Source organism: Carassius carassius, chromosome 25 (genome assembly GCF_963082965.1).
Source record: "Carassius carassius chromosome 25, fCarCar2.1, whole genome shotgun sequence".
Taxonomy (NCBI): Eukaryota; Metazoa; Chordata; class Actinopteri; order Cypriniformes; family Cyprinidae; genus Carassius; species Carassius carassius.
In genome coordinates this window covers 32,107,248-32,251,426 of record NC_081779.1, presented here as the reverse complement: position 1 = coordinate 32,251,426, position 144,179 = coordinate 32,107,248, and the positions used below count along the sequence as shown (strand labels likewise).

The following is a 144,179-nucleotide window of genomic DNA, read 5'->3' as shown; positions in this document are numbered from 1 at the left end:
TTAATTATTTCTTTCAACAGATTGATGCATCTGTAATGCCCTTGATGCCAGAGACAGAGTGAGAGATTCCATCGAAAATACTGACAGGAAAAGTAACTTGTTTGAAAGATTAAGGAAACGAGTATGTACCCCAAGTAGCAAAGAAGATCATCGACAGCAGATTTTTAAAAAAAATGCTGGAAACACAAATGCCAAGAAGAAATCCAAGCGTGTGGAACTGGGCTGGATGAACTTCAATGCAAGAGACAATGACTTCAAACAAGTTCGGTCTGCAAAAGGTGGTGGAACCAGGCATGTCTCTATAGATGTGAATTCAACCATGAAAGATGTGCAGGAAATAGCAGAGGGTCTCTTTTTTCCAGATGGTAAATCCAAACATCTAGATCTGAAAAGTTTGGACTGTGAGATACGAGATTTCTCCCACAGAATGATTGGATCGGAATTTACCATTGAAGATTTGTATGAAACAAGTAAGGATAAAATTCTCAGACTTTATCTTTTTACAAAGTGCATCTGTACACAGAAGAATACAGAAAACTCTGTTACAAATCCTGAAGCAGATGTCAAGTTGATTGACAGTGCACAAGATGACAACCAAGCATCTAGCAGCTTTAGCACCAATGTAAGTGAAACAATTGACCTCACATTTTCAGAGGAGTCTGAAGAGACCAATTTCATGTTAAATGATCCACTTTATAGTATGGCCCAGCAAATATCAGTAATGCAGAATGATGATATAAATGAGGTAAAGAACTGGAGTTGAAATGAAGTCACAATCGGAGGAGGTTCACTTCAGTTTGGAAGCTTTGATGATACAGTTCCAATTGAGATACCAAAGACTATCATTTTGGTGCGAAGAGGACAAGTTCTGGGTGATCTGATGCAAGCTTTCAATGACCCAGCAATGATGGACAAAGAGATCAGTATTCGAATGAAACTACCTAATGGCCAGATTGAACAAGGCATTGGATCAAGTGTTTTTCGTGACTGCTTGACAGAATTCTGGGATGAATTTTATTCCAGATGTGCTTTGGGTGCAGATGTCAAGGTCCCATTCCTTAGATATGAATTTCAGAGCAATGAATGGCAAGCTATTGCAAGAGTATTAGTCAAAGGATGGGAAGAAGTCAAGTACTTTCCTATTCGTCTTTCCCTGCCATTTCTTGAAGAAGCTTTATATGGTACCACATATAGTAGTGTCTTAGATTCGTTTATGCACTACATAGCAAAACATGAGCGTGATGTCATTGAAGAGGCAATGGCAAACTTCAACTCAGCTGATCATGAGTCATTTCTTGATGTTCTTGATTCCAATGATAGTCACCAGAGGCCTACTGAAGAAAATCTACCTCAACTTTTGGAACAGTTAGGCCATAAAGCTCTCATCCAAATCCCTATGTTTGTGATTGAATTGTGGGGACCTGTTCTTAAGGATTTTGGTAGTACTTTGTCACCACATTATACAAGAGCAAAAACCAACACCCAAGCATGTGAAGGTTATCCTTGTTTTTCCTGAAGTCATGACAGCCCAGCAGTGCTGTGTATCAAGATTCCTGAAAAAGTACATTATGGAATTGGATGACAACACCTTAAAAACTTATTGCGCTTCTGCACAGGGGCTGATTTACTCTTTGGGAAACAAATCATGGTGAATTTCATTGAAACAAGTGACTTCCAGTGTCGCCCACAATCTCACACATGTGGTTGCTCTCTGATGTTGCCGTTAAACTACCAGAACTACCCAGACCTCCGCAGTGACTTCAATGATGTTCTTAACATTTCAGTTTGGGTGATGGATGTTATATAACTTTAGTACTGGTGAGTAACTGAAATAAATAACAGTACATATTTTCATAGACAAATGCGGGTAATTTATCAGATTTCCACACTGTTATACAAAATTGATGATCTTATAAATACATTTGTTACATGATGTTCATGAAGCATTGTTTCCATTTGTTCAGTAAATAATATAAAAAATGCACATATTTCTTTGTACATTTGTATATTTATATTTGTGTTTCTTTGTAAATTTTAATATATTTTTTAAAATCTTTTTTTATAGTTTCTTGTTTATTGCTTTTGCAGGTTGTTTGTCACGCAGTAGCTGGAATAGGATCCGGCCTTTCAGACACTACTTTCATCTATAGTGTCTCAAATGATGTACACCATGGTGAAACTTGGACAGATTTTTTTTATTTTTTTATTTTTTTTATTGTTAGAACAGTTTAAAAAAAGGTTTGAACATCTTACTATGTTTAGGACCATTAAATATGCATCTCATTTATATATATAATTATTATCATTATTTTTTTTCAAATTAAATGTAATCTTGAAGAATTATTTTCTTTACTTTAAGTAAAAAAAAAATTTTGATTACTGAAAGATTTGAAGTTGCACAGCCGATAGGTGAGATTTGAAAAAATGTGTTCATTAACTGTAATGTACTCTTAGGACTGGTAGCCAACACATTATTTCACTTGAAACAAACAGGTGTGCTAGTGCCTTTACTAAAATGTCCTGTGGAAAAGAAAATGCATTTTAGGACCAAATGATATTGCTCTTAGGTAACTGCTTATAGGAGTTGCAAAAAAATTTTTTTCAAATCAAAGTCCCTAAGTTATTGTGAAATTTCATTTCTAAAAGTCCTTTCTTTGTTTGTTTTTACCCCAGGGAGCTTTGATTTAAGTTTGTTACTGATTGCTGCTAAAATAGCATAAACTTGCCTCTGTACAATGAAACAAAAGATCTCAGGATAAGTAGAAAGATGTTAACTATGGATATGAAATGTTTATAATGTTTTTGTATGCAGTCAGAGTTTGCTAAAACTTATCTCAGTGTGATGTTCATGTGTGTGAATGTGATGTTCATTAAGAAATGTTTACAGAAGTAATGTATACATTCAGAGATAGTTTTAACTGTTTTTATCAGAGGACAACTAGAAATTGATGTTCATTACATTAAGAAATGTTTAAAATATTTGTGTATGCATTCAGAGTTTATTAAAAAAAAGTTTCTAAAGTATAAATCATTCAGACATTCTCTCATTAACTCCTTTATTTGATTGTCACAATCAACTTCAAAGAAAATAAATGAGAACATGTACAATAACATGCATGTAGAAATAGACTATTTAGACAAAGCAACATTAAAGGGATAGTTCACCTAAAAATGTAAATTCTGTCATAATTTTACTACATCCCTACACCTGTTCTAAAACTATGAGATTTTTTGTTGTCCCCATTATTTTTCAACTTATCTTATTTTGTGTTCAACAGAAGAAAAAATGCATACGAATAGCATTGATGCATTGAATACTTGAAGGGTGAGTAAATGACTGAATTTTCAGGTGAACTATCGCTTTAAATATATTCAGGGTATTCACAGTCAGTCTTGTTCTGCTTAGGAAAACTTTGACGGTCAGTCCATCATGTCTACCACTGTACAAAGTTAAAACTGTTTACATGTATAACTACATGAGCAATTACAGTTTGCATAAGCATTTACATTTATTTTGTGATAAAGCCACTGAGGAAAGTGGAATATAATGGATCATTTCAAAACTGTTAGACACTTGCAAATTTCAATACCATGATTGTCCAACCAATTTAAGGCTGTTATTCGGGATCGGACTGCATCCCTGAGTTCAAGATATAGCTCTAATGCTTCGAGTCTGTCTTTGGTGAAGCTTAACTGCTGCTCCTCCATGAGAATTGTACATAGATCAAACACTTCTTCATCACAAGGCACTGCTGTCAGGAACAAGCATGCCTCTTGGGCTGTTTGTAGAGCATCACTGTCCTGCTCTACAATAAAGTCTTCTGTTCCCCATAGTTGAGGTGCCATGAACATGATATTTGGGATCCCGCAAGGAACACTGCAGTTTGCTGAAGGTCAAATCCAGTGAGCATTCCAAACAGCATCAATCTCATTCAATTCCTCCTAAAATAAAACAAAAACAGACAACATTTGTTCAAGTTAGACAAATAACAAAATGTATTCATTTTTACAATCATTTATTTGTTATTTGTGTGATAACGTCTCAGGTTACGAATGTAACCATGGTTCCCTGAGAGGGAACGAGACACTGCGTCCTCTGAGGGGACACTATGGGGGACACCTCGTCGTGACCCGTGTCTGAAGCATACTTTGAAAAACGCCAACGTGTTGGCCGGCGACAGCCTCTGACGTCACTACCAGCGCGACTATAAATACGCGCCCGTAGGACCCGTCACTTATCTTCTTCGTGAAGCTTGCGTCCGAAGCATGGCAGGGAGCTAGAAGACGCAGTGTCTCGTTCTCTCTCAGGGAACCATGGTTACATTCGTAACCTGAGACGTTCCCTTTCAAGGGAACTTCGAACTGCGTCCTCTGAGGGGACACTATGGGGAACAGTATACCCACGCCGCCATGCTGAGGGGAGTGCAGACCAGAATCATGGCAAACACTAAGTACCAACTCTACCGCTTTTCTCTTCACCGGGAGTCGCCCCTGGGACGGTCTGACGGCTGCCTTATGACATTATCCCTTACGGCCAAAGGCCTAAGCTACATACCCAACTTATTTCCTGTAGGGCCCTGGCCCGGGGTAGAGCTAAAGGCTTGGAATCACAAAGATTCCTTTAAAGGGATACGGCTAAGAGCCTGGCATTTTCCTCTACCAAGTCTTTGCCTGTCACACAGGGGCTACTGCTAGCTTTCGCAAAACTTGCCGAAAGGGCTGTCCCCACAGCACTCTAGTAGCGGCGCCCTGTTCTAGATAGGTATCCGAGGATACCTAGGTGGAGTGGTGCCCAAGATGAACGGGGCTTAAACCAACTCAAGAAAGGGCACGAAGCAGCAGCGCGAAGCCCTTACCATCTAGGGTTTTTAGAAAGAACGCAGAGACTAGCGTGCGAACTTACCACAATGTGGATTTCAGAAAGTGTGCAAAGACTTCACGTGCACACTTACCATAACATGGATTTACAAATACTGTTCTAAGGAGGGGCTCTCGTGGAACTCTGTCAGAGCAGCTCGTAGAAGAATGGCCCGGGAGCAGGCAATTGGAGGCCTCAGCCCCTGCTCTCACAGAGCGTCTCAAACAGTATGTGGTACTGGAGCGCTCTGAAGAACCAGGAATCAGTCTCCCAAGAGAGGAAGACTCCGAGCTCCGAGCAGCATGCTCATAGGTGACCCTTTCAGAATAGGGGAGCGCTGCTGAACTACCCGAGAATTGCCCACACAGCCCCCCCAAGTTGAGGGGGCTTGGGGTGTACAATCAGTACACACCGGTTGGATGAAGCCCAAGGAACACCGGGGCAAATCATCCCAAGAAAGGGAACAAAGCGGAGCACGTAACCCTTACCATACAGGATTTTAGAAAGTGCGCAGAGTCTTGCGTGCACACTTACCACTTTACGTGGATTTCAGAAAGTGCGCAGAGTCTTGCGTGCACACTTACCACTTTACGTGGATTTCAGACAGTGCGCAAAGCGTTAACGTGCACACTGACCACCATGTGGATTTGAGAAAGTACACAGGCTTAGCGTGTAATCTGAAAGGTTACCTGACAACCACCGTATATGGGAGCTCACATTCAGAGAGGCCTGTGAAGCCTGCTACCTGATAACCACAATATGTGGGAGTTCACCTACAGAGAGGCCTAGAGAGGCCTACTATCTGTTACCAGATAACCACCTCAGTGGAAAGCAATATGGAAAGCAATATGGAACTCGACTCCAGGGAGGCCTGGTGAGGCCTACTACCTGACAACCACAAAATCGCGGGAGCTCGCTTTTTAAGAAACGCACAGTATGTGGGAGCTAAATCTCCAGGGAGGCCTGGTGAGGCCTACTACCTGGCAACCACAGTATGTGGGAGCTCGTCTTCAGAGAGACCTGATGAAGCCTACTATCTGAAAACCACAATGTGCTATTTAGTGGAACGCACAATATGTGGGAGTTAAATCTCCAGGGAGGCCTGGTGAGGCCTACTACCTGGCAACCACAGTATGTGGGAGCTCGCCTTCAGAGAGACCTGATGAAGCCTACTATCTGAAAAAACCACAATATGCTACCCCGTGGAAACGCATAGTATGTGGGAGCTAAATCTCCAGGGAGGCCTGGTGAGGCCTACTACCTGGCGACCACCGAACGTGGGAGCTCACCTTCAGAGAGACCTGGTGAAGCCTACTATCTGAAAACCACAATATGCTATATAGAGGAGACGCACAGTATGTGGGAGCTAAATCTCCAGGGAGGCCTGGTGAGGCCTACTACCTGGCAACCACAGTAAGTGGGAGCTCGTCTTCAGAGAGACCTGATGAAGCCTACTATCTGAAAAAACCACAATATGCTACCCCGTGGAAACGCATAGTATGTGGGAGCTAAATCTCCAGGGAGGCCCAGTGTTTCCCACAGAATTAGATTCTATTTGCGGTGGTGTGGTGTTTGGGGACGGGGGGGGGGCGGGGGGGTATATCATATATATCATAAATATATCATATATTTTTAGTGACAAATACACATTTCCATTGCCAACACTTAGTGTCAGATACCTTAAAGGGATAATTTGGTTATATTTGGAGATATTTGGAAGAATGACAGAATCAAACAGATCTCGGTCCCCATTGACTTCCAAAGTAGGAAAAAATATATATTATGGTAGTCAATGGGGACCGAGATCTGTTTGGCTACAAACATTCTTCCAAATATCTTCCTTTGTGTTCAGCAGAAAAAAGAAACTCATACAGGTTTATATCATATATACCTATACTCATACAGGAACAACTTGTATGTTTACAGGTGAGTAAACGATGATAGAATTTTCATTTTTGGGTGAACTATCCCTTTAAAGACATTGCTATTGCTACATTGCTATGCCATTGCTACACTTTCTATGCTATGACTGCTCCACAGACTTCTTGTTGCAAATTTTGCTCTCTCACACACACACACACACACAAACCTGGACCTGGAGATGGACACACACAGACTCTGACACACACGCACGCACGCACACACAGACCTGGAGATTGAGGTGGACAACAACCAACACACACCAACCTGAACCTGGAGATAATAATAATATAATGTCTAGTCTGGTGGCTGTGATATATAAACCTACCAACGACCGTTGCCATGATTTTTGGAATCACTGATTGCGAGAGGAAAAAAAATGACGTTTTAGTCTAATAACATCGGTTAATGGAAACGCCGTCATTTCGCAATAGTTGTTTATCGATATTTAGAAAAAAACACAAAAGTTTTGTGTGAATCTGTAACGGAAACGCGACAGCGCTTAACATAGATTAACTTCTCAGAGTAATGTTGAGCAACAGTGTTCATTACTAACCATTCAACTCCGGATTGATTCTGGAATCTTCGCATGGGGAATAAGCATTAATCACCACCCTTTAACTAACGCATGCTCATGTTTTGATTCAGATCGTGTTCGAAGAGGAGGGGCTAGTCGTGCGTGCCTCCGTTGTCAGTTTGTGAGAGGGAGGGAGCAAGCAGCGCGCAGCTCTACAATAAAATACAATTGTACCCATATTAAATAGTTGAAAAATCTGAATCAATCCGTGGCGGTCAGCGTTGATATTGTGGCGGGCCGCCACAAATTAATGAATGTATGGGAAACCCTGGAGGTCTGGTGAGGCCTACTACCTGGCAACCACCGAACGTGGGAGCTCACCTTCAGAGAGACCTGGTGAAGCCTACTATCTGAAAAAACCACAATATGCTATTTAGTGGAGACGCACAGTATGTGGGAGCTAAATCTCCAGGGAGGCCTGGTGAGGCCTACTACCTGGCAATCACAGTATGTGGGAGCTCACCATCAGGGAGGCCTGATGAAGCCTACCACCTGATAACCACAATATGTGGGAGTCCACCCAGCCCCTCATGTTGAGGGAAGCGATGCTTGAGGTGTATAACAAATACACACTGGTTGAATGAAGCCCATGGAACCCAGAACTAATCATCATAAGAAAGGGAAAGAAGCGAAGCGCGTAACCCCTACCGTACAGGATTTTAGAAAGTGAGCAAAGTCATGCGTGCACACTTACCACTTTACGTGGATTTCAGAAAGTGTGCAGAGTCTTGCGTGCACACTTACCACTTTACATGGATTTCAGACAGTGCGCAAAGCCTTAACATGCACACTGACCACTATGTGGTTTTGAGAAAGTACACAGGCAAGCGTGTGTACAGAGAGGTTCCCAAGCATCGCAGAGGCGCTGGATCGCACGGGAGCAGTGAGCTCCAACCCTCTTTTCTAGGCGAGGGGAGCATCACCTGAGGCAGTAAATACATAGCTTCTTGCCATAACCACCACCTCCCCGGATGCGCCAAGCGGCCAGGCGGCCCCTCAGGGTGACCTGGCCAGACATCTATGGAATTCCCTGCAGTGCTGTGCCAATTCTTTGGCCACCTAGCTACTGTAAAGGAAACTCACAGAGATTGTTAGTAGACATATAACCACCAGCAACATAACGTCCATAAACAGGTAGAGCAAGGGTTACGTACTCACCCACCCTCCTGTACTGGAGTCCCGCTTGCGGGGCGTCCCCTTCTGGTCCGGACCGTCAATAAGGTGGTTGCTATAAACATAGACCCAACCAAAAACATCATCGGTCCAGGTAGGAGACTGTTATGTGAGAGACTGTCCACCTAACCTCGATCAGGTGTAAAGCTGGTGGCTACAGGGGAATTAGGCAGGGAAGGACAAAAAACTGAGGTTAAAACAGAGGTTAAAACATCCGGAGCTACTAGGTCTTTCTACCGCTCTGACCCGGGCGAGGACGCTGCCTCGTCTGAATCACGTCCCTCAGACCCTGCTTACCACAACGTGACCCGTGGTTCCTCTTGCCCCTGCCCGTAGGCGGGGGAGGAGCGCGAGCCGCAACACTAGCCTTCTGCGCCCATCTAAGATCCTCAGATCGAGATGGGCCAGGACCCCTGTGTTGTTTGGGCTCGGACCTGGACTCCTTTCTTTCGCCGGTATCCAGGTCCTTCAGCAGGCCAGCCTGGTAAGCCTGAAGCACTTCCATCGTGTGCAACGAAGCCACCGCCTGACCTGCTGCTGCGTATGTTTTGCCATTTAAGCGGGATCTAAAAAAGGGGGAATTGAGAGAGGACGTTTCCCCCACAGAGAGATAGCTAGCCAGCATCTCCCTACAGGGGGCATCCTCTCATAGCCGCTTTCGTGCATGCCCCCGATATCAGCATAACTTGTATGCTGGAACCGATGGATGTGAGAGAAAAACGGCCTCTTCCATTCCCTTTCGACTTCTGCAGCTAACAGCTCCCCATACGCAGGGCAGGAGGATTGAGAAAGGCTCAGCCTCAGCTTCTTCTCCACTCTCAGACATCTCCTGCTCTTCCTGGGAAAAAACCCAGCAGAGCACTAACTTCAGTACAAGAAAGGGTTAATGACAACGCATCTTCCTCCCGAAGTTCACTCTCGTTTGCCGCCGGAGAGTGTGAAAGGAAAAAAGTCCCTCTCTACACTCCTCAGCGAGATCCACCTGTAATCCCCCCGAGCTCATCCTCCTCCGTGCCTCGGCAACGGTGGGTCCTGAGCCGCGGGATCCAGATGGCTGTCCCTCTTTCCTCGAAAAGAGAGGCAAACGAGAGAGGAGCTTTTTCACTGAAAAACGCTCGCAGTGCACGCAGATTGCCCCCTCGAGGACATCACGCGCGTGCTCTAAACAAGAGACGCAAAGAGTGTGTGTGCCGTATAACACTGACACGGATGTACACACTGTTTAAATGCCTGCTAGTGGATGCAATGAAGACGAAGAAGATAAGTGACGGGTCCTACAGGTGCGTATTTATAGTCGCGCTGGTAGTGACGTCAGAAGCTGTCGCCGGCCAACACGTTGGCGTTTTTCAAAGTATGCTTCAGACACTGGTCACGACGAGGTGTCCCCCATAGTGTCCCCTCAGAGGACGCAGTTCGAACTTAGTGACTGATCAAATTGTAAAAAAAATAAAAAATAATAATGAATCGTGGAGCAGGGGGTCCTGTTATTACAAATTATTACAAAATTTGCCTAATAAAAAAAAAAAAAGTTATGTTAAAACTTTATTAAATTAATTGTTTATGAGCCGATTTACCACAATGTTGAAAATTTTGCTTTTTTTTTTTTGTGAGGATCACAATCTAGGTTAAACCAATGCACACACAAATGCATGCACACAATATCTTTGTGTCTGTACGCCAAGTGACCTAATTGATGTCCCTTGCTTTACAGTAGTTAGGCCTATGCAATGTGGGCTTGTCATGGATAAATGACTCTAAAACCACCAGTAGATTGCAGAAAAGTATCCGTTTTAATGAATGATTCATTGAATACTTAATTCAAATAAAACTTTCAGACGGCTAATCGATTAGATTATTCATTCCATTCTTCAAAAACAGTTTAATTCAGGAAAGAAACATCTTTCCTGAAACATCGTAGTTTTGCTCTGAAATACACAACAGCTCTTTTTCATTTTCAAAACAAGAAAAAAGATCAAATGTAACACTTCTTGTCTGTTGAAGTGCTGTATAAAATTAAAAGAATCAGCACATGTGTGTGATTGCAAATGTGTTATTATATTCTATAATATACGTAAATAACAATAAAACTCACAAAGGGATATTTTTTCTTTCATTATTTTGAATTACATTGGAATTCCTGCATTCTAACAGGCTTCAATATTTGTTTTTGCTAAGTCACTGACGCTTGATATTGTCATCTTGTCTAAATTACATCAGTGTGATAATTTCTGAGTTGACGAGACCCACTTCAGAAAATTAAAAGGCATTTTGCCACATTAAAACATGATTAAATGCAAAATAATTAATGTTTGTTAATCAATCAGTAGATAAATCATGGGGACTGAAAAATGTAAATGCAGGATCAATTAACCTAACGAGTTAATGGGTCATTTAAAATATAATTTGTCTTACCTGAATAATATTCCGAAAACACAGCTGCAACAAAGCTTTATCCAGAAAATCTCCAGAAAACAGTCCCTCGTCTTTCAGCTCTCCAAAAAAACTGTATCCAGAATTCAATCCCTTCTTTGCGCATCAGTCCCCACCAACTTTCGAATCTCTTGGTTTGCTGAACTGACACCAGTGATGCAGCTGCGGGGCCCTGCTCGCTCATCATCATCATTTCGTCTAAAGAACATCTGTATGTCACGCATGATCACATTTTCTGTTCCCAGGTCGCATCTCACAATTCGTGGACATCTTCCAGTTTGCAGTACACTCTCCACAAAGTAACCGGCAATGACTTGAGGGTTGCTGTTTGTGTGTGCTGCCTTTAGCCAGATGATTCAACGAGAAAATCCATCTATGCAACCTTTGATACAGATTCCATATGGTGATAGTTTATCATACGAATCTACATGCCAAATATAATTGGGACCTTGAGAAAAATACTCACCTGTATTCTTCTGTGCACCATAAAATCTTTAATCCAACTGTAAATTCTTCCACCTATATTCATAATTTTCAGTTTTATCAAAAGTCCCTCCCTCCACAACATATGCTTTCTCAACATCAAAAAATACTGCAATTACGGATTCCTTATTTACCAGAGCTTTTCTAATTTCATTTTCCAAAAATACAACAGGGTCCATTGTTCCTCTTCCTTTTCTAAAACCACTTTGATACTTGATAGTTAATATTCCTCTCTTTTCCAATAAATGTCAAAGGGTCGGTAGACATCCTTTCCATTAAATTTACATATATTCGAAATAAGAGCTATTGGACTATAATTAGCTGGTTTAGAAGGCTCTTTGCCATGCTTTCTTATTGGAATTTTTATCGCTTCAATTCAAAGCATTTGGTAACCTTCCTTCCTCCCATACTCCATCTTTAAGATGTTTTAACATTATATTTGTGATCTGATCTTTTCCTGGAGAGGACAGTGTATTATTTAAAATTACTAATTGCTCTTTTCAGTTCATCTAGAGTTAACAGGAAGTTAACTGACTGAACTTCTATTGCCCCATTTCTTTCTAGTTCTTCTAGATGTAGTCTCTTTATTTCCCTCCTCCTCCCTTCCTCAAGTTCCCTGACCCATGGATCTGTACAAATGTTTTTACCAACATTTCTGGTTACTGCAATTTCCCTTTCTGCTTCTAATACTGGATATACCCAATCTCTTTTGTAGCCTCCCATTCTTTTTATCATACTACACACGTCACCCACTGGCATTGTTCTCACTAAAAAAGCTTTGCCAGCTATTTCTTTTAGCTTGCCTTATAGTTCTTCTTACCACTGCTTGAGCTTTCTTGTATAACCTACCTAACATTGTTCGGGGGGCAGAAACACTCTTGCAGTTTAAATCTAGATTAAAGAGCCATCTCTTTAACCTGGCATACACATAACATACTAATATGCTTTTAATATCCAAATCCATTAAAGGATTTTTAGGCTGCATTAATTAGGTAAACCGGAACCCGAAACACTTCCCATAACACCCTATGTACTTGCTACATCATTAGAAGAATGGCATCTACGCTAATATTAGTCTCTTTCTCTCTTATTCCGAGGTCACCGTAGCCACCAGATCCAGTCTGTGTCCAGATCAGAGGGTCACTGCAGTCACCCGGATCCAGTACGTATCCAGACCAGATGCTGGATCAGCACCTAGAAAGGACCTCTACATCCCTGAAAGACAGCAGAGACCAGGACAACTAGAGCCCCAGATACAGATCCCCTGTAAAGACCTTGTCTCAGAGGAGCACCAGGACAAGACCACAGGAAACAGATGATTCTTCTGCACAATCTGACTTTGCTGCAGCCTGGAATTGAACTACTGGTTTCGTCTGGTCAGAGGAGAACTGGCCCCCAACTGAGCCTGGTTTCTCCCAAGGTTTTTTTCTACATTCTGTCACCGATGGAGTTTTGGTTCCTTGCCGCTGTCGCCTCTGGCTTGCTTAGTTGGGGTCACTTCATCTACAGCGATATCGTTGACTTGATTGCAAATAAATGCACAGACACTATTTAACTGAACAGAGATGACATAACTGAATTCAATGATGAACTGCCTTTAACTATCATTTTGCATTATTGACACACTGTTTTCCTAATGAATGTTGTTCAGTTGCTTTGACGCAATGTATTTTGTTTAAAGCGCTATATAAATAAAGGTGGCTTTGACTTTGACTTGTATAATATTAAGGGATTATAATTATGCATTCTCTTAAGAAGTTTAAATAACAGCTTTCAAATACACCTTATCTGAAGTTCATCCATAACTTCTTCCCAGGTCAAGCCCACAATTACAACTACCTGTATTATTTTGAGTTTCTGATTCAATCCCTGCTGTACCATTAATAACTCCAGCAATAGAGGTCACCAATTTTCTCTTTTCAATAATCATAAATCTTCTGAAACGTCTTTATTTCCTCTATCTGCATCCCCTGGCTGAGCATAACTTCTCCACTCTGGAGCACAGCTGGAGGAAAACAAAACTAGAAGTATTTCGTATTGCTTGGCGGGAAGGTAACCTATCCTACAGAAAAGTATTAAAAACTGCTAGATCCGATTACTTTTCTTCTCTTTTAGAAGGAAACAAACATAACCCCAGGTATTTATTCAATACAGTGGCTAAATTAATGAAAAATAAAGCCTCAAGTGTTGACATTTCCCAACATCACAGCAGTAATGATGAACTACTTTACTTTTAAAATTGATACTATAAGAGATAAAATCGTAACCATTCAGCTGTCAGCATTGCATCAGACAGTGCACTATAGACTCCCTGAAGAACAGTTCCACTCTTTCTCTACTATAGGAGAGGAAGAATTGTATAAACTTGTTAAATCATCTAAACCAACAACATGTTAGACCATATACCATCTAAGCTCCTAAAAGAGGTGCTTCCAGAAGTCATAGATCCTCTTCTGACTATTATTAATTCCTCATTGTCATTAGAACATGTCCCCAAAATGTTCAAACTGGCTGTTATTAAACCTCTCAAAAAAAAAGAAGAAAAAAAAAACACACAACTTGACCGCAAAGAACTAGCTAATTATAGACCGATCTGGAATCTCCCTTTTCTGTCCAATATACTAGAAAAGGTAGTATTCTCACAATTATATTCCTTCTTAGAGGAAAATTGTATCTGTGAGGATTTCCAGTCAGGATTTAGATCATAGTACTGAGACTGCTCTCCTTAGAGTTACAAATAACCTGCTCTTATCATCTGATCGTGGTTGTATCTCTCGATTAGTGCTATTGGATCTTATTGCTGCGTTTGACACTATTGACCACAACATTATTTTGCATAGACTAGAAAACTTTGTTGGCATAAATGGAAGTGCATTACCATGGTTTTAATCTTACTTATATGACTGCAATCATTTCTAAATTCAGAAAAAAAAGAGGTGTTAATTATAGGACCTAAAAACTCATGCATGTAATAACCTAGAACACTAAGACTTGATGGCTGCTCTGTCAATTCTTCGTCATCAGTTAGGAACTTAGGTGTGCTATTTGATAGCAATCTTTCCTTAGAAAGCCACGTTTCTAGCATTTGTAAAACTGCATTTTATATCTAAAATACGGCCTATGCTCTCAATGTCAAATGCAGAAATGTTAATCCATGCATTTATGACCTCAAGGTTAGATTATTGTAATGCTTTATTGGGTGGTTGTTCTGCACACTTCGTAAACAAACTACAGCTAGTCCAAAATGCAGCAGCAAGAGTTCTTACTAGAACCAGGAAGTATGACCATATTAGCCTGGTCCTCTCAACACTGCACTAGCTCCTTATCAAACATCGTATAGATGTTAAAATATTGCTTATTACTTATAAAGCCCTGAATGGTTTAGCACCTCAGCATTTGACTGAGCTCCTTTTACATTATAATCCTCCACGTCCGCTACGTTCTCAAAACTCAGGCAATTTGATAATACCTAGAATATCAAAATCAACTGCGGGCGGCAGCTCCTTTTCCTATTTGGTGCCTAAACTCTGGAATAACCTACCTAACATTGTTCGGGAGCAGAGGTGGGTAGTAACGAGTTACATTTACTTCGTTACATTTACTTGAGTAAATATTTTGGGTAACTAATACTTTTTTGAGTATATTTAAAGATGGGTACTTTTACTCTTACTTGATCAAACCAGTTGGCAAACGAGTGAATTGGTTCATGAATCAGTTTGAATGATTAGTTCAATTCCCCAGCTGCACGCGCTGAGCGTCTGAAGCGGTTCACTCAGAGTTGTAACGTTTAACATCAATAGTGTTGAAAATGTGGCTATGGAACTGCATTGAATTGAAAGCAAATCTGCAAAGGCTATTTGCTAGCGATGAAGATCTTTATTAGTTGAACACCGCGTGTTCTGTCTACTGTTCAACAGGTAATAACTTGGGCTACATTTGATTACAGTACTTGATACCTGTGACATTACTTTATGGTACGTGTGACTTATAACTGAAGGGAACCAAGTTGAATGCAGCTTCCAAAAGACAAAAAATAGCCAATTAATATTTTATTAATATTAATACAATCACACCGGCGTGAGAACGTTCAGCGGGTCATATCATCAGCTGCTAAATTCAGATCTATGATCGCTTGCTGGCGCTGAGCCAGACGCGTTTTTACATCACTGCTCATTATAACCAATCACACACAATTCTGTTGAGCTTATGAATGCAATGGCCAATCAGAGTCGTTCAGATGAGTTTAAAATTCCGGTTCTTCCTTTACTCGCTCACTGACTGAATACCTCTTTCTGACAAATTCTCTCGTCAGAAACAACAAAGTGCAGATGTGTGTACGAATCTGTAAATAAGATATTGATTTCACAGTGTTAAGAGTTTCAGTGATTTTAATGGGAGTTTTTGAGAGTGACTGAATTCTAGACTGTCAGTGAAAATGATTTTTGATAATGTAAATGTTATTTGCTCTCTTTATGAACAATGAAAGATTAATAGCAGTTTTTATATCACATTGACTTTGAATGTTAAATTCACATTTAATATAAAGTCAGTCATATTAAAAATATATTATGGCACGACACCTATATCTGTTACTTAAGTAAACAGACAGATGTTCTGTAACTTAACGGTCATGTGAGGAGTTCTCTCTCTTCTCTGTGTCAGAGGTTATTTATACATATATAATACATACTTTAAAATATAATTTATTTCGTGATGCAAATCCGAATTTCCATCAGCTGTTACTCCAGTTTTCAGAGTTATGATCCTTCATAATATAATTCTAATGTATTGATTTATTACCAGTGATGGAAACAGGTTTGCTGCTTAATATTTTTTTGGAACCTGTGACATTTTATTTAGGATTATGATAAAAAGAACATCATTGATAGTAAATCAACATATTGGAATGATTTCTGAAGGATCATGTGACATTGAAGACTTGAGTAAAGGCTGATGAAATATATATATATATTTATATACACACACACACACACACACACACACATACATTTTATCTATATATCTAAATAAAAATAAGCTCAGTATATATGACCTACTTGAGTAGATTTTTTTTATCCGATACATTTTTACTCTTACTCAAGTAACTATTCAGACTAGTACTTTTACTTGAGTAAATATTTCTATAAGTACTTTTACTTTTACTTGAGTACAGTTTTTTGGTACTCTACCCACCTCTGTTCGGGAGGCAGACACACTCTTGCAGTTTAAATCTATATTAAAGACCCATCTCTTTAACCTGGCTTACACATAACACACTAATATGCTTCTAATATCCAAATCAGTTAATGGATTGTTAGGCTGCATTAATTAGGTAAACAGGAACTGGGAGCACTTCCCATTACACCTGATGTACTTGCTACATGATTAGGAGAATCGCATCTATGCTAATATTAGTCTATTTTCCTCTCATTCCGAGGACACAGTAGCCACCAGATCCAGTATGTATCCAGATCAGATGGTGGACCAGCACCTAGAAAGGACCTCTACATCCCTGAAAGACAGCGGAGACCAGGACAACTAGAGCCCCAGATACAGATCCCCTGTAAAGACCTTGTCTCAGAGGAGCACCAGGACAAGACCACAGGAAACAGATGATTCTTCTGCACAATCTGACTTTGCTGCAGCCTGGAATTGAACTACTGGTTTCGTCTGGTCAGAGGAGAACTGGCCCCCCAACTGAGCCTGGTTTCTCCCAAGGTTTTTTCTCCATTCTGTCACCGATGGAGTTTCGGTTCCTTGCCGCTGTCACCTCTGGCTTGCTTAGTTGGGGACACTTCATCTACAGCGATATCGTTGACTTGATTGCAAATAAATGCACAGACACTATTTAATTGAACAGAGATGACATCACTGAATTCAATAATGAACTGCCTTTAACTATCATTTTTTCATTATTGACACTGTTTTCCTAATGAATGTTGTTCAGTTGCTTTGACGCAATGTATTTTGTTTAAAGCGCTATATAAATAAAGGTGACTTTGACTTTGACTACTAATTTTACAACATAATTCCTCAATACCTTGATTTTTATCAACAGATTGTATTAATTTATTGCTCACTTCTCTATACTTATCCCAATCTGCTTTTTCTAAAATCCATCTCTCTTCTCTTACTCCATGTTCAATCCCTACTTCCACTCCTATCTGAATTCTAATAGGATAGTGATCACTCCCTACTGTACTTCCTTTCAGTACCTCCCAATCACATTTATCTGCAATGTTTTTTGTAACAATAGTAAGATCTATTACTGACTCTGTTCCTCTTGCCACATCTATTCTGGTGCCAGACCCATCATTCAGACATACTAACTCTTTCTCTTCCATAAATTCTTCAATTACATTCCCGTTCACATCATCCTTCTCTCCCCATAATGTACTGTGTGCATTAAAATCCCCACACCAGATAATTCTCCCTGTCAAATCCTTCCAAATATCCTCCAGTTGCTTTATCTCCACTTGTCTGCATGGATTATAATAGTTTATAATTATCATTTTATCCTCACTTGACCTTACTTCAATAGCAATATATTCCAATTCATTCCCCTTCTTAATCTCTTTATATTGAATTGCCCTTTGTATAAAAATTACAACTCCTCCTCCTTTACCTACTTCCCTATCCTTTCTTACCGAATTATATCCTTTAATTACAAAATCCAACCTAGGCACTAGCCATGTTTCTTGTACACAAATTATATTAGGTTTTTCTTTTAAACTTTCGACATATTTCTTAAATTCTTGACCGTTTGCACTTAAACTCCTAGCATTCCACTGGAGAATAATAAAAACCATTATACAGCCCCATCCCATGTCTGTGATTGTTGTTCTTCATCCTTAAGATTGTCTCTAACTCTTTCTGAATTCATTCCCTTTACATCCAAGTATTTTTCGGCTGACTTAATTATTTGAATTCTTTCAGTCCTACTCCTGGTCTGTGCCGAACAATTGATTATCTCAGCCATGAAGAGTACAAAATCACTTTTACTCACAATCAGCGTATCTTCTTTTAATTGATCACACTTTGCACATTCCCTAACAGCTTTAGTCTTTTCCTTTATTAGTTCTACTGGCACACCCTTTGGGACTTTCTTAGTTGCTTCTGCAAATGACACTCCTTGGATTACTTTAACTCGCTGTACCTCCTGCATTCTTTTGTTAGCCTCACATCCCCCATAAGCTGCGCTGTGTTCTCCTCCACAATTACAACATTTTAACTTTGCCCCCTCTTCACATTTTCCATATTCGTGTTCCCCACTGCATTTGCTACATCTTTGTTTCCCCTTACATATAGAAGCTACATGTCCATATCGTTGGCATTTAAAACACCGCAGTGGTGGTGGAATGTAAACCCTGGCATCGTAACTCATGTAACCGATAAAAACCTTTCCTGGGAGGTTTCCTTCTTCAAACGTTAACAAGATTGAAAGACTGTCACATACATTTCCATTCCTTCTTATTTTTAGTCGTTTTGCTTCCCTGATCTTAACATTTTTTATCCCTTCTTTCACTGAATCCACTGACTCACTCAGAGGAATCCCTGTTATTACACCTCTAACAAGCTTCTTGTCATACACAATTGAACACTTCACTCGCAGTCCATTAAGTTTATTCATCTTTATTGCTTTCTGTTGTTGTTCCACATTTTTACATATTACCAGTAAAGAACCATTTCTCAATTTTTTAGCGCTCCTTACCTCCCCCATATCTTTATGTAGAGTTTTGGTTAGTTTGATTGGGCTCCATTCATCAAAATTAGTCCCCTCTTGCAACAGTTTGATAAATACCTTGTACTCATCTTCACTCCTTTTCACCGTTTTTTTTTCCAATTTCAATGTCATTACCATCCGATTCGTCTCTATCTTTATTTTTCCGCTTTTTCTTTACTACTTTCCATTCTTCCAAATTCCCGTTCCAACTTCCATTTCCCCATCCTCACTTCCTGATCCGTCACTTCCTGACCCCTGACCATTCACAGACCAGGTGTTGCCAACCGCCTGCATCTCTCAAAGTTCCGTTTCGAGCGGTTTCCCGACAGAGAACTCCACCCAGAGAACACTATTTAAATAAACAGACACTGATGGGACATGGCTGGAACCAAATTAACTAAATGGAGAACACCTGGAACTAATGGAACTGAGGACAGGAACAGGAAACATGACCAAATAAGGAAAACAGAAACTAAGACTGGGGTAAAACAAATAAATCCACAACACTGACAAACATATTTTTTAAGAAATGTTTGCAGAATTGTTAAAAGCTCAAGTCGCATTTTTATTATTTGGATACATTCAGAAATAATGTGCTAAAATACTGGTAAAGCAAACTGTTACAAACATTATAAACACCATATATATATATATATATATAAGTGTGTGTGTGTGTGTGTGTGTGTGTGTGTGTGTACTGTACATATGGTATCTATTATAAACAGTTATTAGTTTCCTTAGTTAAGGCTATGGTTTTGGGTTATAAAACTGTAAATACAAATACAAATTAATTTAAAGTGAATACTTCATATCAGCTATGTCAGCACAGCATGTTGCTGGTCAAGCTGAACACAACAGATTGTACAACAGAGCAATGCAAATTTTTATGTTTCTTTACCTGTATTTTATTTTGATAATGATCAATGAAAATAAATCTTGCAATGTCGCAAAATATGTTGTGTCTGTGTGCGCATGAAGCGACGGCGCGATATGGTCATACCAATGCTGGTTGGTTATACAGATCAAAGCAATACATCATTCAAAACTGTCAAGATTGCAAAATAAGTAAACTGTAAAATAAATAAAGATCTAAAGCTTTTGCCAAATAAAGAAAACTATTTTCTGCATTCTCATTTTCCTTGTCGAGAATTTTGGAATGTGTCACAATAAACTGAAACTCATCACTTTTTTCTCTTTCGTTTTGTTAATCTGTCAATGATTTAAGTGAAATACATTTAGTGTAGGCCAATATAGACTATTCCTATTATGTAAATCTCAGGGTTTTGCACTCTGTGGGTGAAGTCTGTGTGTTACGCGTCAGCACTGAATAGTTTATGGGCGTCTCCGCTAATTGTCATCAGCAACAGCTGTCACTCATTACTCATCCCTATATATTGGCTTGTCTAGCGTCTTGTGTTTGTGAAAGCTTTGTTTCATGTACCTCGACTTATGTTTGCTTTCTTGTGTGTTTCTGCATTGGATGTCCATGTCTCCCCGGAACCCCGTCCACTCTCCGCACATCACCAACAGCAACATCACTTACCTTCGGCTCACTTCCCCGCAGTTCCTGTGTCACCCTCTCCTGCTGCCAACTCATCTCCGCCATCCGGATCCTTCACTCACCTGCACCATCCTGGACTGTGTATTCCCTTCAGCATCATCTTTGTCTCTTGTTGTTGTCCTGTATCATTTTCCTCATTAAACCATGTTAACTCGCACTTGCTTCCTGCCACTCCTTTCACCCCGTCGCTACAGAACGCTCTCACCCAACATGGAAGCAGCGAGCACCACTTCACTCTCGGAATTCATCCATCACAGCATCAACCGCATGGCTCAGCAGCAGGAGAGTATTGTGAACACCGGACGCGCGATCTTATGTGGGATGGCGGTGTGGGAGAATCGACATCAGTGTTGCACCTCGTTCCACGCCCTCTCCGAAGAAATGAAAAGAGTGTTCGATCGAGCCGCGGCCGGCAGGCTGACAACAAACAGAGTCCAGGGTGGAGATGATGGAGGGAGGAGCCAGGATGGAGCCAAGGCGGGTCAGACAGAGGGAGGAGCCAGGGAGAGGACATGAGGGACTTGGAAGTGGTGGGGCCCAAGGCGGAGGTGGAGAGCCGATGAGCCAAGGCTCGCGGTACTGGGAGTGGCATTGTGGTGTGTGTGGGCAGCACACACTGTTTCTAAGCCCTCTGTTCATCCTCCAGTGACCGAGGTGGCGGCAGGGATCCGAAAGGCCATGGTGGAGCCGGAGCAACAGATGACCAAGGTTGAGCCAGAGGGAAGGAAAAGCCTGACAGAGACAGAGAGACGAAGTGTACCCAGAGGAGTGGACTCCATAGTCTGTAGATGTTGATGACTGACCAAGGGGGAGCCAGAGGGACGAGGGAGCCCAAAAGAGCTGGTTGACTGACAGGCCACAGCAGAGAGGAGGGTGGAGCCACTGTGTCAAAGGGCCAAAGCGGAGTCCGGGACTGGGCTTGAGGCTTGAGGCAGAGACAAAGGATCCTCCAGTCACGACACCGATGGAGACTGGCAGACCCACGGTGATCACACCACACAGATGGTGGGCTGGGGGTGAGCTGAGGGACTCCCAAGAGGTGGTGGGAGAGGGAGGCTTGGTGGGAGTTCAGGATAATCAGGGGGCTTAGGAACGGTGTGTGCTGCCCACACACACCACAAGGCCACCCCCAGCACCGTGAGCAACAGCGACAGGGGAACGACCTCCATGGTCACTTCAGGGCAGGCAGCAAAATCTTCTTAAGTAAAATTAAAAAAGAAAACAAGTAACTTTAACCTGGGCACAAGAAGTTCATATTTGTTTTGCAATACTTTGTTTCAAGTGCATTTTACTCAAACAGCAAAATAAACCCATGTTTTTAATGAAGTTTTCAAAATGTTAACAAAAAAAAAACAATTATAATGCACTCTTAACTTGTGCAGATACACACACACACACGATAAAAACATAATAAAACTAAAAAAAACAATTCACAAAAAAAAATCTAAGTAAAAAAGAAAGAAAGATCCAATAGTTGTCAAGATACACTTATAATTATCAGCCTACCTGTCTGATCACTACCAGTTTATTTTTTTAAATGGGGAGTGATCTAATTTATCACCAATAAAATATGGAGTGCCACAAGTATCAAGGTCCTCTGCTATTGTCGCAGGTCAGAGCGGACAACCAATTTAACGGGTCTCGCTCCTCCCTCTAACTTCCACCTCGAGGAGGTCCCACAACACCCCAATCAACGGACAGACAACCAAGATTAAAATTTAACAATTTTATTTATTTAAAAGTTTGGGGAAAAGGGGAGAGGAAACTTTAAAACTACTGATGACTCAAACTATTTTTGTCCACAGATACAGATTCCAGTCCTCGATAGCACTACTCTTCAGCCCTTCCTCGACGACACTCCACTTCAGCCCTTAATTTCCAGCCGACTCCACTCCAGGTAAGTTTAAAGTTCAATACACAGGTGAGTATTCACAGGGCTGGGCTGTTAGCGTGCAGGGGTTCTAGCTCACAGGTAAGTACAGAATTCATACACAGGTGAATATTCACAGGGCTGGGCTGTTAGCGTGCAGGGGTTCTAGCTCCCAGGTAAGTACAGAGTTCAATACAAGTGGGTATTCACAGGGCTGAGCTGTTGGCGTGCAGGGGTTCTAGCTCTCAGGTAAGTACAAAGTTCAATACACAGGTGAGTTTTCACAGGGCTGGGCTGTTAGCATACAGGGGTTTCTAGCTCTCAGGTAAGTACAGAGTTCAATACACAGATGAGTATTCGCAGGGCTGGGCTGTTAGCATGCAGGGGTTTCTAGCTCTCAGGTAAGTACAGAGTTCAATACAAGTGGGTATTCACAGGGCTGAGCTGTTGGCGTGCAGGGGTTCTAGCTCTCAGGTAAGTACGGAGTTCAATACACAGGTGAGTATTCACAGGGCTGGGCTGTTAGCATACAGGGGTTTCTAGATCTCAGGTTAGTACAGAGTTCAATACACAGGTGAGTATTCACAGTGCTGGGCTGTTAGCGTGCAGGGGTTCTAGCTCCCAGGTAAGTACGGAGTTCCATACAAGTGGCTATTCACAGGGCTGAGCTGTTGGCGTGCAGGGGTTCTAGCTCTCAGGTAAGTACAGAGTTCAATACACAGGTGAGTATTCACAGGGCTGGGCTGTTAGCGTGCAGGGGTTCTAGCTCCCAGGTAAGTACAGAGTTCCATACAAGTGGGTATTCACAGGGCTGAGCTTATGGCGTGCAGGGGTTCTAGCTCTCAGGTAAGTACAAAGTTAAATACACAGGTGAGTTTTCACAGGGCTGGGCTGTTAGCATACAGGGATTTCTAGCTCTCAGGTAAGTACAGAGTTCAATACACAGGTGAGTATTCACAGGGCTGAGCTGTTAGCGTGCAGGGGTTCTAGCTCTCAGGTAAGTACAGAGTTCAATACACAGGTGAGTATTCACAGGACTGGGCTTTTAACTGGCTACTCACCACTGAAGATATTCAGAGGTCGATATTCCAAGCAGATACGGGTTTGGTCGATGACTGGCGGCTGGTGGGCCTTACAGGTGAGACTGCAAACAATACTGGGCTTCCCGCCCAGCTTGGCAGGAGGGCACACGGGGGAGGATCAGCTGTTGTCCTTCGCTTCCCTCGTCGGAGAGACAGCACAGACGACACGCACAAGGCCGGTGGTTGCTGACAAGGCAAATGACACAACGTCACGTGGATGCAAGGGTAAGGCTTTGATTTAAAAGCTTACAGAGATCGCTGCATGGGCGACGTCATCCAACCTCCTCCAGAGGCGCCTCCAACACGTCAAAGCTCCAGCTTACTTAAGGTAAAGACTGTGGTCGCCACCAATACACTGCTCCCCTCCGTCAGATCTCTTCCTACGACCGGGGACACAGCCACGGACAAACACCACACACCACAAAGGCACTACAATTCTTCTCGTGTGTACACTTCAATATAGCAGCACTCACCGCACTCCACACACTCAGTGAAAGAAGATCCGTGGTGTATTCCCGTTTCGGGCTCAGAGTCCTGGCGGGGCGTGTCAGGTGGACGAAGGCAAGGGGCAGACCACGGCAGGCGTATATATCGTACACCGGAGTCTCTCAGTCTTTCCCAGCGATCTCCAACACAAGGCACTACTATCAACCCTGAGCAAACACACGAGCACTGAGGATTATTAGATCAACACGAGAGGGGGGGGGATTACCCACTGCTACGGGGAAATATGCAGTCGGAACTTTTTCTTAAAGGCAGTTAGTCTCCCTCCACATCCGTCATCTACTCTCCACAATATACAAGGAATGTTCATAAAGTTTTCACCCGCCAGTACACAATGTTGTCCTCTCCCAATACGAATTCAATGATCTCCTTCACCCAGGGGCCTTCCAAACATAGGATCGCTCCTTCAACCCAATCCACAATAAGATGTAAACACAACATACAAAAAGGTTGAGCACTTATCTTCCTCCGCACTTCCAATATCCACTTTCCTTGGATTCTCCGTTGCAGCCCGTAAATCACAACATCCACGCCACACCAGCCACTTCCGTATCGTGTGGAACAACAGCAGAACTAAAAACTTCTCTTCCTGTTCATAAACCAGCCCCTTTTATATCTCTGCTTCCTTCCCGATCCTCCAATCGGTATTCGACACGTCCTCTTCCCACACCTGCCGTGTATCTGGGATAATTTCCCCGCCTTGGCCAAACGGAACAGAACTCGTGTTTCACTTAAATTAGTCTGGGCGGAAATATTTCCCACACTCCAGTTCCGCCGGGAAAAAAAAAAAAGTTCCGCTCGGAATAGTCACCCGGTGACACTATTTTCAATATACATGTTGCCCCATGGTAATATAATTAGAAAATACAGGATTAGTTTTCACTGTTATGCTGATCATACTCAACAATATATCTCAACGAGACCAGATGAAACGTAAAGGATTGGATGACCAATAATTTTCTCCTATTAAATTCGGATAAGACAGAGATATTACTTATTGGACCAAAAAAACAGTACACAGAATCTCGTAGATTACAATTTGCAACTAGACGGATGTACTGTTACTTCCTCTACAGTCAAAAATCTGGGTGTTATATTAGACAGCAACTTGTCTTTTGAAAAACTGCATTCTTCCATCTTAGAAGCATTGCCAAGCTACAAAACATGTTACCTGTTTCTGATGCAGAAAAGCTAGTTCAAGCATTCATGACCTCTAGATTGGACTATTGCAATGCAATGCTAGGTGGTTGTCCTGCATTTTCAATAAACAAGCTACAGATCCAAAGCTACAGTCCAAAATGAAGCAGCTAGAGTCTTTACCAGGTCAAGAAAATATGATCATATTACCCAAATTTTAAAGTCTCTGCACTGGCTACATATTAAGTTCCATATCAGTTACAAAATATTATCATGTACCTATAAGGCACTAAATGGTTAAGCTCCTGCATATCTAACTTGCCTTATACCACGGTACAATCCATCATGCTCCCTAAGGACACAAAACACTGGACATTTGGTAGTTCCTAGGATAGCAAAGTCCACTAAAGGAGGTAGAGCTTTTTCGCATTTGGTTCCCAAACTCTGGAATAGCCTTCCTGATAATGTTCGGGGTCCAGAGACACTCTCTCTGTTTAAATCTAGATTAAAAACACATCTCTTTTGCCAAGAATTAAAATAATGCATCTCATAATTTGGACTGCAGTTGTATTTGATGAAAAGCGCATTATTATTCTGTAGCTTGGGTTTTTTGCTGGGATCTTCATCCCGTGGTAACTAGGATTTACACAAGCTCCAGTCTGGATCCAGAACACCTGAGCAGACATGATGCTAACCCCACAGAGGACCTCAGATGATGCTAACCCTGAAACGACATACAGAACTAACAAATATTGCTGCAGTTGTGACTGCATCATATAATAATTGCTGTTTATAGTGTTCATTGTCTGGTTGACTATGTCTTGTATTAGTTTTTCTGAAAATTTCTGTCATATGCACATCAACTGACAGTTACCACTGATAAGCTACTACTAAATATTGTAGAAACTTAATTTTCTGTGAATTGCATTGATTTGTATCGTAAAAAGCGGTATACAAATAAACTTGAATTGAATTAATTTCTACATCCGACAGTATAAATAAATAAAATTAAAAGATTTTTATTGCATCTGAAACATATAAAACTAAAAGAAAAGAAAAAGACTTATAAAATGCTTCATTTAAGCATTTTGAAAAAGTACATGCAATTTATTTTGGAACAGAAAATATCTTTCATAATGTTTTTTTTTTCAACAACAGATGTGGAATTCACAAGACAGCTCTGTTTTTTTGACAGCTAAATCCAGTGGTGATAAAGTGGCCATTAATAGTATTTCAGGTAGATAAGGTCACGCTCACATCACGAATGGAAAAAAATGTTGTCATGGCTTACATAAACAGCATGGACACAGACACTTGCCTCAACAGCCATGACCTTTGGTAGAGACCATCATGCACTGAACAAAACAAACATACACACCCACTTCATTTCTTTGCTCTATATAACAGGCGGTCAAGCTCAGCTCTTCCTGCTCTTATTGTGTGGTCTGAATTTCAGGCTGTACACAGGACTGGAAAAGGAAGGAATTAAGAACAGTTTACTTCCATCTCACAACAAGGTAGGATCAATACGATTATTTTTGTTTTTAAGAGAGTCTCTTACACTCATCAAGGCTGTGTATATTTATTTAATCAAAACAACAAAACACTAACATTGTGAAATCTTATTGTAATTTCTAATATTGGTTTTCTATTTGGTAACACTTTATTTCGATAGTCCACTTTAGACATACTGATAACAGTAACTTTGCAACTACATGTCAACTAGCAGTTAGTAGACTATTAGTAGACTGTCTGCTTAATATATTCTAACACTTTCTTTGTCAGCTAATCCAACTAACCTTAAACCTACCCTAACAGTCTACTCAGGGAGTTAGTAGACATTAGGGCTGTCAAAAAGATTCAAATTTTGAATATTCGTCGAAGTTAAAATAGAAATCCACATCCGAATGCAAAAGCGTTGCATTCGAATTTTAGGTGTGCATTAAGGAGGCTGCTTTAAGGCCAGACCCGGGTATACTTCACATTCCGTGCTCCATTCCGTCTTGCGTCCTCACAACTTTCAAAAGGCGGACGAGCTTGACACACAGTACCACTTCTGTCTCATCATTCACCTCGTGCTTGCGCTGTTGTACATGCAGTCTAATCTAAAAAATTGCCTGCATGCAGGCGGGGTGCATGGTTGTCCGTGAGCCCTCTTGATGACGAAAATTACATAATGTAGACGGTGCGTGGATGCGGATGGCCCAAGTATATTTTGGCCTTTATCAGTGGTGCACGAGATGCGATGACAGTGTAAGTTTCTTGTTAGCCTATCCAGTTAAAGCTGCTGTGATGTTCTTTCAAAATATTGTGGAAAAAGAGAACAACAATTTGGAGAAGATGTTGTTTACATCAACACTGAAACCAAGCCGTTCACACAGAATGCATATTTTCTAGAGGGACACCGTTTGACTCGCATCTAGCACAAGAGAGCCAGATGTTTAGAAAGCCATGTAAAATTAATGTATGTTCAACTTTTTAAAAACATATCTCGAGAATTTTTGTTGGATTTTTCCCCATCCCAATGGCTCCCATGTTTTTAAATGTAAAATGTACTCTTTGTGATTGGCTTTCCACGATTTGTATTAAACTATGCATGCATACATGACACTGTTTTATTTATAGTTGTTTAAGCAACTTAATTCTAATCGGTTTATAAACATTTGATTAAATATTATTCACTTAACAGTCATGTATTCTAATATTTTTATTAAACATTCATTAGTAATATTTTGCTTGATTCGTCTTCTTGTAGCATCAGGAGAGAAGAAAAAAACCTTCTCTTCACCCTAACTGAAATTATACATTTTAAATTTGAATATAATTAAAAGATTTTCAGACATTTTGACAGCCCTAGTAGACATGTAGATGCAAATAATGAGTTTTAGTTGATATGTAGTTAACATGTAGTTACAATTACTTATAGTTAGTAGTGGACTATCAAAATAAAGTGTAACCTATACTTTAAAATAGAATGCATTTCTGTGACGCAACGCTGAATTTTCCTCATCATTATTCCAATATTCAGTGTCACATAATCTTCAGAAATCATTCTAAAATGATGATTTATTATCAGTGTTGAAACTGTTGTGCTGCTTAATATATTTTTTATAGATTCTTTGATTAATACAAAGTTTAAAAAAACAGTAATTGTTAAAAATAGAAATATTTTCTAACACTACAAGCCTTTACTATGACTTTTTATTCCTTTAACACATCCCTTCTGAATAAACGTATTAATTTCAAAAGAAAAAAAAAATTACTCACCCCAAACCAATGGTTAGCATTGTACTATATTGTAACACAAAATGTTTTTTTTTATAAATTCTGTTCTTTTTAACTCTTTATTATAGAACCTTAGAAAAATTATCACAGCCCGCCCCCACAAAACAAAAACAAAAAAAGCCTTTCAAGGTAATAAAATGTAAAATAAAAATAGAATGGCAGACAGCTAGGCCAAAGTAGGCAAAGATAAAAAAATGTGTCATTATTTTATCCTATTAGAAAATATGAACAAAGATATACATTACAAATACACATTATATACAAATAAAACAAACAGTGCTTGTTTTTTCAGGTACATTATATTGCAGTAGCTTAAATGTAAAGAAATTGAATGAACAAAATTTTAAATAAAGCACTATATACACTATATACATCAATTATTTAATTTAATTATGTATTTATTTTAAAGCAACTGCTCCATAAAGAGCTCATTCAGGCTTGTGTGTGCACGCTTCATGTGAACATGCTCTGAAAAAGTGCATGTCAGAATAGCATGTGTGAAACATTTAACCGACAACCGATATTTCTTCAAAAGCTGATCGAGGAGACATTTTAATAATTCACAATCCAAAAAAATAAATAAAAATAAAATCACACACATCCCAAACTACATCTCACAAACACAAACAAGCACAACAAAATCCCTTCATTCTATTAAAAGGGTCATATGGTGCTGCTAAAAATAACATTATGTTGTGTATTTGGTGTAATCCAATGTGTTTATGCGGTTTAACCACATCAACTCTGGGGACCCACTGGTGGGTCCAATATTGCATATGCCTAATTCTCAAAAAATCAAAATAACAGCTCAAGTGGTTAAGGTTAAAAAAACACATTATTTTTCCATTTAATGTAGATTATTATTTTTCCTCTAGCTCCCACTTTTCTGAAATGCATAGATTTTTACAAAGCTCATTGTTGTGAAAAAGTGAGGTGTGGTCTGATTGGCCAGCTATCCAGTGCGTAGTGATTGGCCGAATGCCTCAAGCGTGTGACAGAAATGTTACGCCCCTTAACATATTGTGATGCGTGTCCCAGGCCAGCAGCACAAGACTCAGTCCAGCTGCTCTGCTCGAGCACATCCCATCATCGGTTCTCTTTTAGCAGATTAGTCAATGTACTCTTAGGAGTAACTGAATAACTCGTGATATTGGTTTATTTCACGTGAGAGGGAGTGTAAGGCATGTTTATAAACCAAATAACTTAAGTAATTTGTGGATGAGTGCATACTGGAGACGCGAACCGTTTCAAACGATTCAGTTAGATTTGATGAACTGGTTCAACCGGTTCACTAAGAAGATTCGGTTGAATAGAAAGATTTGTTCGCGATCCGTACATCACTAGACAAGACAAAACCAATAAAAAAACTATTACAAACGAGGCATTTGTTGCATTCAGTTGGGACAAAATTACTGATTATAATGACTTATAAAGTCTTTTTAAGTATTGTGTTGCATATCGCGCTGCTTAAACATAAAACCATGTCTGCATTTGTGTTTGAATCATCAGTAGCAAATTCTTTAAATATAAAAAACATACTTGCAGGCTGTGAGTCAGAAGCATCAGACTGTCCTTGCAAAATTTGAACTGTCCAACTTTATAGAAACAGCTGTTGTGCCACGGATGCATTGCAGGCTACTGGTTCAGGAAACATAAATCATCCTCTATAAAATGTGAGGATCTTAACCCTTATGTGTTGTTGGGGACATTTTCGTCCACTAGGGGGTAAAGTTGAGTCTTATTTTGGCCACAACTTTCTCTGTGTTTCAGCTAATGGAATGATTTTTGGTGACAAATCTTATTTTGACACATATTTTGGGAAAATGCTTTGAAAATTTAAAAAAAATTTAACACACTGTGGGCAAATTCACTACCCTTTCGTTATGTTCGTGGATGAAAACATCCACTAAATTAAACTGCTGTAAAAATGTATCAGATAAATATTTTTTTCTAATTTTTTTGCATAAATCTATTAAATCAACCTCAGTCCTGATCAAAACTACAAAATGTTTAAAAGAAACTTCCATTATAAAGACATATGGTCGTTATAGTGGAAGTCAATGGGGCAAAAAAAGCCACCAACAACAAATGAGGGAGAAGAAAAATTAAATCTAATGCTGCACAAAAACAAAAAATGCATCAAAGCCAATGTTGCTACTAATCTTTGACATGACCAAGACTGTTATAAAAAGTAAAAAAAAAAATCCAGCCACAATTATTTTTATATTGAAAAGTCATTTTGTTAGTTTTTTTTTTCCCGAAATCAGTGACATCATTTATGAACTTAGCAATTAAAGAGTTAAAATCTTGGATTTTTTTTTTTAAAATTTGGTAGTTTTGATCAGGACTGAGGTTGATTAATGGATTCATGCAAAAAAAAATGAATTTTTTTTTTATCTGATAAATTTTTACAGCAGCTTAATTGAGTGGATGTTTTCATCCCGAACATAACGAAAGGGTAGTGAATTTGAACAATGCACAAGGGTTAATATTTGGGTTGAATTATTCTGTGACAGTGTTGAAATACAACTTAAACATTGATTTCTAGATATGTCCTCTTTTGGAAGGCCAAACAGAGTTGTTTTACTTTCACAACGAAAAACATAGCGACAACAAAGCAGCAGCGGCAACAGCGAGAATAAAAGTTTAAAGAACTGTATTACAGGAAAGGTTAAACCCAGTGACAGTGAAACAAAATATGGCTGAAGTGACTATTAACCTGTGCGTTTCATACAAAGACATGTACTGTGAATGTCAATGGCATGCAGCGAGATGAGTTACTGTATGCTTATGGCTGTTTACACTGTGTGTTTGTCAGATGGGAAAGCTGCGCTTCTCAGGGTTGGAAGAGACCCTGATGGTGTTGTTTGCATTGGTCACTATACTGCACACTGGTGAACCAAGAACAATCAGAGACGGTAAGTGAAGAGACGCCAGTTACAACCACACACACTCACATGCAGACACAAACATGCATATAAAAACACGTCTGGATATTAGAGACTCATGGCAATACTAACAGGCTTAAATTTTTGTAGGTATAGCAAGTATTTAATTTCAAAGTAGTCTTCTTTAAAAATTCTAAATGTAACAAAAGTTCTAAAATAGAAGAATAGATGTTCAAAATACACAGAAAAAGAATTCTCTTACTTATTTTAGATGTCTTCCTGTACAAATATCTAAACATTCTTAAATCAAGACTTTACTTAAAAAGCAAAATGACTTAACCCTCAATGGAATATCGTCATTTATAAATGCTAAGAAAATTGCATTTATAATACAATATTAATGTTCAGCCAACAAAATGTTATTTTAGTGATTTCCAATGACATCCCCTTCAACCAGTAAAATTAAAATTTATTTACCATATACTTCACATTTTTAGTAACAAAGTAGTAAAGAAGGCATTAACTTGTTAGGTGACATGGTAATTTTAGACTAGAAAATACATATAAATTCAAGTTATGTATATAATTATACAGAACACAAATGTGTTTTCTAAAGTTGTTTTTCTTTTTTTGTGTGTCATTTGCAATGCACTTAATGCAGTATAACAGCCTTTATGCATGTGTTTTTGTACGTTTTCTGGAAGATGGAGAGACAAATCTGAACTGAAGTATTGATGATAGTGATAGGAGTGTGTCAGAAAATAAGGTTGTAGTAATAAAAGAAGCTGTTGAGGACCAAGGAGGATAGAAGCAATGAGGGTGAGGGCAGTGATAAAAAAATAAAAAAAATAGGTTGTTGTGGAGAAGTCAGGCATTTGGGTACATTATTGTATGCCAGTTTGAAAGATGTGATCCATACAACAACCAGAAGTCAGGAAAGATGCCAGTGTCTATTGGCAATAATATACTGTGACGACCGGCTCAAAGCCTGGCAAATGAAATGGAGGACACAGTGACTGGATTGCAAAAAAATAAACATTTATTAACAAATAAAATAATATATATCTAAACAAGAAAACGTGGTCATCTGTAATGTCTGTCAGGTGCATGGGTGTAAATGTAATAGCCACAGAAACAAAATACTAAATCAAATAACAAACCAGAGCCTAAAGCAAACAAAATAAACCCAGAGAAAGTCCCACTCCTACACTAGCCAGCCTAAACTTTTATAGAGGGATGAACAGGTGAACATCATTCCGTTAACGAGTCTCCTAGCCACACCCACTAACCAGCTGTAGCAAGAAGAGTAGAGAGACTCGTCACACACTCCCCCTAAAAAGAAGAGCACAGAGACTTAAAACACGTCCAAAACCCCAAAGAAAACCCCCCCACTACAAAATTCAACGGTCCAAGTAAGCAAACTTATTCAAACACTGAAACTTTTCCCCAGTCTTATCAGCTCTCAAAGTCCTTCCAGCCACCCCTGCGCCTAGGAAGCAAATTAAGAAAAGAACAGAGACAAAAGACAGGAGAATAGATCAAATCCTTCAACACTAGACTATATGAATACGAGATAAGGCATCAGCAGTTATGTTCTCTGAACCTTTAATGTGGCGAATATCTAACAGGTATCCCTGTAAAAATAAGCACCCCCTCATTAACCTCTGGTTTGGGTTCTGCAACGTGTGAAGAAAAACTAAATTATGTAATGATCAGTAAAAACCACCAGAGGTCCCTCAGACGAACCCACATACACTTCAAAGTGTTGCAAAGCCCAAATCAGAGCAAGCGCCTCCTTCTCAATCACAGAATGGTTAAGTTGATAAGAATTAAATTAAAAAAGAAAAGAATTTAGAAAAGCATTTAGAAAAGAATCCAACTGGATGATCAATTCCATCTTAAGTCTGTAACAAAACGGCACCAGCACCCACATTGCTGGCATCCACTTGCAATCAAAATGCCTGATCAAATTTCGGAGCTTTCAAAATGGGATCTTCTGTAAAAAGGATTTTCACCTTTTCGAAGGCTTGCTGACAACCCGATGTCCAACAAAAGTCTACTCCGCCCCGCAATAAACTTGTCAGGGGAGCCACCACTGTAGAAAAATTCCTACAAAAACAACGATAAAACCCTACCATTCCAAGAAATCGCATAAGTTCTTTCTTTGTGGTACTTTTGCACGGACAGGGCGCACTTGGCCTTGCCCAACCACTTTCCCCAAGTAAACTACTGTGGCCTTGGCAAACTCAGATTTTAACAAATTAACGGTCAAATTTGCCCCCACAAATCGATCGAATAGTGCTCTAATTTGAACAATATGTTCTTCCCAAGTTTGACTATACATGATGACGTCATCCAAGTACACAGCGCATCCCCTCAAACCAGAAATGACTTTATTCATTAAACGCTGAAAAGTTGTGGGAGCATTGCGCAACCCGAAACTCATAACGTTGTATGAAAATAATCCCGACGGTATAATGAAAGCAGAAATTTCTCGAGCGCTTTCAGTTAAAGGCATTTGCCAGTAACCTTTTAGTAGATCAAACTTGCAAACAAATTTAGCGTTCCCACCTGATCAATACAGTCCTCAGTTCGAGGCAATGGAAATGAATCATGTTATGGCATTTACCTTTCGGTAATCAGTAAAAAATCTGCACCTCTTTTAGGTGACTAAAACGACCAGGCAAAGAGCTTAACGCTTCTGAATTGTGTAAACGACCCTGAAGAATAGAATCTCCAGGATCAATCTCATCCTGATCCCCACCTATCAGAATTGAAGTAGTTGACAATTCAGCATCACAGCCAAATGAACCTGTAAGCAACAGGTTTAATACCAGAATTAGTTATATCGATGTTATCTTGATTTATTTTAGTGTCAACATCTTCAGAACCATAAAAAGGCTTTAGCAAATTTACATGACACACTCTAGTCTTCTTTTTCCGATCTGGCGTATTAATCAAATAGTTAAGGTCAGAAATTTGACGAGCAACAGTATATGGATCCACAAACTTGGCCTGAAATGGTGATCCCATAATAGGCAAAAGAACAAGAACTTGATCCCCCAATTGGAATGAACGCAATTCTGTACGACGATCAAAAAAGTCGTTTCATCCGATCTTGTGCTTTACTCAAAGATGCTTTTGCTAAATGACATGCTTCAAAATTTCATCTGCGAAAATCACTCACGTATGCTAAAATGTTTTTTTGGTGGATAAATTTTTTTCCAATCTACCGTCAAAACAGATAAGGGACCACGCACCTCATGACCAAAAACAAGGTCATTTGGACTAAATCCGGTACTCTCGAGCGGCTTCTCGAGCTGACATCATTAACCAAGGTAACCCAGCTTCCCAATCCTGATTCATCTAAACACTGTAAGATCTCAATAAAGACTTCAATGTTTGATTAAATCTTTCCAGTGCTCCCTGACTTTGAGCGTGATAAGCACTGGAAAGATTATGTTGAATATGAAGCGGTTTTAAAACTTGACCAAACAAGTTGGAAGTAAAATTACTCCCCTGATCAGACTGAATAATTTGTGGTATTCCGAACACCGAAATAAACTGAGTCAGTGCTTTTACAACTAACCTCGCGGTTAGCGAACGTAACGGGTACACATCTGGCTATCGAGTCATTTGGCACATAACCGTAAGCAAATATTAATTCCCTGCCTTCGACCGAGGTAATGGCCCAACACAATCCACAATAAGATGCTCAAAGGGTTGACTAACAGCAGGAATTGGATACAGAGGGGCAGGTTTCATAGACCGATTTGCTTTTCCCGTAAGCTGACATGTTCGACACAATTTAATATAATTCGATATGTCGCGCTTCAATTTTGGCCCAAAAAAAATTCTCAAAAGCAATTTGTATGTCTTTTTCACTCCCAAATGTCCAGATGTGTCATGTGCCGTTTTTAAAACAAGTTGCCGAAGAGACTGAGGAACTACGATTTGTAGAACCGGATCACCAATTATAAATTCTCCATGCGGCATCCACTTCCGTACCAACACATCTTCTTCTAGATAATACCCAGAAGAAAGATTTAAGATGGGGTCATAAGGGACAACTCGATCAAACAATTCAATAAGAGTAATGTCAGCCTTTTGTCTTTTAATCAAGTCATCACGTGACACAGACAAAAGAGAAGGAAATTTTAGAGGTGCACTCAACAGCTTTTTTGTTTCAGTTGCAGCATCAGTGGGTATTTTACTCATAGACCTGGTTATCACACATGACGGAAACCCCTTCAAAGAACCAGTAAAAATCTCATCACCGGTGTCAAAAGTCGACACAGATGGTGTGACCACTAAATTCGGTGAAACATTCTGCCAAACTCGTTCACCAGCCAAATCATTTCCCAGGATTACCTGTACTCCATCCACAGGCAAACAGGAACACACAGCAACTTCCACTTCTCCCTGAATCAAGTCAGAATGCAAAACAATTTTATGTAAGGGAAGAGATATCACATTCAAACCAACACCTTGTTCCCAGTGTAAGAGTCATTTGAGAAAGATAAGAGACTCTAGAACAAAGGTTTCTGATGATCCGGTGTCACTGAGAATTTTGACCGGTATATCTTCTGTAGAATTTACCAATCTGACAGAACCATCTGTAACAAATGGAGAAAGTGTTGAAACATGTAACGAGGAACTCTTCTGCACATTTACTTCTGAGGAAGTCACTGCCAAAACAACCGGTTTCACGGAAGACGACTTCGATTTCAACAGCGGACAGTCATTCTTCCAGTGACCGAACTCGTGACAATAATTACAGAGGTTTTCTTTATTATTTCCTCCAACAAAGCCAAGACGCTGTTTGTTAGGTATACCCCCCAACATTTTTGGAGATCTATTAAATTCATGCCACGATTCTCTCTTAAAATGTTCTCCAGCATTTTTGTAGCTAAAAGAGGTTTTATGAATCAGAGAAAATTAATTGGCCATGACAGACCTCTGATATGCTGTGTTGGGTTTACGCTCAGATATATATGTTGCAGCACAGAGTTTTTAAACTGTTCAAGCAAAATCAACTCCTTCAAATCATCTAACGTTTTCACATCAGAAGCTGCACACCAACGATTGAAGTGAACTGAAATATCATGTAGAAACTCAACATGCGTTTGACTATCAGTTTTCTTCCAGGACCTACATTTTTGTCTATAGGCCTCGGGGACCAACTCATATGCCCTTAATAATGCATTCTTAACAGTCAAATAGTCCTTAGCATCTTCCACACAAAGAGACAAATTCTTGAGCTTTCCCTGTAAAAACAGCAAAAACAGACTGTAACAAGCGTACATTCCTCATCTGGCCACTTTCACGCTTTTACCACACGTTCAAACAATAAAAAAAAAAAGGTTCCACATCTTCCTCGTCAAATCTAGGGATCAATCTCATATAAGTCGCAACACCAAATTTACACAAAGCCAAACCACGTTCTACACCTTCCGTTAAATTAAGTTTACCGTCTTTGATCAGATCTAACTGATAACGTTCCAGATCAAGCTGTTGTTGTTGTAACTGTAGTATTAACATCTCAATGCGATTGTGCTTCTACGGTTTCTTTTTTTGTTTCGGTTTGAATTAACGACAACTGTTTTTGTTGTTCAAATGTTAGATGAGACATTGATGCAGCACTAACAAAAGCTGAAGCATCTTCCAAAGATTGAGACTCCAAAACTCCACGTTCAGACAATTCAGTCTTACTCATAGTTCTAATACTCTCTTTTAGACGTTTATCTTGACTTGACAAACTAATTTTGTAATGAGTTGCAAGTTCTACCAGTTGCTCTTTAGAAATGGATGGAGCACTAATAAATTCCTCAACCTTTAAATCTATGGTAAAAGATAAATGTACGGCTACTTGATTTCCAAAAAAATTATATATTTGAGGGGGTAAAAATTGGATGAACAATTCCCATGTGGAATGTGTAATCAGTCGCCAATCCCGATGTAAACGGCGACGCACGGTTAGCGTCTGGACGTACGGACAACAAGACGCAATATGCGTCATTTCCGATTCTTCTTCCTGTATCCAAAGACAACAACAACAACAGCAGCAGCAGGCGAATAATGAATAGTTTGGGGCAGATAGCGATAGTCTTTGTTTGCGCTTTGGCGCTGGTACTGATCCACCAGCAGCACTTGACACTACTGTGCCTCTATACTGCACGCAGGGTTTTTTTATGCGCCGTCTCTACTCAAAAGACCAAGATTCCTTGCGAATAGAACATGCGCAGAACACACATTTTGATGGGGATATGCCGAAACGTGTTTACAAGACCAAATATTTGGGTTAGAAAAGCGGTACCCCAGGTATAATATCCCAGTTTTTAAAAACCGGGATATGAGCATATCCGGGTTTTTGCCGGTGTTTACATGGCCGTGCGCGACCGGGTTATTGCTAATATCCCGGTTTTGAACAGGTTATTGGTTGCATGTAAACGCAGTCATTGATGAATGCACAAGTCAACATCTACTTACGTGTTGGTTGTGTGGGGTACACTGAAAAGGAAGAGTCTTGTTTACTTTCACTTTTGCTACGATAATTGATTTGAAATTCCAAGATGAAACACAATGTAAAATTGTTTTAATGCTTTTGAAACACTAAGACATGGTTTTCAGTAGTGAAACTGCAACCAAATTTGTGTCAAGTTTTAGACATTTTTACATGTGAGTTCCAAATAAAAAATAGCAGCACAAGAAAAATATATATAATAATAATGTTTGTAAAGATTTTTATTATTTTTTGAAACAGTAAGACTTTTTCACTTCTTTTCAGATAGTGAAAAAGCTTTTGACTGTGTGTGAAGTTTCAAACAATTTGTCAAAAATAAGAAACTCTAATGGGACAAAGTCAGTTATAAATGATGGAACCCTAAAAAATTGGTCAAAGGTCATATGTAGAACAAATTTTGGAAAAACAAATTATACTAAATATATTTAAAACATAATGTCAATACTTTTTTTTAAAGTTGTGAATTCACAAGTATATGGAAGCCTATTTCCGCCAAGTAAGAAAAAAATGTATGTCTTAAAAATTCTAAATTATTACATACTTTAAGTATGTAATAAGTCATAATTATGAGATAAGTCAAAATCATGACTTTAAAAGTCATAATTACGAGATAAAAAGTCAAAATCGTGATTTACTAAGTCAAAATTATGAGATAAATAGAAATTATGAGATAAAGTGTCAAAATTATAATATACAAAATTGAAATATTGAGATAAAAAGTCAACAGTTTTAAATTAACCGTGAACACTGGTTATATAGCCTATATTTATTTATCTCATGTTTTACCCCAAGAAAATGCTCTGTAAATGGTATATGCTTTATTTATAAAGTGTGTATTGAACTTGGTCCCCCAAACTGCCAAATTAACTTGTTTCAGAATGTCCCGTTTATCATTATAGACCACTATCCTGTAACCAATGTGTTTATAAAGTCATTAAGTCATAATATCGATTGCTTGTCTAATAACTTTGACTTTTTAAAGTCATAATTTAGACTTTTTATCTCATCATTTCGACTAAGTCATAATTTTTTAAGGCATGAATTTTTTTAAGGCAGAAATGAGCTTCCATACAATTAGTCTTATAGAGGGGAAATCAAGTCTTGTTTTCAGAAAAATGCATCAAAAGGAAGTGAGTTTTTGTTTAAAACATAAAAAATCTGTCATTGGGGCAAGAATTTTTTTTATTTTTCAGCTTTTTTAGTCTATTTTCCTGACAGGAGTCTGTTCTTAGTGGTGTTTACAGCTCAGATAGGGTGATAAGAATTTTTTTTTTTTTCAAGTGCATAAGTAACTTCAATATTGTGCATTTATTGCATTTTAATTAACACGTCATGAGAAACTAAAGCAGAAGAGGAGCAAAAAGTCAGAGACGTCTGTTTAACACATTATGTTTACATAAAAACAACCTTTTCTCTTTTTCATCACCACTAGGCTGGGGCAAGCAAAGCACAATAATTTATATCAAAATCTATATTATTTGAAATTCATAGCAGCAGTGATTCATCAAAAAGAATCAGGTTCTTTCGACAATAATCAGGCACTGATTATTCACCCAAAAATTAAAATTACCCCATGATTTACTCACCCTCAAGCCATCTTATAGGTGTATGTGACTTTCTTCTTCGAGACAGACAGAAACAGAGTTATAAAAAAATTATCCTGGCTCTTCCACATGGCTCCAGTGGCTTAATAAAGGCTTTATGAAGCAAATCAATTGGTTTTTCTAAAGAAAATATAAATTTTAACACTTATCAAAATATGCAAAATATGGAATATGAAGGTGGTCTACTTGAAGCTAGATATTTTACTTTACGAAGTTTTAAAAAATATATAGGTAACACTTTATTTCGATAGTCCACTTTAGAAATTCTACTAACAGTAAGTAACTTTGCAACTATATGTCAACTAGAAGTTAGTAGAATACAGAGGTGGGTAGAGTACCCAAAAACTGTACTCAAGTAAAAGTACTTATAGAAATATTTACTCAAGTAAAAGTACTAGTCTGAATAGAGTAAAAAAGTATCGGATAAAAAACTACTCAAGTAGTTAGTTACTAGTTACTTTTGGTCATATACTGAATATCTATAGTCTATTTTTATTTAGATATATAGACCAAATGTATGTAATGCATGTGTATGGGTGTGTGTATATATATATATATATATATATATATATATATATATATATATATATATATATATATATATCAGCCTTTACTCAAGTCTTCAGTGCACATAATCCTTCAGAAATCATTCCAATATGTTGATCTACTATCAATGATGTTTTTTTTTTTTACTTTCATTCATCAAATAATCCTAGACAGAATGTAACAGGTTCCAAAAAATATTAAGCAGCAAAACTGTTTCCAGCTCTGGTAATAAATCAATATATTATAATTATTTTTTGAAGGATCAAGACTCTGAAAACTGGAGTAACAGCTGATGAAAATTCTGATTTGAATTACTGAAATAAATTACATTTTAAAGTATTAATGTACATTTTAAATATATATATATATATATATATATATATATATATACGTATAAATAACCTCTGACACAGAGAAGAGTGAAAACGAGAGTTACATATGTAACTACGGTTCTAAGAGTTCTGAATGACCGCCAGAGGCAGTGCTTCCCACTAAATATTATCTCTCTTGCTCATGCACAGGTCGAGTCTAATAACAACAAAGTCATCACATGACCAGGTAGGTCACGGGGATCCCCTCTATTTAACCCCGTGACATCCTGCAAACTGTCTCAACAGAATCTTCTCGCAAGACTCCGAGTGACAGGGTGCTCTGGCAGTCATCCAGAACTCATAGAACCGTAGTTACATACGTAACTCTCGTTCTATTTCGTTCTTACTGACCGCCAGAGGCAGTGCTTCCCACTGGATGGCTCATAACAACAAGGTCATGAGGAGGCTACTCCTAACCTTAAGCTGAAGTTGAGGGTCCCAACAGGACTGCCGTTTCCATAGCACCAGGGGTGGCCACATTGACTCTGTAGTATCTGGAGAAGGTATCAGCGGAAGACCAATTAGCCTCTGCACAAATGTCCATTAGAGGGACACCTTTTAATGCTGCCCAAGACGTTGAGATACTTCTCGTCGAATGGCATTTTATGCCGGCTGGCAATGTCATGTTGTTGGCCTTATACGCCTGGACAATGGCCCCCACCACCCAATGTGACAACCTCTGTTTTGACAGAGGCTGCCCTTTTCTTGGCCTGCCGTAGCAGAGAAAGAGTTGGTCTGACGTCGCAATTTCTTTGTGGCACTCAGATAGCCCCAAAGGGCTCGCACTGGACATAATTGTTCCGTTGGATTGCTATCTTGTGTGTCAGCCACAGAATGATTGAGTGCTACCAACTCAATTGGTTGATTCCTAAATGACGTTGAGAGCCTTTTTGGTAGGAATGAGGGGTTAGGCCACAATGTCACCATTGTTCCATCTGCATTTCAACGCATACAAGACGTATTGGTTGACAATGCGTGGAGCTCACCAACACGTTTGGCTGACGTTATTGCCAAAAGGAATCCTGTCTTTATTGAAAGCCACTTCAGGTCACAATGCTCCATTGGTTCAAAGGGGTGTTGTGTAAATGTTCTTAAAACCAGACTGATGTCCCATGAGGACACCCTAACAGTTGGAGCAGGGTGCAATCCCTGAGCACCTTTCAGAAAGCGGGTGATTAGAATATGTGACCCTAGTGATTGATCATTTATCTTTACATGCTGGGCAGAAATTGCAGCCACATATAACCTTAGGGTAGAGGGAGCCCTGTTATTGTCTAGAAGGGACTGCAAAAAACATAACACCATTGGCAACGGGCAGTGGTCTGGGATAAACCCTCTTGGTGTACACCAGTCCGTGAAAAGCTTCCACCTACAAGCTTAGATATTCCCGGTGGAAGGTGCCCGAGAATTCAGGATTGTGTTTTGCACCTTAACATCACAAGACTTCAACAGTAACTCTGGCTCCTCAATGGCCAGACACAGAGCTGTAGCCGATCTGGGCATAGGTGCCAAATCTGCCCCCTGCCTCCTGGGAAGGCCCCAGGGCTCCCCATTGAGAAGCCGGCATATCATTGGGAACCTTACTGGGATTTCCCAACATCTGTGATGGTGCATCCCTCGGTTGCAGATTCAATATTAGAGACTTAATCTGGGCAAACTCTGAGGTAAAAACCTCCACTTTATTGGCTAAAGAATCATCTCTATGTCTCTTACTGGTGGAGACACTCACTGCTTCCACCCTCTTCCTTTTAGCTGTCACTTTTCCCTGCCGAGGCACATCTGAGGTCAAGAGTGCCTCTACTGCAGCTAGTCTGGAAGTTCTCCATTCCCACGACATAGTGCTACAATTCATACAGGCATCATGAATGAGACCCTGCTTCAAATGTTCCAAGCCTAAGCAGGATGGACAGCAGTCATGTCCATCGTCCTGCTGTAAGGTGGCCCTGCACATGGTGCATGTCAGGCTAAGCTGTTCCATACTGCCACAGCAGTGCTTTACTGAACCTCAAGCGAGAACACTCTGGGTGCTACAAAAAACGGTAAGGTACCGAATTTTATTATTATTTTTTTTTTTTTAACAGCCAAACTAGTGTTAATACTTACCCCACTGTTGATAGAAGTAACAGGTAGCAGTACAAAAAACAGAGCGAAAAAACTCGTATATAATGCAACTGCAAGAAATATAATATATGCCTATATCATAGAAAAACAAACAAAAAATAATTCAATTTGTCATATTCATAGCTACCTATGAAATTATAAATATATATATTACTTACCTAATTGAATGCTCTATATGATTACCACCAGCTGCAGTGCACGCCGCGGTCTGTAACGAGAAATATATTATTGTTCCTGGAGCACACACGTTCTTACAGTTCGCTATAATTAATCACTATGGCTTTTCTATGGAGCGAAACCACTCTGAGATGCCATATTTACACGTTTCATAAAAGAAACCACATCCGATGCTTATGTAAGCAACTTACCGCGCTCTGGCACCGATCGGAATAAACAGACGTGTTCCGACAAGGTAAGTTTGTCTTCAATCCGCCGCAGCCTCTGGAGGACGCACAACGTGCAGCTCCAACATAAATGATTGTTACGAGGCTGTGAAAGACGGAATCCAAGTATTCTTAAGTTTTTCCTTCGACCTGCAATCTTTGCACGTATGCGAGAAGATTATAGGGACAGTTTGCAGGATGTTACGGGGTTAAATAGAGGGGATCCCCATGATGTGCCTGGTCATGTGATGACATTGTTGTTATTAGACTCGACCTGTGCATGAGCAAGAGCGATAATATTCAGTGGGAAGCACTGCCTCTGGCGGTCAGTAAGAACGAAATAGAACTCCTCACACGACTGAACATCTAAGCATAACAAACCAAATGCACATTGACGGATCTTCTGTCTATTCTGCAAAATGTAAACAAATGTATATTTCTGCTAGTATATTTCGATTCTCAATGTCATAGATTATGTTGGATAATGTGCAATGGTCAAAGTAGCCTAATAATGTAATCTATTAATTATGCATAAAAACCTGTGTGTTTACTTAAGTAACAGATATAGGTGTCATGCCATAACATATTTTTAATATGGCTGACTTTATATTAAATGTGAATTTAACATTGAAAGGTAAAATGATATAAAAACTGCTACTAATATTTCATTGTACAGAAAGAGAGCAAATAACATTTACATTATCAAAGATAATTTTCACTGACAGTCTAGAGTTCAATCACTCTCAAAAACTCCCATTAAAATCACTGAAACTGTTAACACTGTGAAATCAATATCTTATTTAGAGATTCGTACACACATCTGCAATTTGCTGTTATTGACGAGAGAATTCGCCAGAAAGAGGTATTCAGTCAGCGAACGAGTGAAGGAAGCATCAGCGTTAGCGATGACTCATCTGAATGCCTCTGATTGGCCATTGCATTCATAAGCTCAACAGAATCTTGTGGGATTGGTTATAATGCACAGCACTGTAAGAACGCACCAGCTAGCGAACACAGATCTGAATTTAGCAGCTGATTATATGACTCGCTGAACGTTCTCACGCTGGTGTGATTGTATCAAATATAGAAAATATTAATCTGCTATTTTTTGTGTTTTGTAAGCTGCATTCAACTTGGCTCCCCTCTGTTATAAGTTGTACGTACAGCAAACTAATGTCATTGTGGTATCGTGTACTGTAATCGAATGTAGCCTAAGTTAAACCTGTCGAACTGTAGACAGCACATACAGTGTTCATCTAATAAAGATCTTCATCGGTAGTAAACAATAGCCTTTGCAAATCTGCTTTCAATTAAGTGCAGATCCAAAGCCACATCTTCAATGCTCTTGATGTTCTTAAACTTTCTGTTACAACAATGAGAACTGCTTCAGGCGACTCAGCACAGGTGGCAGGGAACTGAACGAATCATTAAAACTGATTCACAAACCAATTCACTGGTTTGCCAACTGGTTTGATCAAGCTTTTGAACACAATTGACTCAAAATAATGAATCATTCGCGCAGCCCTAATCTCGGGCTGGCAGGATTTGTAGGTGGGGTGAGTGCATGTACAGTTCTCTCTCCACCTTCAATACCACAACTTAGGTGCCCTTGAGCAAGGCACCGAACCCCCAACTGCTCCCTGGGTGCCGCAGCATAAATGGCTGCCCACTGCTCCGGGTGTGTGTTCACAGTGTGTGTGTGTGTGTTCACTTGCACTTCGGATGGGTTAAATGCAGAGCACGAATTCTGAGTATGGGTCACCATACTTGGCTGAATGTCACATCACTTTCACTTTCGATAATGAGGGCTTTACAACTGCAGTGAGCTAAATGAACTTACACATTTGTGCTTTTAAAAATGCTTGCACAATGGAAAACGAGTGCAGAGACTTTGGAGTTAAGTCTTTAGCCTCTTTGTTAGTGTTCCTGTTTTTATAAGTTGAACTTGATCTTGACTCTGCGTTTTAAAATGTGGCATGAGAAAATGAAAAAGCAGATGAAGCGCAAGATACAGAGACATCTGTTTAGTGCATTATATTTAGATAAAAAGTAACATTTTCTATGAGTCACAGCACCTGTGTAATCCCTCCAGGTCCTAACCTCCCTACTCCAAGCGGGAATCGAACCTGGGTCATGGGAGGGGGCCACAGACCACAGTCTCTCACGACTATCACTAGTGCGCCTCTTGAGGTTTACCTGCACAGCTTTCTACCAGCTGTCTTCCATTACACTCATAGGGATCTAGCTACCCATCTCCAATCGGGTCTCAAACCTGGGTCGGGTTTAAAGGGAACAAACTGAGCATGGGATAGGCTCACAGGACTATTGATGGGGGGAGTCTGTCAGGTTACAGCTGGACTTGTTTTAGGGGTACAGGCTACTAATGGAGATCAGGTTACAAAACAAACTAATAGATTTCTGGAAAACATCATATGTAGCAGGTTACTTGGATAAATGTGGTAGTGTTTGATATATGATTATATCAGATTACATTCTAGTCAATTATTACAAAATAAATCTTTCTGAAAATGCAGTATATACATTTGAAGAATTCTAGCCAGTGTATGATCACTAGATATTGAACAACAGTTAATTGTTTAAGTGTTTAAGGAAGGAGTTCACAAGTGTGTTTCGTTTGTTTGAAAAAAAAATCTATAAATAGTTCTCTCTCTCTCTCTCTCTCTCTCTCTCTCTCTCTCTCTTTTAAATTATACCACAGTGGTAATTTGTCTCTCTGTCCCCAACTTCAGATTCAGTATCAGTTCAAAACAATATTACAGAATGTCCCATTGTTCCATACGGCGAGAGAGTGGACTGCTTCCCAGATCCTGGCGCTTCCGAGGTAAGACACAGTGGAAATGGCCTGCATCCCATACAAACTCTCAGGAAGCTTTGCTAAATTTGACTCGCATCCTTACAGCAAAAATGCTTGGAAAGAGCTTGCTGCTGGAGCCCTGTGAATGAGACTAATGTCCCCTGGTGCTTCTTCTCCAAAAACCATGGCTACAGTGTGGTCAGCAAAAGCCAGCCTGACAGCACGCGTGAGTTCAGTCTGAACTGAGAATCTAAAAAATTTACAAATCTTCTTTCCATTGCAAAAGTTTTGTTTGACCATATATAACACAGAGGTGTCCTGCACAGTTTAGCTCCAACTTGCCTCAACACACCGGCCTGGAAGTTTCTACTATGTCTTGTTATACCTTGATTATCTGCTTCAGGTGTGTTTAATTGGAGTTTAGCTAAACTTTGCAGGACAGTGACCCTCCAGGAGCAGAATTGGACACCCCTGATCTAGCAATTATAGACCTCATGGAAAACGTTTGTTTTGCTGTAGATATTGAGGCCAGGCTGACAAGAATGCATGCTCCTTCTCTATTTGGGGCTGACATTAAAGAGTTGATCTTCTTCGCTGAAATGCAGACTGAAAACCGTCTTCGATTTAAGGTCTGTTTAAAAACTGACACAAATAGCAGAGGCACCTTATCAATATGAACACTTCTATAATGGCGTGCAATATTCTTTTTGTCTTCCAGATCACAGATGCAAACCAAGCCAGGTTTGAGGTTCCTCACGAGCACGTGCAAGCACCTTCCAGCCCTCCCACTGGACCCCTCAAATATAGACTAGAGTTGATCCAGAAACCCTTTGGACTGAAAGTTTGGAGAACATCTCCTGAAAAACTCCTGTGAGACGCTGATTTCTTATGGATGTTGTTTGTAATAAAACATCTCTCATTAGAATAACTACCCAGTGAGAAATAGGCCTTATTTCCAAAGAATAAAATGATTTGCCACATTATTATGAAAATGCTGTTTTAACTGTTGTTTTCTTCTCAAGTCATTTGCTTTTACATGACCGTAGTCAGGTCTGTACAGTATGTGTGTTGCAAAACAATTTTGTAATCTTTTATCTGATAAAAAGCCTGTATAATGTTTTTATAGTGGATTGAGCATATATTGATATTTAATAAGGAATGTATCTATATAATATGCTTATTAATCTAATTTGTAGTGAAGTTATTTTTACAATGAGACAATGCATGTGAACGATTCTTAGCTGTCAGTTTAGTTGTGGCTTTACAAATAGGAAGTTGATCTTTTTGGTGAACCATCTATCAGTATTTTACCTTTTATTCATGTGGTTAGGGTGCGCATTTTCACTCTTTTTACACCCCTCTATATTTGAGGGCATGCTTGAAGGGTCAGTGGATCTGTTCTTGACAGATTTGATGACAACATCCCTTCCTCTCTCGCTCAGGTTTGACACAACCATTGGGCCGCTGATTTTTGCGGATCAGTACCTTCAACTCTCTGCTAAACTACCCTCTCACAATATTTATGGACTCGGAGAGCACGTCCATCAGACCTTCCGCCATGACACCAACTGGAAGACCTGGCCTATCTTCACAAGAGATGCTTTTCCCAACGGAGTAAGTCATAATGTTCAGATCATTTGCACAAATATTTTCACTATTCCAAACCAGTATGACAGTGAAATACAAAGTTTTAGTCATGTTATAAAATAATATATTGCCCAAAAGCATCATAAAAGAAGTAATTTGAATGAAGTCATTATTCACTGATAACTGGCACAACTGGATCCTTGAGTCAGTGAGTGTGATTTATCGAATGACTCAATTAGAACAACTCAGTAATTAGCTCTACTTTTCTGAGGAGATCTGGGTTTTCAACATTTTCAGTGATTAAAACTAGACTGAGGCTAAGTCCACATGAAGCCGGAGCTTACCCCAATCCGATCTTTTTTCCCCTCATTTAAAAATTGTTGTTGTTGTTGTTGTTGCTCTTACGTGACATAGCGGTGTTTGACTAGGGTCAACACGTGGGATGATGACATTATCGTTTCAGAAAATATACAAATGGCCCCGTCCACACGAAAACGCAAAGATGGCGTTTTCAGATTTATCCACTCTGGGACCCAGTTTCAAAAAATAGCGGTTTCACTTTCTGAAAATGCCGGATCCGTGTGGGCGAAATGTCTATCAGATAAAAAATGTTGTGCATATTCACAGAAACACGTCTCCGTGTGGACGTGGTGTGAAAAGGGTACTCTCCTATTGCTCATTGCCATTTCATCAAAGGCATTGGTTTATCATCACTGATTGTCTACAGGTGTTAATCCTTAACCTCATTAGCTCTGTCTATAAAAGCCTGGTTCACACTAACATTTACTGTGAGGTTTTACAGTTTGTTATGCTACATCTTTGAACATTATTCCTGGTTTCTTTTATCTTGGTTTTTGGTTTCTCTGCCTGTAGTGATGGGAAATCAAGGCTTTCATGAAGTTGTGCTTAAAAACAGTTCATTACTTGAAGCTTTTAACACAGTGTGTATAAGCGACATCTGATGGCCAGACTTGGTTTCTCCAACAAATTTAACAAAACAAACCAGCTGTCCCGACCTTTAGATACTGCATGAAGTTCGAAGCTTCAAACATCATCAATCACGTGGTATTGTCATTTCGATACAAGCATTGGCACAGGATGTGATACAAAAGTGCTTTGAAAACTACATGGGAGCCGCGGTACCTATCGTCCCATCAATATCTGCCTGATCACCCTTTTTCTTTTGGTTTATATATTGTGCTCTGTTGGATTGACTGCATGTGTTTTGATTTACGATTCTGGATTGTCCCAATAAAAGTTGCCTTTGGATCTCCTGCCCAAGTCTTGGAGCACTTCGAAATAGTTACCATGAATTAGCATGTTTTAATAGGTTTTACTATGTGTTACTAACATTATTTTTTTGTTTCCATAGATTTGTATTTTGCCACCATCTTTTGCATTGTTGAAAGGATGTAGAGCACTAAGCATAAATAATCATGTTTAAGCATTTTGCTAACAAATAGCATGTTGCTAGCGTAGTTTAGCGTGAATCATTATGTTGTTAACATGATTCAGCACAGCATTATTAGAATGACTTAGCATTTTGCTTGCACGATTTAACACATTTATATCACGAATTAACATGTTGTTAATAGGGCCGGGCGATATATTTAACGATATGATCATGCGCATCTAGTCAGTGAATATGGTTCCCTGATTACTGCTAAATCGCCATCACCTGCTTTTAAATGGAGCGGCATTTAATAGACAGAGCCGTAGATCACTGACAAGCTACGCAATATCACATTCATTATCCCAGATTAATCGCCTTTGATAATGAACGCGATATTGGGTAGCTTGTCATTGATCTACGGCGCATGATCATATCGTTAGATATATCGCCCAGCCTTAGTTGCTAACATATTTTAGCATGTTGATAGCATGTTTTAGCACAATACTGTTACCATGTTTTAGCATTTAGCGTGAATTAGCATGTTTACATTTTTAATGTTGTTAACATATTTGAGATGTTGGTAACATGTTTTAGCATGCTGATAACATGAATAAGCATGTTACTAGTATGTTTATGTTGTCCTAGGTCAGTCTATCAGTTTTTCTAGGGATAGGCAGCTTAAATACTCTATAAGTCTTATTGTACAACAGTTTTTACCCCCTCAATGAAAGTCAGTGGGACTTTTGCACTTTTGATGGTCAATTTAATAAAAATCTTAAGTCTGAGTCGAGTTTGTCAAGTCAACATAATTATTGCATGATGTTAGAAGACTTAAGTTTAAGTGCATGATTCAAGTTGACAACTACTATAATATATTTTTTATAATAAAATCTATAATCTGTAATAACTTTTATAATACTTAAAATATGATGAGACATATATGTCCCAAACTGTCTAATTAACTGGTTAAAATGTTTAAATTTGGCATTACAACCCTTAATGTCTTTTCCACCCCAGGGCACACACAACCTGTACGGCCACTACCCCTACTTTACATGTCTGGAAGATGAGAGCGGCCAGTCCTTTGGTGTTTTTCTCATGAACAGCAATGCTATGGGTAAATTCTGCTGTGGACTAAAGTCATAATGATGTCTGTTGTTTTTATTTTATTATCATTATTATTATTATCATTATTTTGGAATGGCTGCTTCTGTTGACTTTTATCAAATGAGAGTTTTAGTTGTTTATATCTGTCTGCTCTTGTCTGTGTGCAGAGGTGACAGTCCAGCCTGCTCCGGCCATAACCTACCGGACTATCGGAGGGGTTTTGGACTTCTACATCCTGGTTGGAGACACACCAGAAGCAGTAGTGGACGAGTTCACACAGGTTAGCGTTGTGGAAAAATATAAATAGAAACACCAGCATCACTTGTGGGAGAAATTTTAAGCATTTGGAAATTATTTTTCATGTTAGAGACACAGCATGGTGGACAGGACAACACATGCTAGGACATGTATATATATATATATATCAGTCAAAGGTATGGGATCAGTAAGATTTGTAATATTTTTTTTAAAGAAGTCTCTTATGCTCATAAAAGCTGCATTTATTTGATCAAAAAAAGAAAAGAAAAAAAACCTCTTGCAATATGTTATTACAATATAAAATAATGTAAATAATTCTTTAAAATGTAATTTATTTCAGTGATGCTAAGCTGAATTTCCATCAGCCATTACTCCAGTATAATGTGTCCTATGATCCATCAGAAATCACTCTAATATTCTGATTTACATATTTTAAATCATAAATCATATTAATCATATCATATTATACATATCACTTAAAATCATTCTAATATTCGAATATCCCCAATTAGATTTTAATGTATATTAAAATAGAAAAAAATTTTTTTTACACCATAATAATATTTCACACTATAAAATTTATTTTGATAGTCTACTTTAGACATTCTACTAACTACACGTAACTTTGTAACTATGTCAACTACATATCAACTAAATCTCATCATTTACAACTACATCTCTACAAACTCTCAGAGTAGACTGTTAGGTGGGTTTAGGATTGGTTGAATAAGTTGACAAAGAAAGTGTTAGAAGATATTAACCAGACAGTCTACTAATACTCTTTTAACTGCTAGTTGACATGTAGTTGAAAAGTTAATAGTAGAATATCTGAAATGACTATCGAAATAGTGTTACCAATTTTTTTATTGTTGATCCAATAAATTGCAGCATTGATGAGCAGAAGAAACTCCTTTTAAAAACTTTTCACTGGTATTGTCCAGTGGGTCAAAGACATTAAGATGACTGCATCAGAAGAAATTTACAAAAGTGATTTTATGTCCATAGGAAGCACATTAAAGGTGGGGCTACAACAACAATTTAAAGCAGCATTACACTTATCGTTTTTATGTTTAAACCCCTTTTTTGTCTTTGACCAACATATATTGCTTCTATAATCCTTTATTTTACAGATTATTTATGTATTGGTACAAATTTAATTTATATTTTGTCATATTAACATATTTATTATATATTTATTTTTTTATTAAACTTATATCAGGAAATAAAATTAGTTATCTATTAAAAAGATAGTAAATTAGGCCAATTATTTGTAATGATTTCATTTCCATGGTTATTCAAGCAAGGAAATTAAATGTCATGAATCAAATGAACTGTTGAGTTAGAATGGGACCTCAGATTGAGATCGCAGGATGTTTGTTAATTTAGCAGAGGCAAGGATACATAAACCATAGAGGGGAAATCCCCCCGGGCAAATCACACCCTAAATATATATACCGTATTTTCCGGACTATAAGTCGCACTTTTTTTCATAGTTTGGCTGGTCCTGCGACTTATAGTCAGGTGCGACTTATCAAAATTAATTTGACATGAACCAAGAGAAATGAACTAAAAATGAATCAAGAGAAAACATTACCATCTCCAGCCGTGAGAGGGCGCTCTATGCTGCTCAGTGCTCCTGTAGCCTTTACTGAAGACATAGAGCACCCTCTCGCGGCTGGAGACGGTAATGTTTTCTCTTGGTTCTTGGTTCTAAATAAATGCGACTTATAGTCCAGTGCGACTTATATCTGTTTTTTTTCCTCATCATGACGTATTTTTGGACTGATGCGACTTATACTCAGGTGCGACTTATAGTCAGAAAATACGGTACATGATGTTAAATGAGTTTACTGTTGCTTTATATCTCTCCAGCTGATTGGCAGGCCTTTCATTCCTCCATACTGGTCTCTGGGTTTCCAGCTGTCTCGCTGGGACTACGGCAGCCTGGACGAGGTGAAGAAAGTCGTGGAAAGGAACCGACAGATCGGCATTCCATATGTAAGTGCCAGGATCAGAAGGATGGTCCTTGCTTTGTTCTACAATCTTTTGATTTCACCCAGCAATTCAAATCCACGATCAAGAGCCTGGAGCAAAGTTTACCGATTCATAAAAAATAACTCCACACTTGTGCATGCATTTAGAAGCGTTTAACACCTTATGGTGGGGCTCTATTTTTTTTTTTAACAAAGAGGGCATTTGCATGTCAGGATATTGCATCACCTGATTAGAATAAAAAAAATTGGCTACTGATAGGAGAATCTCACCATTTGCTAATGGCTGTTGGAAGTCAAGCATTCAAAAAAAACTAAACAGACCATAGTTAAGCAATATTAGAATCAGAATAAGAACGGATGAAAAGAGGCTGACGGATCTGATTTCAGTGTAATAGCGCAGGAAGAGAGAAACAAACAACCTGAAAACTAGATATAAAAGTTTGTAGAAACCCGTATGAAGGTTTGAAAGTTTAATAAGCTTTAACTTAAAAAAAAAAAAACATTGCTAGCATGAATTAGCATGTTCCTTTTGCTTGCATGTTTTTTAACACTACTAGCATTTGACAATGCAGCATTTTCTGATACCACTGTAAAGCTGCTTTGAAACAATCTGTATTGGAAGAAGCGGAGTGTAAATAAAGGTGACTTGACTCTGCTAGCAGGAATTAGCAGATTTTAGCACACATTGCTAACATGAGTTGCATTTTGCTAGCATGTTTTACCATATTGTTAACACGATTTAATACTTTGTTCACATAAATTAGCATGCCAATAGCATGATTTAACATATTGATAGCATGAATTATATAATGATAATGATAGCATGGATAGATTTAAGAAATATTTTGTATGTCGTAATTACTGTAACCATGAGATTCTGGCACGTAACAAGTATTTACGTCCTAGTAGATTAAAGTTTGTAAACTGGCTGTTTTTTGAAACCATGTGGTCTTTATACCACCTGACCACTACAGATTCATTTAGACACTGATAGCAGTGCCATAGAAACACATAATTCCCAGTCCAAGGACATGAATGGTTCTTAATATAACTTCACATGTTATATAGAAGGGAGTCACTTGTGCTTCAGCCTGGTTGGTGCTCACGGAACAGGACACAATGTTCAAGAGAGGAAACCCAAGGTCTAGCTAGGACCAAGGAAACAGAGCACACAACATTTTTATTAATAATTTATTAATAGAAAATGACTAACGTTTCGATGCTCATGCATCTTCTTCAGAGTCAAACAATGAATGGCAACATACAGATTTTATAGCATTGAAGTTCAAATCATTGGCCACAAGCCTAGATGGGTGTGGTACATAAATTAATTACTCATAATTAGGCAGGAACTGGGCCTCTCATGTTTTTTATAATTCACACTGTTTTACACCCGAGTGCCTAATTATGATTAATTAAGTGATGTACCACACCCATCTAGGCTTGTGGCCAATGATTTGAACTTCAATGCTATAAAATCTGTATGTTGCCATTCATTGTTTGACTCTGAAGAAGACGCATGAGCGTCGAAAAGTTAGTCGGTTTTTTTTTTTTATTAATAAATTATTAAAAACGTTGTGTGCTCCGGTTCTGTTTCCTTGGTCCTAGCTAGACCTTGGGTTTCCTCTCTACAACTTCACATGTTGTCATCTCGATATTAAAGAAATTATGTGGTGGCTTGAATGCAGCATAAGCATGGTTATAAAATGCTTTATTGTTCACATGAAATAGCATGTTGCTAGTATAATTTTGCACATTGCTAACATGATTTAGCATTAATTGGCATGCTGTTAGTATGTGTTCACTTTGCTAGCATGATTTAATATGTTGTTAGCATATTGCTAGCATGAATTAGCATGCTGCTGGTGCTTTTAACCTCAGTGTTCAAGAGCCACTCTAGCGATTGATGCTGGATACTGAGTTCTTTAGCCTCCTTGTTAGAGCACCCGAATCCCATGCAGATGGGCCCAGGTTCGAGTCCCGCTTGCAGTGGGTGGTTTGAATCAGAATGTCTAGATTAGCATGTTTAAGAGTGCAACTTCCATAATTAAACGTTGAAGTGAAACATGATATTAATGAGAAAAGGATTGACTTTCAGCTGAACCATAACTGTTTTGTGTTTCAGGATGTCCAGTACACTGATATCGACTACATGGAGGACAAAAAGATCTTCACCTATGATATGGAGAAATTTAAGGAGTTGCCTCAGTTTGCTGACTACATGCATGAGAAAGGGCAGAAATACATTGTCATATTGGTGAGCCTTTGATTTTCATGCTGAAGTGCACAGTTTAATGGGTTTTGAAGTTTCTAAAACTGAAAGTCCTACATTTCACCCCCTTGACCACCTCAAAACATTTTCTTCCTGGTAGGATCCTGCTGTGTCCACAGGTAAAAGGCTAAATGGACCTTATGAAGCATTTGACCGGGGACATGCAGCTAAAGTTTGGGTCACTGAACCAGACGGGAACACACCTCTGATAGGAGAGGTAAGATCCTCCAAAGATACTCCTGATTGTGGCATTATAATGATTAATTGTCAGTATGGTTTGGGATTGATAACTGGTGGTTCTTCTTCATAACAATAACTGAACTTCAATGATTTCCATGATGTTGGTCTTAGTAATTTTTTTTTTTTTTACACTGATGTGGCCACAGAAAATCGTAGGAACAAAAGACTTATTGTTAAACATAACTCTCACATGTCACAGGTCTGGCCAGGGGAAACCGTGTTTCCAGACTACACTAACCAGGCTTGTGTTGATTGGTGGGTTGATGAAATTTCACGTTTCCACAAAGAAGTCAAACATGATGCTATCTGGATTGTGAGTGACCCGCAGAGATGAGCCCTATCATTTTTAACTGATCTTCCAAATCAATACTACATAACACAATATTTATTAGCTTGATAAACATCTCCTCTAGAGTACAATATACACCACAAAATATTTAAAACTTTTTTCCCCTTAAGGACATGAATGAGGTGGCCAATTTTGTACAGGGAAGCAGCAAAGGCTGCGTTGAGAACAAACTCAACTATCCTCCATTCATTCCACGTGAGTTTGAAATGAATCAACAGCTGGATTTATTCATAGCAGATGCATAACCATCCATCCTCTTAATTTCCATTTGACTCTATAGGTATCCTTGATAATCTGATGTACAGTAAGACCTTATGTATGGATGCTAAACACAAATGGGGAAACCACTATGATGTCCACAGTCTCTATGGGTACTCGATGGCCCTGGCCACTGAGAAGTACGTGTCAGTTTTTCCACACTTTGAATCCAAATAATCTCTTTTGTGATTGACTGATGCTGCTTTTGAGTCTTGTCAGAATGATTCACACAAATTGACATTACAACAATGTTGTATTTACAAGTGGATAGCAATATCATTTGTTCCTCAACACCCTTCTCTCAATCGGCTAAACTATGCTTATTTAGGCCACCCTTGTGTCTTCCCAACACCCTCCTGGATGTCATTTTATTGTGGTGCCAGAGTTACCCATTGCTCTAATATTATGTTTCTGCTTCCAGGGCATCGAGAGAAGTGTTTAAGACAAACCGTTCCATGGTTTTTACCCGTTCATCCTTCCCCGGGGTGGGCAAGTATGCTGGGCACTGGTTGGGTGACAATGCCGCCAACTGGAATGATATTAAGTGGGCGATACCTGGCATGTTGGAGTTTAACCTCTTTGGAGTCCCTTACGTAAGTGGTTTGACTCCAAGTAAAATATCTTTTGCAACATGGGTAATGGATGGTAGACACCAGCCACTGAGAGGCATTTAGATAAAGACTTTGGTTATGTTCGAGTTCCAATAGGAAATTTAGTGGGCATTTGGACTCAATGGACTTAGCTGTCAGACATAATGACAGTTTCAACTGATTTTTAGCCTTGTAATCCTCTGCAAACAAACATTAAATGATTTGACCAGACCATAAGACCACATATGTTAACCTTAAAAAGCATAGATATGTATAGGTAGATGCCTTGTTAGCAACTTTCTATGAGTGTTATACATACAGGTACATCTCAATAAATTAGAATGTCATAGAAAAGTTAATTTATTTCAGTAATTCAACTCAAATTGTGAAAGTCGTGTTTTAAATAAATGCACAAGTCTTTGGTTCTTTTAATTGTGATGATTTGGCTCACATTTAACAAAAACCCACCAATTCACGATCTCAACAAATAAGAATACTTCATAAAATCAATTTAAAAAATTTTTTTTGTGAATTTTTGGCATTCTGGAAAGTATGTTCATTTACTGTACATGTACTCAGTTTGCACTCAAAAGCATATTCCGTTCACTTTGGAAGCATGTTTGTTTTCACCTATAATATGCATGCTCTCAAACTAACATCAGACTTCCACAACTGAAAAAACAATACAGATCACCTTTAAATTTAAAGGAAATTACTGATCCATCTTTGTTTCATATTGGTGCCTATGTATAAAATAAATTAGCCACCTTGTAAAAAGATATATGAATTGCTTATGAAATGTTAAATCACAAATCAGACAGTTTCGTCTGACTTCATATTTGATGTTTTTATTTGCACAATTTTGATCTAATTTGATTGTCTATGGAGACATTTGCCAGATTACTGGTGTCTTTTTCCATATATAAAAGTCTTGAATCCCCATTTGATCTTTATTTAATTGTCTAGATTTTAGAGAATCATTTGAAATAATAAAGAGTGATTTTTTTTTTTCCTCCTCTGGAGAGAATCTGAATCTCATGATGTTTTTCTGCAGATTGGCGCAGACATCTGTGGGTTCTTTGATGACTCGTCAGAGGAGCTTTGCAGACGTTGGATGCAAGTCGGTGCGTTCTACCCCTTCAGCCGTAACCACAACGCGCAAGGGTTCAAGGTGTGTGCCTGTGCTATTCCATAAAGTCAGCATCAATCGGAAGTAGTCATTGTCTTTTTTCTCTACTGTGATGTCTATCCGAGGGAAATGACATCTGAAATGAAAGGACTTGATTTCGTCCTTCAGGAATTGATTGCACAGACACTATTTAAATGCACAGACACTATTTAACTGAACAGAGATGACATAACTGAATCCAATGATGAACTGCCTTTAACTATCATTTTTGCATTATTGACACTGTTTTCCTAATGAATGTTGTTCAGTTGCTTTGACGCAATGTATTTTGTTTAAAGCGCTATATAAATAAAGGTGACATTGAATTATTGGAAGTTGGGCTGTTGCTAACAAAATTGAGGCAGATCTGAATGCCATTTTGTAGTTAGTTGTGGGAGGATTTCTCTCCACTGGATCCACCGGTGACACCCTAGCATGAAGAAATTTTATTATTTATTGAGGAAGATGATGACAAGTACAATCAATGACACAAAACATACGTAACAGCGTGCGAGAGAGACTAACTGAATAACTGAGCACATCCTCCATCTTAAGTCATGTTCTAAGAGTAAAATTGTGGTGATATCCTTATATCCTTTACATTTTTAAGGGTAGTGTACTCCCCATGCTTGCGTCAGCACTGATCAATGTATTGATTTCTATAAAGTGAAGCATCAGCTTCCCCCAGCATTTACCCTCACGTCACTAGATCCACCCTTAATCCTTAGCATGTGACCGGAAGAGAAGATGAGTCATTTAGAGGGGAGGGGAGGTTAACGTTTTTGATTAAAGATTACTAGGGCAAATTAATTTTGTATAAAATAATGAAATGCACAGATAAATTATTTATAATAAACTCTACAGTTTTACATTAAAAAAATAAGAATTTTAAATTTGTATTATTTTAAGGTGACTTTAAACACCCATAACCACCCAGTCACGAAGTGTATGAAGCATGTTGCTAGGCAGTGTGTTACAAATGTGTCCTCTCTTTTTGAATGCTATTTGTAGAAGGTTTATTTTTTCAAATCATTATTGTGAGATTGGTGTTAGAGGAGCAATCAGACCTCCGCAGTGAGAGTTTGAGAAGGCAATTGAAGATGAATGGAAAATTATGATATTGATTAAATTAGATGAGTACGATTTGACCTTTTAGTCAGAGAACAATCATTCCATCACTGTCTCCACTATGATGAACATATTATCAGAATTTCTTCTGTGCCTTTCTAACAGGACCAGGATCCTGCATCATATGGTGCTGACTCTCTCTTGGTGAAAACCTCCAAGCATTACCTGAACATCCGATACACCCTCTTGCCATACCTCTACACTCTTTTCTACAAGGCCCATGTCAATGGAGAGACTGTATTGCGTCCCATGATGCACGAGTGAGTTTGTGAATATTTCCAAACAGCAGTGTAACAGTTTCAGCCTCACCTGCTTTTTAAGAATATTTTCCCATTCTGCAGGTTCTATTCCGACAGTGAAACCTGGGGAGTGCACAACCAGTTCTTATGGGGAGCACATCTTCTCATCACACCTGTGTTGGATCCTGTGAGTGAGCACACACACACACACACACACACACACACACACACTTGTTGGGTTTCTATGTTTTCATGGGCACATATGGTTTTTACACTGTACAAACCGTATATTCTATCCCCCTACACCAACCCTACAACTTAAACAACCCTTCACAGAAAACTCAGCATTTTTATGTTTTTTAGAAAAGATACATTTTTATGATTCATAAGCTCATTTCCTTATGGGGACCAAGAAACATAATTCCCTTGGAATTTGCTGATTCTCTTTATGTCGGCTTCTTACACTCCTATATCTCTCGAATATTCTCTCTTTCTGACTCCTGAAAAGCCATGACAGGAGGACCTTATCTTTCTGAAAAATGACCACCCATGACCCATGATGGTCTACCTGTTATTTTAATGAATAATCTTAATTACTAAACTATCAAAATAATGTTTATCATTATGTTTAGCAAATTTTCCAGTTTGTTTGTTTCAGGGTGTTGAATATGTGGAGGCCTACATTCCAGATGCCATCTGGTATGACTTTGAGAAGGTAAGACCATCCTCTCAAGCCACAGTAAATAATGGCAGAATGTTATGTGTGCATATATATATCTCACGATTAATCACATCCAAGATAAAAGTATTTGTTTATATAGTAAATGTGTGTGTACTGTGTATATTTATTATGTATATATAAAAGCAGACACATACAGTGTATATATTTTGAAATATTTACAGGTATTTACATGTATATATTTATATTCATGTAATTAATGTTATATATATAATTTTTTTTTATTTTGGATGTGATTAATCGCGATTAATCGTTTGACAGCAATATGGGTTAATGACATGACATTTATTTTTTGTGTGTCCATATTGTTTCATTAAACTTAAAAGGGTTAAAATCTTCAAGTCTAACATGTCTAGTTTGAATTCATTTTGAGAGATTATTTGGGGGACGATTACAAAAATGTCAATGTGGTGTAACCGTAAATACTTCACACCAAATAGTTGATCTTATTTAAAAAAGGTGAAATTCTAAATCAATAAATTCTCAAATTCTCATGTGCTTACATAGGTGTCTATGATAATGCCTGTCAAATTTGATTTAAATATAAAATGTCAAATGGTGTAAATGGTAACTTATAATACAAGCCTTTTTGTTAGGAGCCAATTTAGTCACATTTCCCTGGTTTAGGATGATGATTAACCATATAAACAAACCTAAATAATATAATTTACCTATAATATTTTGTTTTAGTTTTTTTATTGAGAATTTCATCTTTTTTCAACAAGATATGTTGTTTGGTGTGAAGTTTTTATGGTTACACCACATTGACATTTTTGCAATCATCCCCTAAATATTCTCTCAAAATGAATTAAAAACAGCTATTTTAGACTCGGTCTTCAAAAAAGAGAATGAATCCAAGTGATGTACTTTTTACATTTACTTTTAAATTTGAACCCTTTTTAATTTAATTAAAACAAATGGACACAACAAAAAAGAAAAGTCAATAATGTCGTGTCATTGACCCATATATAAGGGTCAAAGGCAAAAAAGGTTTTTCAAGCATTAAAACAATTAGTGTAATACAGCTTTAAATTGGTCTTGGTTGTTGTTGTTTTTTTCTCAAAACATTAGAATGTGTCCTGTTATAAATTGTAAGTAAATTGTTTGACATTTTTACCCTGATTTGCAGAAGACACCCACTAAAATGTCATTCAGTATAGCAATCTTTTCATGCATATTTTCAACAATCTATTTATGACATATAAAAACAATATTTACTTATACCCCAAATAATAATTACTTGTAATTTCACATTTTTAAACTATCTATCCTAGGTTTTACCCATTTGACAGCAAGACTTTTTAAATAATTTAAAATACAACTAATTTTAGTATGCTCACTTATTCTTTATATATTTTAATGCATACAGTACATGTCAGAATAGGTATGTTGTTTAAATCTTTTCATCTTTTCTTTTCTTGAGTGTGTATGACAATGCAATTTTTGGTTTGATTTACAGGAGGAACGGATTACCGATCGCAAAGAAAAAGTTAACTTGAACCTGCCTGCTGATAAACTTGGTTTACACCTGAGAGGCGGAGCCATTCTGCCCGCACAAAGGCCAGATGTCACCACTACATACAGGTAATGATGGGACTCCAAAAAAGAAGAGCTGCCTGTAGATTTCCCCTAAAACACATATCATCTTTAATGCTTAAAAGTGGCCACAAACAAGAATCCCGACTTAAAAGGATCTGTTTTGTGTCTTCTCTTGATTTTCGGTACGTTTGTATCCCCTCAGTCGACAACATCCCATGAGACTGATCATCGCTCTCGATGACAACAATGCTGCATCAGGAGAGCTATTTTGGGATGACGGAGAGTCTCGAGGTATTTTGGAGGAACTTGCTATCAATTTAAAGTTGTTCACTTCACCATCAGAAACAAAAATTTACATTATACAGGACTCAATAGCAAGATTGTCAGAATAACAGATTTTATACTATGGTTTTATTTTTTATTGTTACTTTTGGTCAGAACTAAATGTGGTAACATTTTACATTGAGGTTCAATTAGTTAACAGTAGTTACTCTTTTGACTGACTTAAACAATGAGCAATACATTTCTTACAGTATTTTTTTTTCATCTTTATTAATTTTAATGTTAAATTTTCATTGTTAACTTTCTAATTTAAAACATGTTAAAACATGCTAGCATCATACTAATTAATTCTAGAAACATTTTAAAACATGCTTGGAGCATGTTAAATTATGCTAAGAACATGCTAATTCATGGTAATCATGCTAGCAATGTCAAAAACAAGCTAGCAACATGTTAATTCTTTGCTAAATCATGCTAGCAACAGGCTAATTCATGGTAATCATGTTAGCAATGTCAAAAGCTAACCACCTTAATCCATGCTTACTCACGCTAGCAAAATGCTATATAATGCTAGCTGGATTTTAAAGCAAGGCAAGTTTATGTATATAGCACATTTTGTAAACAAAGGTAATTCAAAGTGCTTTACATAAAAGAAAGGAAAATAATAAAGAAGAAAAATAATAACAAGAATAAAACAAGCAATTTAAAAAAAAATTAAATTATAAAAAAAATTCCTTTTTTAAAATGAATTTAAAACCGTTGAAAATGAAAATGATTTTACATAAAATAAAAAAAATAAAAACAGTGAAAATATAGTGCAATTAGTTCGGACATTGCACAGTGCTCATTCAATAAACGCACAGCTAAACAGATGAGTTTCAAGTCTAGATTTAAATGTGACTAGTGTTTTAGCACATCTGATCTATTCTGGAAGCTGATTCCAACTGCGGGCAGCATAGTAACTAAAGGAGGACTCCCCTTGTTTTGTGTGAACCCTTGGTAGTTCTAACTGACTCGATCCTAATGATCTGAGTGCTCTGTTAGGTTTATATTCAGTGAGCATATCTGAAATATATTTCGGTCCTAGGTCATTTAGTGACTTATATACGAGTAAAAGTACTTTAAAATCAATCCTAAATGTAACTGGAAGCCAGTGTAAGGACCTGAGGACTGGTGTGATATGCTCAGATTTTCTGGTTCTAGTCAGAATCCTGGCAGCAGCGTTCTGGATGAGCTGCAGCTGTCTAATGGTCTTTTTGGGAAGGCCGGTGAGGAGCCCATTACAATAGTCCACCCTGCTGGTGATAAAGGCATGAACAAGTTTCTCCAAGTCTTGGCTGGAAACAAAACATCTAATTCTTGCAATGTTTTTAGATGATAGTATGCTGATTTAGTTACTGCTTTGACATGACTACTGAAACTAAGGTTGGTCTCCAGAATCACACCAAGATTCCTGACTTGATTTTTAGTTGTTTGACCCCTAGAGTCAAAGTATGCATTCACCTTGAGAACTTCATCTTTGTTTCCAAATGCAATGACTTCAGTTTTTTCCTTGTTTAACTGAAGAAAGTTCTGGCACATCCAACTATTAATTTCATCAATGCATTGGCAGAGGGAGTCAATGGGGCTGTAGTCATTTGGAGATAAGGATAGGTAAATCTGGGTATCATCAGCATAGCTGTGATAGGCAATTTGGTTCTTTCTCATTATTTGACTTAGTGGGAGCATATACAGGCTAAACAAGAGCGGTGCAAGAATTGTCCCTTGTGGGACTCCGCATGTCATGGATGTCCACTTAGACTTATGCTCTCCTTGACTCACATAATAGCCTCTCCCTTCTAAGTATGACCTGAACCATTTGAGTACCATCCCAGAAAGCCCGACCCAGTTTTTCAGTCTCTCTAGTAGTATGTTATGATCGACAGTGTCAAACGCAGCACTGGGATCTAGCAATACCAGCACCGATATTTTGCCAGAGTCACAATTTAAGCGAATATCATTTATCATGATCATATCACCGCAGTCGGTGTATGAATGAGTGAATGTGAGGCAACTTGTAAAGCGCTTTGGATGGCCATGTGGTCTGTTGAAAGCGCTATATGAATGCAGTCCAGTCCATTTACCACTATCATCTTAATGAGTGCTGTCTCTGTGCTGTGATGCGGTTGAAAACCAGATTGAAAATTATCCAGGTACCCATTTGAGTTTAAGTATTTGTTCAGCTGATTAAAAACTTGCTTTTCTATAATTTTGCCTATAAAAGGAAGATTAGATATTGGTCTAAAATTGCTCAAAATGGTGTTATCAAGATTGCTCTTTTTCAGGAGGGGCTTAACAACTGCAGTTTTTAAGGAGTTTGGAAATGTCCCAGAAAGAAGTGAGGCATTCAGCACTTCTAAAAGATCTGCTTCTAAGCAGTTAAGCACACTTTTGAAAAAAGATGTGGGAAGTGTGTCAAGATAGCAGGTTGACGATTTTAGGTGCTTCACTATGTCTTCCAGAATTTTGCTATCAATTTCTTCAAAAATAGACATAGTATCTTTTTGATATTCAATTCAATTCAAGTTTATTTGTATAGCGCTTTTTACAATACAAATCATTACAAAGCAACTTTACAGAAAATTATGTTTCTACAATATTTAGTAGTAGCTAGTAGTTTGTGCACGTTTGACAGGATTTTAGAAAAATAAAAATAATAATAATAATACAAGACGTAGTCAGCTAGATGATGAACTATCAATATTATTAATTAATAGTAATTATAGGATGCAGTCACACATGTAGCAATAATTGTTAGTTCTGTTTGTTGATTCAAGGTTAGCATCATCTGGGGTCCTCTGAGGGTCAGCATCATCTCTTCTCAGGTGTTCTGGATCCAGACTGGAGCTTGTGTAAATCCTAGTTACCACGGGATGTAAATCCCGTGGCAAAACATAGAAACAAAATAGAGACATCATTAGCATAGCTGCTGATCCAACAAAGTAAAATTAGTTTAACCCAAGCTAAAGAATAAAAATGCAGATGCAACTACACTCACAATTTAAGAGATACATTATTCGAATGCTTGGCGAAAGAGATGCGTTTTTAATCTAGATTTAAACAGAGAGAGTGTGTCTGAACCCCGAACATTATCAGGAAGGCTATTCCAGAGTTTGGGAGCCAAATGTGAAAAAGCTCTACCTCCTTTAGTGGACTTTGCTATCCTAGGAACTACCAAAAGTCCAGCGTTTTGTGACCTTAGGGTGCGTGATGGGTTGTAGCGTGGTAGAAGGCTAGTTAGGTACGCAGGAGCTAAACCATTTAGGGCCTTATAGGTAAGTAATGATAATTTGTAACAGATACGGAACTTAATAGGTAGCCAGTGCAGAGACTGTAAAATTGGGGTAATATGATCATATTTTCTTGACCTGGTAAGGACTCTAGCTGCTGCATTTTGGACTACCTGTAGCTTGTTTATTGACGAAGCAGGACAACCACCTAGAAGTGCATTACAATAGTCCAGTCTAGAGGTCATGAATGCATGAACTAGCTTTTCTGCATTAGAAACAGATAACATGTTTCGTAGCTTGGCAATGTTTCTAAGATGGAAGAATGCGGTTTTTGTAACATTGGAAATATGATTTTCAAAAGACAAATTGCTGTCTAATATAACACCCAGATTTCTGACTGTAGAGGAAGTAACAGTACATCCGTCTAGTTGCAGATTGTAATCTACAAGATTCTGTGTAGTGTTTTTTGGTCCAATAATTAATATCTCTGTCTTATCCGAATTTAATTGGAGAAAATTATTTGTCATCCAATCTTTTACATTTTTAACACACTCTGTTAGCTTAGATAATTGGGAAGTTTCATCTGGTCTCGTTGAAATATATAGCTGAGTATCATCAGCATAACAGTGGAAGCTAATTCCGTATTTTCTAATGATATTACCAAGGGGCAACATGTATATTGAAAATAGAAGGGGACCTAGGACGGATCCTTGTGGCACTCCATATTTTACTGATGATAAATGAGATGACACCCCATTTAAGTAAACAAAATGGTAGCGATCGGACAGGTAGGATCTAAACCATCTTAGAGCCTGCCCTTGAATACCTGTATAGTTTTGTAATCGATCTATGAGTATGTCATGATCTATGGTGTCGAACGCAGCACTAAGATCAAGTAAGACTAGAAATGAGATGCAGCCTTGATCTGACGCAAGAAGCAGGTCATTTGTAATTTTAACAAGTGCAGTTTCTGTGCTATGGTGGGGCCTAAAACCTGACTGAAATTCTTCATACAGATCATTTTTATGCAGGAAGGTGCTCAATTGAGCAGACACAACTTTTTCTAAAATTTTAGACATAAATGGAAGATTTGAAATAGGCCTATAATTTGCCAGTACACTAGGATCTAGTTTTGGTTTCTTAATAAGAGGCTTGATAACCGCCAGCTTGAATGGTTTTGGGACGTGACCTAAAGATAACGACGAGTTAATGATATTGAGAAGCGGTTCTTCGGCTACAGGTAACAGCTCTTTTAGTAATTTAGTGGGTACAGGATCTAATAAACATGTTGTTGGTTTAGATACAGTGATAAGTTTATTTAGCTCTTCCTGTCCTATAATTGTAAAGCACTGCAGTTTATTTTTGGGTGCGATGGATGATAACTGAAGTGTTAGACGCTGTAGAATCTACATTCGCTATTGTATTTCTAATGTTATCTATTTTATCAGTGAAGAAATTCATAAAGTCATTACTATTTAACGTTGGTGGAATATTTGAATCAGGTGGCGTCTGGTAATTTGTTAATTTAGCCACTGTGCTAAATAAAAACCTTGGATTGTTTTGGTTATTTTCAATGAGTTTGTGGATATGCTCTGCCCTAGCAGTTTTTAGAGCCTGTCTATAGCTGGACATACTGTTTTTCCATGCAATTTTAAAAACTTCCAAGTTAGTTTTTCTCCATTTGCGTTCAAGACTACGAGTTACTTTCTTGAGAGAGTGAGTATTACTGTTATACCATGGCACAGTACGTTTTTCTCTAACCTTTTTCAATTTGATGGGGGCAACAGCTTCTAATGTATTAGAGAAAATAGTGCCCATGTTGTCAGTAATTTCGTCTAATTCATGTGTATTTTTGGGTACAAATAGCAGTTGAGATAGATCAGGCAGGTTATTTGCGAATCTGTCTTTGGTGGCTGGAACAATAGTTCTGCCCAGACGGTAATGCTGAGACATATAGTTAATATCAGTTATACGCAGCATGCACGATACAAGGAAATGGTCTGTAACATCATCACATTGGGGTACAATATCTATAGCAGTAAGATCGATTCCATGCGATATAATTAGATCTAGTGTATGATTAAAACGATGAGTGGGCCCGGTGACATTTTGCTTGACTCCAAAGGAGTTTATTAGGTCAGTAAACGCAAGTCCTAATGTATCATTTGCATTATCAACGTGAATATTAAAATCTCCCATGATTAGCGCCTTATCAACTGTAACTAGAAGGTCTGAGAGGAAATCTGCAAATTCTTTTAGGAATTCTGTATACGGCCCTGGTGGTCTATACACAGTAGCCAGAGCAAGAGATACATTAGATTTCTTTTGCATGTCTGACAGTGTAACATTTAGCAGAAGTATTTCAAAAGAGTTAAACCTGTATCCTGTTTTCTGGGTAACATTGAGAATATCACTATATATTGTTGCAACACCTCCTCCACGACCAGTCTGACGGGGCTCATGCTTATAACAGTAGTTTGGTGGAGTAGACTCATTTAGACCAAAATAATCATTTGGTTTTAGCCAGGTTTCAGTCAAGCAGAGTACATCAAAACTATTTTCTGTGATCATTTCATTTACAATAACTGCTTTGGGTGTGAGTGATCTAATATTTATGAGCCCAAACTTTAAAAATTGTTTTTGTTCATTTACTTTACATTTTTCTGGTTTAATTACGATAAGATTTTTTCTAGATCCTACATTATATTTTGACCTCACTATTCGGGGAACAGACACAGTCTTAATAGTTTTTACAGCACAAGTACTTTTATCATTTAAGCGGGTGGAACAAAACTCATCATAATAGTTATTAGAGAATTGTCTTACTAGTCACATGGAGCGAAGTGTCCTGGAGATGTTGTCAGAGAGCAGCTCCGCTCCGATTCTGCTGGGGTGTAATCCATCAGCGCGAAACAGCCTAGGACGCTCCCAGAAAAGATTCCAGTTATTAACAAATAGCAGTTTCTGTTCTTTACACCATGACAACAACCATTCATTTAAAGCAAAAAGTCTACTGAACCTTTCGTGTCCTCGTCGATACGTGGGCAGTGGTCCTGACACGACGATCGTCGCCGCGGGCTTCGTGCTGCGAACCGTCTCGATCAGGCTGCTGAAGTCCCTCTTCAGCGTCTCCGTCTGCCGCAGCGTGGTGTCGTTAACCCCGGCGTGAAGCACGACCGCTCTGGGGCTCTCGTCGACCTTCAGGATCGCGGGTATCTGCGCAGAAACATCGAGAACACGAGCACCAGGCAAACAATGAGTGTGCACTTTACCTTCGGCTAACGTAGCACTTACGTGTCGGACGATGGAGTCTCCGATGATCACAGCGTCGCGTCCTGTCTCGCGGAGGGGAGCGAAGCGGTTCCGGATGGAGATGTCGAAGGCAGGAGGGGGAGAAGTCGTCGCCCGGGACCCGGCTCGCGTCCTCCGCTGTGGATGCACCCAGGGTCCGTGGTGTCCCGGCGTCACAGTGAAGGACATCTGGGAAGATCGCGTCCTGGGTGCACCGGGCCTGTGCAGAGAAACACACGGAGTAGACGTGGTGGGACTGTTAACAGATCGCTGTATACTTACCCCGGACTTGTGAGCGTCAGCCCGGGATGATTCCAGCGCGGTTCTCCGCTCTCTCAGCTGGGCCTGCCTCACCTCCAGGTCGCGAATCTGCTTTCCTACGGCCTCGAGCTCGAGTTGCACAGAGTGGAGACATTCATCCGCCATTAAAGCAAGTAACAGTGAGTACAGCAGTGGTAATGTGTGTGAATAGAGTATTAGCAATGTTAGCGCAGTTAGCTGCAACCACGCCGCTGATGCTAATGGGCTAAAAGCTAATAGCGGACCCGGGAGATCAAAATAAAACTAGTGATAGCGAGGCGCTCTGATTGTTTTTGTTGTAGAATACAATAGAGGATATATTCACACGTTATATAAACGGAAACGATGATGTATACAATTGATTTTTGAGTTAAAAATAGTCAATGAAAAGAATATAGTGACGGAGCTCAAACGCAGTACAGCCGCCAACAACAAACAGGAAGTGACCTAACAAACAGGATATTGTGGCCTAATCTGTCTGACCTCTGCATTTCTTGAGGATGTGCCAATCGCCTTCCTGATATTGATGATCTTCTCAGAAAAGAAGGATGCAAACTCATTGCATTTGCTGTCTGAGAGCATTTCACTGGGAATCTGACTTGGGGGGGGGGGGGTGTTGTCAGTCTCTCAACAGTGGCAAAAAGAGTACGAGTGTTATTTAAGTTACTATTTATAAGGTTTGAGAAGAAATTCTGTCTAGCTGTGGCTAATTTCACATTAAAAGCATGAAGGCTGTCTTTGTAGATGCTATAGTGAATTTCAAGTTTTGTCTTCCGCCACATCCGCTCGGCTTTTCTGCATTGTCTTTTCATAGTCTGAACTGCTGTTGATCTTCTCCAAACTGATTTCTGTCTGTTTGTTTTCTCACTGACTATTGTTGGAGCAATATCATCAATAACATTCTTAACTTTTGAGTTGAATGAAACAAGGAGAGTATCAACAGAGTCTGCAGAAATGCTTGATGTTAAAGATATAGCTTCCATAAATAGTACACTTGTGTTCTCGTTAAAGCATCTCCTTCTGACAGAGACAGATCTAGATACAGTTGTAGCAGACATCAAAATATCAAAGAAAATACAGAAGTGATCAGATAGTGCTATGTCCTTAATAACAATGGATAAAATGTTTAGACCCCTACTGATGATTAAGTCTAGAGTGTGTCCACCTTTGTGTGTGGGTCCATGCACATGCTGAATCAGGTCAAAAGTGTTTAGAACCGTTATCATTTCTTTTGTAGTTTTGTTTTCTGCATTATCTATGTGAACATTAAAATCCCCTGCAATAGCAAAACAGTCAAACTCTGAGGAAATCATTGATAACATTTCTGTGACCTCTTCAACAAATGCTGGAGAGTATTTTGGAGGCCTGTAAATAATAAACAGAATGCATGGAGCACCTTTCAGCACAATCCCTAGATATTCAAAAGACAAGTACTGACCAAATGACACTTGCTTGCATTGATAGACATCTTTAAATAGAGCAGCTACACCCCACCTCTCCTAACAGTCCTGCAGACGCTCATGTAGGTGAAGTTAGGAGGGGCTGCTTCATTAAGGACTGTTGCATTGCTGCTGTCTTCAAGCCATGTTTCGTTTAGAAACATAAAATCCAGATTGTTTGTGGTTATAAAGTCATTGATTAGAAATTATTTATTTTTTAGTAAGCGAATGTTTAAAGATGCTAACTTGATGGCTGTGCTTTGTGTCTTTACATCAATCTTAGTTTGATGCATAATAGGCCACAGATTAGATGAGTTTGCCCTTCGGCTTGAGATGGGCTTAGACTTTCTATCACGTGATAAAACTGAAATCGAGAAAGCTACAGGCACACTGGGTTCATATATCACACATATCACTGAGAGCTGCTATCAGTTGCTTTTGGTTCACCTTCAGCAGAAAGAGGGTTTGGGCCCTGGCGTTGAGGCAGTGGTCGAAGAGCTCTCGCAGGAGAAGGGACCACAGGCTTTGGTGATTGTTGGGCCCGCTGTTTTTTTGTTGATATCTGCGGGCTTGCAGCAAATGAGTGAGAGAGTTTAGTCCCAGCATACACCAATTCCTCCATTTTCTATGAAAAGCACAGAAATGGAGATGCTGGAGAAAGGGATAATGTGTCTGGTGAGATGGGCTGTGTCTCTGGTGTTTCCAGTGGCTGTGATATGTTGTCCTGTCTTCCCTGGCTGTTTTCCAGAAAGTCATCCCTGGGTGCTGAATCTTGTAGCTGTTTTGCTACATCACAGTCAGTCTGTGAGGAGCTCTGTGGGCAGGGCTCAGTCGGGATAGTGTCTATCAGCAGTGCTTGTTTTGGCTGCATGGTGTTATCAGTGTCCTTGTGGGATATGTCAACCACATGATGACTCGGACCCAGTGTGTGTGTGCTGAATGGATTGACACACTCTGCTGAAGGATGACGGAGGGAAAAGTAGATATTGTCCTTAAACACTCTAGCACCAAGTTTGTTTGGGTGGAGGCCATCCGGTTTAAACAATTGTCTATGGCCCCAGAAAAGATTGAAGTTGTCAATGAAATTCACTCCTTTTATATTACAAGATCTTTGTAGCCATGTGTTCAGCCCAAGCAACCGTGAAAACATATTTGTTCCCCTTGCTGGGAGTGGTCCACTGATGAACGACTGAACTTTAAGTCTTCGAAGTGTTTCAAAGAGTTCACTGAAGTCCTTCTTAAGGAGTTCTGACTGCTCTTTCCGAATATCATTCTTCCCCACATGGATGATGATTCGGTTTGCAGTCTTGTGCTTCATCTGAATGTTCTGAAGTTCCTTGTTCACATCAGAGACCGTTGCTTGAGGAAGGCAGCATTTTGCTGTAGTCCTGATACGGATGTTTCTGATAATAGAGTCACCCACTATCAGAGTCCTTGGCTCGGCTGCGCTCTGAGCTGAATGCCACTGTCTGCTCATCCTTGAGCACCTGTTAGTAGCGGTGTTAGCTATTGGCTGATCCAATAGATGTTTAATCACATTTGGGGATTCCTCACCCACATTCATTAATGCTTCAAATCTGTTCTCAAGATGTATAGGGGGTGGTTGAATGCCAGTATTCACAAGCCTTGTCATAGTCGAATCTGGGGTAGAGGAAGCTACGGCAGCAATACGAGAAACTCGTGACAATCTTATGTTTCGTGTTCCTTTGGTTCTTGCTCCCTGTTTCTGCCATCAATTAGTGTGGTGATCAGTTTCGGCTTGTTCCTCTACACTTGGTATAAACTGTTGAGATTCAGAAGATTCATGGGACTCACTGGCTGTATGCTGACAGGGTCCATGACGACGGTCTGCTAAGTGTTCCCTCTGTTTTGGAAGTCCAGCAAATAACTTTGTTTCAAGAATTACAATCCTTTGTAGAAGTTTGCAGCAGTTCATGCAACAAGTAGATCCAACAGGAGGCATTTTTTTCTCTCTTCTGTTTGAATGTAGGCAGTTGTTTTGCCGTCTCCGGAATGTAAGCTGCTGGCAGTGGGAGGCAAAGTTTTCTTTTTGTAGTATTATTCCAGTCCCAACGAGTTTTTAGTTTTAGGGTTTGTGCCAAAAATCAGAAAAGTACAGAAATAAGAAGCAAAGCACAGAGCAGTAAGCTAGAACGTCCGAACAGTAGCACAGCCGGAAGTATACCTTTGAATTAATCATGCTAACATGTTAATTCATACTATCCCTGCAAACAAATCTGGCCCTTTACGGGCCCACTTAGGGCTAGCCTAAGGGCCCCCAGTGGGCTGCCAATGCAGGGCCTCTGAGATTTTACTTATTGGCAAAACGTTGGCCCCTTAGTGCTGGCCCTGCACGAGCAGCCCTCACTTAGCCCCCAGGAAACCCTCGCTATGCCCAAACTATTAGGGGGCTTTCACACTGGCAGTTTAGTGCGGAATGGGGCACGGTTCGCATAAAAAATCGCTAATGTCAATGCTGTCAACGGACCCTGGTGCGCACTGGGGTACCGAATCCAAGACTACCTGGAGAAGGTGGTCTGAGTTCGGTTGCTCCCGAACTGTGGCGCGATTCGTGTGAATGTGCAAGCAACACGGACTCAGGTGCACACTTGTTCAGGAAGTAAAGTATCCCACGCATGTGTAACACTGTCGATATCATTGTTTCCTCAACACACGAGAGAGCTGAGGTTGATTCCACACACTCCTAAAAGTCCAAATTAAATTAATAAATTCTAAATTAAAATTAATTATTATGCTGTGCATAATAGCACCAAAATAACAAAAAAAATTACAATTGTGCTCAGTCGCGTTGTGTTCTTCATGCGTTTTCCGTGTGCGTTTGCGATGACGTAAGGTGACTGCAAACTAGGGTGACCACATGCGCCATTCATACGGGACACGTCCCAGCCAGCATTTTCATATTGCCTAAAATATCCAGGTTTTGGATATTTGCACTGTGCAGGTTGATCATTGTGTAACATTCATGAGAGCTATAAAGAGCAGAGCAGACGGCTCCTTATGCTTTCGAATCACTTTCACGTGGTTATTCGTTTGTTTGACTTGAAGCATTGTGGCGCACTTTTTTTGGGGGGGATTTGTGCACAGCGACGCTTCAAGTCAATCGAACGAACAAACACGTGCGCATATTTGCATCGCTTTGATCGTTCCCTCTGGATCTCACCTTCTCACACGCAGCCCCACGATTGGTCGATTATGTACAATACCTGCAGGTTATTGGTCAAACTGCTCTGGATGTTTTGGGCATTATTAAAATCCTGGCGGGGACGTGTCCCGTATGACCGGCACATATGGTCACCATACTGCAAACGCACCTGGGTTTGATACTACTGTTAAGTGTGAAAGACTATGAAAGAGCCCAGTTTAAAAGCCCTCTTAATCTATAACAGGGGTGCCTAATCCTGGCCCTGGAGGTCTACCTTCCTACAGAGTTCAGTTCCAACCCTGATCAAACACACCTGTCTGTAATTATCAAGCGCTCCTTCAGACAAGTATAGGTCGTTAGCATCGAGACTAAGGTCTCTGCAGAGCAAAAGTGGGTGTTTATGACTTTGTGGGTGCTTTCAAACTGCTGGGTGTTTCAAAATCATGCAATCAAAATGATCCCCCTTATCTAACCCCACCCCTAAACCTAACATCACTATGACGTCAGCCAATCAGGTATCATGGTCTAAAACACCCTGATCTGGTTACTCCCATTACTTCCCTGCAGAGACCTATACTTGGGGTGGTCCTAATCAATTGGTTCAGCTGTGGTTTAATCAGGGTTGGAGCTGAATTCTGCAGGAAGGTAGATCTCCAGGAACAGGGTTGGGCTCCCCGATCTACAACAATATATCGGTTTCATTTTAAATACTTTTCATATACTATAACTTAAGTCTTTGGGATAAAAGTTATACACATCTGAAATGGATGCAGGCACACCATAAGTAATATCTATATTCTCAACATTGTACAGTAGTCAAAGGGATTTCAAATCAATGGATTTATTAAATACAAAAAAGAAAACATTTAATTAATGTTAATGCAGCTACATACAGCTAAAAATACAAATACACAAAAGTACAAAAAATAAATGTAAGATCGTAGGATTTCGTCATGTTAAAGTTGTACATCAGTTTCCAAACACTGTCCATAGCTGAAGTTGATAGCAAAAAAGACTGATAGCAAATTAATAATCCAAGCTTTTGTAATGAAAACAAGGTACAGCTCTCAAACGCCAGACACTTCCTAAACAGGAACAATCAAAAATAGTCCAGACTATGGTCTCGCGTCACAAATAACTTTAAATCCATATTAAAACTGGACCATAATGTGGTGACCTCACCAATAAAGAGTCCTCCTAAATGCATACAAATACAAGGTATTAAACTATTAGCATCAATGCAAGCATAGGGCATACATACATACATGTAACACCTCTGCAAAAAAAACATCAGCAATGTACACTTTGAAAAAAAAAAAACTTTAGACTGGGTTTGAAATGGCACATTTCCCAACCAGGACACAGAACAATGTGTTCAGCAGCAGGTGAGCCATGCTGGCTACTGCTGCTTGCCATTACTAACTCTTTTCTTCTTCTCCTTCTAATACCATTTGGTGGATGGCAAACCAACTTCTGGTGCATTTACCACCACCAATTGGACAGAAGTGTGAAGCACTAGTAAACAACTAATACAGTAGGTGGCCATCCAAAATGGTGGTTCTGTGTCTGCAAAGTGCATTTGCAGCTTTTGACCACTGAGTGGTGCTTTAACCACAAGTTTTCAAATAGCTCATCAAAGCACATTTTCACAAATAGACGTCAATTTTGCCTCACCAATGTGTTATATTTGACTGCAGTTGGGGAAAATAAAATGAATATTACATTATAACTAGCCTACAGTATTTTTACAGATGAAAGTTTAGTACTTAAAGATATGAGCGTTTCTTAGAATGAATTCAAGCAGGATAAATGTCAAGCCTATGAGCCAGTGCTGCTTCTATTTTCTCTACACCATATTTTAGATTTTACACATTTAAATAGTGTTCCGTATTACTTGTATAATATTAATTGTTATATTATTCAAAAGAAATTGTGGTTTACTTTGCATCTGAGAATTAGAAGTGGTAGCCTACAGTGGGCTAGGCTTGCATGTTTTATAAATTATTTTCTTTTATTTTAGTAAAACGTGAGGCACTGTATAATTTCACTCCTGTTATTCAGGCCTAATTAAAACAAGAAACAAATAAATTAAACCTGTACAATTTAGCTAAATCACTGAAACTCTAAAGAATGGACTGATTAATAAAACGTCTTCACGTATAAACTCAAGTTCTCACATTATAATCAACAAAATGCACACATTGTTAAAAATAGCTTCATTAATTGACAGCTTCAGTGGTTTTAAATGGAGTCGTCTTTACTTGCTTTCATATAATTTAAGTAATGTAAAAATAAAATAAATAAATAAATTGCAGCCGCATTTAAATGCAGGTCTGTATAATATTCCTTAAAATATCAGTGCAAGATTTGCTTGGCGCTCATGATGCTGAATGCACGTGCCGCATTTATTCTTATTTGTCTACATATTTTATTTTCATTACAAATCTTGTTTGGTTTAATTATGGATAATTGCATGTAAAAAAAAAAATATTTACTTTGTATATGAAAAATGTGAATTATTATTCATATTCAAGTGTTTGTGAGAAAATTATTAATGCACATGCATGAGAGGGAGGCGCTGAGGAACTGAGGAACTCATCTGAGGGAAATAGCACACACATCCAGTCCATGGAGTGGTAAATGGACTGCATTTATATAGCGCTTTCACCAGACCCCATGGCCATCCAAAGCGCTTTACAAGTTGCCTCACATTCACCCATTCACTCACACACCGACTGCGGTGTCAGCCATTCAAGGTGCTCATCGGGAGCAGCTGGGGTTAGGTGTTTTACTCAAGGACGCCTCAACAGTTGGTCAGGTGGAGCCGGGGATTGAACCACCAACCTTCCGGTTTGTAGACAACCTACATGAACCACTGAGCCACTGCCGCCCTCAATGTCAGGGCGAGGCAGATTGAGCCTCCTGGCCCCTCTCAGGGACCTGATGATCACCTCATGCTTCCCGAGAGTCTTACCATGAACAGGGTCATGGTGAGCCGAAAATGGCGGCCACATAGACCTTCAGGGTGGAAGGAGACAGGCTTTGTTCCAACCCTTCCTGAAGAAAGGAAAGCACTGACCCGATTGGGCATCTCCAGGGGTCTGGGGGAAACACATACTTGTGCAGGCCCAGCGGCCAGCTGTGCACCAGAGCATCCATGCCAAGGGTGCCCTCGGTCAGGGAGTAAAACAACTGGTAGTGGGAATTTTCTGGAGAGGCATACAGGTCTACCTGAGCATCTCTGAAGCATTTCCAAATCAGCTGAACTGACTGTGGGTGGAGTCTCCATTCCCCGGGGCAGGACTGCTGCCTTCAGTAACCTTCAGTATGACTGCCACTGCAGATGCCATATGCCCCAGGAACCTCTGAAACAGTTTCAGTGGAACCGCTCTCTTGCCCTTGAATTGTCTCAGGCAACTCAACAGTGGCTGCGCGCGCTCATTTGTAAGCTGTGCAAACATGTAACTGAGTCTATTTCCATACTGAGAAAAGAGATCCTCTGCACAGAGGAGAGAGTTTGCTCTTTTCCCAGTTGACCAGAAGACCCAGACAGGTGAGGTGTCTGAGAGCCAGATCCCTGTGCTCGCACAACCGCGCTCGAGACTGAGCTAGAATCAGCCAGTTGTCGAGGTAGTTGAAGATACAGACACCTCATTCCATGAGAGGAGCCAGGGCTCCCTCCGCGACCTTCGTGAAGACACAGGGCCAACCCAAATGGGAGAACTTTCAGGAACGCCGCTTGGACTGATGCTTGGCAGGTTTAGAGGCAGAGACAGGCTCCTTGTCTCCTCGCTGTGGCCATGGTGAAGGCTGCTGCTGTGGCTGAGTGGGAGTGAAGGAGACCGCAGGGGGGTGTCCTCGGCAATTAGCAGTCAGAGGTGGCTGCACCAGTGGCAGTGTGGAGACAACAGCAGACCACCAGGGCAGGATTCTTTGATGGCCTCAGACTGCTTCTGGGTGGCAGAGAAAATTTTCCACTGCGTCACCGAAGAGGCCAGCCTGGGAGACCGGGGAGTTGAGGAGCTTAGTCCGATCAGACTCCCTCATGTCTGCCAGGTCTAGCCATAGGTGGCACTCCTGGACCACCAAAGTGGAAATCACCTGAACCAAGGAGTGCACAGTAACCTTCGTCGCCCGGAGATCGAGTTCGGTAGCAGTGCGCTTCCTGCAAAACCCCTGGGTCAGCACTGCCCCTGGTAGACCTGAAGGGTGGCCATGGCGAGCAGGGACCCGCAGTTCTGTAAGCCTTGGCCACAAGTGTGGATGAGAACTTACAGGTCTTGGAGGGAAGCTTGGGACCACCACGCCATACAGAGGTGCTCTGAGGACACAGGAGATAAATGCAGGAAGCCCAGACGAACCGCTGAATCACGCTGTCACACCAACACCAGCTGACTCGCTTGTAAAAACTCAGTATGTAAACATTTTATGAAAGTAGCAAGCAATGTGCTCGGCTCGAAAGCGAAAGCTTGAGTGCGAATTGCTCATGCTGCTCCTTATATACCCGCACAGTGGGGCGGAGCTCGTGATGCAAATTCCGCAGACCAAGGTACTCCATGTACCATTGGCTTGTTGTTTTACCACTCAAAGGTGATGGGCTGTCGGGCAAGACCCCATTCGTCAGTCTCTTTCTAACGTAACATAGAGAGTGACCGACTGAAAGGAAAATATAATTACACTTGCTCTTTCCTCCGTCCATGACACTGACTCACTGCGGAGTTGCCAGTTTTAATCTGAACAGCTCTTAACACCGAGTGGATGGTTAGATGCATGATGGACTAGTATTAAAAAAATTATAAATAAAATGAAATAAAAGTCCATCATTAAGGTAATAAGTACTGCTTTTTATCATCTTGTCTCAGTTATAAATTTGACTGGTAAATGATATTGATTTTAAGTAGGAAGGCAAAAAAATCTATATAAATCGTAAATCGGATTTTTTGTGAAATAAATCAGGGATTTTTTTTTTATGCCATCGCCCAGCCCTAATGCGAGTTTTTTTTTTTTTTTTTTTTTTGGCAATTTCCTCTGAAATTAAGTTATAATTTCTAATAAACTTTATTGCGCTATACATTAGTCAACATCTTGAAGTGGATCAAAACCTTTCTTTAAAGTTGTTCTAAAACCAATGTCTAAAACCAATGTCCTAAAACCTGTTCTGCCCATTTGAATATGAAAGAGCAAGAAATTCACACCTTTATCTCGACCCCCACAAGCTATACAGAACTACCTCAAAAAACCCCAGCCCCCTCCAGCTGAACTGAACTCGTTCTGTTTTCTGGCTGCGAGGAACGGTGTGTTGTCATTGTTACTGGGTTGAAACATGCCTACACTCACAGCAGAGCTGCCCTTTTTATTCATTATTTCCTTGCAGCCCATATTATTATTTTCACTAGACCAAAATAATAACAAATTATCAATTGATAATTAATAATTTTTGCGAAAATCATTGTTATTTGTGAACATAGGTGTTTGAGGAAGGCTTGTCAGTATGTGAGTTGTATTTAACAATAGAACTATATATTTTACCTTATTCTGCATGCTCTTTCAAAAGGCTTGATAAATTAACCCATTTAACACCCATATTGCTTACTTCCTTAATATTTTTTTTTACCTTTCTATTTAATATTTTTTTACATTTCATTAAAACATGCTCTATTGTTTCTTTGCTAACTGTCTCTACCACATGGCTTTAATAAAAGGGGTCATATGATGTTTTTTTTAAAGATCATTATTTTGTGTATTTGGTGTAACAATTTCAACAGTTCAGTTTAATCTTTAAGCTTCTCAAATTTGTTTCAAACTTTCAGGCAAGGCTTTTTCAAGCCAAGGTTTCTTTAAAACAACAAAATAAATAATTACACTTCTTTGACAAGCACATAAAGTTGACTTTTCTCTTAACTAATATTTCTCTTTTTCTTAGATTCTGTTTCATCCGGCTCCTACATTCATTACCAGTTTTCCGTGGCTAATGTATGTTATCCTAATGCAGTGGTTCTCAAATCCAGTCCTCGCGACCCCCAGCAGAAATCTGTTGAAGTTTACTTCACTTCGGAACATTCATTCATGGATTTCATTCATGTCTTCACACACTGAGAAGTGTGACATCATATACCTCTGTAAATAAATACAGTTTAAATTAATGTCTCGCACACTTCAATGCACTTTGAATGGAACATATAAGTTTGGAATCATGGCAGAATATCTGCGATGTCCACTTCGCAGGGCACTTGTGGTCGGGTAGTACAAACATTAGAAGCGATAAGAGAAACATACAAAATGTGCAGAGCAAGGGGGCGCGAGGACTGGAATTGAGAACTGCTGTCCTAATGTCACATTTCTGATTGTTAGTTTTTAGATGGCATTACATTGTATGTCCAAAAAGCACAATTTTAATAATTTTTTATAATTTAAAAAAAAAATCTGTTGTAATATCTGATGTTTTTTCTCCTGGATCAGGATGTCTTGACAATGCATGTCACCCACAATGGCTACATAGATCCAAACAACTTGAAGTTTGAGAACATCACCATAATGGGAGTGACCGGAGCTCCAGTCTCTGTGCTTGTGTCAGATGGCACCACTACTAATGCTCTGACTGAGTCCCAGGTTAACTACGATTCTACCAGGAAGGTAAAGGAGTTTTCTATCCACCAGCAAAGTCAATGTGAAACTGTTTTCTCTCCAATTTGACAGATTTTATATCATTGGGTGTCTATGATCTGCTAGGTGTTGTACCTGAGCAACCTGGAGCTGGAACTGGGGAAGGACTACACCGTCAATTGGCAGGACAAACGCAGAAACTCAAGGCACTTCGATTGTCATCCTGAAGCGGGTTCTGATCAGGCCAAATGTGAAGCCCGTGGCTGCATCTGGGAGGTCAGAGAGAGAAGATGTTCAATATCTGATCCGTGCATACACAAAGACTGTGGTATTTCCTGTTACTGTTATAGTATGATTTAACAAATCTGTTCAAAGTGTTTTTATTGTCTTTAATAGCCTTCAAATGTTCCCAATGAGCCCTGGTGTTATTACCCTGACACCCACGGCTACATCACCGGCAACGTGGTTGAAACGGCGAGTGGCATCACTGTAGATATAGAGCGCAATACGGCTTTCCCAAGTCAACGTTCTCAATCTCGAGACCTCAACAAGCTCCGTGTGGAAATCACATATCTGAGTGGCAAAAGCCTTCGTTGGAAGGTGTTTTTTTTATGTATGATTACCTTAGTGACTAAATATACAGTTTAAATAAAGCAAAGTATTTATCCAAAGTTACTTAAATTGCATTTAAAATGTACTTTGTTAAAGTGGCCATAACCTTGGTGTCAATAGTGTCATCCTTTTTTTAAGAATTAGGACTTAAAGGGATCGTTCACCCAAAAATGAATATTACCCCATGATTTTATCACCTGCAAGCCATCCTAGGTGTAAATGACTTTTTTCTTTCAGACGAGCACAAACAAGAGTTTTAATAAAATTTATCCTGGCTCTTCCAAGCTTCATAATGGCAGTGAACGGGGTTTGAGATTTTGAAGATCAAAAAAGTGCGTCCATCCCTCTTAAAACTGCTCCACAAGACTCCAAGGGGTTACTAAAGGTCTTCTGGCATGAATCTATGGGTTTTTGTAAGAAAAATTACCATATTTAAACTATCAACAAAAACTGGATGTTTTGCTTTATAAAGTTTTAAAAAGGATAACTTTCTTACACAAACCCATTGATTTGCTTCCGAAGGCCTTTAGTAAACCCCCAGAGCCGTTTGGAGTCATTTTATGATCCATGGATGAACTTTTTTTGAGCTTCAAAATCTCATCCCCCATTCACTCCCATTATAAAGACTGGAAGAGCCAGGATACATTTTCAAATAACTCCCATTGTGTTTGTCTGAAAGAGGAAAGTCATATGAACCAAGGATGGTTACAGGGAATTACAGGTAATTTTCATTTTTGGGGGAACTATCCCTTTAAGTTATTAAATTAATACATTTACGACTGAGATTAAGATCGATTTTGGTCTCCTTCATATAGATCTTTGACCCAAGCAATGCACGCTACGAGGTCCCCATTCCCCTCGACCTGCCCGGCATGCCAGAGACCGATGAAAATAAAAGACTGTATAGGGTTAAGATCAAGAACAAGCCTTTCGGGATCCAAGTCATCAGAAAGGAAACAGAAGAAATCATGTGAGTAATACAGCTGAATTATTCTGGTAACATATAGTCCAGAGAGGTTCTTTTGTGGTAGTTTGACTTTAGTTTCCAATGTTTTAGGACTATAAAAGCATGGTTTGCCTCCTTCATCAAAGGAAGTCAGAACTGTTCTCAGTGTTTTGTTGAATCTTTTTTATTTTTTTCTAGATGGGACTCTGCCGTGCCAGGGTTCACATTCTCTGATCAGCTCCTTGAGATCTCCACGCTCCTCCCCTCAAACTACGTCTATGGTTTTGGTGAAACAGAGCACCCTAGCTACAACCATGACCTCAGCTATCACAAATATGGCCTGTTTGCCAAAGACCAGCCTCCAGGGGTGAGTGGCACAACTACTGGTGATGTTTTATAAGCCTTCCTGTGTGATATGACACCTGCAGTTTACATTATCTGGAAAACTGAAATTGCATCACAAACTTGAACTCAGTTATGTTTCTCCTCATCTATAGTATAAGCTGAACAGTTATGGACTCCATCCCTTCTACATGGGTCTGGAGAAATCAAAAAATGCTCACGGCGTCCTCCTGCTCAACAGCAATGCCATGGGTGAGCAAACCACACAGTCACTTGCCAAACCCTATTTTGGAGAATAGGATCAATTTAAAACTAGCCTTAGATTTGGTTTGATGGTTTGAACTGGTCTAGTTGGCAGCTTGTTAATGTACAAAAGCAAAGAAGACACTTTCAAAATGAATAAATTACCGGCCAATTACTTAAAAGTTGTAAAAAAAAAACTCGATTTAGTAAAAATATGATTTATTATAATTACTTTCTACCGTTTTCTGTAATATTGTCCATATAATTTAGAAAGAAGGTTAAAATTTTTGAAAGTTTTATTACACGTGTTTTGTATAGGTAAAGACGTATAAAGAAATTTTGCATTGCACAATTATATCTATAACAAATTAGGCTCTTCTACCCCTAATTCTCATTTCCATATTATAAAAAAATAAAATAAAAAATTATGTCAGGACCACTATCATCAAAGATGACTGGCAATTAGCATACAGTTTGGATTGGTGGTATGGTTCTGTTCTGGGCAAGAACTCCCTGCGCATCCATGTAGCCTAGCATGGATAAGAGCAGGGAGAGCAGCAATAATCCCCCAAAACAAAACCATATGCCATATCCCCCAACACAAAATGACAGTGAAAATATCAAGCCTTAAGTAACAAGCATATAGCCCTTACCCATTGAATGAAACAAGAATGTTTCCAAAACCCACATAAGCCCTAGCCACAAGCCTGTTGTCCTTAACCAGATGACCTAACGAGTATGTTGCCAAACCTGAAAACTTAATCAGCCTCAGAACAAACATGCTCCAAATAACAACCAGAGAGCTTAGGAACAAGTGTGCTCCCAATATACAATCAGATAAGTAAGGCACACAATCAGTATGACCACATAAGCTTAGACTCATTTAGTAATTTCAGTAAAATTCTTGTGCTAAGCAAGATGGAAAGCCTTAGCAAGAATGTTGCCAATAATCCGAGAGTATTAAAGGAACTTAGCTTAGCTTCCTGAAGACATTCAGAGATGAATGGAGAGCGAAACATATCCAACTGGGATGTGAAGCTTGATCTCTTAACCCTTCTTCATGTGGGGAGTGAAGATCCTATCTAACTTAAGGGTTCTTAAGGGTGTACTCATACTAGGCACGGTTGCCTTGAACTGAGCCCAAGCATGATTATGGCAGTAGAGCACACAAAATAGTAGCTGTTCCGTTCTCCGGCGCAGTTAGCTCTCACACTACATGCGTACCACACCCAAACTCAACTGTACCATGCTGTTGCCCACCTCTTCCAATCGGGTTGGGGGAAGGCTGAACGAACCATGCCCAAGCACAGCATGGAGTGTTCACACTAGTCAAATGAACTGGGCTTTTGGGGGACTTTGGGGGTCAAACGTGATCTGGCATGGTTAAGATTGCCAAGTATGAGTACACCCTCTGTCTTTTAACTCATGGAGTCCATATATTTAATATAGCAATGCATGAACCAATGCTACTTACGAAACAGTTACTTATAATCAATGAAACAGTGAGTACATTGGGGAAATTCCTGATTCGTAGTGACAATGGTTTTTTCCTTGCCGAATTTGAAATTTAATTAACTACCGAGCAACTCAAAGCTGGTGATAATACTGAAAGACCTTATATGAGTGCTGTGATGGTATGTCGCATCCCTATATGATAGGTAGCATTTACACTAATTATTGCAGTTAAGAGACCGTACGTGCAGGTGTATAAAAGAAAAGAAAAAAGAAAAGAAAAACTGAGGTGACGCATTCACACCCTGACAGTCACAGGGATAATGACATTGTTTTCTCTTTTGTTTCATGTTTTGCTCTTTTAGATGTGACCTTCCTGCCTACTCCAGCTCTGACCTACCGAACCGTCGGAGGAATCCTGGACTTCTACATGGTGATGGGACCCACTCCAGAAGCTGTGGTTCAGCAGTACACTGAGGTGACCATTAGATTATCTTAAGTCACTTGAATATTTATGTTTTAAAATACATTTGCATGAAATGTAAAATAATTTTCTCTTGGGTTTGTTCATTTTGTTTGACAGATGATAGGCCGCCCGGTTCTTCCAGCCTATTGGTCGCTCGGGTTCCAGCTTTGTCGTTACGGCTATTCCAACGATGCAGAGATCGCAGATCTTTACAGAGACATGAAAGCTGCTAAAATTCCTTATGTAAGCAATCTCATTGTTTAGTGTGTGAATGTGTTTTTCAATCTCAAATATTTTTTTTGATGATTTTTGACAGGCACACCATCAAATTGTGAAAATATTCCATAGAATTTTGATTTGGGCCTGTAAATAACCACCTAGCGACTGCATAGCAACCACTCACAAGATTCTACATCATTCTCCCCTCATCTGCAGAATTAAATGTTTCAAACCAAAGCATTGCTAAGTTTTCACTAAATTACTCAATCACCTTGGAACTTCACATTTAGGTTCAATGATCATAATATTTGACCTTTCCTCAAAGGATATTCAATATGCAGACATTGACTATATGGAGAGACAGATGGACTTTACACTGGACAAAGTGAACTTCAAGGGACTGCCTGCTCTGGTGGACGACATGAGGGCTGAGGGAATGCGCTTCATCTTCATTTTGGTGCGAAAAATTCTCTATTACTTGGAAAAAGTTGTTTCTATAAAATGGTAAAAGATGTTGTAATATAAACAGAGCTTAAACATATAGATCGATGTACAATATGCTTTTCTTATGCTGTCTAAAAACATGCAGTGAAATGTTTTCTGTACCAAAACTACATGCTTTATTTGATTGTGTGCTTCAGGACCCGGCAATAGCGGCCAATGAGACAAAAGGCTCCTACCCTGCATTTGATACCGGGATTGAAAAAGACATTTTCATCAAATGGCCTCCCGAGCTCAGCAATGACATTGTGTGGGGAAAGGTATGACAAACATAAGAAGAAAATAGAGTTGCAAGAAAAATTAAGTGAATCAATTACATTTTCTGATTTTCTGCAAAAATTGATCATGAAATTTGATTTGATTTTCACCGGTCACAAAAATGGATTATCAAAAAGTTGATCAAACACAAACAGTCATCTTTCATATCTTTATTGAACATACCTGTTAAACATACAAAGTGATGGTGGGAAAAGTAAGTGAAACACTAGGCTTCTGCTGTAACTAAATGCCAACTGGAGTCAGGTGTTGGCAAACCAGGATTTCAATGAATGAAACGAGAATAAAGGTGTAGTTTAAACAGCTAAATTACTAAATTGCCTTATATAAACACCCAAATAATGTCAGTGTGTATTCACAAGCAGCATTGGCTGATGTGAGCAATGCCTCACATAAAGAGATCTCAGAAGACCTACGATCAAGAGTTGTTGATATGCATGCAGTTGGAAAGTGTTACATAGTAATCTCAAAGACTTTAGATATTCATCAGTCCACTGTTACAACCCGAATTCCGGAAAAGTTGGGACGTTTTTTAAATTTTAATAAAATGAAAACTAAAGGAATTTCAAATCACATGAGCCAATATTTTATTCACAATAGAACATAGATAACGTAGCAAATGTTTAAACTGAGAAATTTTACACTTTTATCCACTTAATTAGCTCATTTAAAATTTAATGCCTGCTACAGGTCTCAAAAAAGTTGGCACGGGGGCAACAAATGGCTAAAAAAGCAAGCAGTTTTGAAAAGATTCAGCTGGGAGAACATCTAGTGATTAATTAAGTTAATTGATATCAGGTCTGTAACATGATTAGCTATAAAAGCTTTGTCTTAGAGAAGCAGAGTCTCTCAGAAGTAAAGATGGGCAGAGGCTCTCCAATCTGTGAAAGACTGCGTAAAAAAATTGTGAAAAACTTTAAAAACAATGTTCCTCAACGTCAAATTGCAAAGGCTTTGCAAATCTCATCATCTACAGTGCATAACATCATCAAAAGATTCAGAGAAACTGGAGAAATCTCTGTGCGTAAGGGAGTGTAAATTATTGGATGCCCGTGGTCTTCGGGCTCTCAGATGACACTGCATCACTCATGGGCATGATTGTGTCAATGACATTACTAAATGGGCCCAGGAATACTTTCAGAAACCACTGTCGGTAAACACAATCCGCCGTGCCATCAGCAGATGCCAACTAAAGCTCTATCATGCAAAAAGGAAGCCATATGTGAACATGGTCCAGAAGCGCCGTCGTGTCCTGTGGGCCAAGGCTCATTTAAAATGGACTATTTCAAAGTGGAATAGTGTTTTATGGTCAGAAGAGTCCAAATTTGACATTCTTGTTGGAAATCACGGACGCCGTGTCCTCCGGGCTAAAGAGGAGGGAGACCTTCCAGCATGTTATCAGCGTTCAGTTCAAAAGCCAGCATCTCTGATGGTATGGGGGTGCATAAGTGCATACGGTATGGGCAGCTTGCATGTTTTGGAAGGCTCTGTGAATGCTGAAAGGTATATAAAGGTTTTAGAGCAACATATGCTTCCCTCCAAACAACGTCTATTTCAGGGAAGGCCTTGTTTATTTCAGCAGGACAATGCAAAACCACATACTGCAGCTATAACAACAGCATGGCTTCGTCGTAGAAGAGTCAGGGTGCTAACCTGGCCTGCCTGCAGTCCAGATCTTTCACCTATAGAGAACATTTGGCGCATCATTAAACGAAAAATACGTCAAAGACGACCATGAACTCTTCAGCAGCTGGAAATCTAAATAAGGCAAGAATGGGACCAAATTCCAACAGCAAAACTCCAGCAACTCATAGCCTCAATGCCCAGACGTCTTCAAACTGTTTTGAAAAGAAAAGGAGATGCTACACCATGGTAAACATGCCCCATCCCAACTATTTTGAGACCTGTAGCAGAAATCAAAATTGAAATGAGCTCATTTTGTGCATAAAATTGTAAACTTTCTCAGTTTAAACATTTGCTATGTTATCTATGTTCTATTGTGAATAAAATATTGGCTCATGTGATTTGAAAGTCTTTTAGTTTTCATTTTATTAAAATTTAAAAAACATCCCAACTTTTCCGGAATTCGGGTTGTAGACAAATTGTCTATAAATGGAGACAATATGGTGCTGTTAATACTCCCAATAGAAGTGAACACCCAGCCTGCTGGGTCAATGCTCAATGAGATAAGAAAGACCCTAGGGTAACAGGGATTTGGGACTACTTTTCTTCCTATGGATCTGGACCGCTTGTCATTGTGGAGGTGAAAATGAATTCCCAAGTTTATCAGGATATCCTACAGGATAATCTCAATGTGGCTGTGAAGCTCAGGAGAAGCTGGGTGATGCAGCATGATAATGACTATAAACATTGAAGTAAATCTACTAAAAAATGGTTTTGAACACATAAAGTTCACCTTTTGGGGTCAAAGCCCAGACCTCAACCCAATAGAGAATCTGTGGAATGACCTCAAGAGAGCAATCCACACCAGATGTCTTAAAAATATGAGTGAGCTGAAGCAGTTCTGTTTGGAAAATTGGTCCAATGTTGTGCAGGTATAATTCACAGCTACAGGAAGGGCTTGCTTGAAGTTATTGCTGCCAAACCTGTTTCAACCAGTTATTAAAAGACTGTTTCACTTACCTTTTCCACCATCACTTTGTATGTTTAATGGGTGTGTTCAATAAAGTCATGAAAGATCATGACCGTTTGTGTTTGATCAGCTTAGAAATATCGTGTTTGTTGATATTTGTGACTTTGGTGAAGATCAGATCACATTACATGTCCAATTTATGCAGAAAACCAGCAAACAAGCAGGACTCGAACCTGCTAACAAAGACACTAAAGACCACAAAGTCTAGCATGCCTCTTGAGAATAAGGAAGTGAGGTTTACATACAAAACTCGCACTGGCTGGCCTCCATACACTCACCCTGCTCCAAGTGGGGTTCAAACCGCAGACTTTGGAGTCCTTGTTAATGTGGCCACCTCCCATGCTGGTGACCAGGTTTCGGTTCCTGCTCAGAGCTGGGTGGTTTGGAACGGAGGTTGCATTTGCTATTGCTTTTACATAAAACTGAGTTTTTAAATTAGGGCTTCAAATGCGTAGCGTCAAAACCCTATTGTAACTGTTAGATTGCTTTGGGGGGAGGAGGGGTACAGCGGCAAAAAGTACACAATAGATCCTAACTTCCAAACCATCAAGATTGCCCAAGATTGACAAGATAGATGCCTCAGATTCACTTGCTGATCTGTTAAAATTTTAGGGTATTCAACGATCATATCGCATAGTAGAACTCCTTGTACTGAGCAACTTGTCAATTGAATCTTCATCAAACATTGGAGATTATTACAAAAATCAGCTTTAGCGAACTAGTTCTAGGTTTTTGGCTTAACCTCGATAACTGTTAAAAAGCATTAAAACAAATACATATCCTTTATTCCTCATTGGTTGTCTTTTCCCTCTTTGACATATGTGTTTACATGGTTGCTAAAGAAAGCCCATTACTTTTTTCACATTGCTTAAAAACCTTAAAGCGCTTGAACCCCAATAATTGTTGTTTGCAGCTATATTTAATATTTTTATTTTAATATCATGATACCAATTTCTATAATTCCCTCAAACAGGACAGATTTTTTTTAGTGAAACAAACCAAATGATACCTCAAAACAGCACTGAATTTATCACATCCATTGCTAATACTTTGTTTTGCTCTGTGTTGTTTTCTCCTGATGCTACTTCTTAGAAGATGAAGTCCTTGTTTTTGTATGATGCATTTGGCAAGTCTTAAACTAGAAAAACCACTGGAAGACGAATAGTTCAGTCAATAGAAAACAGAATTCTATTGACTGAACTATATTCAGAATTCAGGGTTCAGAGTTAAGTGAAGTTAAAGCGGGAGACTTCATTGAGAAGGCAACATTAGTTTAAGAGATTTGGTGATTTGTTGGGAGCGTTTTGATTATAGAACCTGATGTTTTAAGACATATACGATATGATGAGGACATGTACTGAAAGCTGGAATGGTCCTTTAATTTTAGACAAAAGCACTGATTTTAGCTGTTGTTTATATGTGTCGTAGGTGTGGCCTGATTATCCCAATATTACTGTGGACAATTCTTTGGACTGGGATACTCAAGTTGAGGTATCTGCTTCTCTCTCGTTCTGTTTCATTATCTTTCTCTATATGTCACTTTCTTTTTCTTTTGGTTTCTTGTTAATCAGATAACCGTTAGTCTTTTCTCTTGTTCTCCTATATATCATTAGTACAGTGGGCTATAATTACAAATGCAGTCAAGAGAGTTTATCATTGATAATATCAACCAATTAGCATGCAAAACACACACCATCAGCCAATGAGCATATATTAATACTATGATATATCACCCACTGCATGTACCATTTAAACAGATAATAAACAAGTATTATCCAGTATTCACCTTGTCTTATCTAACGTTTCTTTCATTTAAACTTTCAGCGATTTAGAGCTTTTGTGGCGTTCCCTGACTTCTTCAAGAGCAGTACAGCAGAGTGGTGGACACAGCAGATTAAAGACTTTTACAACAACGTCATTAAGTTTGATGGACTTTGGATCGTGAGTGCTTTGTTTTTGTCATTTTTCATGTTGAAATGAAAAGTAAAGCAATTTCATTAACTAAATAAAAAAGTTTGTCAAGCCAGACTTTGAAGTTGGGTTGAGAAAGCCAGACCAGAAAGTTTGAAACAAGTTTTTAAAGCTTAAAGGACACTGAACAAAATTATGAATGCAAAACGTTTGATTTTGCCCCCATTTTTCGTGAGCTGACATCAAATATCTAAGACTTTTTCTATGTACACAAAAGGCCTGTTTCTCTCAAATATTGTTCACAAATCGTTGTAAATCTGTGTTAGTGAGCACTTCTCCTTTGCCGAGATAATCCATCCACCTCACAGGTGTGGCATATCAAGATGCTGTTTAGCACGATTATTGCACAGGTGTGCCTTAGGCTGGCCTAAAATGTGCAGTTTCATCACAAAGCACAATGCCACAGATGTTGCAAGTTTTGGGGGAGCATGAACAACACCAACACCACAATGTTCATTTCTCTACCATAAGCCTAACTCTTTTATGAATCTTTGCAAGTTGTCTTTCCTAATAATGTGCTAATTAGAAAGTTTGACAATGTATTTGGCTTAAACAAACAGTCCCTCAGAGAGCGGCTCAGAAGAGAGGGATGGGATCAGCAGAGGTCATTTGCATTTAAAGCGGATTGCAAGAAAATGACTTGCTCTGGTTAAAATTTTGCAACTGTAGAGTAAAAACCTGTCAAAAACAACTCTTTTCAAAGTATGTTGCAGACTTTTCATTAAGACCGTAAAGAATCATATCAACTGGTGGAAAATGGGTATTTGATGACCCCTTTAACATAGCCACACCCCATTTTATGCTCCGTTGCATATCACCACTTTCTTTCTTCCGATTTCATTTGATGACACTGTCACTGTGTTTTTCTTTCTGAAGGACATGAATGAGCCAGCCAGTTTCGTGCATGGCACTGTCGGAGAGAAATGTCTAGGGGATCCCGCTTTGGAAAACCCTCCATACATGCCCCGTGAGTTCTTATGAGTGTGATGTGTAATGGGCCACTAGTTGACTAATGAATGCTGAATACTTTTTCACACTCAAGTGGCACTGGCAGACATAATGACTATGAATGTGTCAGAGAAAATAGCAAGGAGTTATTCTAATTCTTTCATAATCGGAGAGTATTTGTTTTAGACATTCTAAGGTTTCTGTAAATAAATTTCTCATGTCTGAATTTTGGTTCATTTTTGTGATGCGCTCCAGGTCACAAAGTCAGGTCAAGTCACCTTTGTTTATATAGCGCTTTTAACAATGTAGATTGCAACAAAGCAACTGAACAGCATTAAATAGGAAAATAGTGTGTCAATAAAGCAAGAAGACAATTCATCATTGTATTCAGTGATATCATCATCCAGCTCAGTTTGGTTTAAATAGTATCTGTGCAATCAAGTCAACAAATTCACTGGTAATTAAGTGTCCCCAACTAAGTTAACCAGAGGCAACAGCAGCAAGGAACCAAAACTCCATCGGTTAAACGAATGGAGAAAAAAACAGTCAAGGGGCCAGTTCTCCTCTGACCAGATGAACTAGCAGTTCAATTCTTACTGTCCTCAATTAAAGTTTGGATGCGTGTCTCTAATTCTGAAACTTTCTCTGTCAGCCTAAGTATTTGCCTGCCTTTATCAGATGTGAATCCCTTGTCACCGAAAGAGAGCGATAAACTGTACATGTGGCAAGCAGTGCAAACAACAATAGCAGGAGAAGAAGCCCTTACTGTGATTGAAGAGTGATTCTGAAATACCACTGTTTTATGAACTCGTGAAAAACAGTGCAAGAGAGAAAAGAAACAAGGCAATATAAAAAAGAAAACTATAATAGACGCAAATATAAGCTAAATGTCAAGCTAAATGGCTAAGGAACGCTAACACGCTGTAGGCATAAATTTTAAATTTGAACGGTCAGATTAGTCAAATTACACTGATAGATAATATCGGATGTCTGGTTGAAATTAAGTTTATATTTTATCACTTTAGGCAACAGAGAGTGAAAGTAAGAGAAATTCAGAAGCAGAGCTACAATAACAAACCACTCTGCAGCAATTAGACAGGAAACGACAGAGACAGCAGAAAGCGCATCCAGTTTGTTTACTTTATTTTCCAAAAGCACATGATTTAGTTGTGAAAACACCTAAAAATGTGTCTAATAATGCACATTTATCTAGGTTGATATCGGGGCGAGTGGCCATGTAAAGTTGCTACCACTTGGTAGAATATTTTACATATAGCCCTTTAGCACCTCGGGTATCCCGAGGTTCGGATCCTGTTCCCCTCTCTCACTCCCACTTCACTTCCTGTTTGCTCCTTACTGTTCAATAATAATAAAGGATAAAAAAAATGTGAAATTATAAGCCATATTTGAGGTTGATGAATGATAGGCAAGCATTTGGATTCTTCTATTCTTATCTAAGCCTCTTCTCGTTGAGTATTAAGGAAGCAGCCCTAACATCTGTATTTAGCACTTTCTGTCCAAAATGAACCTGCCCTATGTATGTGTGTGACCTTTTCCCAGCTCTGGAGTCTATGTACAGAGGCCTAAACCATAAGACTTTATGCATGAACAGCGAGCAGATCCTGGCTGATGGCACACGCGTCAAGCATTATGATGTCCACAACTTATATGGCTGGTCTCACACGAAACCTACTTATGAGTGAGTTTTCTAGTCCTCCATATTCACTTGTATATTTATTTTTCAGTTGTTCTTGAATGACTTTTAATTGCTGTGTGTAATGTACATTTTACAGTGCTTTGCTTAGTGCCACTGGAAAGAGAGGTGTTGTAATTACCCGTTCAACATATCCGTCTAGTGGTCGCTGGGCAGGACATTGGCTGGGAGACAACTACTCTGCCTGGGACCAGCTTCTCAAGTCCATCATAGGTATGATGGAGCTTATTATTTAGTGCTTTTCAAGAAGATAATCATTGCTATTGCTCATATTTAGCACTGAAAATTATCAGCACATTAGAATGGTTTCTGAAGGATTATGTGACACTGAAGACTGGAGTAATTCAGCTTTGATCAGAGGAATAAATAATTCATCCTCCATTAAATCATGGTGTATTTTGTTGGACAGCTGCTGTACACTTCAGTGTATAAACTGAACATCTATTGACATTAAAACCAAACTCCCTCTTGTTCTCTCTTTCAGGCATGATGGAGTTCAGCATATTTGGCATCTCTTACGTAAGTGTCTCTCTCGTCCTGCCCCAGCACATGCTGCTGATTTTTATTTGTGCTTTAGTTCAGTTTGGTGCATCCCAGCTAAAAGTTTTGGTTCCTAGAATGTCATTTTTTATGGTTTGTTTTTAGATAGCCAGGAAATGTTTCTCACAGAAACACGTTATTGTAACGTTATCACAACATTAGTATAACGTTCTCAGAACATTAGGTTTTTTTAGTTTAAATAATGTTAAAATAACACAATCAGAATGTTCGTTTTTCGGTTCCTAGACGGTTATTTTGTTAAGGTTTGTTTTTGGGTAGGTAGGGAAATTTCTTAACAGAAAAAGAATGCTAGTTTTGGTTGGTATAACATTATTTTAACATTATTTTAATGTTCCCCTAACCTCTTTTCTCTGATATTTACTCTGAATGTTATTTTCTGGTTGCAACATAACCTAATAATAACTATTAGGGAATGTTCTGTGTAGGTTATAAAAAAATAAAAAAATAAAAAACATCCTGCAGCGATATTTTATAACTGCACTACTAGAATGTAATTTTTTGGTTCTCAAAAAAAAATAATTGGTAGAGGAACATTGTGTTTGCTGGGATTACACTAGTATGGAGCAATTACACTGACTCTTGAAGTTAGCTCTTGTGGTCACGTTTTCAGATCTATTGTTATATTTCTCTCTATCGTCTTTTTCTCTTCTGACTCTCCCTTTCTATGTGTGTTGCAGACCGGTGCTGATATCTGTGGCTTCTTTAACCCTGCACAATATGAGATGTGCCTGCGTTGGATGCAGCTTGGAGCTTTCTACCCATTCTCCAGAAACCACAACACCATAAACATGCCAGTAAGAACACTCATGGCACCTTTTTTATGGAACGATTTAAGATTTTTGGACCAGTGTTTAAGGCATAATTCACCCAAAAAGTCATTTACTCACCCTCAAGCTGTTCCAAACGTATACAATTTTTTGTAAAGGAAGATATTTTGTTATTTTCTTCAGAAGTGCTGAATGATTGTAATCTGATGAGTTTTTTGTGCCTTATCTCAGAGGCAGGATCCCGTGGCCTGGGGACCAGAGTTTGCTGCTATCTCTCGTGATGTGCTGAATATTCGCTACACCCTCCTACCGTATTTGTACACACTGATGTATGAAGCTAACGCTCACGGAAACACTGTGATCAGACCTCTGCTTCATGAGTGAGTGTACTCCAGTACTCATGTTTTGTAGTTTTCATAGCTGTGTGATATGGCTGTATGTCTGCACAGCTGTAGGCCGAATGCAACAGGTAATCACAACATGCTGGCATACAGTTACGTGTGTGATATTGCGTTTAGACAGCACTTAGATGGCTTGAGTGTGTAAGTATATTCAGTGTCAGTAAAAACCCTCTTTTCCAGCACAACTACTACCACAGATTTAAATCTCAAGTTGACAGTTTTGCAGTGACCAAGCTTCTGTTTTTAATGTGCATGTCTCGATCTTATTTAAATCTGTTGTGGCTCCAAATCCATCATGAAAGAAGAAAGCCATCGTGTTTACAAAATGTGACAATGTGCATGTGTCAGGATCAGCTATAAATGCTAGATTTTTAAAAGTATGTAAATTGTGTGAAGCTCGCAGTATAAACACTTTAAAAATATGTCCAAGAGTATTTGCATGCTGTTATTGTAGCAAGATTATCTTTACATTTACATGCACCTAAACATGACGCTGAACAAAATGAATTGTGATTGGTTGCTTTGCTTGGCAGACAGAGGGCCTTTTGGTGAGCTTAGCTAATGAAAGCTGTGATGGAGTCAGTCTCAGGGTCTTGGTACACGAGACTGGCTCATGTTTAACTACTATAAGAGCCAATGCCCCTAGCCCTGGCCATGATGACCCTGTTATCAACGAGTGCTGATTAGGCCTGTCACAATAATTAATATATCAAATTATCGCACGATATACCTACATGATTATTTATTGCCCATAAATAAATGAAAATGAATGTCACCATATTTTTTGTATTCCACTTGCGCTTGTGTCTTTTGCAGCTGCTTGTTCAAATTTAATAAATGCTTCAACACACACAAAAAAAGTTTAATCTGCAGATATGGCCATGTTTAGGGATCCGTGGCTTTGTGCACACAGACATCTTGACTGATGTGTACTGATTGTGTACCTTCTGGTCTTCTTCAGTCGCTGTGGGCTGCTGCAGCTTTTGATTTAAATCTAACCATGACTTAAGATAAAAACAGCATTCATTTTCTTAAACAGATTTGTCGGCCTTTTAGGATACCCCCAGCCAAAAGGTTTTGGAATTCCCACTTCCAGGAAATTAACTGGGAGGTGGCTCTAATGGTCTCCAGAAGATACTGTGTCATCAATAAGATTCATGAGATATAATTTAAAATGACTCATTGTATGAGGTTATAAAAAGATTTAAGAAGGATATTGATTGGATGATGAAACTATTTGCCATCTTTTTTTATTTGCATTTTTTTGTACAAAATTATTCTGGTGTGATATTAAGGTCTTTTTAAGGTACAGAGATTTCTGATTTTGACATTACATTTGAAGATATTTTTATTTTTATTTTATTATGATCGGCCATTAGAAAATACATTTTATTTCGTTCTAAATGTGTTTATTATATTAGGAAAATGTCACATTCATGAATGTTGATGGTCAAAGAGTACATCTAGATTTGACCATTTAAAGGGGTGGTTGATTGTGATTTCACTTTTTTAACGTTAGTTTGTAATGTTGCTGTTTGAGCACAAATGATATCTGCAAGGTTGTGTAGCTAAAAGTTCAATGCAAATGGAGATTCTGGCATTTTATTGCCTACAAAAACGGCTGGTAAGGGACTACAATGAGCTTCTTCCCAGGTCCGTTACATCACAAACCTAGATAAACCGTGCCCTCAGGAACACGCAATAAAGGGGTGTGGCCATGTTGTGCTGCATTAGAGAAGAGGAAGAGAAAACTAGGGATGCACGTAAAAATGGATTCACAAGTTTCAAAACTAATGTTCCAAAGCAGCGGTTCTCAATCCTGTTCCTCGCGTCGCCCTGCTCTGCATCTCTCTCTCTCTTAAATTTGAGCAGTACTAAACACTTTAAAACACTTGTTTTAAATTGCAAAAAATAGTTGTAAAGCCTTGAAACTTTTTCCTTTTTAAGGACCTTTGTACTTATTTTGTAATTAGATATATGGATTTGTTCTCAATACCCCTCTGTATATAGTTCTTTATTTTTGTGTTTATTTAGCTATTCATTCTTCTTTATTAATTGGCATTACACTTTTTGATATATATATATATATATATATATATATATGGTATATATATGGTATATTTGAACAACTATATTCTCATCAAAATAAAAATAAAACACCTTCTGTGACACAATAACAGCAGTATTTGTGTAAAAAGATGGTGTCAGTTGTTGCTCTGTGACAAACTGTGAATCGGTTCCAGAGCTGATATTCAGAGAATATGACATGACTGTAAAAATTCATCATACCTGTGAGCCAGAATGAACTTTTATGCAGAATCCATTTCTTAAAGTGTTAAAAGTGCTCATTTAAATATCCTTAAAACTAGACATTAGTAGTATTTTGTTGAGCACCAGATGTTTTCATGTTAAGCTCTACATCTCTGGTGTCAGGATCTGAGTGTACAGTAATGATTAGATGCTTTTCTCAGCGCTGTGTTCTGTACCGTAGGTTTGTCACAGATGAAAACACATGGAGCATCGACAGGCAGTTCCTCTGGGGTCCTGCGCTTCTCATCACAGCTGCTTTGGACCCGGTAAGCTCCTCTATGTTCACACTATGAGACAATGTGTCCAGTATTACTGTTGAAGTTGTGCGGTGGGTGACCCACATACACAGAAGGATTCAATTATCATTTTAATTTATTTTATTAACATTAAAATAAGTAATGTCAATTATATTGTATAATAATAACACAGTGTAGCCAATATATAAATATTTATAGGATGATATAATAGGGATTTCAATGAATTTAAGTAAATATATCATTGTTTATTAATATATTATACAGTTCACTCATTTTCATATTACTTATTTTTTAATTATTGTTTAAAATATGTATTTTAATTTAATATCATTATTATTAATAATATATATTTTGTATATAATTTTTTCTCATTAATTTGTGTCTTTTATTAAGTCAGATGCTCTCATAGGGCTGTGTTCAGTCAGTAAGGAGAGGACAGGTGTTTCTATTAATGTTGATTTTGTTTTGTGAAGGGCGTTACTGTGGTCAGGGGCTACGTGCCAAACGCCCGCTGGTACGACTACCACACGGTAAGCATTTTATCAGCATGCAAGTAAGCATCTCTATTAGAAAGCATCCAAATCTAGCGAGATCTTGAAGAACCAGTCGTAATGCAGCTGGCTTCCAAACAAATCCAACCTGCCATGCTTTGTTCTCTGTATACTGGGCTCTCTTATCTGCTGGTGTGTGGTTTATCTCCCAGGGTGAAGTTGTTGGAGTGCGAGGACAGTTCATGAATATGGATACACCGTTATCGAAAATTAACCTGCATGTGAGAGGAGGCCACATCCTGCCCTGGCAGAAACCAGAAAACAACACACACTACAGGTGCATTTTTAGAAAAACTTGAGGCAGTTTTTCTATAGTTGCATAGGTTATCTTTTATATGTCCACATTGGTAGTAGTAGTAGTAGTAGTAGCCCTTTATTGTCACTAGTCACAAGTACCAGGGAAATTAGCCATCAACCTGTCCTTACATACATACAATATGACAAGGGGTAGACAGGACAGGAAGACAGGGAATTGAGGAAGAAATACAGCATAACATTAGGGAAGCGAGGAGAAAAAACAACAACACTATGAGATAACACTAATAGACTATGCTACTTTGGGAGTACAGTGTGAGAACAGGAAAAACACCTCCGCAACAAAGCACATAATCAATACAAACACACAACTTTGCAAATGGGAACGGAAAATGGGGGGTCGAGGTAATCCAGCGCAGGCAAGCAGCCGTCCGGTCCATCAGCCCTACGGCACTGGTCACAGACAGACTGGCGGTACAAAGCAGCGAAGAAAAGTATGGGGTGTATGACCAATCAGAGCAGAGTAGTCCAATCACAACAGACTGAGCATCTAACCAATCAGAGCAGAGTAGACCAATCACAACAGACTGAGCATCTGACCAATCAGAGCAGAGTAGACCAATCACAACAGACTGAGCATCTGACCAATCAGAGCAGAGTAGACCAATCACAACAGACTGAGCATCTGACCAATCAGTGCAGAGTAGACCAATCACAACAGACTGAGCATCTGAACAATCAGTGCAGAGTAGACCAATCACAACAGACTGAGCATCTGACCAATCAGTGCAGAGTAGACCAATCACAACAGACTGAGCATCTGACCAATCAGAGCAGAGTAGACCAATCACAACAGACTGAGCATCTGACCAATCAGAGCAGAGTAGACCAATCACAACAGACTGAGCATCTAACCAATCAGTGCAGAGTAGACCAATCACAACAGACTGAGCATCTGACCAATCAGAGCAGCGTAGACCAATCACAACAGACTGAGCATCTGACCAATCAGTGCAGAGTAGACCAATCACAACAGACTGAGCATCTGACCAATCAGAGCAGAGTAGACCAATCACAACAGACTGAGCATCTGACCAATCAGAGCAGAGTAGACCAATCACAACAGACTGAGCATCTGACCAATCAGAGCAGAGTAGACCAATCACAACAGACTGAGCATCTGACCAATCAGTGCAGCGTAGACCAATCACAACAGACTGAGCATCTGACCAATCAGTGCAGAGTAGACCAATCACAACAGACTGAGCATCTGACCAATCAGAGCAGAGTAGACCAATCACAACAGAGTGAGCATCTCACCAATCAGAGCAGAGTAGACCAATCACAACAGACTGAGCATCTGACCAATCAGTGCAGCGTAGACCAATCACAACAGACTGAGCATCTGACCAATCAGTGCAGCGTAGACCAATCACAACAGACTGAGCATCTGACCAATCAGAGCAGAGTAGACCAATCACAACAGACTGAGCATCTGACCAATCAGAGCAGAGTAGACCAATCACAACAGACTGAGCATCTGACCAATCAGAGCAGAGTAGACCAATCACAACAGACTGAGCATCTGACCAATCAGTGCAGAGTAGACCAATCACAACAGACTGAGCATCTGACCAATCAGTGCAGAGTAGACCAATCACAACAGACTGAGCATCTGACCAGTCAGAGCAGAGTAGACCAATCACAACAGACTGAGCATCTGACAAATCAGTGCAGAGTAGACCAATCACAACAGACTGAGCATCTGACCAATCAGAGCAGAGTACACCAATCACAACAGACTGAGCATCTGACCAATCAGAGCAGAGTAGACCAATCACAACAGACTGAGCATCTGACCAATCAGTGCAGAGTAGACCAATCACAACAGACTGAGCATCTGACCAGTCAGAGCAGAGTAGACCAATCACAACAGACTGAGCATCTGACCAGTCAGAGCAGAGTAGACCAATCACAACAGACTGAGCATCTGACCAATCAGTGCAGAGTAGACCAATCACAACAGACTGAGCATCTGACCAATCAGAGCAGAGTAGACCAATCACAACAGACTGAGCATCTGACCAATCAGAGCAGAGTAGACCAATCACAACAGACTGAGCATCAAACCAGTCAGAGCAGGGTAGACCAATCACAACAGACTGAGCATCTGACCAATCAGTGCAGAGTAGACCAATCACAACAGACCGAGCATCTGACCAATCAGTGCAGAGTAGACCAATCACAACAGACTGAGCATCTGACCAATCAGTGCAGAGTAGACCAATCACAACAGACTGAGCATCTGACCAATCAGAGCAGAGTAGACCAATCACAACAGACTGAGCATCTGACCAATCAGTGCACAGTAGACCATTCACAACAGACTGAGCATCTGACCAATCAGTGCAGAGTAGACCAATCACAACAGACTGAGCATCTGACCAATCAGAGCAGAGTAGACCAATCACAACAGACTGAGCATCTGACCAATCAGTGCACAGTAGACCATTCACAACAGACTGAGCATCTGACCAATCAGTGCAGAGTAGACCAATCACAACAGACTGAGCATCGGACCAATCAGTGCAGAGTAGACCAATCACAACAGACTGAGCATCTGACCAATCAGTGCGGAGTAGACCAATCACAACAGACTGAGCATCTGACCAGTTAGAACAGAGTAGACCAATCACAACAGACTGAGCATCTGACCAATCAGTGCAGAGTAGACCAATCACAACAGACTGAGCATCTGACCAATCAGCGCAGAGTAGACCAATCACAACAGACTGAGCATCTGACCAATCAGAGCAGAGTAGACCAATCACAACAGACTGAGCATCTGACCAATCAGTGCACAGTAGACCATTCACAACAGACTGAGCATCTGACCAATCAGTGCAGAGTAGACCAATCACAACAGACTGAGCATCGGACCAATCAGTGCAGAGTAGACCAATCACAATAGACTGAGCATCTGACCAATCAGTGCGGAGTAGACCAATCACAACAGACTGAGCATCTGACCAGTTAGAACAGAGTAGACCAATCACAACAGACTGAGCATCTGACCAATCAGAGCAGAGTAGACCAATCACAACAGACTGAGCATCTGACCAATCAGAGCAGAGTAGACCAATCACAACAGACTGAGCATCTGACCAATCAGAGCAGAGTAGACCAATCACAACAGACTGAGCATCTGACCAATCAGTGCAGCGTAGACCAATCACAACAGACTGAGCATCTGACCAATCAGAGCAGAGTAGACCAATCACAACAGACTGAGCATCTGACCAATCAGTGCAGAGTAGACCAATCACAACAGACTGAGCATCTGACCAATCAGAGCAGAGTAGACCAATCACAACAGACTGAGCATCTGACCAATCAGTGCAGAGTAGACCAATCACAACAGACTTTGTGATTGGTCTACTCTAGAAAAAACTCACTTCATGAGAAAATTAAACTTTTCAAAATTAGGAACCTTTAAAATATCATAATACAATCTTTTAAATGTAGGTGTTCATGTGATGCCACAACACTAATGTAATGTTCCCTTTTTTATTCTTGTAGTCGTCTGAATCCTATGGGTCTTCTTGTTGCTCTTGATGATGGAGGTTCAGCAAATGGTTCTTTGTTCTGGGATGACGGAGAGGGAATTGGTAGGTGATGTATGTTTGTATGTGTGTGCAGTAATTGGAATAGTGAGGAATGTAATGGTTTTGAATTAACTTGATGATGAAAATGCTGTACAAGCATCACTAAGCTCAACACTTAAACTAGCTGATAATGTTAACATATTTCACTTTACTATGTGCTCTACTGAACAAGCTTTTTACATCAGAAAAGCTGTATACTGTATATGGAGCTGATCACGAGATGTCAAAATGTATTAGTTTACAATATTAAACGTTTGGACATTTGCAATAAAAAATGTAGACAAGTTTTTTTTATGAATCTGTGTTGGATATATTACTTTTTACATGATTTCAATGTAGGTTTTATCAGAATTGCAAACAATAAAACATTCAGTATTCTGAATATGTATCTATATATTATTTTCTGTATTAGTTTTTTTCTGTATTTTTTTATTTTCTGTAAATCATTCTAAAATGATTTACTGCTGTTGTTCTCTTGATCTTCTTATTCTTGTTTCTCCTTACAGGTACTGTTGAGAATAAGCGTTTCCTCTTGACCTCTTTCTCTGTGTCTTCGGTATGTTACTGTGTTTTGAAGAAAGCTGTGTGTACAATTCTTTCAGATTTATTTAGATTGTGGTCATTAAATCCATGTCAATCTCGCTCTGTTTAGAAACATTTCTTATGTATTTACAAACATTTCCCCACAAAGAAAAAAAAGAAACGCATTACTTACTGTCAACTGTTTTCATGTGCAGTAGGAGTTCTGCTCATACTGTAAATAGGCATGTGTGTATAGTGTTGTGTAACAGTTGTCCTGTGTGATTATATTTGTAGGGTGTTCTTACCAGCACAGTTCTCACAGATGGTCTGTCCGAGGCCGACAGGTTGACCCTGGGGCTCGTGAAGGTGTGGGGAGTGTCAGCGCCCGTCACTCAAGTTATCATCCGAGTGAATGGAAAGCCTGATGCCAAACTGGAATTCAAGTATAATGCTGAGGTTAGACACTTAATGCTAACTTACTTTAGTTTGGTACTGTCATCCAAACTATTTTTTGGAAGCTTGTTTCCACCACTAAATGCAAAAAGATAATTGTAAAAAAATAAATAAATTGCATGATATATACTCACATTTCTAACTTTTTACTCAGAATTGTGAGATATTAACAATATTGTGAGATATAAAGTCAGAAGTGTGTGATATAAAATCGCAAAATTGTTGTTCAGAAGTTGACTTATATCTCTTAATTCTGAAAAAAGGAAAAAGTCAGAATTGTGGAAGAATGTATAGCAAGTAGTCTGAATTGTGATTTTTTTTATTTATAACTCACAACTGTGAGTTTCTATCTAGCAAATACAGAGAGAAAAAACGTATTGCAATTTTTAAAGTGAGAAATGTGTGAAAGAAATTGAGTTATAAAGTATAAAAAGTTTAAAGTTTAAAATATAAACTGTAATCTAATTAATAATTATCTAATAAATGTAAAATTATGTATTTGCCAAATTAAGTTATTGATGTGGAGTTCTCATTTTGAAATCTACATTTATATTTGAGTGGAACTCATGAAAATGCCCTAGTCATATTTTAACCTAAGAAAATACAAGAAATATAAAAATATCTTCATATTTTAAGTAATATAAATAAGCCTTAATAAATGATTACCGTATGTTTTTAAATTGAAAATTATGTATAGGTCATGCAACTATTTGTTTGCTGCTCTTAATTTATGCGCATCATAATTCACCCTGAAATCAATACAAAAAAATGCAGTATGTTGTTGTATTTTATTTATTTATTTTTGCAATTTTTAAAGATTTTTTTAAAGATTTTAATATTTGAATTTGAATTATTTTCATAACACACAAAAAAAGTTGAAAATTGCCTAAATGATTTTGATGAGTTAAAATAATGTAAAAGTATGTAACAACTTATTGATCATATCAGTTTAGGAAACGATTTATGCTTCGTCTTCTCTTCCTCTGCCTCAGGTTCAGGAGCTGCAGTTTGATGCAACATCACAATCTCACACCATCGAGAAGCCTTTCACGATCATCTGGAGCACAGCTTAGACTTTGGACATAAATCAGTGGAAACAGGCTTCAACAGTAATTATTTACTGATTATTTACGTTAATGTTCAATCAACTAGTAACTTGTTTAGCTGCAATAAAACTGCAATAAAGTGATTTAAACCCCAATTAGGCCGTGACTGATTTGATATTTTATGGTCATATTTGATTTAATCTATGAAGAAATGTTTTGTTTCCTTCCTGCATGCACAAATGCAAAGAAGACCTCACTAAACAGTCAGGCGCATTAAACCATCATTCTGATTCAAAAACACATAGAGACTGTTGTCTTGCTAATCAAGCCTGTATGCTGGAGTACATTAGAGAAAACATTGAAATAACAGATGACAGATGCTGATCCAGAACACTCATGCTTTGTTTTCATGCAGGTTCCTATTTACAGTTGGGCAGTTGATGAAATAAGGAAAGAATGAAAGTAGAGTTTCAAAGACTACTATATAGTTTTATTATCAATGATTAACTTTCTAAGTATATCTTCATTTAACCGTGAAAATTTAAGAGAAATATGGAAATGTTTTACAGTTTTGAAGCTTTGTTAATAGTTACTAAAAATAAAATCGTTCACTTAAGGGCTGTGAAATAAATTGTAAAGGTGCTCAGGTTTGTCTTCCAAACATTATAAAAACCAGATGATCAAGATAAAATGATTATTGTGGTGCTGGCATCTTCCATCTAGCACACCTCCCTTTCTTTCACAGCTGCGCGCTTCTGTTCCTCCCTAAAGTCTGCTGCAGACTGTGTGATTTTGGAAATCCTGTAAGATCATTACAAATCAAACTGTTTAACATTAGCTGTATCTTAATTCAAAGGCTCCATCCTTTGAAGGCCGAATGTTTCACCATGGCATGACAAATTCTATCCCAATTTGAAGGCTCCTTCAAATGCTGCCTCATAATGTGTCCTTCCAGCCAAACACTCCGTGTTTTCAGAAACCAATCTTGGAGCGAATGCACTACTACATTAAAGCATTTTTTTTAATATTAAGATCTTAATAGTTATCATTAGTCCTTGGTGTGAACGGGCCTTTAATCAAGTTGAAAGCAAATAATTTGTGGTCCAGGGTCAGGAATAAACATCAACCGTTACATCAACTTTTCTAACAAAGCAATAACTACTCACAAAAGTAAATAATTAGTGTTTGTTATGAAGCCAATCCCATTTCAGTATGTATTTATTCCAACAATGTCATCGCTGTGGTCACCATCTCATTAATTGTTAAATTAAGATTTGTTTATGGTCATGGCCAAAAGTTTAGGCAGTGACATATATTTTGTGTTTTGGAAAGTTTTCAGCTTCAAATGTAGTGTTTCTAGAATATTGTGTTGTGATTAAATGCATTTTAAATAATTGCTAAAAGCTTCATTGGCCAAAAAAAAGAAAAAACTTTTCACAATAAAACAAATGTCAGTTTTTTTTATCCTGACACAAAATGACCAGCTGGAATTAATTGACTAATCATATCAGCAGCACATGTGAAAATGTGAATGAGTACTAGTCAGAATAATCACTATTGTATTAATTAGATTGTAAGAGCAGACTGATTGCTATAAAAAGAGGGAAGAAGCGCTTCCAATCATTGTGTTCTTGTTAGCAATGTTTACCTCCAAGAGAAAGAGAAAAAGATGGTCTTCATCCCTCCTGGGGTGGCTCCGTTCTTCTCTCTAGAAACATGGCAAATAGTCTTAGTGTTTATATTTGACTAACTGGGGCCCAGGTCTGGAAGCAGACAGACTGGCTAAACCGACCATCTGCTAGCTGCCTCACGTCACAGAGGTCAGCTAATTATCAGCACATAGAGACTAGAGCTTAAGATCTTTGCCCGAACCCGACGGGACCCAATGGGACCTGACGGGTTCGGGCTTAATTTATATCATCTTACGCGGGCTCGGGTCGGGCTCAGGCTTGCGCTCCGGTTTGCGAGGTAAACGAGTGGTCATGTGATGTGTTTCGATTAGTGCGAGAAAGATGCGAAAATGGATGCTGATTAGGTGTAATGGAGGCTTGCCTCTGGCAATTAAGTTTTGGTTGCACCAGCAACTAAAGCAAAGTCTGAGGTGTGGAAAAGTTTTGACCACGTTTATAATGAGTGAATGATTACGCACCATCAGGAACGCACTGAAGCCATCTACAGTGGATTCAATCATTTTCCAAAAACATGTAGGCTTAGCCTAATCGCTGTGAGTAATAAAGTTTTTTAAAATGAAAACTAAATATTGATTGAGTCTTAAATGCATAATGTGGACAGAGTATATATACGCTAATGTTGGCATTATTCTTTTATTAAATGTCAGCTGCTAGTGGCAAAGCAAATCCGGAGCCTTTATCTTAATTTCGTTATTGCCAAATACCCATCTTAATTTAAAATTTTTCTTAATTTAATTTGTTAAAAAAGACTCGTTTTTATTGGTGCGTTGGTCTATTTATAGGCTAAAGGAGCCTATGTCTATTTAGAGTGCTGAGATGTTACGATGTCACAGAGGACTTATTTTATTTCTTTATTTCAACTTCCAAGTGGTCTAGTCTACGTTAGTTATTAATAAATTGTTAAAACATGAATAAATGACTCATTTTTGACAAAAGCAAAAGAGCTGTGTGCGTGCGCACATTTAAATAAAGTCGGGCTGTAATCGGGTTCGGGCTTTTAAAAAGCTGTCAATCAAAATGTACATGTCGGGCCGAAACCTGTCGGCCTCAGGTCCTGTCGGGCCTAACTTTTAAGGCCCGATTACAGCTCTAATAGAGACTCTTTCACCTAGATATCACACTATACAGACTGTGTCTGTTCCCCAAACTAGATAATACAAAAATTACATTTTAGTCTATCCACCAAGATTACTCTTATAAACATGAACCTGATGATTACACTTATTTTAAATGAGTCCACCCCTCAAGATTACTGTTATAAACACAAGCCGCGTCTAAAAGGCAAAGGGGGAGGTGTTGCTTCAATTTATAACAAAGTTTTCAGGATTTCTCAGAGGGCAGGCTAGTATAACTCGGTTGAAGTAATGGTGCTTCATATAACATTATCCAGAGAAACAAATGTTAATGATAAATCCCCTGTTATGTTTGTACTGGCTACTGTATACAGGCCACCAGGTCACCATACAGACTTTATTAAAGAATTTGGTGATTTTACATCCAAGTTAGTTCTGGCTGCAGATAAAGTTTTAATAGTTGGTGATTTTATTATCCATGTTGATAATGAAAAAGATGCATTGGGATCAGCATTTATAGACATTCTGAACTCTATTGGTGTTAGACAACATGTTTCAGGACCTACTCATTGTCGAAATCATACTCTAGATTTAATACTGTCACATGGAATTGATATTGAAAGTGTTGAAATTATGCAGCCAAGTGATGATATCTCAGATCATTATTTAGTTTTGTGCAAACTTCATATAGCCAAAATTGTAAATTCTACTTCTTGTTACAAGTATGGAAGAACCATCACTTCTACCACAAAAGACTGCATTTTAAGTTATCTTCCTGATGTATCCAAATTCCTTAGCATATCCAAAACCTCAGAACAACTTGATGACGTAACAGAAACTATGGACTCTCTCTTTTCTAGAACTTTAAATACAGTTGCTCCTTTACGCTTAAGGAAGGTTAAGGAAACCAGTTTGACACCATGGTATAATGAGCATACTCGCACCCTAAAGAGAGCAGCCCGAAAAATGTAGCGCATCTGGAGGAAAACAAAACTAGAGGTATTTCGTATTCCTTGGCAGGAAAGTAACCTATCCTACAGAAAAGCATTAAAACTTGCTAGATCTGATTACTTTTCTTCTCTTTTAGAAGAAAACAAACATAACCGCATGTTTTTTTTTCAATACAGTGGCTAAATTAACGTAAAATAAAGCCTCAACAAGTGTTGACATTTTCCAACATCACAGCAGTAATGACTTTATGAACTACTTTACTTCTAAAATCGATACTATTAGAGAAAAAATTTTAACCATTCAGCCATCAGCTACAGTATCGCATCAGTCAGTGCACTATAGACTCCCTGAGGAACAGTTCCACTCATTCTCTACTATAGGAGAGGAAGAATTGTATAAACTTGTTAAATCAACTAAACCAACAACCTCTATGTTTGACCCTATACCATCTAAGCTCCTAAAAGAGGTGCTTCCAGAAGTCATAGATCCTCTTCTGACTATTATTAATTCCTCATTGTCATTAGGATATGTCCCCAAAACCTTCTAACTGGCTGTTATTAAGCCTCTCATTAAAAAACAACAACTTGGCCCCAAATCTCCCCTTTCTGTCCAAGATACTAGAAAAGGTAGGATCCTCACAATTATATTCCTTCTTAGAGAAAAATGGTATCTGTGAGGATTTCCAGTCAGGATTTAGACCGTATCATAGTACTGAGACTGCTCTCCTTAGAGTTACAAATGACCTGCTCTTATCATCTGATCGTGGTTGTATCTCTCTATTAGTTCTATTGGATCTTAGTGCTGCGTTTGACACAATTGACCACAACATTCTTTTGCATAGACTTGAACACTTTGTTGACATTAATGGAAGTTCATTAGCATGGTCGTATTTATAAGTACTATAAGCCGTACTTATATGACCGCCATCAGTTCGTAGCAGTGAATGAAGAAGTATCATATCGATCACAAGTGCAGTATGGAGTACCTCAAGGCTCAGTACTAGGGCCGCTACTCTTCACGCTTTATATGTTACCCTTGGGAGATATCATCAGGAAACATGGTGTTAGCTTTCACTGTTATGCTGATGATACTCAGCTCTATATTTCTTCTTGGCCCGGTGAAACACACCAATTTGAAAAACTTATGGAATGCATAGTCGATATAAAAAACTGGATGACGAGTAATTTCTTATTGCTAAATTCTGAAAAAACATAGGTGTTAATTATAGGATTTAAGGTAAATGGACTGCATTTATATAGCGCTTCAACAGACCAAATGGCCATCCAAAGCGCTTTACAAGTTGCCTCACATTCACACACTCATTCATACACCGACTGCGGTGTCAGCCATTCAAGGCGCCATCCAGCTCGTCGGGAGCAGCTGGGGTTAGGTGTCTTGCTCAAGGACACCTTGACACTTGGTCAGGCGGAGCCAGGGATTGAACCACCAACCTTCCGGTTTGTAGACAACCTACATGAACCACTGAACCACTGCCGCCCTGGACTTAAAAAACCTGCATGTAATAACCTAGAAGACTAAGACTTGATGTCTGCTCTGTCAATTCTTCGTCATCAGTTAGGAACCTAGGTGTGCTATTTGATAGCAATCTTTCCTTAGAAAGCCATGTTTCTAGCATTTGTAAAACTGCATTTTTCCATCTCAAAAATATATCTAAATTACGGCCTATGCTCTCGATGTCAAATGCAGGAATGTTAATCCATGCATTTATGACCTCAGGTTTAGATTATTGTAATGCTTTATTGGGTGGTTGTTCTGTACACTTAGTAAACAAGCTACAGTTTGTTAAAAATGCAGCAGAAGAGTTCTTACTAGAACCAGGACGTATGACCATATTAGCCCGGTCCTGTCAACACTGCACTTGCTCCCTATCAAACATCGTATAGATTTTAAAATATAGCTTATTACTTATAAAGTCCTGAATGGTTTAGCACCTCAGTATTTGAATGAGTTCCTGTTTCATTATAATCCTCCACGTCCACTGCATTCTCAAAATTCAGGCAATTTGATAATACCTAGAATATCAAAATCAACTGCGGGCAGCAGATCCTTTTCCTATTAGTTCCTAAACTCTGGAATAACCTACCTAACATTGTTCGGGAGACAGACACACTCTTGCAGTTTAAATCTAGATTAAAGACCCATCCCTTTAACCTGGCTTACAAATAACATACTAATATGCTTTTAATATCCAAATCCGTTAAAGGATTTTTAGGCTGCATTAATTAGGTAAACCGGAACGGGGAACACTTCCCATAACACCCGAAGTACTACATCATTAGAAGAATTGCATCTACGCTAATATTAGTCTGTTTCTCTCTTATTCCGAGGTCACTGTAGCGACCAGATCCAGTCTGTATCCAGATCAGAGGGTCACTGCAGTCACCCGGAACCAGCACGTATCCAGACCAGATGGTGGATCGGCACCTAGAAAGGACCTCTACATCCCTGAAAGACAGCGTAGACAAGGACAACTAGAACCCCAGATACAGATCCCCTTTAAAGATCTTGTCTCAGATGACCACCAGGACAAGACCACAGGAAACAGATGATTCTTCTGTACAATCTTACTTCGCTGCAGCCTGGAATTGAACTGCTGGTTTCATCTGATCAGAGGAGAACTGGCCCCCCAACTGAGCCTGGTTTCTCCCAAGGTTTTTTTCTCCATTCTGTCACCGTGATGAACTGCCTTTAACTGTCGTTTTGCATTATTGACACACTGTTTTCCTAATGAATGTTGTTCAGTTGCTTATATGCAATGTATTTTGTTTAAAGCGCTATATAAATAAAGGTGACTTGACTTGACATGAGCCGCGTCCAAAAGTCAAAGGGGGAGGTGTTGCTTCAATTTATGACAATGTTTTCAGGATTTCTCAGAGGGTGGGCTTCAAGTATAACTGGTTTGAAGTAATGGTGCTTCATATAACATTATCCAGAGAAACAAATTTTGGCTATAAGGACTTTGAACTGGACCATTCCAATAAAAAAATAAAAAATAGCAAGATGCTAAATATGTAACGCAAGAATATTCAACACGACAACGTCAAATTTCATTCGACATTTCAAGAACTACAAGGAAAGGTAAGAAAGTCATCTCTTTATTGTCAGTTTCACTAAGATCTATAATGATTTATAATGTACATTAATTAATTACTCTTTTATGTTTGTCATAATTTGGCCTTGGTTGCATATGTGACCATTATCATTACTGATATGTCTCGTAAATAGATATATTGGGGAATTTAGCTATAACAATGGCATAGCCTGAATTTTAATGTTGATGGGCATCTTAAAATGAGCAGGCCGCTCTATATTACATGTAGGCTATAATGTCTGTTTTAAATGTGCACATTTTCAAGTTTTTGTGTTGACTGCGTGTGGAAACTAATACGCATTGCGCTTATACCGTGATGGGAAGTTTGGTCCTTTTCCGTGAACTGGTTATTTTGGACAGTTCGATTCAATAAACCAGTTGAAAAAACTGGTTAACCGGTTCTTTTGCGCTCGACGTAATGATGTCATTGGCGATGATTGCCCTTTATTCAAGCCTTTGGTTTACCTGCGCTCATAACATTAGCACAGAATCAGTTTAGAATCAATCTCCAAAAGAACCTGTTTGGTTCAGATGCGCTGTGTGTCAGTCTGCTTCACACTGAATCACACAACACATGCGCAGTATCATCAGCTCCTCGGTTCTCGAATCAGACGTGTCCGACAGAAACGGTTCTTGACTCGAGAACGAGTCAGTCTTTCGTTCATTATTTGGCTCAGCTCGATGTTCATCTTCAGTTCTCTCTTCACAGCAGTTCAGTCAGTGTACTGTTTGAGTAAATGAATTACTCCAGGATATTGGTTTGTTTTAACTCAGAGGGAGTGTCAGCCATGTTAAAAAAGTTAACAGCTTAAGTCATTTGTGGATTAATGCTTATTGGAGATGTGAACCATTTCAAACGATTCAGTTCGATTTGATGAACTGGTTCAACTGGTTCACTAAGAAGAACCGGTTAAATTGGACACCATCGTTCACAGCTTAGTGCCATTGTCTTGGCAAACTTTATTGCACAAGATCCCGGGCCCTATGCATAGACGAACCTGATGGACCCCCATGCCACCCCCCCCCCCCCCCCATGAAAATATCCAGGTAAAATAAAATTCCAGACTTTTCAAGGGCCCTCTCTTCCTTTGGGGCACTGGTAATCAGTATTGGTTTTACCCCCAGTCCGATGCCCCTGTCTGTAAATGCAACACATTTTAGACTGTTTAAATTAAATTGAATTAGACAGATTGGATTATACATCCTTGACTCAATACATCTTAGACTCTAAACGTTTTGCGTAAACAATAAAATTTTATTTTATTTTCAGATATTAATGTAGATATTAATAGAGTTTGCTGATTCTACATCTGAGTTAGTTCTGGCTGCAGATAAAGTTTTAATAGTTGGTGATTTTAGTATCCATGTTGATAATGAAAAAGATGCATTGGGATCAGCATTTAGTGAAGTGTTTTGTGTAAACAATAAAATTTTATTTTATTTTCAGATATTAATGTAGCACAGATATGCGTATGATTCATATATAGCAAATGTATAATGAATAAGATACATAATTGTATACAAGTTCATCTTTTTATGTGCAAAAATAAATATGTATCGAACAAAATTTATTTTTGTACTCTGACTTGACTTGACTCAACTTGGCTTGAAACTTATCAGGACTCGACTTGACTTGCTCAGGGTGAACTCTTGACTTGATTTGACTTGCTTGATTTATCTGAACTGTGACTTGAGACTTGACTCAAGACTTGATGTTTAAGACTTGAGACTTGCTTGGACCTGACCATGTGTGACTTGTATCCACCTCTGGATTAATTCCCATGTGATGTTTTTACTGGCTACTGTATACAGGCCACCAGGGCACCATACAGACTTTATTATAGAGTTTGCTGATTCTACATCTGAGTTAGTTCTGGCTGCAGATAAAGTTTTAATAGTTGGTGATTTTAGTATCCATGTTGATAATGAAAAAGATGCATTGGGATTAGCATTTAGTGAAGTAAAGTGTGAAAGTGACATTCAGCCAAGTATGGTGACCCATACTCAGAATTTGTGCTCTGCATTTAACCCATCCGAAGTGCACACACACAGAGCAGTGATAACACACACACACACACACTGTGAACACACACCCGGAGCAGTGGGCAGCCATTTATGCTGCGGCGCCCGGGGAGCAGTTGGGGGTTCGGTGCCTTGCTCAAGGACACCTAAGTTTTATAGACATTCTGAACTCTATTGGGGTTATACAACACATCTCATGACCTACTCATTGTCAAAATCATACTCTAGATTTAATACTGTCAAATGAAATTGATAATAATAATAATAATAATAATAAAAATGATATTAAAGGTGTTGAAATTATGCAGCCAAACGATGATAACTCAGGTCATTATTTAGTTTTGTGCAAACTTCATATAGCCAAAACTGTAAATTCTACTTCTTGTTACAAGTATGGTAGAACCATCACTTCTACCACAAAAGACTGCTTTGTAAGTTATCTTCCTGATGTATCCGAATTCCTTTGCATATCCAAAACCTCAGAACAACTTGATGATGTAACAGAAACTATGGACTCTCTCTTTTCTAGCATTTTAAATACAGTTGCTCCTTTACGATTAAGGAAGGTTAAGGAAAAAAGTCTGACACCATGGTATAATGAGCATACTCGCACCCCAAAGAGAGCAGCCGGGAAAACAGAGCACAGCTGGAGGAAAACAAAACTAGAGGTATTTCATGTTGCATTGCATGAATTTAATGGCTTATATCACTTCAATGTTGTGCATCGTAACCTAAAAAGACTGGTGGTAAAATACAGACGAAAATACAAAAATAAAATTAAGTTACACAGCCCATCTTGTTTGGGTCTTTACCACAACAACAAATTTACAACAATAAAAATTTAAGTACATAACCAAATGTGTTTTGAGGTAAAATTAAACCATATGCAACTATATTAAAACAGGAAAGACAATGTACAAAACATTTTCGAATGGATAATCAGTCCTGAGTGGCTGCAGTGTGTCCTCCACCTCCACTTCTTTGCGGTGCATGCTTCAGATGCTCTGAAGCGCTCATCCTTATGAAGTCCTCTGTGGCTGTCATCAAATTTCATGACTGCATCTGCACAAGTAGAAAAAGACAAATGATTAGAAATATGCAAGGGTATTCTGCAGTCACACACCAAGTCCCCATATCTGTAAGCAAAAATATGTTTACTATGCATCCACTACCACTACTGGATTAAATTGCCATGGTAAACAGTTAGCAGGGAATTTAAAATGTCAACTGGGAAGGAAATGTTTTTATCCAATCAAGTCATTATTCACAGACCGGAAGGAGCTAATTATCTCTCCTTGTTCAACATGAAATATGGACTTACCTTTATAAACCTGTGTCCTCTCCAAAGATGTCCTGCCCTTTTCCCCCTTCCCCCTTCCCCTTCCCCTTCATATTGAATTGCGCCATCAGGGCATTAGTGAAGAACCTAAAGAAAAATAAATAATATTTATAAATCATCCATCCATCCATCCATCTTGTTCCGCTTATCCGGGGCCGGGTCGCGGGGGCAGCAGTCTAAGCAGAGAACCCCAGACTTCCCTCTCCCTAGACACTTCCTCCAGCTCTTCTGGGGGGACACCGAGGCGTTCCCAGGCCAGCCGAGAGACATAGTCTCTCCAGCGTGTCCTAGGTCTTCCCCGGGGTCTCCTCCCAGTGGGACGCACCCGGAACACCTTCCCGGGGAGGTATCCAGGAGGCATCCGGAACAGATGCCCGAGCCACCTCAGCTGACCCCTCTCGATGTGGAGGAGCAGCGGCTCTACTCTGAGCTCCTCCCGTGTGACTGAGCTTCTCACCCTATCTCTAAGGGATCGCCCAGCCACCCTGCGGAGAAAGCTCATTTAGGCCGCCTGTATCCGGGATCCTGTCCTTTCGGTCATGACCGAATCTGAATCTGCACCGATCCGTCTGTCAATCTCCCGTTCCATCCTTCCCTCACTGGTGAACAAGACCCCAAGATACTTAAACTCCTCCACTTGAGGCAGGAACTCTCCACCAACCTGAAGTGGGCAAGCCACCCTTTTCCGACTGAGGACCATGGCCTCGGATTTGGAGGTGCTGATTCTCATCCCAGCCGCTTCACACTCGGCTGCAAACCGTCCCAGTGCATGCTGAAGGTCCTGGCTTGATGAGGCCAACACGACAACATCATCCGCAAAGAGCAGAGACGAAATCGTGTTGTCACCAAACCTGACCCCCTCCGGCCCCTGGCTGTGCCTAGAAATTCTGTCCATAAAAATCATGAACAGAACCGGCGACAAAGGGCAGCCCTGCCGGAGTCCAACACGCACCGGGAACAAGTCTGACTTACTGCTGGCAATACTAACCAAGCTCCTGCTCCGTTCATACAGGGACCGGATAGCCCTTAGCAAAGGGCCCCGGACCCCATACTCCCGGAGCACCCTCCACAGGCCGCCATGAGGGACACAGTCGAATGCCTTCTCCAAATCCACAAAGCACATGTGGACTGGTTGGGCAAACTCCCATGAACCCTCCAGCACCCTGTAGAGGGTATAGAGCTGGTCCAGTGTTCCACGGCCTGGACGAAAACCACACTGTTCCTCCTGAATCCGAGGTTCTACTATCGGCCGGATTCTCCTCTCCAGTACCCTGGCATAGACTTTCCCAGGGAGGCTGAGAAGTGTGATCCCCCTGTAGTTGGAACACACCTTCCGGTCCCCCTTCTTAAAAAGAGGGACCACCACCCCGGTCTGCCATCCCAGAGGCACTGTCCCCGACTGCCACGCGATGCTGCAGAGGCGTGTCAGCCAAGACAGCCCCACAACATCCAGAGACTTGAGGTACTCAGGGCGGATCTCATCCACCTTATCCGCCTTGCCACCGAGGAGTTTCTTGACTACCTCGGTGACTTCAGCTTGGGTGATGGACGAGTCCACATCTGAACCCTCAGCCTCTGCTTCCTCAATGGAAGACGTGACAGCGGGATTGAGGAGATTCTCGAAGTATTCCTTCCACCGTCCAACGACATCCCCAGTCGAGGTCAACAGCTCCCCACCTCTACTGTAAACAGCATTGGTAGGGCACTGCTTCCCTCTCCTGAGGCGCCGGACGGTTTGCCAGAATCTCTTCGAGGCCGACCGATAGTCCTTCTCCATGGCCTCACCGAACTCCTCCCAGGCCCGAGTTTTTGCCTCCACAACCACCCGGGCTGCAGTCCGCTTGGCCTGCCGGTACCTGTCAGCTGCCTCAGGAGTCCCACAAGCCAACCAGGCCCGATAGGACTCCTTCTTCAGCCTGACAGCATCCCTTACTTCCGGTGTCCACCACCAGGTTCGGGGATTGCCGCCTCGACAGGCACCGGAGACCTTACGGCCACAGCTACGAGCGGCCGCTTCGACAATGGAGGTGGAGAACATGGTCCACTCAGACTCAATATCTCCAACCTCCCTCGGGATCCGGTCGAAGCTCTGCCGGAGGTGGGAGTTGAAGATCTCTCTGACAGGAGACTCGGCCAAACGTTCCCAGCAGACCCTCACAGTACGTTTGGGTCTGCTGAGTCTGTCCAGCTTCCTCCCCGGCCATCGGATCCAACTCACCACCAGGTGGTGATCAGTTGACAGCTCCGCCCCTCTCTTCACCCGAGTGTCCAAGACATACGGCCGGAGGTCGGATGAAACGACCACAAAGTCGATCATCGACCTACGGCCTAGGGTGTCCTGGTGCCACGTGTACTGATGGAAACCCTTATGCTTGAACATGGTGTTCGTTATGGACAAGCTGTAACTAGCACAGATGTCCAATAACTGAACACCACTCGGGTTCAGATCAGGGGGGCCGTTCCTCCCAATCACGCCCCTCCAGGTGTCACTGTCGTTGCCCACATGGGCGTTGAAGTCGCCCAGTAAAACGACAGAGTCCCCAGTCGGAGCACTTTCCAGCACCCCTCCCAGAGACTCCAAGAAAGCCGGGTACTCTGCACTGCCGTTCGGCCCGTAGGCACAAATCTCAGGCTCCTTCCCCGCCAGTGAGGTGACGTTCCACGTCCCAAGAGCTAGTTTCCGTGTCCAGGGATCGGGCTGTCGAGGCCCCCGCCTTCGACTGCCGCCCGATTCTCTAAGCACCGGCCCCTTACGGTCCCTCCTGTAGGTGGTGAGCCCACGGGAAGGCAGCCCCACGTCGCTCCTTCGGCTGAGCCCGGCCGGATCCCGTGGGGGGAGGCCCGGCCACCAGGCGCTCGCATACGAGCCCCAACCCCGGGCCTGGCTCCAGGGTGGGGCCCCGGCTGCGCCATACCGGGCGACATCACGGTCCTTTGATTTGATTTCCTCATAAGGGGTTTATAAATCAGCGTAAATTATATATGGAAGAATAACATTTCTACTACGTCCCATCCTTTTATCCCTCTAAAACAAATCTCCTTGTCAAGAACAGCTTGTCTAGAAACTCACAATGTATTGTGTTGTGATCTTGAAATTTAGTATTCTTAATTGAAAAATAATAATAAAAATTAAATAAACGTACCAAGGGGTACACAAGGGTTAAGTAAGAAAAAGACAAATGAACACATGCAGTCTGGTCCACACCCAGAAAAAAAATGTTCAGACATTGAGAATAACATGCCTGTCAAGGACTTTTAGGACACAGTTATTGGTGTTCTTCCTTCCAATTATTGCAATCTGTAGCACCTTTTGGAATAAATCTATGATAAAGTTGACTGGTACTTAATTGTATTGTGCTAAGATATCCATCACTTCCAGAAATGTAAAAGCTACCAGGGTATCAAAAGCTTGTGCATCACAGAGGCGTTGATCCTCTCTCTGAATTTCAGAATATGGCAAATATTAGATTCAGTTATTTTTAAAACATTATTTGTTTTGATTCAATTCAAGTTTATTTGTATAGCACTTTTTTACAATACAAATCATTACAAAGCAACTTTACAGAAAATTACGTTTCTACAATATTTAATAGTACCTTATAAGTGGTGACTGTCAAGTTTGTGCACATATGAAAGGATTTTTCTGAAAAATTAATACAAGTAGTAGTCAGCCAGCTGATGAACATTATTAACAGCAATTATTATATGGTACCGTCTCTAGCATATATTTAGGCCAGACAATGAGGCCCCCCCCGATACAACCTGATAAAGATATAATGTGGGAGAAGGTTGGCTAAATGGATGAGAAGGGAGGTGAAGGGTGGGTTCGAGAGAACGAGACTAGCAGTGCGATGTGACGTGGCCCGGTATAAATGGAGGTTCTTAGAAGTCAGGTGATTGTTTGAGGCGTGCCCCTGCCCCGAACTTTAGTTAATACCAATTAACTCCATTTCAAAAGCTAGGACCAAGTCACAAACAAGCTAAGAAAGTGGGGAAGAGTAGAAAGAGGATGAAGGAGTCGAGGGAATGGGATGATGGTCAGGTTGATCAGGGCATCTTGAATTGAGGGCTCAGAGAGACTCATGGTGGGGGTACCATCACTAGCATATATTTAGGCCAGACAATGAGGACCCCCAAAGTTGGGAAGAGCTAAGTGTGAGCTTGGAATGCCTGATTATACAGAGAGGATGCAGAGGCTGATTAGTTCGGGCGTTAAATGGTTAACGCAGATTCTTGTTTTCGTAAGCCTTTAGAAGTATGAATGTGTGAGAATGAGAGAAGCTGGGCAATCGCAGCCAGTGGTTATTCGAAGGAATAGTTGATGCCCCAAGTAGGTTTAAAATCTGAATCTGAAGAAGGAATGATTGTAAGATGTTAAGTTGTAGATGGATGGTGGGTCGGTTGATGGGAAAGTAAGCTTTGAGACAGTTCCAGCCAGAGTGGAATCCTGGAGATCATGCTTGGAGCAAGGCAATTAAGAATGGCTTCTTGGAAAGCCTATTTGGTGTTTGGTCTGTGGTATGACCGGCGAGAGACGCATTTTTATTCCGGAGCCAAGTCTAACTTCTGAAATGGGAAACAAGACGAAGAATCAGTTTACGAGATTGAGTCGTGGTATAGGAGTTGTTCAGAGGAGGAATTGTTGTTGAGTAGATTAAGTAGGCCTATGCATGAATTGCATAACTGCCAAACATAATCATCCCTTGTTTATGGTTTCAATTTCTATTGCATAGTCTGAGAGGATGAGCAGATTCGGACTATTCAAACCCCCAAGGATGGCTGTTATGACTATGGGATATGTTTCATAATGCTGTGTGGACTGCTCTTGACTGTGGATTGCAGGAACTGAAGCTGTTCAGAATCGACTCGTCAGCCACCATATTGACTGCAGAAGTCTATTTAGGGTGTTGCATCCATATACAGTTGGATGCAGCTGGATGAGAGATGTAGATTTGATAGTTAGAATATCCTCATTATGGAGGTGCAGATGAAGGTGCGACTATCTGGAGACTGTGGTTGTTAGTAAGAATCCTTTGTAGCTTCGGGAGAGAGACCAATATCCTAGGCTGCTTCCGTGAACAAATGAGGCTCACAATGAATTAACTGCACCATCCCAGAAGCCTCACCGGATGCTAGTGTTGTAGGGTTATGAGAGCAGAAGTTTCTCACATGGGCTCTGTCACAGAATGCGCAGGTGTGATGAGAGGCAGCCCTGACAGTGGCTGAAGGAAGGGTGGAAGAAAGGATTATGGGATGACAGGATGTCTTTGAGTGGGGGGGGGGGGTTGAGGATGAGAGGATATAGGAGGGGGAGGAGGTAGGGGAAGGTATGGAGAGAGCAAGGGTGGAAGAAGGGATGTTAGGGTGAGGATATAGGAGGGGGAGGAGGTAGGGAAGGTAGGGAGAGAGGAAGGGTGGAAGAGGGGATGTTGGGATAATAGGATGTATTTCCAGATCCCAAAACTCACTCCAGTGCCAGCTTCTCAAAAGCTTTTATACTGTGCCTGCTCCTCCAGAGCACCCTCCAGTGCCAGCACCATGTAAGGGCATCCCCCGATCCTAAGTCAAGACCAGGATGGGCTCCTGTTCCCAAGTTAGGCCCAGGATGGGCTCCTGTTCCGGAGTTTGGGCCAGGATGGGCTACTGCTCCGGATCCTGTTCCCGAGTTAGACCAAGGATGGGCTACTCTTCCCGAATTAGGCCCAGGGAGGGCTCCTGACCCCCAGTTAATCCCAGGGAGGGTTCCTGATTCCCCGTTTAGCCCAGGGAAGGCTCCTGACCCACAGTTCCACCCAGGGAGGACCACAGATCCTCAAGTATGCTCAGACCACAAGAAATAGATGATTCTTCTGCACAATCTGACTTTGCTGCAGTCTGGAATTGAACTGCTGGTTTCGTCTGGTCAGAGGAGAACTGGCACCCCAACTGAGCCTGGTTTCTCCCAAGGTTTTTTTCTCCATTCTGTCACCGATGGAGTTTCGGTTGCTTGCCGCTGTCACCTCTGGCTTGCTTAGTTGTGGTCCCTTCATCTACAGCGATATCATTGACTTGATTGCAAATAAATGCACACACACTATTTAACTGAACAGAGATGACATCACTGAATTCAATGATGAACTGCCTTTAACTGTCATTTTGCATTATTGACGCACTGTTTTCCTAATGAATGTTGTTCAGCTGCTTTGACACAGTGTATTTTGTTTAAAGCGCTATATAAATAAAGGTGACTTGACTTGACTTGGATCAAATGGAGCAAAATGAGTTATTTATAATGTGTCTTACAAAATTTTAGAGGAAGAATTAAAAAACAGCCTGAAAGGAGGGAAGGTGGTTAGAGCTATCCGCATGGGAAAGAACCAAAGAGGAGAAGGTAGAGAAAGCTCTGCCGTATTATAGACATTTATGGAAAAAGATTTGCCAGAGAAAGTCACGCTAGGCTATCTGTGTTTCAGGGTTAATAAGTATGAAAGACCTCTTCTGAGATGTTATAAGTGTCAGAGGTTTGGGCACATAGCAGAAATATGTAGAGGTAAACGCAGATGTGGAAATTGCAGTGAAGATCATGACATAAAAGAGTGTAAAAGTCAGACTAAATGCTGTAATTGTGGGGAAAATCATGTGGCTGCATTTAAAGGGTGTCCCTATCATGAAAAGGCCAAGGTTGTTATGAGCCTGGCTCTTTCTATCGTTTTCCGCCCTCTTCTGGCCACCGGCCTTTTAGTCTTCTCAATCATTCACTCTCCTCTTCCCAGCTGCTCGTTATCTTCTCCTGCTTTACTGTAGGTACACCACACCTGTCCCCTTTTCCCTCTGATTACGTTTGCTACTTCTCCCCTCTCTTCCTTCTGTCTCTTTGTCAGATTGTTTGTTAACCAGTGTTTAGTCCTGTCCTGTATTGTCGTGGTTTCATCTAGCAGATAGTATTTTTTGCTTTGCTCTTACCAATGTTCTGCTCTGTATCAGTGCTGCGCTGGATAGAACTATTGCTGTGCTTTTTCTGTGTACGCTCCTGTGTGACCAGAGGCCTGCCACCATCTGTTCCCGAGCTTCCTCATTGAACTCTGCCTAAGTTTGTTTTCAAGAAGAATTCTCCGTTGCTGATTACTGGCCTTATTTTTTGACTGTTTTCGTTGTGATTTTCTGTCAAGAAGATTTCTGTTATTTTTACCCGACTGGTGGCTGCCTCATTTACCTTTTATTAAAGAATCTGTTGACTGTCATTTCGCTTTTGGGTCCTCTCTCACACCATAACAAAGGTAATGCAGAAAGTAAGAGATGAGATCAAGGTTTCATATGCAGAAGCAGTGAGAAGGATTGAGGGAGCAAGTTGTAGTGGTCAAGCTATAGGACCGATGAAGCCACAATAAGTGTTGTCAAAAGTCTCAGATAAGATAAGATAGGACAGATAAGGACAGGTAAGGTAGCTGAGGAATACGTGTCAACTGAGGATGAGATGGATTAAGTATATATTGATCTGTATAAACTTTTTACATTTTATGTTTTATGTTCTGCAATGGAATGCTAGAAGTCTAGTAGCCAATGAGCAGGAATTTAAAATATTTATTGATGCATTTGTAGAAAAACGTGATGTAATTTGTGTCCAGGAGTCATGGCTTAAACCTTGTTTAGATTTTGTTATACCAGGATATGAAAGTTTTAGAACAGATCGATTAAATAGGGTTGGAGGTGTCACTTGTATAAAAAATGGTTTACAATATAGTAAAGTAGAGATCAGCATAGAGCTTGAATGTGTGGTTGTTATAGTATGGTCAGAGCAGGGAAGGATTTCTATAGTTAATTGTTATAATCCAGGGTTGCAGTTAGAGGAAGAAATACTGGAAGGAATAATGGCTAAAATTGAGGTGCCAGTGATTTGGGCTGGGGATTTTAATGCACATAGTGGAATCTGGGGGAGTAGTACTTGAGACAGAAATGGTTCAGTCCTGGAGGATTTTATTGATAATCATGGCCTGGTAGTGTTAAATGATGGCAGGGCCAACATGGTTTTGAACAAGTAGTGGTGCAACCTCATGCATTGATATAATGTCACACCCAGGGGCTGGCTATGCTTTAACTAAGCCACACCCCTTCTCAACTTCCACCTCGAGGAGGTCCCCAAACCCGACCCAATGGCCAAGCAACACGAGAACAAGTAAGTGATAAAACAATCTTTATTTAAATATTTAAAAATAGCTTAGGGAATAGGGAAAGGGCAATTAAAACTAAACTCTGACTCGGCCCTCCAGATGGGCTATGGCCGGGAAGAGGTCAGGGAGCAAGGGGGCCACGGGGATCCGGGGCGTGGGGCTCGGGCCCCGGCCTGAGTCTTAGGTATCCGTAGCGCCCTCCTTTTTCCTCCTCTTCGCTGAATACAGCTCACGGTAAGTACTGGTTCACTCAGTTCGTTCTCGAGGTGCCCACTCTCTTTCTCTTCCTCCACAGGCAACGGCTCTTCGCTGATTACAGCTCACAGTAAGTACTGATTCACCCAGTTCGTTCCTTGGGTGCTCACGCTCTTTCTCTTTCTCCACAGGCAACGGCTGGGACACACAGGCACAGTTAGTTCAGCTTGGTTTTGCTCTCACCTCTTCGCTGATTACAGCTCACAGTAAGTACTGGTTCACACAGTTCGTTCCTTGGGTGCTCACTCGCTTTCTCTTTCTCCACAGGCAGCGGCTGGGACACACAGGCACAGTTAGTTCAGCTTGGTTTTGCTCTCACCTCTTCGCTGATTACAGCTCACAGTAAGTACTGGTTCACACAGTTCGTTCCTTGGGTGCTCACTCGCTTTCTCTTTCTCCACAGGCAGCGGCGTAAGTACAGGTTCCCTCAGTCTCTCCTCGTGTTACCCACTCTCTCTCCTTTTCTCTCCACAGGTATCAACTTGGGCACAATAGCACAGTTAGTTTGCTTTGAATAGCTCTCACCTCTGGGCTGGACACAGCGTACTGTAAGTACAGGGTTCGCTCTATTCCTCCTCGTGTTATTCACTCTCTCTCTCCTTTCCTCTCCACAGGTATCAACTTGGGCACAATAGCACAGTTAGTTTGCTTTGAATGGCTCTCACCTCTGGGCTGGACACAGCGTACTGTAAGTACAGGGTTCGCTCTATTCCTCCTCGTGTTATTCACTCTCTCTCCTTTTCTCTCCACAGGTATCAACTTGGGCACAATAGCACAGTTAGTTTGCTTTGAATGGCTCTCACCTCTGGGCTGGACACAGCGTACTGTAAGTACAGGGTTCGCTCTATTCCTCCTCGTGTTATTCCCTCTCTCTCCTTTTCTCTCCACAGATATCAACTTGGGCACAATAGCACCGTTAGTTTGCTTTGAATGGCTCTCACCTCTGGGCTGAACACAGCGCACTGTAAGTACAGGTTTCCTCTGTTTCTCCTTGTGTTACTCACTCTCTTTCCTTTCCTCTCCACAGGTATCAACTTAGACACAAAACACAGTTACTCTGCTTTGGATGGCTTTCACCTCTGGGCTGGACACAGCGTACCGTGCTATCTCCGGAGATCTGAAGCACGCTCACAACATATACTGTACTGAACTAGGCCAGGACCAGCAATCTCCTTGTCCTCCCACGCCGAAGTGCGTGAAGGCGGGGGTTTATCTGACAGGACACACGGCAATACACAGCAGCCCACAGCAATATACAACACCACGTCAAAATTATAGGTTTTCACAGCACGAAGACTCACCCACCACACTCAGTGTACGGAAAGGACACCCGTCTTCCTTCACTTCGCTTGGTTCGGATCTGGCGATGGAATATGCGGCCTAGCTAGTGATGTCGTCGTTGCGACTACTTCAATAAGTATTCCTTCGGCTCTCCCACCACACTATATTAGGGGTAGGGCCACCCTCCTCCTCCTGGAGAGATCTACACAACGCCAGGTCAATATACAGGGCACTTTCGACTGGCTCTTAGTACTCACATCAATGCCACTTCCAATCCCCTTTTTCACGTCGTCTCAGTTCGCCGTATAATCTGTTCACTTCTCAACCTTTAAGGTTCGCGATGTCTTCACAATCATACAATTCCAGCCTGAGGGAGAGAGAGAGTTAGACAGCTACCAGCAGCGTACCAAGACGGGCACAACCCAGTGCTTCACACACACCAAAGAGAGCTTCCTAGACTGTGAAATAACTTGGCCTTAAGTACTGCCTTGTCCAGCGTATCCTCCAATCACCAACCGCTGTCCCTAACTAGGCACAGGTGCATCGAATTCCCTGATTTTCCTTCTTACGGCGCTACCGGAAGTTCCGGTGTTCTGTTTTTCCGGTCCGGGCGGAAACACTTCCGGGCGGAACCAAACTTCCCGAATTTTGGTTCCGCCCCTAAAGATCGTCACCTTGTGACATCCTCCCCCGCCAATCCGTTCTAGTCCCTAGAACGTCCTCGGGCTGTCCACTCCCCATAGCGGGCAGGGGGTCGGCCTCGGTTCTCTCGCTGGGATCGTCTCACTGGTGAATCGGGCTCAGCTTGTTCAGGGGCTGCTTCTGGTTCTCTCGGGGCGATCGGGGGTGGTGCCACCACGGGTCTCCCTGGTACCACAGCCCAACCTTCAATCCAGGGGGCCGCTGGTACAGGTTCCGTGGGGACTTCTTCCACGGCTTCAGGGTAGTTAGGGCATGGGCGAATCATGTTCCGGTGCACCACACGGTCGGGGCCTGACTTCCCTTCTGGCCGGATGGTATAGACCGGCTGCCCCGGCCTCTGCTGCCGGCAGACTACATAAGGGGTGGCCTCCCAACGGTCACTCAGTTTCCCCTTCCCCTGCCGCCGATTATCTCTCACCAACACCCTCTCTCCTGGCAGTAGAGGGGCTTCTCTAGCAGTCCGATCATACAACCGCTTACTTTTCTCTCCTGCCGTCTGTATCCTTTTCGACACCTGCTCGTAGGCGAAATGCAAGCGCTGGTGATGGCGCCCCACCCACTCCGTTACACTTGCTTCCTCTTGGTCGGCTATCACTCCTAGGACCAGGTCAGTAGGCATTCGTATGTGTCTGCCAAACATCAGGTAAGTGGGAGCGTAACCCGTAGTACTATGTATACTGTTGTTATAGGCCTGTAGGAGGTTTGGCAAGGCACTCACCCAATCGTCCTGCCGTTGTTGGTCCAAGGTCCCCAGCAGCCCCAATAGGGTCTGATTGAATCTCTCACAGCCGCCGTTCCCCTGAGGATGATACGAAGTGGTGTGAGTTTTCGTGCAACCGTACAACTGGCATAGTTCTCTAATTACCCTGGACTCAAAGTTGGCTCCTTGATCGGAGTGCAGAAACTCCGGGCATCCGAACGTCTGGAAGACGGCCCGCCATAAAACTGTAGCGGTGGTGGTTGCAGTCTGGTCGAGGGTGGGGATAGCCCAAGCGTACTTTGTGAACAAATCCGTTATTACCAAGATGTTCTGGTAGCGATCTCGTGGTCGGCCCAGTGTCAAGAAGTCCATAGCCATGATATGAAGGGGGGCCTTCGCATGGATGGGTACCATTGGCGCTCGGACCTCCCGTCTGGACTTAAACAATATGCATCTCGGGCAAGCTTGAATTAGGGCGTGCACCGATGCCTCTAGCCCGGGCCAAAAGAAGAATCTCCTAAGCAGGGACACGGTCCTCTCCTGTCCCTGATGCCCCAACTGGTTGTGGTACGCCGAAACTAAAGCCGTTACCTCATCTGCGGGTACCACGATCTGGCGTACTTCTTCGCCCAACTTCGGGTCACTGACCCTTCTGCACAAAACGCCATCTCTCAGCTCCAGCCTGTCCCATTGCCCCAGCAGCCTCCTCCCAGTATCCGTCTGGGCTAACCTCTCCGCTGGCGTCAGCCGTCGGCCCTGTTCCAGCCATTCTCTTACCAGCCGCACATCTTGATCCCTGGCCTGTCTCTCCCTCCACCGACGGGGATCCCATCCCCAGTTCTCAGGCACGGCCTCTTGTCTGCTGCCTGGTGCCTCTACTGCTCCTACCATATAGCCCTCCTCCGGGCTGGCCCCTCCGGGGCTTTCCGCTTCGGGCAGCCTTGAGAGGACGTCCGCGTTCATGTGTTCACGCCCTGGTCGGTACTGTAGTTGATAGTCAAAGTTGGCCAGTTGGGCCACCCACCGCTGCTCCACGGCTCCCAGCTTCGCCGTCTGTAAGTGTACTAATGGGTTATTGTCTGTAATGATCGTCACCTTGGCACCCCAGAGGTAGTCTTTAAATTTCTCACTTAGGGCCCACTTCAACGCCAGCAGCTCCAATTTGAAAGAACTATAGTTCGCATCGTTCCTCTCGGCTGGGTGGAGGCTCCGGCTGGCGTACGCGATGACCCTCTCAACTCCGTCCTGCCGTTGAGCCAACACCGCTCCCAGCCCGAGATTGCTGGCATCTGTATACAAAAGGAATGGTTTTGTGAAATCTGCGTATGCCAAGATAGGGGCCTGTAGCAGCTCCTACTTCAATGTCTGGAACGCCGACTCACAATTTGCATCCCAGTCTACGTTGGGCGACCCCCGGCCCCGGTTACGACCTGTGCCAACCAGCAACTGATTAAGGGGTTTAGCAATTTTTGAAAAGTCCTTTATGAAACGCCTATAGTATCCCACAAATCCTAAAAAGGATCGCACTTGCCTCACTGTCCTCGGGGCCTTCCAGTCCTTCACGGCCGATACCTTTCCAGGATCTACGGACACTCCAGCCGCACTGACCACGTGGCCCAGAAAGTTGACTTCTCTCCGTAGTAAGTGACACTTATTGGGCTGTAGTTTCAATCCGTACTTCTCCATGGCCCGAAAGACTTCCTCGAGGTGCCTCAGGTGTGAATCAAAATCTGGGGAGTAGACAATCACATCATCCAGGTAAACTAATACTGACTCCATTAACTGACCTCCCAAGCACCGCTGCATCAGCCGCTGGAAGGTGGCCGGAGCGTTACAGAGCCCGAAAGGCATCCGGTCCCATTCAAATAGTCCAAACGGGGTTGTAAAGGCAGTCTTCTCCCGGTCTGCTTCGGCCACCTGCACCTGCCAGTAGCCACTGGCCAAATCTAGGGTAGAGTACCATGCCGACTGCGTGAGGCTGGCAAGCGAATCTTCGATCCGTGGCAAAGGGAAAGCGTCTTTCTTAGTCACGAGGTTCAGCTTACGGTAGTCCACGCAGAATCTCCAAGCCCCCGTCTTCTTTTGCACCAGCACTATGGGGGCCGCCCACGGGCTGCTGCTTTCCCTAACAACTCCTTGCTTCAGCATGCCTTGCAGGAGTGTACGTACCTCGGTATACAAAGTGGGCGGAATTGGGCGATACCTCTCCCGGCTGGGCCCTGCATCCCCGGTAGGTATATGATGTTGTACCACCTGGGTGCATCCGTAGTCTTCATCGTGGGTGGCGAACACATGCTGCCATCTCCGAAGGAGGGCCTGTAACTTCTGTGTCTGTGCCTGCTCTAAATCCTCCCCTTGTAACGACTCACCCGCCAGGTGGCTCGGCACACTCCTCTCCATACCACCCCATGGGGTGTCTACTTGTGTCAGGGCCACCTCGATGACAGTGGGGCACACCTGACGAAAACTAATATCCCTCTCTTCCCTTACTTGGTGGGATGTAACCGTTGTCAGACGGGCTAATCGTTGGTGCCGATGTAGTTGCACCGCGTATGGATGTACATTCCGTATCCTCACGGGGACTCTCCCCCGCCGGACCGTCGATAGTCCTCGTGCCACTTCCACTTGTGGACAATCCACATGGGGCTCCACCAGCACCCACTCTTCTGGGCCCGCTCTTCGGGGCGGTACTCGCGCCCACACAACAGCCTCACTTTTTGCGGGGACAGACAAAGCAAAACGACACATCACTCTTCCTACCTCTTCCTGTTCCCTGCGGACTTGGCTCATTTGCACCCTTCGACAGTCAACCACCACACACTCCCACTTGGGCCTCTCTGCAGGTGGTATCTTCGATACGGGCCTAGCCCGAAATAGCTCTTCCCAGCAATCAGCGAGGACATTCATGCCCAACAGGGCTCGATGTGCACCCAGACAATGGTCTTGCACGATAATCACACCTTTCTGGGGGACCATCACTCCGTGAACCTCTAGGTCCGTCAATCGGTAGCCAATATATGGGATGTCGAGGCCGTTTGCGCCCTTCAGAGTAAGCCAGGGGGCCTCCGCCCCTGGTGCCCCTTGTTTCCCAAACACTTCTTCGGATAAACTCTCAGCAAACAACGTCACTTGGGAGCCTGTGTCTACCAGGCATTGAATCTCCTTGCCGCACACTCTCACCTTCGCCACGGGGCTACGCCCAATCATCTGGCTCCTAGAGCCATATCCTCTTCCAGGGTCTTCTCGAGGGGTCCCGGCCACACGACCCACAGTGGCCGGCCGACCTAAAAACCCCCTTCTGACGCCCTGCGGGGCCCACACTGGCGGCTATAGTGACCTGGTTTGCCACAGCGGTTGCAGATGGGTCGCCCTTGCTCGTCCCATTCGAAACGGGGCCGGTTAAAGTGGTTCGGGCGCCTGAACGGCTCTCGGCCTCCCTCTGAGTACACTCGGTCTCGGGGCGCCGGCCGTGGTTCCTCCCGCGCCCGTCCTTGGCGCAATTCTCCTACGAGGGCTTTAGACAGTTCAGACATCTGATCGCGGACATCTTTCAAAAGTTCAGCCTTCAGTGCTTGCTTCCAGTCAGGGCCTCCGGGTTGTGCTGGTGCTACTTCACTGACAACCGCACACACTGGGGAACCACTCACCTCAGTCTCATCACCTTCCAGGGCCAGTGCCTCTTTCTTCAGATCTTCGAACGTAAGACCCGGGTCCCTTCGAAACTGGATACGTAGGCTCTGTCTCACCGGACCCTCCTTCAACCCCAGAAGAAACTGGTCCCGCAATAGAGTCTCTCCATCTCCCAACCCGTGGTCCCGACGGGTCTGTAGTCGGGCGAATTGCTCTCGCAACCTCAGGGCGAAAGCTCTAATCGGTTGGCGGGGGCCCTGCTTACAATTGAAGAACTGGGAGCGAAGGACAGCTACGGGGGTGTGGTCACCATACTGTTCAGTGAGGAACTGGAACACGGTTTGGGCGTTGGCTCTAACGGCTTCGGGGGCGGCATGCACCTCTCGCCGCGCTTCTCCATCCAGGGAGTTTAACACAAATTGAAGCCGCTGGGCTGCACTAAGGCCCTGTAGGTCGGCCAAGTACTCTAGTTGAGCCTTCCATTCAGACAATCGTACCTCGGATTCTGTCCCCCCATATTTTTGAATCCAGGGGCTCCCCATAAAAACGGGCATGGCACGGGGTTGGGCTGAAAGCCCCGCGTTGTCGGTCATTGGACGACCTTGGTTACTCAACTCGAGGTGGAAACCCTGCCGACTACGCCAAATCTGTCACACCCAGGGGCTGGCTATGCTTTAACTAAGCCACACCCCTTCTCAACTTCCACCTCGAGGAGGTCCCCAAACCCGACCCAATGGCCAAGCAACACGAGAACAAGTAAGTGATAAAACAATCTTTATTTAAATATTTAAAAATAGCTTAGGGAATAGGGAAAGGGCAATTAAAACTAAACTCTGACTCGGCCCTCCAGATGGGCTATGGCCGGGAAGAGGTCAGGGAGCAAGGGGGCCACGGGGATCCGGGGCGTGGGGCTCGGGCCCCGGCCTGAGTCTTAGGTATCCGTAGCGCCCTCCTTTTTCCTCCTCTTCGCTGAATACAGCTCACGGTAAGTACTGGTTCACTCAGTTCGTTCTCGAGGTGCCCACTCTCTTTCTCTTCCTCCACAGGCAACGGCTCTTCGCTGATTACAGCTCACAGTAAGTACTGATTCACCCAGTTCGTTCCTTGGGTGCTCACGCTCTTTCTCTTTCTCCACAGGCAACGGCTGGGACACACAGGCACAGTTAGTTCAGCTTGGTTTTGCTCTCACCTCTTCGCTGATTACAGCTCACAGTAAGTACTGGTTCACACAGTTCGTTCCTTGGGTGCTCACTCGCTTTCTCTTTCTCCACAGGCAGCGGCTGGGACACACAGGCACAGTTAGTTCAGCTTGGTTTTGCTCTCACCTCTTCGCTGATTACAGCTCACAGTAAGTACTGGTTCACACAGTTCGTTCCTTGGGTGCTCACTCGCTTTCTCTTTCTCCACAGGCAGCGGCGTAAGTACAGGTTCCCTCAGTCTCTCCTCGTGTTACCCACTCTCTCTCCTTTTCTCTCCACAGGTATCAACTTGGGCACAATAGCACAGTTAGTTTGCTTTGAATAGCTCTCACCTCTGGGCTGGACACAGCGTACTGTAAGTACAGGGTTCGCTCTATTCCTCCTCGTGTTATTCACTCTCTCTCTCCTTTCCTCTCCACAGGTATCAACTTGGGCACAATAGCACAGTTAGTTTGCTTTGAATGGCTCTCACCTCTGGGCTGGACACAGCGTACTGTAAGTACAGGGTTCGCTCTATTCCTCCTCGTGTTATTCACTCTCTCTCCTTTTCTCTCCACAGGTATCAACTTGGGCACAATAGCACAGTTAGTTTGCTTTGAATGGCTCTCACCTCTGGGCTGGACACAGCGTACTGTAAGTACAGGGTTCGCTCTATTCCTCCTCGTGTTATTCCCTCTCTCTCCTTTTCTCTCCACAGATATCAACTTGGGCACAATAGCACCGTTAGTTTGCTTTGAATGGCTCTCACCTCTGGGCTGAACACAGCGCACTGTAAGTACAGGTTTCCTCTGTTTCTCCTTGTGTTACTCACTCTCTTTCCTTTCCTCTCCACAGGTATCAACTTAGACACAAAACACAGTTACTCTGCTTTGGATGGCTTTCACCTCTGGGCTGGACACAGCGTACCGTGCTATCTCCGGAGATCTGAAGCACGCTCACAACATATACTGTACTGAACTAGGCCAGGACCAGCAATCTCCTTGTCCTCCCACGCCGAAGTGCGTGAAGGCGGGGGTTTATCTGACAGGACACACGGCAATACACAGCAGCCCACAGCAATATACAACACCACGTCAAAATTATAGGTTTTCACAGCACGAAGACTCACCCACCACACTCAGTGTACGGAAAGGACACCCGTCTTCCTTCACTTCGCTTGGTTCGGATCTGGCGATGGAATATGCGGCCTAGCTAGTGATGTCGTCGTTGCGACTACTTCAATAAGTATTCCTTCGGCTCTCCCACCACACTATATTAGGGGTAGGGCCACCCTCCTCCTCCTGGAGAGATCTACACAACGCCAGGTCAATATACAGGGCACTTTCGACTGGCTCTTAGTACTCACATCAATGCCACTTCCAATCCCCTTTTTCACGTCGTCTCAGTTCGCCGTATAATCTGTTCACTTCTCAACCTTTAAGGTTCGCGATGTCTTCACAATCATACAATTCCAGCCTGAGGGAGAGAGAGAGTTAGACAGCTACCAGCAGCGTACCAAGACGGGCACAACCCAGTGCTTCACACACACCAAAGAGAGCTTCCTAGACTGTGAAATAACTTGGCCTTAAGTACTGCCTTGTCCAGCGTATCCTCCAATCACCAACCGCTGTCCCTAACTAGGCACAGGTGCATCGAATTCCCTGATTTTCCTTCTTACGGCGCTACCGGAAGTTCCGGTGTTCTGTTTTTCCGGTCCGGGCGGAAACACTTCCGGGCGGAACCAAACTTCCCGAATTTTGGTTCCGCCCCTAAAGATCGTCACCTTGTGACAATAACCTTTACTTCCCCTGAGCTTGCTTTAGTGGGAGAATGGGATATAATGGATAGGTATACTATTGGAAGTGATCATGTCCCAAATTTAAGTTGGATTGGGAGAAGGCTAATTAAAGAACAGGGATAAAGATCAAATAAATATAATTATTCAAAAGCAAGGTGGGATGAATTTAAATGAAGGACTCTGGAAATGGTCTCGAGATAATTTAGACAGTTGGAATAGTTCAGTTTGTGACATATTAATAAATGCTGCAGATGAGTTTATTCCAATAGCTGAATTACCAAAAAAAAAAAAAAAAACGTCAGATTGTGCCCTGGTGGAATGAGGCGTGTACTATTGCTGTTCGAGATAGAAATAAAGCATATTGAAGATTGAGGAAAAACCCAATAGAAGAACAAGCAATTATGTATAAGAAACTAAGGGCAAAAGCTAGAAAGGTAATAAAAGAGGCAAAGAGGGAGAGTTGGCACAAATTTTGTAGTTCTTTAGGAATGTAAACAAATGTTAGGAAACTATGGTCACTAATACATAAAATGTCATGAGTGTACAAATCAATAAAAGTACCAGTTTTACAGAGTGAAGGGCAAGAATCAGTTAATAGTAAGGATAAAGGAGAGATGTTGTTTAAAATATTTAAGGAAGTACATAGTTAAAATAGGAATTGTAGGTGGGGGGAGTGCATGCACAGTGCTCTCTCCACTCTCAATACCATGACTGAGGTGCACTTGAGCAAGGCACCGAACCCCCAACTGCTCCCCGGGTGCCGCAGCATAAATGGCTGCCCACTGCTCAAGGTGTGTGTTCACAGTGTGTGTGTGTTCACTGCTGTGTGTGTGCACTTTGGATGGGTTAAAAGCAGAGCACGAATTCCGAGTATGGGTCACCATACTTGGCTGTATGTCACAACACTTAAAGAGGGCTAAATTTGAGGTATATCTATAAGCAGCCACAGCAGGCAATTAATACAGTTGAGACTTGGGCAGAGGAATGGGGTTTTAAAGTATCAGTTTCTAAATCTAAATATGTAGTATTTGGTTTTAAAAGGGAAAAATCAGAACAGGGATTAAAGATTTACAATACACCCATTGAAAGGGTTAAATAATTTAAATTCTTGGGAGTTTGGTTTGAGGAGAGAATGACATATAGATCAAATAGTTAATAGATGTGAGAAAGTTATTAATATTTTAAAATGCCTAGTTGGAAGAGATTGGGGTGGGGATAGAGATACATTAATGATGATTTAAAGGGGAATAATCAGGTCAAACATCGACTATGGTGGTATGGCATATGGGTCAGCGGCACCATCTGTTTTAAAGAAATTGGATGTTATTCAAGCTAAGGCTTTAAGAATATTTAGTGAGGCAATGAGAACAACACCAATACATGCACTTTTAGTTGAAATGGAGGAGATTACTTTAGAGTTAAGGAGGATTAAATTGTCTCTAAACTATTGGTCTAAGCTCCGAAATTTTAATTGCAAATATCCGGCCAGAAGTTTATTAGAGGAACACGGGGATTTTCAGAGAATGGATAGGAAGGGGAGCATGATTAACTCTGTGGACAAGAGAGCTCAAGAAATGGGTATGAAAGACTACATAATAGGATCAGCAGTGTGTTGGTCTCCAGTTCCACCATGGCTCCTGCCAGAGCCTACAATTGATTTTTCAATAGTAGATCAGGTTAGGAAAGAAAGTGGTGATACTGTAGCCATGGTATGTGAACATTTAAAAGGAAACTGGTCAGACTATGTGCAGATATATACTGATGGGTCTATGAATCCACTCAGTGGAAAAGCAGCAATAGGGATAAGTATCCCTCAGTTATGTATTAAACAAGGTTTTTCGATTACCATATAACATGTCAGCCTTTTCTACAAAATCAATAGCAATTTTGTGGGCCCTTGAGTGGGTGGAGGGACAAAGACCTGGGAGAAATGTATTGTGTTCAGATTCCTCTGCAGCTCTTATGTCAATTAAGAGCAGGAAGAGTGAGGCCAGATCAGACTTAATCGCTGAAGTTCTGATTGCACTAAATTGGGTGATAAAAGCAGGAAATACAGTGGGGTTTATGTGGGTTCAAGCACATGTAGGGATTCAGGGGAATGAAGAAGCTGATGAGATGGCAAAAAAAGCTACATACAAGAGTAAAGTTGATTTGAAAGTAATGTATCAAAGAGTTGAGTGCAAGAGTATTATACAGCAAAAAATAAAGCAAATATGGCAGAATTAGACAATATTAGACAACATCATAGACAAGATTAGAGAGGAGAGATAGGCCCAATCCCAATTCTACCCCTTAGCCCTTCCCCTTCACCCTACGAAGGGGTATGAATTATCTCGGCAACATGGCTGCTACACAAAACAAAAAGACACATAAATGTAAGCTTTTTTTGGCATAAATAAAGATTTTAATGAAAAGTAATCATTTGTTTTATGTTCCATTCAATTGTGAGTTCATATTAACAGTCACGTTACTCAAAGAAATATTGGCAAAAAATCGCTAATATTTGCTAACGTCAGATCATTACAGACTGTCACGACCGGGATACAAGGATTCACGGAGAGAGAACCAATTGCGAGTACGTCTTTATTAAGGGGTAATCCAAAGAGCATAAACAATCCAGGCATGAGTCGAAACCAAAACATCAATCCAAACATAAACACAAGGCAAGGCCACGAACTGACGGACATGAATTAAACAAGGAATCCGTACACATGCTAAGACAGACCGGGTTAAATACACAAGGAGAGACAAACGCTAATGGGAAACTGACAGAGTGTGATGAATGGTAACTAGTGACAGCTGGTGCAATAATTAAGCACCAGCTGCTCCCAGATGCTCCACGACAAGACACAAAACAGAGACCAGGAGGGAGGCGGACAGGTGGAGGCTCAGGGGGAGGGACAGAGGGCCAGAAAAGAAACATGGGGAACAGACACCAGAAGTGTAAACACAAAAACAGGGAGACCAGGAGGGAGGTGGACCGGAGGAGGTTCAGGGGGAGGTACGGAGGGCCAGGCTAACAGATGGGAACAGACAGAAGACACAACAGAAACCAAAAAAACACAAAACATAAGTACATGAAGGACATCATGTGGCGCCCACCAGGGCGGAACAGAAGATCACCACAACCGTGTGATCAGGGCGGAAGCCTCCCAGGGCGGAGCAGAAGACCACCACCACCGTGTGGTCAGGACGAGAGTCCCCCAGGGCGGAGCAGAAGACCACCACAACCGTGTGATCAGGGCAGAAGTCCCCCAGGGCGGAGCAGAAGACCACCAAAACCGTGTGGGCAGGGCGGAAGCCCCCCAGGGCGGAGCAGAAGACCAACACGACCGTGTGGTCAGGACGAATGCCCCCCAGGGCGGAACAGAAGACCACCACAACCGTGTGATCAGGACGAGAGCCCCCCAGGATGGAGCAGACGTCCGTGCGGCCAGACCAACGGGACGACGAAACTCTGGTAATCCCATGTTGTTTCTGCTGGACTCCAGAAGATCGGTGCTGGCCTGACTCTGCTCACGAAGATCATTGGTGACTGGCATTTGTTCATGAAGGTCAATGGTGACTTGCCTTGGTTCTTGAAGATCACCAGTTACTTGACTCTGTCCTTGAAGATCACCGGTGACTTGACTCTGTCCCTGAATATCACCAGTGACTTGACTCTGTCCTTGAAGATCACCGGTGACTTGACTTGCCTCTGGAAGGTCAACGGTGACTAGTCCTGACTCTGGACGGTCATCAGTGACTAGCCCTGACTCTGGAAAGTCATTGGTGACTAGCCCTGACTCTGGAGGGTCATCGGTGACTAGCCCTGACTCTGGAGGGTCATCGGTGACTGGCCCTGATTCTGGAAGGTCATCTGTGACTAGCCCTGACTCTGGAGGGTCATCGGTGACTAGCCCTGACTCTGGAGGGTCCTTGGTGACTAGCCCTGACTCTGGAGGGTCCTCGGTGACTAGCCCTGACTCTGAAGGGTCCACGAACACCTGACTCGACTCTGGAGGGTCCATGAGCACCTGACTCGACTCTGGAAAGTCCACAAGCACCTGACTCGACTCTGGAAAGTCCACGGGCACCTGCCTCGACTCTGGAGAGTCAACTGGAACCTGACTTGACTCTGGAGGGTCAATAGGAGCCTGACACGACTCTGGGGGGTCAACAGGAACCTGACTCGACTCTGGAGAGTCCAATGGAACCTGACTCGACTCTGGAGGGTCAACTGGAACCTGACCCGGTTCTGGAGGGTCAACTGGAACCTGACTTGACTCTGGAGAGTTCACTGGAATCTGACCTGACTCTGGAGAGTTCACTGGAACCTGACTGGACTCTGGGGGGTCAACAGGAACCTGACTTGACTCTGGAGAGTTCACTGGAACCTGACTGGACTCTGGGGGGTCAACAGGAACCTGACACGACTCTGGGGGGTCAACAGGAACCTGACTCGACTCTGGAGATTCCACTGGAACCTGACTCGACTCTGGAGAGTCCACTGGAACCTGACTCAACTCTGGAGGGTCAACTGGAACCTGACTCGGTTGTGGAGGGTCAACTGGAACCTGACTCGACTCCGGAGAGTCCACTGGAACCTGACTCGACTCCGGAGAGTCCACTGGAACCTGACTCGACTCTGGAGAGTTCACTGGAATCTGACTTGACTCTGGGGGGTCAACAGGAACCTGACTCGACTCTGGAGAGACCACTGGAACCTGACTCGACTCTGGAGAGACCACTGGAACCTGACTCGACTCTGGAGGGTCAACAGGAACCTGACTCGACTCTGGAGGGTCAGCTGTGGCTGTAATCCTGTGCAGCGGCGCTGGGCAAGCAGCCATCTTGGGCCATGACTCTGGACAGGCGGCCATCTTGTGCTGTGGTGCTGGGCTGGTGACCATCTAGTGCTGTGGCGCTGGACCGGTGGCCAACTTGGGCATTGGCGCTGGGTTAGCAGCCATCTTGTGCTGTGGCGCTGGGCTGGCAGCCATCCTGTGCTGTGGCGTTGGATTGGCGGCCATCTTGGGCCATGCCTCGGGACGGGCGGCCATCTTAGACCGTGGCTCTGGACCGGTGGCCAACTTGGGCATTGGCGCTGGGTTAGCGGCCATCTTGTGCTGTGGCACTGGGCTGGCAGCCATCTTGTGCTGTGGCGCTGGATTGGCGGCCATCTTGGGCCATGACTCTGGACGGGCGGCCATCTTGGACCGTGGCTCTGGACCAGTGGCCATCTTGGGCTGTGGTGCTGGGCTGCCGACCACCTGGTGCTGTGGCGCTGGGCTGGCAGACATCTTGGGCTGTGGCGCTGGTTCAGCAGCCGTGACGTGAACAGTCTTGGGAATCTCTAGGATCTTTGACAGCTTGGAGAAATAATCTAAGAACGTGTTAGATTTTAGGCCCCACCATAGCACAGAAACTGCACTTGTTAAAATTACAAATGACCTGCTCCTTGCGTCAGATCAAGGCTGCATCTCATTTCTAGTCTTACTTGATCTTAGTGCTGCGTTCGACACCATAGATCATGACATACTCATAGATCGATTACAAAACTATACAGGTATTCAAGGGCAGGCTCTAAGATGGTTTAGATCCTACCTGTCCGATCGCTACCATTTTGTTTACTTAAATGGGGTGTCATCTCATTTATCATCAGTAAAATATGGAGTGCCACAAGGATCCGTCCTAGGTCCCCTTCTATTTTCAATATACATGTTGCCCCTTGGTAATATTATTAGAAAATACGGAATTAGCTTCCACTGTTATGCTGATGATACTCAGCTATATATCTCAACGAGACCAGATGAAACTTCCCAATTATCTAAGCTAACAGAGTGTGTTAAAAATGTAAAAAATTGGATGACAAATAATTTTCTCCAATTAAATTCGGATAAGACAGAGATATTAATTATTGGACCAAAAAACACCACACAGAATCTTGTAGATTACAATCTGCAGCTAGACGGATGTACTGTTACTTCCTCTACAGTCAAAAATCAGAGTGTTATATTGGACAGCAAATTGTCTTTTGAAAATCATATTTCCAATGTTACAAAAACTGCATTCTTCCATCTTAGAAACATTGCCAAGCTACGAAACATGTCATCTGTTTCTGATGCAGAAAAGCTAGTTCATGCATTTATGACCTCTAGACTGGACTATTGTAATGCACTTCTAGGTGGTTGTCCTGCTTCGTCAATAAACAAGCTACAGGTAGTCCAAAATGCAGCAGCTAGAGTCCTTACGAGGTCAAGAAAATATGATCATATTACCCCAATTTTACAGTCTCTGCACTGGCTACCTATTAAGTTCCGTATCAGTTACAAATTATCATTACTTACCTATAAGGCCCTAAATGGTTTAGCTCCTGCGTACCTAACTAGCCTTCTACCACGCTACAACCCATCACGCACCCTAATGTTCACAAAACGCTGGACTTTTGGTAGTTCCTAGGATAGCAAAGTCCACTAAAGGCGGTAGAGCTTTTTCACATTTGGCTCCCAAACTCTGGAATAGTCTTCCTGATAATGTTCGGGGTTCAGACACACTCTCTCTGTTTAAATCTAGATTAAAAATGCATCTCTTTCGCCAAGCATTCGAATAATGTATCTCTTAAATTGTAAGTGTAATTGCATCTGCATTTTTATTCTTTAGCTTGGGTTAAACTAATTTTACTTTGTTGGATCAGCAGCTATGCTAATGATGTCTCTATTTTGTTTCTATGTTTTGCCACGGGATTTACATCCCGTGGTAACTAGGATATACACAAGCTCCAGTCTGGATCCAGAACACCTGAGAAGAGATGATGCTGACCCTCAGAGGACCCCAGATGATCCTAACCTTGAATCAACAAACAGAACTAACAATTATTGCTACATGTGTGACTGCATCATATAATAACTATTAATTAATAATATTGACAGTTCATCGTCTAGCTGACTACGTCTTGTATTATTATTATTATTTTTTATTTTTTATAAAATCCTGTCAAACGTGCACAAACTACTAGCTACTACTAAATATTGTAGAAACATAATTTTCTGTAAAGTTGCTTTGTAACGATTTGTATTGTAAAAAGTGCTATACAAATAAACTTGAATTGAATTGAAAAGGCAAATTATATTCACTTTCTGTTCCAGAAAGGGAGGCTATGGAGAAATATATTTCTGATTCTCTAGCTTCGGGGTTCATCTGCCGTTCCTCTTCTCCAGCGGGGGCGGGGTTCTTTTTTGTGGGTAAGAAAGACGGGTCTCTGTGACCTTGTATTGATTACCGGGGACTGAACAACATCATGATAAAGAATACATACCCTTTGCCGTTGATGTCTTCAGCCTTCGAGAGTTTGCAGGGAGCGTCGATCTTCACGAAATTGGACTTCCGTAATGCTTATCATTTGGTCCGTATTAGGGAGGGGGATGAATGGAAGACCGCTTTTAACACCCCCAGGGGGCACTTTGAATACTTGGTCATGCCCTTCGGGCTGTCCAACTCCCCAACGGTCTTCCAGGCATTCGTCAACGACGTGCTGTGAGATATGGTCGATCAATTCATATATGTCTACCTGGACGACATATTGATTTTTTTCCTCTTCTCTCCAGGAACACGTGCAGCACGTTCGACGAGTGCTTCAGAGGTTGCTAGAGAATGGGCTTTTTGTCAAGGCGGAGAAATGCACTTTTCATGCACAGTCTGTTCCGTTTCTTGGATATATCGTGTCGACTAAGGGAATATGCATGGATCCCAAGAAGGTTAAGGCTGTGGTAGAGTGGCCAAGTCTACATTCCCGTAAGGCCTTACAGAGGTTTCTGGGTTTCGCCAACTTTTACCGGCATTTTATTCGCAACTTCAGCCAACTAGCCGCATCTCTGACCGCCTTGACCTCCCCCAGAACTATGTTCAGGTGGTCAGACACAGCTGAGGCTGTGTTTGCCAAACTGAAGGGCTGCTTCGTTTCGGCCCCTATCTTAATCACCCCTGATCCATCACCTCAGTTTGTGGTGGAGGTCGACGCATCAGAGGTGGGGGTAGGGACGGTGTTATCCCAACGTTCTCCCTCAGACGACAAGATGCACCCCAGCGCGTTTTTTTTCATACCGATTATCCCCTGCCGAACGTAATTATGATATTGGTAACCGAGAATTGTTGGCAGTCAAGATGACATTGGAAGAATGGCGCCATTGGTTAGAAGGCTCGGGGGTTCCTTTTATAGTATGGACCGACCACAAGAATTTAGAATACATTAGAACTGCCAAAAGGTTGAACTCCAGGCAGGCTCGGTGGGCACTTTTTTTAGGACGTTTTGACTTTACTCTCTCGTACCGCCCGGGTTCCAAGAACATCAAACCCGATTCATTGTCGCACATTTTTGGCCGTTCCGAAACACCCGTCTACTCCCGAGTGTATTTTACCTGAGACATTAGTGGTCTCCACACTCACATGGGAGGTCGAATTGAAGGTCAAGCCGGCCTTAGAAGGGGTAACACCTCCACCCGGGTGCCCACCGAATCGATTATTTGTGCCGGAGGGATTACGGTCCAACATTATTCAGTGGGGGCATTGTTCTAATGTGGCTTGTCATCCAGGAGTTAACCGTACTAAATTTTTGGTCAAGCAACGATTCTGGTGGCCACTTATGGCTCGCGACATTTACAGTTTTGTTTTGGCTTGCTCGGTTTGTGCCACTGGTAAGACTTCCAATCGACCCCCTGATAGGTTACTTCAACCGCTGCCGGTCCCTTCGAGACCCTGGTCCCATATCGCACTAGATTATATTACCGCCCTCCCACCCTCTCAGGGCAACACGGTAGTTTTGACTGTGGTGGATCGGTTCTCGAAGGCGGCCCACTTTATTCCCTTGCCCAAATTACCCTCAAAATTGTAAATTCTACTTCTTGTTACAAGTATGGAAGAACCATCACTTCTACCACAAAAGACTGCTTTTTAAGTTATCTTCCTGATGTATCCAAATTCCTTAGCATATCCAAAACCTCAGAACAACTTGATGATGTAACAGAAACTATGGACTCTATCTTTTCTAGCACTTTAAATACAGTTGCTCCTTTACGCTTAAGGAAGGTTAAGGAAAACAGATTGACACCATGGTATAATGAGCATACTCGCACCCTAAAGAGAGCAGGCCGAAAAATGGAGCGCAGCTGGAGGAAGACAAAACTAGAGGTATTTCGTATTGCTTGGCGGGAAAGTAACCTTTCCTACAGAAAAGCATTAAAACTGCTAGATCCGATTACTTTTCTTCTCTTTTAGACGAAAACAAACATAACCCCAGGTATTTATTAAATACAGTGGCTAAATTAACGAAAAATAAAGCCTCAACAAGTGTTGACATTTCCCAACACCACAGCAGTAATTACTTTATGAAGTACTTTACTTCTAAAATCGATACTATTAGAGATAAAATTGCAACCATTCAGCCGGCAGCTACAGTATCGCATCAGACAGTGCACTATAGACCCCATAAGGAACAGTTCCACTCATTCTCTACTATAGGAGAGGAAGAATTGTATAAACTTGTTAAATCATCTAAACCAACAACATGTATGTTAGACCCTATACCATCTAAGCTCCTAAAAGAGGTGCTTCCAGAAGTCATAGATCCTCTTCTGACTATTATTAATTCCTAATTGTCATTAGGATATGTCCCCAAAACCTTCAAACTGGCTGTTATTAAGCCTCTCATCAAAAAACCACAACTTGACCCCAAAGAACTTGTTAATTATAGACCAATCTCGAATCTACCTTTTCTGTCCAAGATACTAGAAAAGGTGGTATCCTCACAATTATATTCCTTCTTAGAGAAAAATGGTATATGTGAGGATTTCCAGTCAGGATTTAGACCGTATCATAGTACTGAGACTGCTCTCCTTAGAGTTACAAATGATCTGCTCTTATCATCAGTTCGTGGGTGTATCTCTCTTAGGATCTTAGTGCTGCGTTTGACACAATTGACCACAACATTCTTTTGCATAGACTTGAACACTTTGTTGGCATTAATGAAAGTGCATTAGCATGGTTTAAATCATACTTATATGGCCGCCATCAGTTCGTAGCAGTGAATGAAGAAGTATCATATCGATCACAAGTGCAGTATGGAGTACCTCAAGGCTCAGTACTAGGGCCGCTACTCTTCACGCTTTATATGTTACCCTTGGGAGATATCATCAGGAAACATGGTGTTAGCTTTCACTGTTATGCTGATGATACTCAGCTCTATATTTCTTCGCGGCCCGGTGAAACACAACAATTTGAAAAACTAATGAAATGCATAGTCGATATAAAAACTGGATGACGAGTAATTTCGTACTGCTAAATTCTGAAAAAACAGAGGTGTTAATTATAGGACCTAAAAACTCTGCATGTAATAACCTAGAACACTGTCTAAGACTTGATGGCTGCTCTGTCAATTCTTCGTCATCAGTTAGGAACCTAGGTGTGCTATTTGATCGCAATCTTTCCTTAGAAAGCCACGTTTCTAGCATTTGTAAAACTGCATTTTTCCATCTCAAAAATATATGTAAATTATGGCCTATGCTCTCAATGTCAAATGCAGAAATGTTAATCCATGCATTTATGACCTCAAGGTTAGATTATTTTAATGCTTTATTGGGTGGCTGTTCTGCACACTTAGTAAACAAACTACAGCTAGTCCAAAATGCAGCAGCAAGAGTTCTTACTAGAACCAGGAAGTATGACCATATTAGCCCGGTCCTGTCAACACTGCACTGGCTCCCTATCAAGCATCGAATAGATTTTAAAATATTGCTTATTACTTATAAAGCCCTGAATGGTTTAGCACCTCAGTATTTGAACGAGCTCCTTTTACATTATAATCCTCTACATCCGCTACGTTCTCAAAACTCAGGCAATTTGATAATACCTAGAATATCAAAATCAACTGCGGGCGGCAGATCCTTTTCCTATTTGGCGCCTAAACTCTGGAATAACCTACCTAACATTGTTTGGGAGGCAGACACACTCTTGCAGTTTAAATCTAGATTAAAGACCCATCTCTTTAACCTGGCATACACATAACATACTAATATGCTTTTATTATCCAGATCCGTTAAAGGATTTTTAGGCTGCATTAATTAGGTAAACCGGAACCGGAAACACTTCCCATAACAACCTATGTACTTGCTACATCATTAGAAGAATGGCATCTACGCTAATATTTGTCTGTTTCTCTCTTATTCCGAGGTCACCGTAGCCACCAGATCCAGTCTGTGTCCAGATCAGAGGGTCACTGCAGTCACCCGGATCCAGTACGTATCCAGACCAGATGGTGGATCAGCACCTAGAAAGGACCTCTACATCCCTGAAAGACAGTGGAGACCAGGACAACTAGAGCCCCAGATACAGATCCCCTGTAAAGACCTTGTCTCAGAGGAGCACCAGGACAAGACCACAGGAAACAGATGATTCTTCTGCACAATCTGACTTTGCTGCAGCCTGGAATTGAACTACTGGTTTCGTCTGGTCAGAGGAGAACTGGCCCCCAACTGAGCCTGGTTTCTCCCAAGGTTTTTTTCTCCATTCTGTCACCGATGGAGTTTCGGTTCCTTGCCGCTGTCGCCTCTGGCTTGCTTAGTTGGGGACACTTCATCTACAGCGATATCGTTGACTTGATTGCAAATAAATGCACAGACACTATTTAACTGAACAGAGATGACATCACTGAATTCAATGATGAACTGCCTTTAACTATCATTTTGCATTATTGACACTGTTTTCCTAATGAATGTTGTTCAGTTGCTTTGATTTTGTTTTATTTTGTTTAGAGCGCTATATAAATAAAGGTGACTTGACTGTCCTTCATACGTCGTGACACTCTTACCCTAATGTTACCCTTTTTAATTTTTGTTTGAATAATAATGTAGTGGATGCTTTGAGAGCTGTGAATCCAAATCTTAAACCATTTTCCTGGTTCAAAGATAATGGGACTTCCAAATCGAGAATTGATTATTGGTTAACCTCAGCTAACCTAACCGACTTTATCAAAGATATTTCAATATCTGCAGCTCCTCTAACTGATCACTGTTGTATCTCTATATCATTCAACTCGGGCAAAAGAGAATGAATCTTTTAACAAGGGTTATTGGAATCACATAACAAGGGTTATTGGAATCACATAACAAGGGTTATTGGAAATTCAATGCTGATTTATTAAAACACAAAAACTTTTGCTCACAAATTAAATCCATAATTAATGATATAGCATTGCATAAGGACCTAATCTCATTCATAAGTAAATGGGAATATTTAAAACACAAGATTCGGGAATTCTCTATACAATTTAGTAAAAACTTAAGTAAGGCCAGAACACAAATGGAGTTAGAATTAACAAGAGAATTAAAGTATTTATGTAATAAAAGTGAAATGGACAAATGAAGCTAAATTACAAATTTTATCCTTGCAATCCAAAATTGATGATTAATATACTCAAAAAGCTAAAGGAGCATATGTAAGATCTAGAGCAAGATGGATAGAGAAAGGGGAAAAAAGTAATAATTATTTTTGCAGCCTTGAAAAAAGGCGACAGGAGAAAAATGCCATAAATTCTCTTTATGTGAACGGTGTTATAAGTACCTGCCCTAAGATGATTTCCTCAGAGATTTTTCAATTCTATAGTTCTTTATATAGCTCATTCTTTTCTGTATCAGACTGTAATATTCTCTTTGATAATATACACACTAGCATACCACAGTTAGACCAGGAATTCAAAGACTTGCGTGAGGCTGAAATCAAGATAGAGGAATTAGATAAAGCAATAGATAAATTATCTTCAGGAAAATCTCCAGGCCCTGATGGCCTTACTTCCAAATTTTATAAATTCTTTAGGGAAGATTTGAGGGAACTATTATTTCAAGCCTTTCTCGAATATATCCAAAATAATTCACTATCTTCAACTATGAAACAAGGTCTAATTACTCTTATCCCCAAACCGGGTAAAGATGCATGACATATAGATAATCTTCGCCCATCACTTTACTCAACTGTGATTATAAAATTCTAGCGCATATATTTTCCAGTAGGCTCAAGAAAAATATAAATCAAATAATTAGTGAATCACAGTCTGGTTTTATAAAAGGTAGGTCAATACATAATAACATCAGATTGGTTTTAGATATTTTAGATTATCGTGAATATATTGAGGATGATGGCTATATTCTCTTTTTAGATTTTAAAAAGGCATTTGACATGATCGAACATAATTTCATATTTAACTCCCTCGAAAGATTTGGTTTTGGCATGAAATTTATTTCTTTTATAAAAATGTTATATAAAGACATCAATAGATCTATATCCCTTTCATTTGGAACATCCCAGAGATTCAACATTTCACGAGGAATAAGACAAGGATGTCCCATTTCCCCTTTTCTATTTATCTTGGCAGTAGAAATGCTTGCTATCTTGATAGATAAAAATAGCAACTTTGATAGACTCAGTGTATTTGGAAGAAAAATTGGTATAAGTCAATTAGCTGATGATACAGTGATCTTTTTAAAGGACCAATCTCAGATTAATAAAGCCATTCAACTAGTTATTCCAAAGCATCAGGCCTACACTTAAATTTGAACAAGTGTGAGTTACTTGCAATTCATGGCGGCGAATTAGACTCTTTATGTAACATACCCATAAAAACATGTGTAAAATATTTGGGGATAACTATTACTAGACATAGTAATCAAAGTGTTCAAGAAAATTTTGTTAAAAATCTTTCAAAAGCAATTCTCAATAACTGGCTACAAAGAGATATCTCAATATTTGGAAGAGTCTTATTGACTAAAATGGGATTACTCTCCATGTTCGTTTATCCAGCCTCCTCCTTAGCTATCCCACCTCATTTACTAAAAGAATGTAATATTGCATTGTTTAACTTTATCTGGAAAAATAAGCATCACTATATTAACAGAAATGATTTAGTTCACAGTTATGAAGAAGGGGGATTAAATGTTATTGACTTAGAAATAATGAATAGTGTTTTGAAAACTCAGTGGTTAAGATCATTTCTTTGTAATACAAACTGCTTATGGTTCATCATATCTTCTTCAATATTTAGGAAAGTAGGTGGCTGGGAATTTTTGATTAGATGTGACTTTAA

At 40.7% G+C, this 144,179-nt stretch overlaps 1 protein-coding gene across 2 annotated transcripts; it reads left to right on the top strand.

Moving 5' to 3' along the window:
* Window positions 1–26,726: 26,726 nt before the first annotated feature.
* LOC132104571 (sucrase-isomaltase, intestinal-like) lies at window positions 26,727–102,348 on the top strand. 2 transcript variants are annotated; one of them, XM_059510138.1, is made up of 48 exons: window positions 26,727–26,835; window positions 31,422–31,521; window positions 45,820–45,881; window positions 45,960–46,080; window positions 46,374–46,483; window positions 46,573–46,724; window positions 47,297–47,468; window positions 49,852–49,951; window positions 50,109–50,221; window positions 52,072–52,197; window positions 54,319–54,450; window positions 54,566–54,682; window positions 54,905–55,018; window positions 55,165–55,249; window positions 55,335–55,452; window positions 55,734–55,905; window positions 56,957–57,073; window positions 58,304–58,458; window positions 58,540–58,624; window positions 59,096–59,152; window positions 60,636–60,760; window positions 60,918–61,006; window positions 78,383–78,432; window positions 78,919–79,092; window positions 79,189–79,338; window positions 79,459–79,662; window positions 80,490–80,644; window positions 80,819–80,987; window positions 81,118–81,214; window positions 83,023–83,135; window positions 83,241–83,366; window positions 83,668–83,799; window positions 83,984–84,103; window positions 88,201–88,263; window positions 88,597–88,713; window positions 89,620–89,710; window positions 91,252–91,390; window positions 91,485–91,618; window positions 91,890–91,924; window positions 92,644–92,760; window positions 92,965–93,113; window positions 95,626–95,710; window positions 96,175–96,231; window positions 96,405–96,529; window positions 100,087–100,175; window positions 100,679–100,728; window positions 100,989–101,150; window positions 102,140–102,348. In XM_059510138.1, exons 2-48 carry the CDS (start codon window positions 31,422–31,424, stop codon window positions 102,218–102,220), a joined length of 5,406 nt encoding a protein of 1,801 aa, XP_059366121.1. In that variant the 5' UTR covers window positions 26,727–26,835; the 3' UTR covers window positions 102,221–102,348. The 2 variants fall into 2 exon arrangements, with proteins under 2 accessions (XP_059366121.1, XP_059366120.1); XM_059510137.1 differs by having other exon boundaries at window positions 45,790–45,881.
* The last annotated feature ends 41,831 nt before the right edge of the window (window positions 102,349–144,179 follow it).

Bases quoted from the DNA above. Each gene is read 5' to 3' on its own strand.
- LOC132104571 (XM_059510137.1), top strand. From the start codon at position 31,422: ATGGGAAAGCTGCGCTTCTCAGGGTTGGAAGAGACCCTGATGGTGTTG. The intron at 46,081-46,373 runs GTGAGTTCAGTC...GTTTTGCTGTAG, and splicing joins AAGCCAGCCTGACAGCACGC to ATATTGAGGCCAGGCTGACA. The intron at 91,925-92,643 runs GTAAGTGTCTCT...TGTGTGTTGCAG, and splicing joins GCATATTTGGCATCTCTTAC to ACCGGTGCTGATATCTGTGG.